A 138,933-nucleotide genomic window follows, 5' to 3' on the forward strand; every position below is an offset into this window, starting at 1 on the left:
AATAATATATTATTAAATACATTATTATTTAATAAAAAATATTAAAAATAACATTTAATATTATTAATAATTTCTTTATTAAAATTTATAATAATTAACGTAAATAATATATAATTACAAAATAAAGAATTTAAATAAATAATTGTAAAATTTAAAATATTAACATATTTTATTTAAATTTAAAAAAATCTTTTCAATTTAATTATATTATCATTATAAATTAAAATATTACCTATTATAACATTAATACATTTATTAATATAATATATTATATTAAAATTAATAAAATTTATAAAATTATAATTAATTAATATATAAAAATATTATTATAAATCAACTAAAACATTATATTTATAAATAATAATTACATATTAAATAAATTATTTAATAAATTTTGGTAGGCCATTTTTTGATAAAGTTATAATAAATTAATTCTTTTAAAATAAATTTATTAATAAACTTTTAATTTATTAATAACTTTATAATTAAATTTAAAATTAATTATATAAATTAATAATTGGTTATAATAAATTATGCTTATTATAACCCTTTTTTTTATAAAAATTAAAAATGTTTTTATTTTTTTAATCTTTAATTTTCTTTTTCCTTTTTATTTTCGTTTTTTTCTTCTTTTTTTTAATACTTCTTATTAATTAATATCTTTACAATATTATTAAATATAATAATTTAAATTAAAATTAACTTTATTAATAATAAATTTATAAATATAAATTTAATGAAAAATAATTTTTATTTTCTTTTTAAATTTTTATTAAAGAATTTTTACGTTTAATATAATTTATTTAAATTTTTAATAAATTTAATAAAAATATTTATAAATATTATAATTTATGACTTTATTTTTTTATTATTTTTTTTATTATCTTTTTATTTTTTAATAATTTTATTACTACAATTTTTATTTTATTTTTTTTTCTATTAAATATTATTATTAAATTATATTATTTTATTAAATTTTAAAAAAAAATATTTTTTTATCAAATTTTAAAATTAACATTTTATTTTTTTATATAATCTTTTTATTCTTTTTTATAAATTTGTTTTATTTAAAATTATTAATTTAAATAAATTAATTTTAAATTAAATTTTTAAATATTTTCTTAATTTCTTTAGATTTTTTAATCATTTTTATTTTTTTAACCTTTTTAATATTAATTTATTTATTTTTTTTTATATATTTTATACATTAATAAAAACTTTATAATACTTTAATTAAAATTTAAGGATACTTTTAAATTTTATTAAATTAAATTATATAAAATTAATCTTTATTAAAAAATTCTTTATTTAATTTAATAACATTTTAAACTCTATTTTATTATTTTTATATATTTTTAAAATTTTAATAATTGTTTATTTTAAAAATTTAAAATTTATTATTTTAATATATTTATAATTATTAATTTTTTTATATATTTATATCTTTATTAAAACCTTTTTAATATTATTATATAAATTAATTTTTAATACTTATTAATTTTTTTAATAACTATTAAATATTTTAATATTTTATATAAGTAATAATTTTTTTAAAATTTATAATTTAAAATAATTTTTATTTAATAATCTTTAATAATTTCCGTTTTTTAAATAAGAATTTTAATATATATTTTAAATTTATTTTAAATATATTTATAATTATAATTTTTTTAATTTTAAATTTTAAATTTTAAATTAAAATATAAAAACAATTTTATAAATCTTATTTTTTTATATATTTTATACCTTAATTTCCATTATTATTCAATTATTTTAAATAATTATTTATAATTTTAATTTTTTTTCCAATTTAATAATATTAACTATTTTAATTTATAATAATTATAAAAAAAATTTGGATAATAAATAAAAAAATATAAAATTATTATATAAAAATATTTTTATAAATAAAAATTAAAAAAAATTGTGGAATGAAATAGAATGAGCTAGATACAACAAGTAACAAATAGTTGTATCCAATTAAAGGCCTTTTATCCCGTAGGGATAAAAAGCCTGACTGGTATACATAAAGATAGATACAACCCTAGTTTAAAATAATCAATCAAGGATCTTATTTGCTCTCAAAAATAAATAAATATAATTAAATAAAAATAATTTTATAAAAGGTTAAAATTTTTGCAAAAAAAAAATTAAGAAAAAATAAAAATAATTAAATAAAAATAATTTTGTAAAAAATTAAAATGGTAAATTTAAAAAGAAAAAAAAGAAAAAATATTAAATAAAATTAATTTTATAAAGAAAATTTAAAAAAAATTTAAATTAGAAATTATTAAATAATTAAAATAATAAATATAATTATAATAATAAATTTAAAAAAAAATAGAAATTGTTAAATAAAAAAAAAATTTGTAAAAATATTAAAATAATTATAATAAAATAAAATTATTAAATATTTATTAATTTAAGGCGTTATATTTAATTAATATTTATATTTATAAATTTATTTTAAATATTATTTAATTTAATTTTTTTATTTTTTTTTATAAATATTTTTATTTTTATTTAAAAGTTTTTTTTATTAAATTTTTTTATTAATTTAGTTATATTTTATATAAATAATTTTTATAAATATTATTAATTATTTTTAAGGTTATAATTTTTTTCATTAAATATTTTAGGACTAATTTTAATTTTATCTTATTTATTTTTTATTTTATAAAGGTTTATATTTTAAATAATAATAAATTATTTATATTATTATTAATAAAAATTTAGTTAGGTTTTGGTTTTTTTTAAAAAAAGATTTATTTTTTTAAAAATTGGTATCAGGTAAATTATTAATATTATTTAGTATATTTTTTAATATTAAAAAATTTTTAATTTATAAATTAATTTTTTTTTATTTTTATAAAAGATTTAATTTTTTATTAAGATTATTTCTTTTTTGGTTTTTTAGATAAATAATATTTTTCATATAAATATAAAAATATTTTTTTATTTATTTTAAATATTTTTAAATTTCTTTTTTAATTATATTATATTTTTACGTTTATTATTATATAATTGATAATTGTTTTTATTTTTTATTAATATAATATTTACCAAATTTTAAAATCTAGTAATTGTTTAAATATTTTTGATATAAATAATAAAAAATAAGTTTTAAATTTAAGAACTATTTTATTTAAAAATTATTTCTATTTATAATATATTTAATCTTATTACTATTTTTATGTTTTAATTATATTATTTATTTAATATATTTATTTATAAATAATAATTTATTAAAATTATTAATATTATTTTATAATTATTTTATAATATTTACCATATATTAGATATAAATTTTACATTTTTATTTAATATAATTTTTATTAATAAGCCTTAATTTATTAATAATAAGAAAATATATAAAATTTTTACCTATTACGATATAATATATTTTATATACTTATAAATTAATAAATATCGTTTATAAAATTTATATATTATAATTAATATTATATTAACTTTTTAAAAAGTTATATTTTACCAAATTATATTTTAAATAAAGTTATTATAAAATCTATTATTATAATATAAAATAATATTATTAATTTATTAATTAATTTAAATTTTCTTAATATTTTTTATTGATTAATTTATATTATTTAATATTAAAAATAATATATTACATATTTTATTAATTTAATTAAAAATTATTTTATATTAAAATTATCTAAATTATATACTATTCTTTTAAAACCAACATAATATTTTTTATTATATATTATTTTAAATAATTATTAAATTATATTTTTTAAAATATAAAAATATTTTTGATTATTTTTATTTAAAATATATAATAATTTATTTTTATAAAAATATTTTTTTTAATTTTTTTTTAATTTAATAATAATCTTTATTTAAATTCAATTTTATTTATAACTTTTTTAAATATAATTTTTAAATTTCTTATTTAAAATTATTTTTATTTTAATTATATGATCAAAATTATTAATCCTTCTTTTTTTTTATTATATAAATTATATATTATAAAGAATTTAAATAAAAGATTAGAAGTTAAATATTTAAATAAAATTATAAAAAATATATAAATATTATTATTAAATAAAGATTTAATTTAATCAAATTTATTAAATATAATATAAGTTATATAATTATTTTTTTTATTATTTTATAATTTATTAATATTATTATTTTATATAGATATAATTAGATTTTTATATATAAATTTTAATATATTTAAATAAATTTAACTATTTCTAATTTTATAATTTAATATTAATTTTTTATTTTTATTAAGATTTTATTAAAAAATTAGATTAATTTAACGAAATCTATAATTAATTTAATTTAATTTTAATTTTAATTATTACAAAAAATTATAATATTAAATTATTTTTATTTAAATATATTTAAGTTTAAAAAAATAATTTTAAATAAATTTTAATAAATTAAATATATTATTATTATTAGATTCTTTTATATAATTTTAAATTTTTAAATTTTTTTTAAATATATCTTTTATAATTTATTTTTAAGTAATTAATTTTTTTTTATATTTTTATAATAATTTTTATTTTTATTAATATTATAATATAAATTTTTTCAAAAATTTAATAAAATTTATATATTTTTAAATCAAATAATATTATAGATATTTTAATCTTTTTTAACGTAATTATATAATTATTAAAAAATAATATTTTAAATTTATTTATAATAAAACTAAATAATTATATTATAAAATAATTAATAAAAGATTTTTTTTATTTAATAATTAAATTAAATTTTTAAAATAATTTAAATATTAATTTTAAATATTATAAATATTTTTTTATTATTTTAAAAAAGATTATAATATTATTAATATATATTATAATAAAATATTTATATAATTTAAATTTCTGATTTATATATTATTATATATATTTTAAATTATTTTAAATTTTTATTAAAATAATATTAAATATTTTTTAATTTTTAAATAATATAATTATTATATAATTTTTATAATTTAATTATATAAATAATTAATAAAAATTTTTAATTTATTAATTATTATAATATAAAAATATCCTTTTATTTTATTAATTATAATTTTTTATATAAATAATAAATATATATTTAAAATAATTAATTTATTAAAAAATTACAAATTAATAATAACCCGATTTTTTTATACACCATTAATTATATAATATATTATAAAGATTAAATAATTAAAAAAAAAATTATTTTATATATTTCATTTTATCGTTTTTATATATATTATTAAAACCGTTATTAATTATCTTTTATTCTTTAATATTAAATTTATATATTTTAGTAAAAAACTATATTTAATTTTACTAACCTTTTACTAATAAAATTCTTATTTTTTCTTTATTTAATATATTAATAAATTTAATTTAATTTTAAATTTTATACTTATTAATTAATTATTACATTTACTTAAAAAATTTAATATAAAGATTTTATAAATATATATACGCGCCTTTTTTTATTTTAATATAAAGCATATTTTCTAGCTATTATATTCCCAAAAATAATACTATTTATATCTTATCTTTATTTCCTTATATGGTTATTTATACATCTTTAAATATCTTTTTATTTAACTTAAACACTTCCATTATTTTATTTATAAAATCAAATTTAAAAAATATCTAAAACTTTTTATCCACTTTATCGTCCAAAATTATAACTATTTATACAAATAATACCTTTTTTTAAATAATAATTAAATATTTTTTATTGTAATAATCTTTTATATAGCCCAATTTTTATTTCTATTTTGTGGAATGAAATAAAAAAAGCTAGATACAACAAGTAACAGATAGTTGTATCCAATCAAAGGCTTTTCATCCCGTAAAGATGAAAGGCTTGACTGGTATACATAAGGATAGTTAAAACCTTAGTTTAGGATAATCAATCAAGTATCTTATTTGCTCTCATATTTAATATAAATAGGTTTATTTATAAAATTTAAAAAAGAAACTATTTTAAATTTTATAAATAAAATCACAACTTTTATAAGTTTATTTATTTCAATTACAAATATATAATCTTTAATAGATTTTTTTATATTAATTTTAAAAAAATTTACATATTATATAAGCATTTATATTATAATTTTAAATAATATTATTATTATAAATAACGTTAAAACTTACTATTAAATTAATTTCTTTTTTTTAATAATATTTATTAAAACAATTATTTTATTATAAAAATCAAATATTATAATTTAGTTTTTATAATAAATATTTATTATATATTTATATAAAAAAAGGGTTTTAAATAATAAATTTAATTATGAATTATTATTAATTAATAATATTTTAACTATAAATATTTTTGTTACATAATTATTTTTTATAATATTATTAATTTTTATTTAAAAAATAATTTTATAATAAAGTTATTTATTTTATAATATTTTTTATAATAATAAATATAATTTTTATAATTTGAATATTTAAAATATATTCTTTTAATTAAGAATAATTTACAAATATATTTAAATAATTAATATTTATATAAATTATAATAGGTTTAATATTATTTTTTAATATAATTATTATTTATAAATAAATATATAATGTAAGTTTTTATTTTAATATTATGTTAAATTATAATTATGTTATAATAATATTAAATATATTATTTATTTTAAAGGCTTTTTTATAATAAATTTATATTTAATAATTTTCGGGAAGATTTAATATTTTTAATTTTAGATTTTTTTTATATATTTTTATTAAATTATATATAAAAAAAACTATTTTTTTTATAAATTTATTATAATAAATTTAATAAACCATTTTTTAATAATTTTGTTAAAAATATTTTTAATTATGTTTTTATTTGATAATATTATTGCCTATTTATATATTAATTATTTATATATAATTAAATATATAAAATAAATATTAATTTTATTAATGTTTATATTTTTTTCTTTTATATTAATTATTTTTATATATATTTTTTAAAGAAAATTTAATTTTTTTTTATTATAATATAATTTTAAATAATTATTTTGCGTTTATGTTTTTTTTAAAAGTTATTTATATTTATATATATTTTATTTTAAATATTTATATAATTGTTTGTAAAATGTTTAAGTTAAAACTATTGCTGGTAATTTTAATAAAATAGATATTATTTTTGGCAAATTTAATTTTAGTAATTTCTTTAGCTATAATTGCGTTTTTATTTTGGTTGGTTATTATATTTTTAAAATTACTATAATTGTTTTTTATAATTATTTTAGTTAAAATTATTTTAATTAAAACCTTATTTTTATTTAGGTTAAATATTATATTTAGAAAAATAGTTTAAATAATATAATTATTAATTTTAATTTATATTTTTTTTAATTAATATAAGTAATATTGGTTAATATTTAAAAAGTTTTAATAAAAAAAGTTATTAGCAAAATTAATGTTATAGGGATAAAAGGTAAAATTGAAATATTAAATATAATAAATTTAATATAAAAACTTTTTAAAATAATATAATTATAATATATTTTTTATTTTTTTTAAATATTAAAAATAATTATTTAACATTATATTTATTATAAGTTTTTATAATAACGATTTTAATTTTGGATAAATAAAATTATATAGTTAAAATATTTATTATAAATAATGTAAATCATTAATTAACAGCCCATATAAGTCAATAATTTAAAAATTTATACTTTTTAATTAAATTATTTATTATATAATAATAACATTTAAAATTAATTAAAAATTAATTTAATTCTTATTATTAAAGGTTTTTAAATTAGTTTAATAAATTTATGCGTTATAATTTATATTATTATAAATATTATAATATTTTTAACTTTATTATTATTTTATTATAAGATTATTTTTAATAATTATAATATTATTTTTAACGTTAATACTTTTTTTTAAATCTATAATATATTTTTTTCTTTTTATATTAAAGGTTTTTTTTTATAATTATTTATTTTTTATTTAATAACGTTTAAAAAATACGTAATTTATTTTTTAAAAATTTAAAACTTTTTTTTTAATAAAACTATTTTATATAATAATTTTTAAAATTTTGATTAATAAGTTAAATTAATAAATAAAATTTTTATTACATATAAAAATAAATTATAATATAGTTTTATTAATATTTTTTAATATTTTAAATATTTAAAATAAATTAAATAATTTAGGATTTAAAGTAAAAAAATATACAATTTTAATAATATTAAATTATAAAATAATTTAATTAAAATTTTAAAAAATTAATTTAATAACTAAAAAATTAACTTATATATTTTTTTAATAAAAACAATATTATAAATTTATTAAAAAGTTAAGAAAAAATTTTCTTTTTTAATATAAGTTAAACTTTATTACATTAAGTTTTTAATAGCCTATTTATATACGCATTTTAAAATTAAAAAAACGTTTATATTTAACGGTTAAAATTTATAAAATAAACAAATATATATATAAAAATTTACAATATTATTATTACAGTAATATTTATAAAATTTTATTAATATATAATTTTTATAATTATTTAATATTAAAAAATATTTAATATTTTTATACAATTTTTTATATATTTATTAAAATATATTAATTATTTTATATTAATTTTATTTATAATTTAACTATTTTTAAATAATTTAGTAACTTAATCAAATAAAAATTTACTATTATAATATTATAAAATAAAATATATTTTATTTATTATAATAATAAAAAACGATATAATTTAATTTTAAAAATTAATAAATTAAATAATTATAAATTATTCTTTATTTTTAAATATAATTTAATAAAATTTTTAATATTAATTAAAATTTATAATAATTATTTTTATAATAATTATACCCATTATAAATTTAATTTTATTAAAATTATATATATTTTTAAATAAAATACTTTCTTTTTTTATTATATTTATAATTAATTTATATTATATATAATAAACATTAAAATATTTGCAAATAACTTTTTAATAATTAATTTAACAATTTAAATATATTTTAAATTTAAATTGCTAACATATAAAGTTTATAATTTAATTTTTTTCAATAAATTTTTTATTATATTTTTACAATAATATATTAATTATTTTTTAACATAAAAAAATCTAAAAAAAAACGTTTAAATATTTAATTAAAAAATATATTAAATAATAATATTTTCTTTATATTAAATTAATTTTTATCAAAATTTTATAATATTTTTACATTATTAATAATTATATATTTTATTACGTAATATTTTATAAAAGATATTATAAACGCATATAATACATTTTATATTAAATTTTTTATTACGTTTTATAACGTTAAATGCCAAATTTATCCTAATTTTTTTAAATAATTAAAACATTATAAATTAATTAAATTATTAATTACTAAAATTAAAAGGTAATAGTTTAAATATTTTTGGATTGTTAATTTATGTGGGCTATTAATTAGTGATTTATATTAAGTAATAAATTTGTAAATTTTTATATATTAAAATAACTTTATTATTTAAATTATTATAAAAGTAGTTTTAATTATATACGTTTTATTATATATTATAATTTATATAATAGTTTATATATTAATTAAATTAATTTTAAACTTTTTTATAATAAAATTAAAAATATAATTTAAATTTATTTTTATTAAGGTTTTTATTTTATTTATTAAATATATAATTTATTATAATTATGTATTTTTTTTATAAAAATTACAAGAAATTGTTTTATAATATAGCTTTTTTTATTAGGTTTTAAATAACTATTTTTATAAAATCTATAAATAGGTAAATATTATATTAATAAATATTGTTTATAATAATAATATAGTTTTTTTTGCTATATAATTTGGTAATATTAAAGTAAAAATAATTAATATAATAAAATTTTTATTTATTTAATTTAATATAAATATAAAATAATTAATTAATAATAATTTTAATAACGTTATTAATATTACGAAATAATTTTCGAATAAATTTTTTTTTAAAATAATTTATATTACCGTAATAATAGTTTTTATTTACTATTAAATATCGTTATTTATTATATTAATTAAATTTATGTAATTATTTAGTAAATTTATATAATATAAATTTATAAAATTATATAATAATAAAAAAGTTTTAATAAATTAAATTAATTAATTTAATATAAAATTAATAAAAAATAAATGTTTAAAATTTAAAAAAGATTTTTATAATAAAAGTATTAATTCTTTTTATTTTTATTTACTTTTAAAAAATTTCAATAATTTATTTTTATTAAAATTAAAAGATAATTTTAATATTATTTTTAATCGATTTTTAAGTAAATAAAAATAGTTAATTTATTAAAATAATTAAATGTTTTATTTAATTAATATAAGTTTTATATAATAATAAATTATTTGTTTTAATTTTAAAGTTTATGGTTTTAAAATAATTATATATTATTTTATTAATATTTTAAACGTTTATTAATTTAAAATAATTAACTTTTTTTTAAAAATAATTAGTTTTTTTTATCGTTTTATTTATTTTTTTTATTTAATAAAAATATGATTATTTATTTAAATTATATGTATTTTTATTTTAAAAATATTTATAATTTATTTATTTAAATAAGGTTTAAAATTTTAATTTTAAACTTTTTATATTAATTTAAAAAATAGTAAAAAAATTTAATATTTATTTTTAAAAATAATAAAATTATAAATATTATAATTTATATTTTTTTAAAAATTATTTTATATATTTAAAAGAAATTATTATTTTTATAGAAAAATATAATTATTTAATAATAATTTATTATTTTATTTTTTAATATTTATTTTAAATTTAATTAAAAAAAAAGTAAATTTAGTTTAAAAATGAAATTTAAAGATAAAAAAAGCGTTATGGTATTTATAATATATTTTTTTGCCGAAATAAGTTGAATAAATATATATAATTTAGGAAAAAAAAATGGTTAAAAAAAAAAAAATGAAACTATTAAAATAATAAATTATTTTTTAATAAAATTATAATAAATTAAATTTTTTAAAATAAATATATTAATAAACTTTTAATTTGTTAATAATTTATAATTAGGTTTAAAGTTAATTATATAAGTTAATAATTAATTATGGTAAGTTACGTTTGTTAATATAATTAAAATATTAAATAATAATTAAAATTAAAATTTAAAAAATATTTTTTTTTATAATTTATAAATATAAATATATAAATTAAAAATTTTATAACGTTTATAATAAAAAATAGAAATAAATAAAACTTGTTATTTTTAAAATTTTTAATTTTAACGTATTAAAATAATAAATAATGGATTTTACTTTAAATAAAAAATTAAAAAAAAATATTTAATAATATTTATAATTATAATTTTAAAATTAACAAATTATTTTAATCAATTAAAATAACACGATAATATCAATTTTTTTTAAATTAATTATAATAATTTTTATTATATTTCGTAAATAATCGAAATTATATTACACAATTAACGTTGTTTTTAATTTAATATATATTACCCATTTAATATTACTTTTACCTTACACACTTTATATTTTTTTAATCTTTTTTTACACATTTTAATATATATCTCCATTATCGTATCACTCTCCAATCTCGGGCTTCCGGCCGTATACAATGGTCCTATAATTAATCTTGTCAGCGTGGAAATCTCAAACATGCGCAAGAGACATTGAACTCAGTTCCCCAATCTCACAGCTGATATGGTTTTTACTCACACTTGAAGCCAACCACAGAGGCTCTTCTTCTTCAACTCCGCTCGATACTTGGCTACGAATAAGAGGATCTCCTCAGCTGTCCACCCCAGGGCTTTACTAAACAAATAGAGACAGAATCCCTCAAGACTCTGATCCAACATCGCGAACATGAGCAGACCGGCCTGTTGTAGTTTGGGATCTCGTGGCCAGCCATGACAGGGCATCTTGACCTTGACGTCGTGGACGTCGACAAAGCCGGCTTCGGTCATTGCATCTTTTAAAGTGTTGTCGTACCCAATACGAAATGACCGACCCAATTTATCCCCGGCTTCGTAGAATGCATCAGCCCAAGTATTGAACATGTGATCTTCGGGAATAGCCGCATGGTCCGATTGTATACGCACATCGAACTCTACATCTTCGAACCACTTGCCGGGCTTGAGGTGCTTGAAGGCCTTCTTATATAGGTCGGTCCAGTCAGGTATGCTCCCTGTTTGACAAGAGTTGTTAGAATGCATATGCATAATGTAGCGGGCCAGCCAGTTTCGATTGGAGAGTTACCATAAAGCATCCTCATGTGGATATAATCGAAATGGCTCTCTGGCCACGTCCAGTCGAGAAGACAATCATCAATCTCAAATTTAACATTCGGCGGCATCCACGCAGGTTGTATCGGGCTAAGATCGGTCCCTATCACCTCTGTTGCTGGGTAAACGTCTGCAAAATCGCTATAGTTACTCTAGTTTAGCGACCAGAGCTCGATATTATAGTTTTATGTTCCTTGCGGGATACTTACATCGCCCATATCCCAGTTCCAGTTCCTACGTCGAGCACCTTCTGTGGATTTTCGCCGACAGGTGCAAGAAACAGCTCATCGCCTAAAACCATCAAAGCGGCATTGTGGAGCAAATCGAGACCCTCATTCTGTTGCTCGTCATTCGGGGCCCAATACTCAGACGTCTTAGGCGCATTGAACGTCCTGCCGTGTAGTACGCGATAGGCGTAGATACTTTCAGTCAATGAGCCGGTGGAAGATTGTCTTATAAGGGTCACTGTTAGCTTCGAAATTGAGCTTAGGTCACGGAGAGATGAGTATTATTATACATTGAGCTACCAACAGCCGAATTGGCGTCGTCATTATCATCCGGCTCATCTATGTCATCGGCCTGCATGCAATGTCAATATTACGATCGAAGGAACTAAGGCGCAAACAAAATGACAACCTACCACTTCGATATGTTGTTCGGTACCAAATGCTTCTCCTTCGGGCGTTGGACTTTTCGCGGGACTCTTGGGAGATGTTGGGCCTTTAGGTGATGTTGGACCTTTAGGTGATGCTGGAGACGCAGCAGACGCAGCAGATGTAGTAGCTGTTGTCGCCGCCGCGGCTCGCGGAGATGGTGTCTTTGCAGTGGTATCCGCCATTGCTATCCTATGATATTTTTCGGTTAACTACCAGTCCTATGGAAGAAGCCCGTAGTGAGTGCCCTGGGTGTGTGAGAAGAAAAGAAGTTGACAGCAGTTAGACGTAAGGTGCTAAGAGAGACGGGCACTAATCAACATAGCAAAAATGTGGGTGCGGATATGAAGAACGGCTGGTCCCGCGCCACGCGGGCAGTGGAGAAAAATGAGTTGGCCGCATCTCGAAGCGGGCTCTCTGACCAAAAGGGAATATTGGTGCCAGCGGCGTTGGTTCTGACTTACAAGGACCCCCAGATCCTAAAGCCAGCATTCTGGGTTCCATTAACAACTTCAACCAATCAAATAAAATAATCTCCAATACCTGCGGGGTACCGTTACTATCTTTGACCCGTGAAAAGACAGTCTGCCCTGGCCCAGGGAAAAGAAGTGGATTGTCTAAGGTGTAAGATTTTCATAAAAAAATGACATGTATCTCCTGTCTCGAATTCCAAACTCTGGCGGTGAGGAAGAGTCCCTGGGGTACATGGATGTTTAATATCGGCAAACCCGGACACAGGATATATGCACCTCTCTCTCTCTCTCTCCCATATGCTTGGGACGATATTAGAACTTCTAGAAAAAGTAGTCCACTCGCAGATGATGGGGAGATTGAATGATGACTATTGGTTTTTGTCATGAGTTTTGAAAAGCGGGGGTAACTCGCATTTCATCCTTACTCTTCTTCTTCTTCTTCTTCTTCTTCTTCTTCTTCTTCTTCTTCTTCTTCTTCTTTAAGGGCATTTTCTTTTAACATCCAGCTTCGGCTCATCCAACCTGATCGGGTAGTTATCGGGTAGATAGATACCTTACTTGGTTAAAAAGCTGCTTACTGCTTTGCTGCTTGCTCCGTGCTCACTTATCTCTGCCGTAGCATATTCCCGAACTTCAAACTTGTTCCCGGCTGCGTTTGCGCCGATCACCAATGATAATAATGTCAATGCTTAATTTAATTTCCACTTCTGGACCTCCCGCTTGATGAGCTCATCCCACTTTAACATAACCGGATGTTCCTTTACCACGTCCTCGATCGATATTTTACCATCACCTCCAGATCCTCTCACGGAATATTTCCAACTACCATCTGAGGTCCAATATTCCTCTGCGAATATCACCTCGGTGCGCAGCTCCTTTGATGCATCTAACAAAAGGTTGTCCATATGCGCTGAGCTATTGAGGCTGTTTTCTCTCAAAGCTGCAGCCATACCTTCAAGAAGTCCTAGTAATCGACCAGCCTTTAATCCGAGTTCGGCGCCCAGGTCAAACCCTTCATCGAACCCAGCCTGCATGCTTTCGGCTTTGCCAGCGGTAATACCATCACGATAACCTTCAGTGGTATGTTGAGTTTGAAGTCTTCTCGTATCTGGTGAGAATATCTGACTGCTCTCCGACTGGTCGTGAGATGCCGCCAATTCGGTAAACTGCTGAAGATCCGGGCCGACCATGTCATCAAAAGGTTCGAAATAAGCCGGTGCATGGACAGGATCCATATATGTATATAACTCGCTGTCCCGAGGTTCAGGCGGTGGTAAATGCATTGCAGAGGTATATTTATTCGTTATTCGTAACTATGCAGCTATGATGAGGGGAAATGGGAGAATGAAATGGAAGAATGGTACTAGTTTAAGTCTGATTGGACCTAGAAAATTTTTATTTTGTTAAGTAATTCGTAACTTGTAATTCGTACCAAATGGTTCACATTCTCCTATGCTACGGTATTTACCTACATAACGAGACGAACCCTTCCCGTGATCTTATTCAAGTAAACGATTGATATTGCATTTAATTGTGAATAAAGGAATTGACAACTCGATGTTTGCTTACCTCGTATAATTTGCAATGCTATGGCAATTGAATATCTAAAAATATAAAATCATCCACATATACCCATACACACGTATAAGATACATAGAAAGATATCCTATTTTTAGAGGTGTTAACATCACTTATAAAGGGTAATATTTGACATTTACATAGTGACCTGGTCTCGAGGTCCGCACGCTTGTGATGCACCAGTCAAGACTCAAAATTATCATAGGATTCTCTACCGTATCCCTTCTTATTCCCGATTAACGACTACTTTAACTAATTATTCTGGTGGTAGTCCCTTTTTCCTACGGCCAATAATTAATAATTATCTAAAAGCATCCCTTGCACTAGGTATCTTATCTAGAACCTTAAGACCAAATATTTAAAATTCCTTGCGGAAGAACAAAGTTATTTATATACTTCTTAGTCTACCTCGTGATATTAACAGGCAGTAAGAAAACGACGGCGTGGTCAGGCAAGTGACATGGCGTAGCGGGTATTAAAATCACCTACACCATAACTAGGGATATATATTCATATATAGTAGGACGTTGGACCCAGCGTATATCATGAGCTTCGTTAACTAGTCTAGGCACAGGCTATTTATTCGTTACAAAATATAGTTAGAAAGAGAGACGTGGTAGTTGAAGAGGTACCCAGTAATGTAATACGGGGATAGATGTATTGATAGTTCCTTAGGCGACTGATACATCTAGGGCAAAGAGCTCTTCGCTTTGTTAGCGATCTAATCTTAGTTGGTCGGTTAGATCCATAGTTCCTTGTAGCTCAACAGATTTGTGCCCTCGCCCTTTATTCACATACTTCAAAGGGATAGGTCAGAATGGCTTCTGCTCTTGAGAAACCTGGGAACATAGAAGCCCACACTTCAGGAACACCGGGAATAGCTTAAATTGGGTACGTATTTAGTACTTGATTGTCTTCCACTTACCAGCCTACCATTTGGTAGCCAGCCCAACTCGCTGTAGGAACTCGGTATGCACTAACTTGTAATCCCGTATTTACTATATACCAATAGTAGATATGATAGCCTATTATTTATTCTACTGCCTTATTCAAGGTCACCGAAGTGATCTTCTCAAGTGGCTACGTGATAGAATTGACCTGTTAAATATATTAGTAAACACGACCTTACCGCCCCAGGCATCTTATCAAAAAAGGGACACAGTTAACCAGGGAAATTTCAAAAAAATTTCCCGACTTGATATACCGCTACATATAAATATAGTCTGTGAAGAGTCAATTAGAAGACACAAGTAACAGATAGATATACCCAGTCAAAGGTCTTTCATCCCTCCGGGATAGAAGACCTAACTGGTATACTTAAAGATAAACAGAGAACATATAATAGAGTAATCAATCAAGGAATATCGCTCTCATGGTCATTATTTGTAGTCATTTATAAGTCCTAGAATAAGTCTGAGAATTGTTACTCTGGTATATATGGTACTGGAGGTATGCCGGACTTGGAAGGATTGTTCATAAACATACCGTTGATGTTTAATCAGTGCGGCAAATGTGTTCTTATATAATACTATTATCATCACCGTACTATTGGCTTAGCATCACAGCAAGACTGGTCTTATAGATGGAACGGGTGTAACACCTCAAGTAGATTGAGACTTGAACAGGCAGTAAGCCAACAACTAAGACCGACAGAAATGGAGACGGGCCATTTTCTAAGTATCATGAAAGCTAACAAAACTGATTTGAAGATGGGTTTATATAGTATAGTTTTCAAACATGTGCGAAATTATTGTCTTCGAGGTATTGCTTGGCACCGAGTTGACCGTCATTCTTAAATATTTATGGCTCTAACGACAGCGATGGGAGACTATTACGACTTACATTAGTATTATATTACGTGTGGTTGATACTCAGCTCATAGCTCATACGATTCATATCAAGTTGAAATGTGTAGCTAGTTTCGTCAGTTCTAACTCAAGCTGTTATATAATTAATTATCTTAAATAGGTATATTAACATATAAATATCATAAAGTATTCGTCAACAATGGTCCGAAACTAATCTCACTAAAACACAGCCCTCGGATCTTAGATTTAGAATCAGTCCTAATTCGTCCTAATCTCTTGGGTCGGATTGGTTGGAGATATAGCCTTGGCTTACGAAATGCCACACCGAGACATTCCTACCCACATCGCCACATTGCCACCTTGCATCGATCATGCTAACCCATGTCCTGCATGGCTCATTATCTAAAGTGAATCTCAATCCTTATCTTTTGACTCGCTGGACTAACAAATTTGCACCTTGAAAATTTCCAAGGACAAGCCCTCTTAGCCCATTAGCAGCACATTGTGGCCGGCTTTGTGTCGAATAACAAGACAAGCGATAGGAAAATAGTAAATCTACTAGGTAATCTACATACATAGTAAAGCTCCCCCCCCATGTTCGAAGCTAAAATAGAAGTGATAAGATCTATAAAGGTATTATCTCATTTAATTAACACTAGATCGTCACTAGCCAATACCACCATGATTAGACATCTTCATGCTTCCCCAACCTGCCGGAATCGTATTTTTCTTCTCTTTCCATCTAGGTGCTCGCGTGCCATGTTGGCTTTTGGCCTTTCGCCTTGCGGATACTTCTTATGTGCTGACATCAATATTTCATCATTCCTATCTTCCCTTCTCTTTCATACGACAATCCTAATTCCTACCCGTCCTATTTGCGACTTACCTCAGTTTACCGTTGCAGCGTTATCCAGTCGTCTATAAGTCGGAGCAGTTACTCTGTGTGACCTACCAAACTCGTCGCAAAGGACCAACCTTGCTGGCCTAGAGGTCACTCATCAACATGGCGTGGGTTCACGATTTCAACGTTAGGGTTGCGAAGAGTCCTATCGGGCGGTGGTTCCAGCTCGAAGGATCAGGTCATGTAAGCTATCCTATGAAACCCGAGTGGCTGAGGTCCATGACGGAGACTTGATCATTGACGAGGTTATTGTACTGTAATATAGCCTAAGGAACGAAAGGGTTCCTATTTTTTCACCGAGATACGCGCTGGAGTTGCTGCCTTTTTTGCTATGGCTTATATCATCGCGGTTAACTCCAGCATCGTATCCGATACGGGCGGTATGTCTCTAATCGCTCTCGCCATTCCACTAGAGTTTAGGGGGCTAACAACTACTTGAAGGTACCTGTGTGTGCAACGGCGGACTGGCTGACCCGTTATGTAAGGTGAATGAGGAGTATTTGTTATGTGCTGCTGAAATCAAGCGCGACCTCGTCACGGCGACGGCCGCAATCTCTGCGCTGTCATCATTTTGTATGGGCTTGTTTGCAAACCTGTATGTGCCACCCTACCGCACCTACTGTGGCTCTAGGATCTAGCTAATGGGCCCTTCTAACCACAGCCCGGTCTCTTTGGCCCCTGGTATGGGGTTGAATGCCTACTTTGCTTATACCGTAGTCGGATATCACGGTGATGGGCTTGTGCCTTACTCTGTAGCCCTAACGGCCATCTTCGTCGAAGGCTGGGTTTTCTTCGCTCTTGCTCTATTTGGCCTCCGTCAATGGCTCGCTAGAGCTATCCCGCGATCGATCAAGCTTGCTACGAGCGTGGGTATTGGCCTCTTTCTAACCTTAATCGGGTTAACGTTTAGCGAGGGCATCGGTCTCGTGACGGGTGCGCAGGATACGCCGATGGAGTTAGCTGGTTGCTCAGCTGTAGACGCAGGGACTGGGCGTTGTCCCGATGGAGAAAAGATGCGTAATCCGAAGATGTGGATTGGTATATTCTGTGGTGGTGTTCTGACCGTGCTCCTGATGATGTATCGTGTGAAGGGGGCCATCATTGCTGGAATTCTCCTTGTCAGTATCATTTCATGGCCACGAGGAACATCTGTCACCTATTTCCCAGACACCACTGTGGGCGATGACGCTTTCAATTTTTTCAAGAAGGTTGTCGACTTCCATCAGATCGGCAAGACCCTCACCGTCCAACGTTGGGACATTGCGGAATATGGGGGCCAGTTTGGCTTGGCGTTTATTACTTTTCTCTACGTCGACATCCTTGACTGCACGGGAACCTTGGTGAGTATATTATGGAGTTTTTCTTTTTCTTTTCTGTATTTTGCATCTACCTTTATATATATGCCCCTGTAAATGGTACCACGCTAACACTGGGCGTGCTAGTATTCGATGGCACGATTTGCCAACGTTATCGATCCCGTGACCGAGGATTTCGAGGGCTCAACCATAGCATACATGGTTGATGCGATTAGCATATCTATCGGATCTCTCCTGGGATGCCCACCTGTAACTGCTTTCGTCGAAAGTGGAGCTGGTATCGCTGATGGTGGACGGACCGGCCTTACCTCGATGACTACGGGCCTGTGTTTCTTCATCTCCATTTTCTTCGCACCCATCTTCGCGTCAATCCCTCCATGGGCTACAGGTTGCGTATTGGTTTTGGTCGGATCAATGATGATGCGGGCAGTGACTGAGATTAATTGGAATTATATTGGTGATGCCATACCAGCTGTTAGTAGCACTCGAAACTCTCTGTTCCTATGTTTTTATGTTTCTATTCATCCACGTCGTGGTGGCCACTAGCTGACTTCACATGATCTAGTTTGTTACTATATTTGCAATGCCCTTTACGTATAGCATTGCCGATGGTCTCATTGGCGGCATTTGTTTATATATCTTACTCAACACTCTGGTGTGGCTGATCGAGAAGCTATCCGGAGGACGTATTGTCCCGCCTAACAAGGCTGAAAAAGACCCCTGGAATTGGAAACTCCGTGGTGGTATATTACCACCTTGGGTAATGCGCCTCTATACTGGTAAGAGTGATTTAATTCAGGATACTCCTGCGACAGAATCGAGTGTTGATGTACCTGGAGGAGACCACATGGCGAAGACGAAATCGAAAGAACATGTAAGGGGTTACACCCAAGAGTCTACACTCCAGGTACAGGAGAAGTCTACTTAAATATCATCTACAAATGATATAACGTGTATATATTGTCAACTCTACGCATATATGGCACACATGGCATATGAGGCTACCCAGTTGAATATATCCAAGATAGTGCATAACATTACACTTCAACAATATTGGGACGGAAGCATGATTTGGTTTGACTTCGTACCTATGTGCCACTTTAGAAATAATTTTGGATCATAAATGGAGTCATACGGGTAAATAGGAAATACTTTATAGAGTTTTTTTCTTTTTCTTTTAAATACTGATGCTGGATTACCCTTGACGGGATTTGCATACTAGCTAGCTACTAGTATCAACTGAAGTAATAAAACACAAACCGACCCAGTGATCTCTCTACCTGTTCCAATCCACATCCAAATCCCAAACGCCGCCTCGAATGTGCTAGAATTAATAAAACAGTCCACTCCGTATAATGCTGCAATGGATGGGCTCGTTACACGCCCATAGTGAAATCATGCTCGATGCCAGGGGTAACGCTGGCCATGAACTGGACTTTAGTTAGCGCTATTCGACCTTTTACATACCTAGGCTTGATTTGATATTCAAAAATCCGTTTACATACCTTAAGAAATACAACAAGGTATTGGTCAACTCGGATGGCTACCTCTTGGTCTTCTACTTCCACTTCTTCCCAATCGTCATTACTTGATTCGGCAGCGGCTTCAGCACTCTTGACATCGAGCTTATTGATCTCGTCCACTAGACCTTCCATGCCGGCATCGATGCCAACTGCCTTTCCGGACTTCATTTTGTCACGTCTTATTTTTAAGGCGGCATCCGCGCGATCCAGGAGAGTCTTCATAACGGAAGCATGTTTACACGGATGCACGCTGGCCATCTTGACGTTGTTAGCAAAGAAAGGGAAGTCTTCCAATGTCACCGTCTTGTCCTTGTAGTCGCCGACGATATCCTCCATCATCAGATGAGGAGCGAGGGGTTGTCCTTCGGTGTAGCCTGATAGATATAGGCGGGGTGTACGGTAGTAAGGGGAATACATGATGTAAAGGGTGTACGTGCGACGGGCGCTATAAGGTACGAAGTTAGCTTTTGGATATCCCAGGCACCTGTCTATGTCAACGGGAGATAGAAGCAGAGAGGTACATACGCCGTCCTCCTGTGCGGATCGGTATCGCGAATGATGGCTTCGTCATCGTCATCATCATCTTCCATGTCCGGGATTTCATCATCATCATCATCTAGGCCCTCTCCGACATTGCCCGCATCATCAACGGTTCGTACGTCCTTAGCTTTGAGTGGCTGCGAGCTGCTTAGACCACCCGTGCGTAGCCATCCATCATCGTCACCGCGGCCTTTGGAATTGAAATCGTCACCATCGCCAACCACTGCTTCTTCGTGACCCGCATCTCCAGCAAAGTCTTCATCGAGGCGGCGGTTGCAAGGAACATTTCGTGTGACTAAGAACTGCTTTCCGGGTGGTAAGTAGGACACGCGCTTGGACTCGGAATCGGCATCTACCCAGGACCAAGTTGGGAATTTGAAGACGAGATAGTCGCCGGCCGCTATAAACTCCTCGGGGGTGATCTGGCCCGTCTTTCGAAATGTTGATGTGTGGCTCACGGGAGTGTATTTGTCCCGGATCGTGTTAACCGTTGAGTAGATGAGATTCATCTTGGATAGATATCTCTTGATTATGAATCACGCTTCGGTGTTGGCGCTCTTTTTCTCGACTGCAGGATGGTCGGGCGGAATGATAGGAACGAATATATGACTGTTTCCGGGTTTAAATAAATCAAGATGGGGATGGAAAAAACAAAGACTACGAATGATGATGGTGGGGGGGATAGAATAGTGACCTGCACTTGAATGTAGAAATTAGGCTGCTTTTATATGAGCCCTTTTATATAAGCAAGTTGTCTTCATTCGTGTACCTACTTTTAAAGTTGCTTGATATGTAACGATCGGAGGACTGGCCTTGTCACATGGGGCGCAAGCAGGTAAGGCACAGGGACAAGCTCTAGCAGTCTGGCAGTCTTAGGTATGGCAGCTGAGAGAGAGAGTAAAGGAGGGGCACATATCTCTCCTTATCTTATCATAAGTGTACCTCTAGGTGGATACGGTACGTTATTTTAAGTACCTAGTTATCCTCGTATATATGCATTAAGTTCAAGCGCACTGACCATATTTAATAAACGAAGCGATTTGGTAGATTTAGGGCTGTTGCTTCGGGTGCTTCTCGGATAATTTGTTCCTGACTCCCCACGAAAATCGCAATCCAAAAATTTCGTTCGAGACGCAAGCAACACCATCACTTTACTAGTCCAGACGTACAACACCCCTACGAACGAAACTTTCCCTCTCCAAGATCACATTGAAGGTAAGCAAATATAGTCAGAAATTTCCCCCCCCAAAACATTCAAATCTCAATTGCGTTCCTTACGTAGTCTGCCATACTAATAAATATTTATTACACAGTTTCGCCGTCAAGATGAGTGCGTACCCCTTCGAAACGATATTTCTGCTGCCAACACCTGACTGACTTCGAATATAGCCAAGGGAACTTCCAGCTTCGGAAAGCGTCACAACAAGACGCACACTCTGTGCCGACGATGTGGTTAGTAAAATCAATCTCTGGGGATGATGCGATTTTGTGTTATGCGATAGATGCGGATCGTATTCTAAGGCCATGACGGAACTTAATTGACGAATGTATCTATAGGACGTCGTTCTCTTCACATCCAGAAGCACACCTGCTCCTCCTGCGGATATCCCGCCGCCAAGACCCGAAAGTGTACGTGAAAATCTCGCTATTGGAGGGGAACCAATTACCATACCGAAGAGTGGAAAAGGATTGTCTCAATATGGTGGTGCAAAGCTGATCTTGATAATTATAGATAACTGGAGCGAGAAGGCCAAGCGCAGAAAGACTGTCGGTACTGGCCGCATGCGCTACCTCAAGGATGTCTCCCGCAGATTCAAGAACGGATTCCGAACCGGCGTACCCAAGGACGCGCGAGGTCCAGTTGCGAAATAAGGTGCTCATCGGGAGAAGTGGTAGATGAGGGCACTGGCATGGCAAGGGAACGGTGTTTCTGACATTTGGGCTGGCTCATGGCGAACTCGTACATATTTTGAGTTCGACGGAAATGTAATGCTAGCATTTCCGAACAAAATGGCATCATGATCTCACATGTTTGACGAGGCTCTCTAATTGTTACATCTCGAGTAACTACTCGACGTCCGTGGGCCTTTAGGATGCCTATCGGTTTAGAGAAGATGGGTTTGATGGTAGGATCTAGTTTGAGCTTAGGAGAAGGCTCCTAGACCTAATCACATGAAGCTATCTTGACTGATTAAACCTATGTTTGGGCTGACTTTTCGTTTTCCTGGGAATGAATCATTCGCAAGATGACTATTGACCCCGTTCGAATACTTTGACTCCACCATCGCCTGTAACGAGGTATAACAATTCCCGCTCCTCTATCGTCCCGTCCGTCCCATTGTATCCGCCGCTTGGGGTGACTCTTATGACACCACTTACGTCTCTAGCGGTTCCTGTATCCAGCATCCGTAGACTGATCACAAGGTTGGCGTCATGGGCTAAAGTTATAGCAAATGCAGCGTGCTCCTTTTCTAATGACGTCGTTTGTAATGACATTAATGGTTCATCTGCAGATACGGTGACGATGGATGAATATACTTTCTATTGCAAACCTATTATTAATCGACGATACATGGGAAGCAATGATGTGTAGGACGTGCTCGTTTTTTCGGCAACTTACCTCGCGAATGTTAAGCAGCGTATCTCGTAGTGCTTGGCTCGAAATATCGCTCCCAGAGGCAGCCAACAGCAGGTCCAAGTGGTCAGCAATCAAGACAGTTTTTTGCTTAGAAGCAGGGCGCTGAACCTGTGCTATGGCATCTTCGAGTTCTTTGCGTAAATGCTGTAGCGAGGCAACAGACAAGACCTTTCTCCCAGAGACATTATCTTGCGGATACCCTTGGGGGCGAGTAGGTGATGCACAGTACAAGCTAGAGAGACCGTCGACGAAGATGAATTTGCCCTTTCTGGTTAATGCATCAAGATCAAGACCAAGTTTTCCGGCACCCTCTTTCCAGAAAGTATAGTCGCGTAGAAAGCTGATGAAAACTATACTAGTATCCTCTATGCTAGACGAATCGGTATCCTCTTCTCTTGCTGTCGGTGTTGGTGTTGGTGTTGGTGTCGGGGTCGGGGTCGAAAGTAGAGAGTAAAGATAACGGAGAACCAGCCAGTTCGTACTTGACCCCAAGACCCCACTAAGAAGGACGAGGGATGTCTCAGGTGGTAGGTGGAGATAGGCGTCTAGGAGGGGTGGAATTCGAGATGCCATGAGGTGAGATGTCGGGGCTGCACAATATTAGGCGACTGGCCGAGATAAAATCTATGCAGATAGCATATTATCAGCAGGGACTTCTACCACGACCAACCACCGAAGATTGTGGACTAAGATCGGTATCAGATTGTGATTGTGGGGTATGCAAATAGTAAATGGCACGATATTAGGTTATGGTGTTGGCGGTTGGCGGTTGGAGATTGGAGATTGGATCTACAATATGTATTGCGTATACATACGACAGCAAGCTGAGGAGCCGTATTGAGATAGACGAGATAGGCGCTGGTATAAACATTTCGGCTTGGTGTGATAACGCGAGTCTCAAGGACCGGAATTATGTTGAGCAAGGATTAATACGTACAAAAAAATATTACGGCCTAGTTAGCCTGCCCGGTAAGAGTTTTTGATTTTTGAATGATAATAGCAAAACTGATTATGAATAAATCAAGAGTAATTTCTAGACGTTTCACAACTGCTGATATTACGATGAAATCTTGAAATGTGCGAAGTTCCTAGTTACTTTATCTTGAGTTTTTGATATGCGCCTGAAGAATTACGATGTATGGATTACTTCGTACATAAAGCCACATAAAATCCACATACCCACTTTATGTATGTAGTGTATGTTTAGGTATGTTACCAACATGTAAATTTCCTTCGTTACCCAGATGTACCTTGGACTGCTTGGCAGCGGATCTCACTTCGACTAGGAGGGGGTAAATCACATGCATCGTAGTGTACCCTTATGTAAGGTGCCGTCATAGTGCATGTTTACCTATGTATGTACATATGCATGTTAGCAGGCCCTAGCGGTACTATATATTTGTATATTTGTAGTAGCAGAGGTACTTCATACCTAACATACCAGTCATAGCGTTTTTATCCCCCCGCGGTCCCAACCTTGGAACCCTGAATAACCTCTCTGGTCAAGGGTCTATGGGGATGGATGTGGATGGATGTGGATTGGACTAAACGGTTGGACATTTATGATCGACATTTCCTTTCACCCCTCCTAACCAGCAAACCAGCCAACTAGCCAACTTACATAGCGTACATACATTCAACAGGCAAGTTGTCATTATGTGCATAAGGTAGTTAGTATGGAGATAGAATCCATTCTTCAATGAATTCATTCTGCAATGGATGGATGGCCTTTATTCACCGTTAAAACCCTCGAAAGCTAACTGACCACATTATTCCTTTTATCGGGCTTATATATAATAAGCTTACAATAACGCCACCTAAGTTATACATAGTAGGCAGGCCAGACAGGTGTATCTACATCTCCACTCACACCCACTCGATGGGAGAGCCGCTTCGTCCTAGCGGCAGATGGCGGCAACCTGACCTTGTCCCATGTGCTCATTGCTATGTATCACCGCTTGATCACCTGCGCAATGCAAGCCGAACCCTCAATGGACACGACCCCATTTGCAGACATATTGTATTATCTTATTGGTTTAACACGCTCCTTGTCATTAGCACGCTATTCTCACTAGGTAAATCCTCACTCGTAAATCGCTAATCCTTGGATGGTAACATCATGTTTATTGCTACTGCTGAGGGGGTTGTTGCTTCGAGTTGGCGCGGAGAGGTAAATGGATATAACAAGGTATTGGGTAGCTTCATTTATTTTCAACATTCACCCCGTCTCTCTTTGTAGGCTTCGAAGTAAGTTGGGCTTTTCAATACTGGTCCATACTTTACCGAGTCTGGAGCCGTAACTGTTTACATTAGAAGACCTATAGATTTGACAGTACTATCGGTAAAGCGTATTCCTGTCAAGAATAGTTGGGAAAGATGGCAGGGGAGGAGAAAGGGATACCAAAGGGCCCACGGAAGGCACTCTTCTGGAGAAAGGCCAATGCTGATGCTGATGGCGAGCGTCAGAAGACCGAAAAGTCTAAATGGAGCATGGGAATGCTGAATGATAAAAAGACTATAGAGGTTCCAGGTAAGTTGTACGGCCTGAATCCTCTGATTCCGGACTAAGTCTAATCTTTCATTTAGGATCTGTCTTGCTCCTTGCCCAGGGTCGAAATGAGCCTCTTGGGCTTCGAAATGCGCCGGCTAGGACATCTCATTCTTCCCTTCCCACAGGCTATCCACAACCAGCGCCGCCACAGCCAGCATCCAGGGAGCAGGATGACAAGAAATTGACCAAAGACGGGCAGATTATCTTAGATCCGCAGCCGGATGATTCACACAACGATCCCTTAAACTGGCCAACATGGCGTCGGGACTCTGCTTTGCTTACCTTAGGTCTTTACTGTATGGTTGGAGGTGGAACGACACCCATTATCGCAGCTGGTTTCACTGATGTCGCGAAGGGTACGTACAGGGGAAGCACCCGCTTACTCGAACGCCAATAATTATCTCTTCTTTTACTAAATTGAAATACAGATTATAATATAAATGTCGCCGACGTATCACTTACTACAGGTTTGTATATGATGGGTCTTGGAATTGGTTGTGTTATCTTCTCGCCTACTGCTATCCTGTACGGCAAACGACCAGTTTACCTTTTCAGTGCCATAATATTCGTCATATCGACTGTATGGTGTGCTCTATCACCTAACTTTACCTCACTCATACTGGCTCGTATCTTTCAGGGAATCGCTGTGAGCCCGGTCGAATGTCTCCCGTCTGCTACTATCGCTGAGATATTCTTCCTGCACGAGAGAGCGTACCGCATTGGTGTGTATACTCTATTATTGCTTGGTGGGAAGAACTTGGTCCCTCTCGTAAGTGCTGCTATTATCGAACGCCTCGAATGGCGCTGGGTATTCTGGTAAGTTCATTCAAGGATGGTCTCAAATATCTATACTTTTCATGCTTCTCCGGCTAACATGACCCCTACTTTAGGATCCTTGCAATAGTTGTTGGTGTTTGTGGCATCCTTCTATTTTTCTTCGTCCCCGAGACCTTCTGGGACAGAACTCCAGTACCAAGATCACGTAAACATCCAAAGCGCCCTACCATTTTTAGTAGGAGGTCCTCGGCCCGACAAGTCTCGAAGTCACATCTAAGCGGGAATGCTGTTCCCACCGGCGAGAAGCCAGAAGGTGCGAGTGACGAGAAGCCTACAGGAACTCGCCATGAGGATATATCAAAGGAAACGCAGCCGCGGCATAAGAAAACCCACGTTGGATTTGCGCCCGGTCCTGAGGGGGAATCAGCAACAGATTTAGGATACGCACACGCCCAGTCTGTACCAGCGACAGGTTCTACGGCACCGCTTAATGGTAGAAACGATAGAAACGATAGAGACGATAGAGACGAATATACAGCAGCTGGAGAGGAGATAACTGCTGTACCCACGACGACGGCCGATGATATCCCACACACTCCCCGTCCGATTGCTAGCCGCACACAGTCGCATAGCAGTGCATGGTCACGGGCTAACTGGGATGGCTCAGGGCATCTTAGCTCGTCAACGCCAGACTCGCGTAGTTTCCATTCGCCATTCTATCAGCGTCATACTGATGATTATTTCCGAACGGAGGAGGGGAGCGTGCCTCATCCGGCTCCAGGAACCGTTCATTCTGATACCGAGAGCGAGAAGATATCGTTCTCAAATTTAGCGACGATAACCACGGGACAGGCTTACACACACGCTTTGCGAAACGCACCGCCAAAATCCTTTACCCAGCAGTTGAAAGTGCACCATGGGCGGCTTAGCCAAGACAAATGGTGGAAGGTAGCTATTCGTCCTCTAATCCTCTTTTCATACCCCTCAGTCCTATGGTCGGCCGCGGTATACGCCTGCTCGATCGGCTGGTTGATCGTGATATCGGAATCAGTGGCTGTCATCTATCGAGAAGGTAGTTATAAGTTTAGCGCGTTGGGAACGGGCCTTGTCTACATATCACCTTTCGTAGGTGGTGTTCTAGGCACGGCCGTGGCAGGCAAGGTTAGCGATATCATCGTTAGGGCGATGGCACGGAGGAATGGTGGTCTATACGAGCCCGAGTTCCGGCTCGTGATGGCCGCGCCAATTTTGGTGACCACGGTCATCGGGCTCATGGGATTCGGGTGGTCAGCTTACGACAACGACGCTTGGATTGTTCCGACCATCTTTTTCGGAGTGGTCTCGTTCGGTTGCTCGCTGGGTTCTACGACATCGATCACATTTTGCGTGGACAGCTACAGGCAGTATGCAGGAGAGGCTTTAGTCACTCTAAACTTCAGCAAGAACATATTTCACGGACTAGTATTTAGTCTATTCGTCACCGAATGGCTTACGAGTGAGGGTTCTAAGACGGTGTTTATCTGGATCGGCATTATCCAACTCATTTTGCTCCTATTTACGATACCCATGTACATCTATGGCAAGAGGGCTCGCATGTGGACTGTTAGAAAGAATTTTATGGAAAAGTTCTAGACAGCTCCTAGCTCTCAGATAACTGTTTAGATATGGTTTGGTTGACATCGAGGGTTGGCTTCCATCATGCGTCAACTTGATCTATAAGACGATTTCATTCTATGGTTGAATCATGGAGGATTTGGTATAGCATCTATAGACTATGGCGCTTAACGGAGGTAACGATTTATATATATATGTATGTGTATTTATGTTTATGTTTATCTATATTCATTATAGATAAGAGTATAAATATTCCAATATAAATATTTTAATATGTGATATAACGAATATGTTCTACGTCATCTATGTTAAAAGGTACTTATGTAACTACGTGTATTTAATTACGTAATAACACACGTAAATATCCTAAAGAGTATGGATCCGTATTTGTATTCACTTACATGTAAGTTGTTATATTCTATGTATGCTCCATAATCTTCTTTCAAGCATCTAATTAAGCACAATGAGGGCTAGAATTAGGTTACCAATGTTGTCGGGTTTTTACCGGACTCCAGTGCGGACCTTTTCTTTGTCACTCCATCTCAACAGCGCCAACCAAGTATATTCTTCGTAAGTAAAGGCAACTTGGTTCTCACACAATACTATTCTTTTGCCTTACAACTGACCCTGCTTGCTAGTGTTCGCCAGCCCGATAACTTTCACACATATCAGCTCTTATCCTCTTCCTCAAGAACCCCCCTCATAACCCTGTGGACCACTTCATGGTGTTCTACATGCCATGTTGTAGCGCCACTCATAAAATCCGTCATTGAGTCTGGAGTAGGTGAGGCTGAGGGTGGCGTCGGATATTGCGAGGTTGAATATGATGCTCCCGATATCATGAGCAGCTCGCTCGGCATGGACTTCATGATTACTTCTATACCTACGCTACTCAGTTTCGACGCCGGAGAGGCCCAAATCAACACCAAGATAACTGATGGAAGGAGACTAGCAGACCGATCTTTTTTGGAAGAATGGATTCGAAACGAGGCGAGGAGACATGGCGGTCGTGGCGGCGGAGACTCAGGGATTCTTGGTGGGTTATTTGGTTCGTGGAAATGAGGTACGATCAACCTATTTGGTCTATTATTATTGATAGCGAGTGTCATACTACCTGTGATAGGATCCGCATATAGTGTACGTATGTCGTATAACTCAGATACCAGGATGCGAGAGTTACTCAGCAAGCTTTATTTCATTTTGAACTGAACGTATCGTCATACATATGCCATAGAATATGGGGTCAACAGACGCAAGTGCTATATAAGTACAATTATACCTGTACGCTTGTAACGTGAAAATTGCTTAACTACTGACCATACGATTTTATTTCTATTCTAAATAAAACACCTCCTCAACCTCCCTCCACCACGAAGGGCCGGATTCACTACTATGAGCGCCGGGTACGAAGCTCTACGATCAAACCCTGGTTAGCATCCTAGGGGCTCTCTCCTCTCACCAGTGGAACTTAGGAATATTCACCTCTTGGAAACCATCCGTCATTGCCCACCACTCTCTTACTTTTGGATTCTCTCGCATACGGGCCATATCGTCGGCATAGTCGCTTCCAACATATTTAAAGCTCGCGAAGAGGATACCCGTACCGGGGTCATGAAATATGCTGTCTGTAATTGTCAAGAAAGGGGGAATATCAGTCTCAAAACAGTTGACCCTGGATAGTTTAAGTATAAGAGAGGTATCTTACAGTCTTCGATATTGCAGGCCTTGATTTGCTCTAGAACCTCGGGCCACTTTGACGGAGTTAGTACTCCCTAAATGCCAAAAGGAAGCTACAATAATGATAAAGGCTCCTTATATATAAACCTCACATACCACAGCACTGTGTACTTCTTTATATTTATCAATAAACTCTGGCTTCAGCTTAACAATCTGCGCGATACGACGCGCCGTCTTCTTAGACTCCGGATCGGGCGATTTAGTGATGCGAGTAGGCGGCGGAGCGTGCGGTTTCCACATGATGGAAATAATAATGGAGGGTAGATGTTACTTATTGGTTTAAGTTTGTATCTTTCTTTCCTTCTCTTTCTATTATACTGCTCACTTTGCTTTAGATCTCTATAATCCGCCGGGTCTGCCTCGTTCCTACGTAATCTACGTAATGTACACCTCTAGTCGAAGGGCTACCGGCGGGGAGGTACTTGATTAGTTTTATATGGGGTTCGGTGGAAGTTCACCGCGAGGCGTCTAGAACTAAGGGACACAGCTAGACGCGGGGAAACGAATGAACCGAAACGGCCAAATCTAGACTCGCTCGCGTTTATGTATTAATAATTATTGGCCTATGAGGATATTCCCCTTACCTTTTACCTTTCTCAGCTTTCTTTTTCTATAGAAGAAAACACCAGCATTGTTTCACTCTTTTCTTAGCCTCGCACCAATCACTTAGAACATATTCGTAGCCTGGCGTCTATAAATCCCAACTATCTATTAGCTTACATCTAGGTTCCGCGAACCTTCAAGGGCCTTCATACCGGCCACCGGTTTGTTTGATAATTCTACAAATGTGATTAACGGTCACGTTCGGCAGACCCCCTTTAGACGGGCCTGCTTATTTTATATGCCAAACTCCACCCATGCAACAGCCTGTCCCTCCCCTTTCATATACCGGGTTTATTTTTCTTAAGCCAACAAGTAATAACAATATCGGGTTATAATCGTCCTATGTCGGCCGGTTCCTTCCATCCTATATTGATATAGATCTATGCTAGCTGCCTCTCTTAGAGACAGATGCCTGCTAGAAAATTGAAAAGCCGCCCCCAATTCACTCCTTATTAAAACCGCGCGCAATCATCAGAGTAAGCTGTATTAAACTTCGAAGGGGAACGGACGCATCGCTCGGCGGCCGAGAAAAAGGCGTTACGCGTATATCGCTTCGATTAAGTAGATGAGGCCAAATACCAAAAATGCAATAGCACCACCCACCGTCACTATGAAAAGACTCATGTTAGTAACTAGTTGTAGAATATGGCAGTTCTCATCTATCTTAACTTACCAACTTTCAAGCTTACTTTGCCGGCGATGGCCCTGCCGCCGAGGACAGCTACGCCGGTACAACATGCGTGGCCCAGGACGGCGCCTAATGTCACCCACCAGTAGTCTTGACCAGCAGCCATGGCAATCGTTGCAATCTGACTACGATCTCCCCACTCCCCCAAGAAGGTCATGACAAAAGTTTGCACCCACGCGGGACTAAGAAGAAGCGAGAAGAGGTTCGATAGACCAACGCCAAATCCGCTGAAAATGTTACGGCGAGGCGACGGACTCCTACCTGGAGAGGTCGAGGGGCTTCGAGGTGGGGTCGGGAATCGAGACTGAGACCTTGGTTTCCGTTCGCTGCTGAGCCCCATCTCTAACGCGTACGGAGATAGAGAGGAGCGCCGTCTACCCTGCTTGAGTGCCAAGTGTTCCTTCTCCTGCAGTTCCATCTCAACCTCTTGCATCTCTGCCGTGACGCCCTCGTTTGGATCCATGGCCATGCCTTCACGTAGCAACTTCGCGCCAAAGATAAAAAATAGTCCTGAGGCTAGGAAAGTTGTCACCCTCTTCGGGATCAGGGCTGGGACCGTATGACCCATTACGGCAGATAGGACAGTCATGACCAGCAAGGCGCCAAATGCAGCCGAGAATACAAGCATACGGTCATGCTTCATGGCCATGAGCGCGGCAACGAGGAATGTTTTATCACCCACCTCAGAAAAGAGGATCATGGTAAGAGAAAGCACAAAAGAGTGGAAAGGTTGAATAAGGCCTTCGTTGCCCTCATCATCTTGCTCCCAGGTCTTGGTAGTAGATTTGGTAGGTTTCGATACGTCGAGATGATCTTTATTGGCCGAGTCAGGGACAGGATTCGGGTCGTCGCGTAGTTTACCTGGTAGGTCTAATGGCTTCTGTGCGGCAAGTTAGTGCCCTAATAGTAACATATAGGGTTGTCTTCATACCTCGAGTCCGGAAACATCATCTGGAGTCTGGTGTAGGTCGACTTTGCCCTTTTCCTTCTTATTAACTTTTTCGCTCGTAATCTTTTCTTGCTCACTATGCGGCAACGGTGGTTTCTCCTTTGGGGTTTCGGGCACGTTCTCAACCTTCTCCCCAGTTACACCCTCTTTAGCTTTCTTGGCTTTATCCTTCTCACTCACGCCTCCTTCGGTACCGGTAGTGCCCTGCTTAGGAGGCTGACGATGGGGGTCATCCATGACGCCGTCGTTACTCTCGGGTATCTTCTTTCCATCGATAACTGTAGGATCTACCGGCCGGTCTTTCAAGGAAGGGAGGGGTTTGGTGTCTACAACGTCATTGGCATCACCCTTCTTGCGCCCCTTGTCGGTCGTTACGAAAGGACCCTCATGCGGCATCCCATCTTTACCATCTACTGGCGCGATCTTGGTGCCGACATCGACTTTGGTCGACTTGGAAGATCCGGCAGCTGGGTCCAGAGATTGGGACGACGCACTGCCCGCGCCCACAGCAGGAACATCTTTTGCAGGTTTCGTATCTAGTGTAGATGCGGCTAGGGCAAGGGAGGGTAGAAGTAGAAGAATAAACGGCGTTCGTCGTTGACGGAGTCTCATGATGGGCACGAGAATAGGTAATCTAGTAAGGTTGAGGTTATTGCTGGAGATGTGCAGTCGCCAGCTCAAATATGATACGAACAGGTTTCCAACCAAGCGACTATTATTCTACAAATATGGCAATGTTCCTTCAAAAGCCTGCGGCGGAGCCAACGCAATGCGTGGCTAACAAGGATAAGAAGACGGTGCGATCCCTAAAACGGGGGCTAGTTTTAATTTAGATGTACAGGAAAGACAGAAGAAGAAGGATAACGCCAATGAAGAGGAATGTAAAGATTATTAGATTATAGTGCTAGAAGAACCTTTACTCTTGAACGGAATCGGCGTGAAAAGGGGCAAGAAACTTGAAGGTGGAAATAACAGGGCAGTATGGAAGTGAGTTTAGGTAAGTACCCAAGGTACGTGCGTGGTACGTGGTATGTACGCGACAGTAGAAGACCGAAAAGCTGGGGGGTTACAGGTGGTACCCACAAATTACCCTTGCAGCCGCAACAATTGCCTTTTCACTGTACTAGCTCCAAATAGCCCCCAAAATGTACCTAAGCTACCTACCTAGGTACCTATTAAGTCTGCTGCTATACCTGAGGCACCAACCCATATTTAGGTCCTGTATTTGAGGCACAGCACTGAAGCCGGTTAGGGCCGTGTCACATGTAACAAGTCACATGATATATAGAGTAACTAAATAATATACCTATCCTGTAGCTACATGTACCCACTATAGAACGTACCTGTATATAATAAGACAATAGTAGGTATAACCTCAACTTTAATAGCAAGTCTAGATAATTAATCACAACCACTTTCACTTAAGGAATAATTACACATTTACTTTTACCGGTTCTTTGATAAAGTAACTGTTCATTGTTAGGATTATATAAAGTCTGTGCGTTTTGTTTATAGCGGGGAAAGTTAATTAAAGAGCCAGCCAATAAGATGCGGACCCTAACCCTAACCCCAACCCTGTCCGCCCCAGAAGTTATATAACATCGAAAACGGCATCAGCGACAATAATAACAGTCACAATTACAACAACGACAACGACAACACTAACAATCAACACCAATCCTCACAGAAAAGTAGTTGCGCATCGTGAGTTTTCCACGCACCTATAGGACCAGCATACACATCCTTGATCTATAATGTCTGGGCGCCGTCGTCCAGCGACGCGTCAGACTGAGACCGCTGAGCCAGCGGAGCCGGTCGCGAGACAAACTCGACGAAGCGCTAGACTTACCGAAGCATCTGTCGAGCCTGAATCCCGATCGCAGATTGAAATCTCTCGACGTGGTACTGGACGTCGTCGTCGTAAGAGCCTTGAGAGCAGCGCGACAAACGAGGCACCGAAAGACTCTACAGATAATGTGAATTCCGAGCTAGAAAACGACCCAGAAGATGAACCAGAAGATCTTGGTATGCTGTTTCTGGACTTCGTGTGCTAGCTTTAACTAAGTGTTTTGTAGACTTGGCCCCGATATCTGAGCTTGCCATTTCCCAGAATGACGCAGGATCCGAGACAGACGATGTTTATGAGTCATTGGAGGTGGACGCTTCTAGAATTCAAGATATGCTCGACTTTGATATACCCAAACTCACACGCTGGTCCGGCAACATGTACAGCGTCCTATCATCTATAGATAACAAGCAGCCAAGCGCGGAAGATCGTTCAAGGTTAAGCCGCACCAGAAAATCATATAATCACGCCCGCCTTCCTTTTGCCGATACCAACGCCTTTCTCATAAAGCCTATCAACTTCTCCGAGGACTATGGTCCAGAAGTTCAAGTCAAGATACAAGTAGCAATCTGCTCTGGAAACATTATATCACTTCTTGCCTCCATTGTAGACGTCACAGTTGGCAAAAAGGGATCGCTCCCGATTCTTGAACATCTAGATGACTCTTTCCCGGTCTCGTTCAATATACATTCTCCGGGGAATGATGACATAGAGCGGCTTCTAGATCTAGCATTCCGTATTCGTTGTCGTCACGTAGTTAAACTACTGACTACTAGGCCTTCCGTTGACCCATATAAAGTGGCTGCCAGTATATTCTATAGCCAGTTCTCGCATGCTCCTGACGGCTCCCGGGTGGTTGCCAGCCAAGAACAATACAAACCTTTGGCTGGGATCAATATTAGCGAAAACTCCGACCTCCATGAAATCTATCAAGCTCGCATTCAGGAGATTATCTCTATTCTTTCTTCCGATGACATATCTAAAGTGGAATCACGTCTAGATCAAGATTGCCCCGAGGAAAAACTCTTTAATGACCTCAGATCATGGGGCCTAGATATGTATAAGCAACTTAATAGTATGCCGACAGACCAGGGAAACGTGGAAGCCGCCAAACCAGCAAGAGGAGAAGATATGCATGCACTAGTAAGACGTGAAGAATCAGAGCCTCTTTTCGTCAATAACAATGAAGAGACTAGAGGAGACTCTGACTCTGAATCAGACACAGACGTTACAGGATATGATAAACTGCCAACCCAAGAATCTAAGTACGTTTGCAGTCGTGTTTCTAGTTCATTCTGAGGTTGTACTAACACCACGTAGTCGGAATTTCATTAATAGTTCCGCCATCCTGGCCGCCGTGAGGCGGAGCGAGAATCAGCGTGTATCAAGTTCTATATCGGTACCGCCTCCTAATCAACAAGCGATAGAGGGTAATGGGCATAGATCCAATATCAGAGACGCAATCCGTGGCTTAGATCCTAGCCAGGTAATTAGTCGTAGGAGGAAACGCCCAGCTCCTAGTGAAGATGATGCTAGCGAAGGCGATGATGACTTTGAAGTAAATACACAACTTTTTAACGAATCCAGGCGGTCTCGTAACGAAGATGCAACTGTTCAAAGACCGCCTTCTGAACGCCCCCGAACCTTGGAACAACCTCGGATTGTGCGTCGCCAGCAAGTTACTAAGGAGCGGCCGCGGAGCGACATATCTGAAGATCTTAATTTACAGGAACGAGATATTGTCAGGTTAACTCAGGAGGCCCGAGATGCTCGACGTGCGACCTATGTGAACAGGGCCAAGCCCCGGCAAATTCGCGTAGCGTGGTCCTTCTCTGATACCTCCAAACTCTTGGACCTAATCGCTGATCAATCCGTAAATTGTTCATGGAGCACCATTGCGAGAATAGGCGATTTCGAAACCCCACGAAACCAGCAACAAGTACGTGATAAGGCCCGTGGTTTGAAAGTTTTGTATCTAGAAGGTGACCAGGTTTTGCCACTGGGTTTCGATCAAGTTGTTCTAGGCCAGAAAGAAAAGGCTGCAGTCATCAGGTGTGGCAAGAACCCTGATCGGCAAGAAGACGACCTAAATGAATATGGCGAAATTACCAATAATATATGGATTGGTTGAGACTAGGGGACTTGGTACTTTTTATTTTTATATTTATTTTTTTATATTTAGAGGTGTGCCTACTATATCCAGTCTGGGTTAGGGAGTGGGAGGCTTATTAGGTGTATTCTTTTTCGTTATTCTATGCATTGCAGTCATCGAAATGGCGTTTCAGCAGATAGATACCCCTGTTAGACCAGTTCTGGCTTGCAATAAGGAATTAACCCTTTAATAATGCTTCTTGATAACCATACCCTTAGCCACTTGTTAGTTGTGCTTCATCGTCTGTCTCATGCTGCCATGGATAGCAACGGTCCAAGGAGAATCCATCAGGTAGGTTTGCGGATACAGTATGTTCCAAACTTGGTGATGTTACCACTATAATTCGGTCGCCTTATCCATAAACAGGTCTCATAGCTCTTTCTACATTACTCTAAATAACAATTGCCGGCTTATATACACTAGATAATAACAAGCGGAGTTAAGCTGGAAGTCCGAACTAGGAATAGTCGGTTACATGCAGGCTGGCAAAATAACAAACCTCATTCTCGCATTCTCGCATTCTGGGTAGTATCGGATTCGAGAATCTGGAGTTGATCCATGACGTATCAGTACGAGACTACAAAGTACCAGAGTAGCAGATCTCACATGACAAAAATTTAATAGCCGCTGTAACAGGAGCCAATAAGGTTGTATATAATTTACCTAAGGCTCGATTGTGTGGAGTGTTTTAGCAGGTTGGGCAGCTATCAAAAGTTTTTTTCTTCTTCTTTCTCTTCTGGTTTGTTCGAGCTTGTGGTTCAACATGTACGGACTGCAGGTAGGATAGTACGTACTTGCCCCCCGGTCTGAGTCACCCGACGCATAGGGTATTTGCCTTTAGTAGAAAGTACTGGCATCTATACGAGTCTGAAGGGAAAGGGAGGCACAATAAATAGGTACATACCTACCTTAGGTAGGTATATGTGGTATATGTGGTACATGTATTTATTGTAGCATTGAACTGTATTAAATCAAACTTTCCTCGAAGGACGTCACCCGAAGCTCGCATCTTTCCTAGTTATATGGATTTATGTGTAAGGAAGGCTCAAATAATTTAGTATTTATTTACACGTAATATCCAATTCTGTGGATTCCAATGGAAGGAACTTCTTCTCTCATTGAGATAGGTAGATTTAATCTACTAGTACTTTTTGGCACTGTCTGACTGCGCTTATATAATTGATAATTGTTCGTTCAAAGTGGTTCGACTGGCCTACAAATAGATAGTCCCAACAGTAGAGAGTACCTCAACCTACACGCAATTGGATATATACATACATATAATGGAAGTCGCTTAACCTTAGATATCCGCCAAAATTGAAACCATAAAACGTACCGCGTATGTATACATGTGTGTATCCATAGAAGTAGGTACTTGATGAGCCACTACATAGTACACACACGGTATGTTTTAGCTTGGAAAAATTTGAACCAATAGATAGCTACAAACCTTAAAGATTAGTTAGATTAGGTACAAAGTACAGTAGGAAAAGGAAAAATATCAAAGAAAAAAAAAATTTCAGTTTGTGAATTGGGAAGGAGGGGTGCGCAAGCAGGAAGGGCCTAAGGAGGGGCAATGCCCCCACAATCAGAAATCTACCTTAGCCACCGTCCGAAATAATTTATAAACCCCTACACACCCTCGCCAACACTCCTCTGAGTTTCCTTTTGATCTTCGTCTCGCACACCGTTAATCAGAAGCATTAACACCTGCTGAACGTGAGAATCCCCTCCTTCCCTCTCCTTCTTCCATCAACAACTTCATCTATCCTATCTACCACTACAGGACTGCTCATACGATTAGTAAACTAACCATCATCTATGCAGTTTTCGTGTCTCCCTTCATCACACAAATAGAAATCAGCAAGCTTCTACCGCCAAAATGGGGTATGTAGAAAACCCTTATCACGCTCTTCACGAAGCGCTCCATTGCTAACAAACCTATAGTAAGGAAGACAAGACTCACATCAACGTCGTCGTCATTGGCCGTAAGTTTCCTGATTGATTTCTACGCGCACCATGACAGATTCCTAACTGGTCATTTCAGACGTCGACAGTGGCAAGTCCACTACTACCGGCCACTTGATCTACCAGTGCGGTGGTATCGACAAGCGAACCATCGAGAAGTTCGAGAAGGTTAGTAACAATTCATTGTTTACATTTATCGCGTCGTGAATCATGCTTGAATCCACAAGAGTTCTTAGGACTTGAAGTTCTTGCTGTTTCGCTTCAACCGCGTGCCCCTCCTCTGTCACGATTCAACCCCCACCGAGGGGCACAAAATTTTCCCTACCCCGCTCTGACGTTCTGCACAACATTTTGGCGCACGGAGCAACCAGCCCTAGACATGCCAAGTGATCGTATTGTATACATATATTAAAGAAGCATCTACTGACCCACTCAATAGGAAGCCGCTGAGCTCGGCAAGGGTTCCTTCAAGTATGCCTGGGTTCTTGACAAGCTAAAGGCTGAGCGTGAGCGTGGTATCACTATCGACATTGCCCTCTGGAAGTTCGAGACTCCCAGATACTATGTCACCGTCATTGGTATGTTCCCTCCTACACTAGACCTGTTAAACTTAGCCTAGATACTAATGTTGCCTTTGCTTAGACGCCCCCGGTCATCGTGACTTCATCAAGAACATGATTACTGGTACCTCGCAGGCCGACTGCGCTATTCTCATCATTGCCGCTGGTACTGGTGAGTTCGAGGCTGGTATCTCCAAGGATGGCCAGACTCGTGAGCACGCTCTGCTCGCCTACACCCTTGGTGTCAAGCAGCTCATCGTTGCCATCAACAAGATGGATACTGCCAAGTGGGCTGAGGACCGATTCAACGAAATCATCAAGGAGACCTCCAACTTCATCAAGAAGGTCGGCTACAACCCCAAGACTGTTGCCTTCGTCCCCATCTCCGGTTTCCACGGTGACAACATGTTGGCCCCTACTGCCAACGCTCCTTGGTACAAGGGCTGGGAGAAGGAAACCAAGGGTGGCAAGGTCACCGGCAAGACTCTCCTTGAGGCTATTGACGCCATCGAGCCCCCCAAGCGTCCCACAGACAAGCCCCTCCGTCTCCCTCTCCAGGACGTCTACAAGATCGGTGGTATTGGAACTGTGCCCGTCGGCCGTATCGAGACTGGTATCATCAAGCCCGGTATGGTCGTCACCTTCGCCCCCGCTGGTGTCACCACTGAAGTCAAGTCCGTCGAGATGCACCACGAGCAGCTTACCGAGGGTGTCCCCGGTGATAACGTTGGTTTCAACGTGAAGAACGTATCCGTCAAGGAAATCCGACGAGGAAACGTCGCCGGTGACTCCAAGAACGACCCCCCTGCTGGCTGTGATGACTTCACCGCCCAGGTCATCGTTCTCAACCACCCCGGTCAGGTTGGTGCTGGTTACGCCCCTGTTCTTGACTGCCACACTGCCCACATTGCCTGCAAGTTCGCCGAGCTTCTGGAGAAGATTGACCGACGAACGGGTAAATCTGTTGAGAACAACCCCAAGTTCATCAAGTCTGGTGATGCCGCCATCGTCAAGATGGTTCCCTCCAAGCCCATGTGCGTTGAGGCTTTCACTGACTACCCTCCTCTGGGTCGTTTCGCCGTCCGTGACATGCGACAGACCGTTGCTGTCGGTGTCATCAAGGCCGTCAACAAGAGCTCAAAGAGCGGCAAGGTCACCAAGTCCGCCGCTAAGGCCACTGGCAAGAAATAAACTCGCCAATCACAACTGGACTGCAGCCGCGGGGATATAATGTGTCTTCGGCTGGTTAGCGGCCATGGGCCCTTGACGACACGACTATGCCTCTACGAATTTCCTTTGCTTTTGACACGATCTGTTCTCTCGGACATCTGATACCGAGCGCAGTATGAGAGGAAGGGTTATGGGCATTTCCGCGACAAAACTTTCTCATCATGTGCTTGTAGTAAAATAGAGTCATAGACCGTGACCCCTCTTATTCATGCTGTGATTGTGATTTGTCGTGTCTTTAAAGTGATTATAAAACTCTGCCTTACTACTTCGCTCTGCCTCCCCTTGATTAAATACGTTGGCTCTTATTTCGTCAATCGTATTTTAATGTTGGAAGCGTCCCTCTCCCTTCCGAAATGTGACTGGCCCTAATTGGTTTTGCTTAATGAAGAGTTGGTATATTAAATCATTGCTACATCAATGCTATCACGGTTGATGTTTTTGTTAAACAGTCTTCATATTTGACATGATAATTGGGAAACGTAATAATTTGAGATTACCTGCTTATGGAACCGATGTGCCGGTTATGCACACACTATCGAGATTGTAATATTATATCTATAACTGGGTAAGGTAGAGAGAGCTTTCGCGTGTAACCTAGCCTTGACTACTTTACGAAATAGTAAGAAGTACGAAATCTTCATGAATTCACACACTATATTACACAATAGTTTGTAGCTAGGTGACCAAACTCGTAGTTACATGCTATGGAGTCCTGACCACAGCATATCTGTGTTGGCGAGCTTTTGGCAGGCTGCCAAGAAGCTGTCGTGATATCTACCCGCGTCTCCCTTAGGGGGACCAGCGCCAGTTTCGGGTTCTAAGGTAACTTCCGCTCTCCGCCCGCTCTCCGGTCCTGCCTCTATAGACGCATATGATAATTTGAATCCTTCATATGACATTGAGATTGAGCGATGAATCTCTAGACTTGCTAGCGTATATTCGGTATCGAGATTTCGCGGTGTTCCGGATTCGGGGCTAGCCGTAAATGCGGTAGGGTCGCCGGAAAAGCGCCGCATAGATGGATACCAGGGGACGGAGAACGACTGCTTTGGCGGCGTCTTGAACTCGCCGCGCTCTAGGTCGAATTGCGATGACTTGAGAAACGCGTTCAACGGCTCCCATGAAGCGAGCTCAGAAAGTCTGCCCTTGGGCACCGCGTACTGGGCCTGTGTGAAGCGTAGGTCAACGAGGGACGCGGGAAGCATGACATCCGTTACTTGTGTTCGCTTTATGGCACGGAAGCTCTCGATGCCATTTATTTCATTGCCAGACACTGCGAGGCGAAGCTCGAGGAGAGGCGCGGGAGGAGTGGTAACGCTTGGTATGCTAGGTTTGGCTTTCCGCTTCTTTTTCTTTTTGCTTTCGTTGTAAGTGGGGGTGAGGATGGGCGTCGGCCAGAATCGGATAACTACTGAGGTTCTTGTCTTCACAGGCGATTGGGTCCCATTATTATACTTGGTAAGCTGAATAGCATGCGGCGTGGCGGCGGCGAATACTCGGGGGTGGTTGGCAGCTAAGAGGTCAGGTAAATTAGGAGGTGAGGCAGAGAGGCTGTTCGCGTGTAGCAAAGAGCCAAACTGCGCTATAGTTGATACTTGGAACTCCTTCGCCCATTCCACACTATCGTAAGGGTATAGTAACACATCTGACGAAGGCATATCGAGCCCATTGGAAATGGGCAATTCGGGCTGTAGTGTAATGGGGAGCTCAAGTCTGTCAAGTCGTTTCATTACTGCTGGATCGCTGTCTTCGGATGCCACTGGTAGTATGTAACGAGCCCACGCACCCGTCCTGTCATTCCATTCCAGTTTTTCTTTGCTTGCAGTATTCATAACAAACCTGGCTGTAGCCTGATTTTCTAAGTCTACTGCCAAGAGAGTAGCTGTCGTTGCTGGCTGTGGGTTGAAAGCGGTAAGTAGTAGACGGAAGACTTCATCGCCTGGAGACCTTAGGCCTCTAGGACTTTGCGAAGCATGTCCTTCGGATTCGATCCAAGTTATATGAAACTGCGTAAATATAGTTAGTACAGGTATGAGAAGCATTATTTGAAAAGGTTGCTGGCTTACCTGTCTGGTAGTTTGGTTTAGCCTAACATGTGTATTTGTGATACGTCCTACTTCTTCCAGTACCGCTTCGTCGAGGGGCTCTGAGGCGACGAAGTCGGCCAAATAGCTTGCTTCGGTGATCTGTTTAAGTATCTTGGCTAACCCTTCTACTAACGTTGAAGCCTTTGTTTTCGTCGCCACGATGCGTATAGTCTTTCTATTCCGGAATGCCTCAATCTTCTCTCCAGGGTCTAGCAATATGTGGTCCATAAACGTCATCCATCGCCGAGTACCACCTATTGAGGGATTAGCAAGACTTGCTCTTGAGAGGGAAGTATAGGCGACGGACATACGCATAAGTAGGAGAAACCTAGAGTTTCGAACCTTGATATTTATTTCACCAAGCCCAGCATTGAGCTCTGCAATAGAAAGACCCCAACATTTACGCATGATCCGTAGTGCGAGTTCCTCCTTCAAAGTGGTCGACTCCGTTGTGTATCCATGCAGGCTAATATTGCCATCTCCGACGGGGTCTGAATGGGATTTTAATGGCACCCATGGACTAATATCTCTGGCCCAACTATATTTCCTGAAGACAATCTCCGATGGATTTGCCAAGTCGAATTTGGGTGAGCTGCCATCTCGTTCGTGATGCTCGAGATAATCATGAAGCTGGCCAGTCAGAAAGCCGTTTATCAACTCGGCTTGCAGCTTGCGGAAGTCCTTTTCCCGCATAGTAGTATCTGATTTTGGTTTTAAATTATGAATATTGTCATGGACCTCCTCTGGGGTTGGCGTTTCTCGCTGGAGGTTGAGTAGAGCCTCGAGATTGGCAGGCCGGTTGTCGGGATTATCGTCGGGATCATCAGGGACAGAGGGATTATATTTTCTTCGACGCAGGCCTTCGTCCCTCATAATAATCACAGAGGCAGGCTTGCCTAGCATATTGGTACCAAGACTCCCTGAATCCTCCTTGAGGATACGATTGCGAGAAAGACGCCTCTTGTGGAGGGTCAAGGTCTTAGTGCCATGTCCTGCGCCATGTTCGCGCTTCCTATCTTGCGCTTCATATTTATTTTCCGAATTTTCCGAATTTCCATTCTCATTTTCGGGGGCTAGATCATTGTCGAGAGAACGGGCGGTTGAATCCCCATAAAAGCGTCGCAGGGTTAAATGCTGGGTTCTAGTAATGCGACTAGAGGCTTGAAAAGGCTGAGCGTTCTGATGAAGAAGACGCAGTCGGCATCTTAGACAGATTGCGCCGCTAGTCACTCTAGTGGCTAGCATGAAGAAGGAATGAAGAGATCCTCTGGGCGACTAACAGGCCAAAATATATAATGTATAGGCCAATCTCTATTAGAAAATATAATATCGTAGATAATAAAAATAAATAAAAGACTACCTTAGATAATAAAATATTTCGCTTCTCGCTCCAACTTTTTTTTTTAGTCTACTTCTTAATCGGGTAATCAGCTATGGGATTGTGCATATGTAGGCATAAGTCAATATAGGTACGTATAGTTTATCGATTAATAAACGATAGTTAGGTACTATCGATAAAGTTGAAGTGGGATCTATCTACGCGTACAGGAGTAAGTAATTAAAACGTGTCTTAATTCAATCTCCCCGCTAAGATCGTAACATTTAGGACATTTAGGAGTGGATCCCCCTACCTAAGGTATCTTGCATTCCATACTTTTACACACTTTTACAAATTAGAGTATTCTCTTCACATCACTATCTACAGCCATGCCTCCACAAACCCAGACCCAAAGACGGCGGAGAACAGGTAATAACGACAATACCAACGAAGCTCGACGGCGTCGCCAGTCTCGACACAAGCACGAATCGGACGATTCCGAAGCTTCTGAAGAAGACCAAGATGGTGATGTCGATATGGAGAAGGCAGGTGATGGTACAGATGACCAGCTAGTTAGGAAGCTGGTTCGATACGCCCTAGCATGTGAATATGCGAGGATATCCATTAAGCGAGATGGCATTCGAGACAAAGGTAAGTCAAGTCTACTCAAGATACCCGGCCTACAATTATCCTTTTTCTAAAAAGCTACACATAGTCTTGGGAAGCAATACGAGATCGTTTAAGCGTGTGTTTGAGGGGGCCCAAGCCCAGCTTCAACAAGTCTTTGGCATGGAGATGGTGGAGTTGCCCGTCAAGGAGAAGCGTACGCTAAAAGAGAAGCAGAGTAAGGATTATACAACGGCATGCCTTGTTATCTTTTACTAAATAGTTGACGTAGGGGCGAACGCTAGAAAGGCGGCTTCTCAAAGCACCGCATCCTCTAGACAATATATATTAGTCTCGACTCTGCCACCAGGATACAAATCGCAGTCCATCATCGCCCCGTCACGAATACCGAGTACATCCGAAGAAGCTGCATACGTCGGGTTCTACACTATGGTTATCTCGTTAATTGTCCTCAATGGAGGAGAGCTGAGCGACACGAAGCTACGACGATACTTGACTCGCCTGAATGCCAGCCAAAACCTGCCTATGGACAAGACTGATAACGTGCTACAGAAAATCGTGAGGCAGGGCTATGTCGACAAGGTAGTGGAAAAGAGCGACGGCGATGAGGATGCTGTAACTTGGTGTATCGGGTCCCGGGGAAGAGTCGAGGTTCCGCCGGAAAGTATTGCTGCTGTGATCACCGAAGTCTGGGGCGAGCTTCCGGATGATTTCCACACGAAATTGCAAAGGAGCTTGGGAATACAAGAACTTCAACAAGGCCTTGACGAAAGTGCTATTCCCGAGGAATGAGGGATGAGGATTTAGAGGCGCTGTTAGTTCAGAGCCCAATGTACTTGACGATACCCCGTAATGAAACTACATTTCACACGAAATTATTTCTGATATTGCCACTGTAGGCATTTCAAATCTAATGCCTTATACGTCGTAGTCTTTATCCTTTATTACTTGACCAGAATATAGTCAAGATCGTTCCACCGCCCTGAACTGTCCGATTTAGATGGCGCATCGGTCGTTTGGTGTTGCTGAACAGCTACAAGTGTAGACTGCAGCGTCCCGATCAACTACGCCGAAACTCTTTCTTATTAATTATGCTCGCGTATGGGCTCTTCACCTTCGCGAGGAGGAGGAGGACCACACGGTTGTATCATCTTTCGTAGAAGCTGGGCTCGAACTTTGGCGGCGGGTTCGTTTTGCGCGAGCGAGATGTAGGCTAATTGCGAAGGATGACCGACAAGACTCGAGTACGTGTCGCGCGCAACGTTAGTTCGCCATTCCCACGATGTTGTGTCTGGGTGACCGGTGCCGATGTACTTGGCTTGAAGTCGCTCAAGCTCCTGCTGGGTGCGTAGTTTGTCCGCCTGTATGCTGTTAGCTTTTGGTACTTTGGTTAATCTAGTCAGTCTGAAATACCATATCAGTAGTTTTTTAATCTATATTTCGCGCCGTACAATTTAGCCTGTAATAGTAGACGAGCTGATGGGAAATGCTGAAATTATCTAAGTCGCTGGAAGTCGAAGAAGTCGAAGAAGCAGCCAAGTTTAGTATTCTTAAAGGAAGTTGTTGCTGTAGGTAGTTAATCGCGAAATAAACTAGAAGTACCTGAATTAGGTCTGAGCGCCCCTTGCAGCTTTTAGTCCGTTTTCAGTCCGTTTAGTTACATGACAGCTGACCCAGTAATATGTATCTAGGGAATTCCTCGGTATTTCCTGATAGGACAAAGGGTAATAAAACGCAATAAAATAAAATCGAATAACGAATCCGCGTGGTGCAGTGGTTAGCATGGTGCTGTAAGTTATAAAAAACATATTTCAACCACTTCTTTAACAGTTACTAACATCAACAAATAGCTTATACTTTCTCGTATTGAGATATGCATAGGTCGTGGGTTCAATCCCCACCGTGGATATTTAATTTTTTCCCCAATTCAAGAGAAATAGCAAATTTTCTTAATCATCTTATTTTTATCAATTACCATCACTGCCGCAAATTTACTTCGTAATACCGAGTCTATAACTAATAGCAATAAAGTTACCGAAAAAAAGTTCTCATAATTAATGAGGGTTATAATATATTTAAACCTGTATTTCATACCAAAAAAGCAACACATTACTTATTGTGGTTTAAATTGTAACATCGTTTCTCATTTTTTTAATAAGCTTAAAAGTAGTTTGATTATACATGCAAATGTCGTTACCACTACCATTTATCTCGGGGATACCTTTTCGATCATTTCCGCAAAGCATTACTTACTTCATTTAAGCAAACGCTCTCACTTTCTTTTCAAAGACTATGTAATCTCCTTATAATTTACCAACATTGGGAAAAGGAAGTTTTCAATATTTACAAAAGAAAGGAATGATGTTTTTTTATACGACTAAAACTGCATTAATTCTTTCAAGTAGTTAGTTTGTAACGCTCTGTATTAAATTGATGTATGTAAATATAACTAGTTACCTATATAAAGTTCAATGTTGCATAGAGCTTGGGCATAAGGCTGCAGGTTCTAGATACGTACCTTATCTAGATGTGGATAAGAATACCTAACCCAGGCATCCCAGGCCAGCTTGGGGTTACTTCGATGGCTCGTACCTTTTAATGTTCCAATTAGCACTTAGCACTACACTGCATCTAATACACCAAGTACAAATGCGCGTCGCATAGTGTCTACATGTATAAGTAGATCATCACACTAAGCTTATACCCATACTTCGGGCGTTAGATTTCCACACGTTCCATAAACAGCTTACCGTCATTGCGCATAAATTCTGACTGCCATTGGCCTTCTTTCGAAAATCACCAGGCATTTCAACACGGGGATATAACAGAGCTCTATGAGATCCAAAATTGCTTAGTCTCTATATAATATCGGGATTCGCGATTTCGTCTCTGAAAATATGCTGGAGCCATGGGATGAAGCTATCGCTCTTCAGAAGGAGCGTCAGTTTTGCGCCGATGACGTACAATCTATTAAAACGTCCTGTGCTAAGGACCATGGCAAGAGGCATCCTATCGAGTGTCCAGATTGTTGGACCCGTCTCCTTAACCGCATAAGGGATCGATATCTCAACTCCGCTTCTAAGGAATGGTTTTCTGGCAGGCGGCCGTTTCTACTCGAGCTCGACACTATGTTTTCTAAAGCTCACAACTTTGAGGTCGATCTCAAAGCTATTGAGCAGCGCATAGTTGACGAGAAGAAAGAGTGGTACCGAGACAAAGTAAAAAATATAGGACTTCAACATATTACAAAATCCCCAGTCGAGGATCGAATTCTACAGCAAAAGATCAACGACCGGAGCATATCTGCAGACCAGCTTGCTTCAGAACTGAGGGCGTCCTTTAGCGACGGCGCCGTCAAGAACCAAGAAGCATTCGACGAATTTATAGAACGGCTGAAACATGCTAACCTACCCCAGGCACGGGTCGAAGCCTACATTGATATATTTTTTCAACCTGCTCACGACCCTTCAGGTGCGGCAAGGGCCCAGAAGTACGTCGACATGGTTAGAAATGGGACGCCAATTGCGGATACCATCAATGTCATGATCCGTGACCGGCATTTAGCTAAAGGTGACCAAGATCAGAAACAGGCACTTCAAAAGCAGCTCGAGGAACTGAAGAGGGCTAAAGCAGCACATGAACTGGGGAAAGCGAAGAGCGATAAGGCCCAACAGGATAAGACCAGAGAAACCACACTCCCTGATGATCAGCACTCCCTACCGTCGTGTTCGATATGCTTGAAAGCCCCAGATGCGCAAGACTTTATTATATGTCCCCTATGCCAAATTCTAGGCGATTTTTATAGACTTAGAGTTGAGCCTACCGTCTTCTGTTCCCAGAAGTGTGCAGACGAACGCTATGTAAGTTGTTCTCTCGCTGTGATAGTTGCGAATGAATTCTTACTATTGATAGGACGCACATGTTGAAGCAAGACATGAGTGTGCATCCGGCCAAAAATGTGTCCTCCTCCACGACGAAGATGTCGAGATGGATGACGGAAGAACTATTTTAGTCTTCTGTCGAGAGTGTGTAGAAACGCTCGGCATCCCATCTGTCTTTTGCTCGGCTCGCTGCTTTAACGAGAACTTCCAGCATCATCGCGACAGTGTCCATATTCCCCGGCGGAAGAGTATTCAACATGAGATTAAAGATGAAAATCAGCTTGAATTCGACCCGGAAGATAAGACGAGGTATAGCGCTAGAAAGATCGAAGAGCATCTAGTCACGTTTGATAATGCTATAGCAGAATGGCAGCAGAAAACAAGCGCTACAGTGAAATAAGGGCTACGAAGATATAGAAAATTTCTTCTCTTCTTGTACTTTTATGGATTAAGGACGAGATCGGCTGAATGGAGAAGGGTAATAATGCATATAAAGGTCAACGGCCTGCATTGTACCAAGTTATATCCGGGCCCGGTATGCCTAGATATATTTATATCACACAGCTTAGATGGTTAGACCGTAGGTAGTCCATGTTGAACATGGCTAGGGGGGGAGGGGGGGTGGATGTAAATATACTTATTATAAAAACTTATAATTGCAGGACCTGTACAGGTGCGTTGGTATTCCGAAGTTGCACAGTCTTAATAGTGTACCTACCTAAATGTAATAAAGGTGACCTTGTAAATACCTCTTATGTACGTAAGAACCTTATGCCCCGCAGTCAAAGTTACATAAGCTTTAATATCTCCGAGGGGTTATTTGATTTCAGTTGGAAGGCCGAGACCTAAAGCTTTCCGTGCTCGGCGCCGATTGTAGTTTTGGCCGAGCAAGTACATCCATAAACCAACCAAAAAAAAAGCTACTAAAGCTATCGCCGCGACAATATCGCAATCGGCATTTTGCCATCAGCTACGCAGTTGAAAAGCTAACGTCTCCACAACACCTCCAACTTCTCCTAGACAAACTATATCAATCATATTTAATAACTATACCAACCTGCGATCCGATCTAGCGTACCAACCATGTCCGTTGTCTCAGCCCTGAAGGGCGACTTGCCGCAGCAAGCTCGATCATTGGTGAGATCTACTCTTGCTATATCCAAACCATGTGCTGCACTATAGTGCGCCGACAGCCACAAATCCCAAGCACATGCACTCTATACTTCGTAGTCATAAGCTGGGCTAACATGTACTGCTTTACCGTCTAGTACCGCCAGCTGCTGCGTCAAGGCAAGCAGTTTGAGGCCTACAACTTCAGAGAATACGCGAAGCGCCGAACGAAAGACGCATTCCGAGAGAATGCGGGCGTGCAGGACCCTAGAGAGATACAGACTCTCATACAGAAGGGGCTGAAGGAGTTGCAGATGATGAAGGTACGGTATCTATATATATCTTGTAGTCGGTTGAAGGGTCATTTCGACGACAGGAGGCAGTGTAGCACGACGTTATGAATAGTTTAGCTAATGCTTATATTTTCTCTCATAGCGCCAAACGGTCATTAGCCAGTTCTACCAGATAGATCGGTTAGTAGTGGAGGGCGGAATATCGGTATGTTTCCTAAGAGCCTTAATATTTGCGCAGTCGTATACAGTTGCTAACAACCTACGCCAATAGGGTAAGCAAAGCGGAAAGTCGGGAGATATTTCGCGGCAGAAGGATACAGGGTAAGCATATCAATATTTTGCTGCAAACTACATAAATGTGACAGCAGCTAATATTTGTAGATGGGATTAATACCACCTTGCGCGATACTTTAGACTATCCGCAATAGGGTCACCTCGTTCTTCTTATGCGTCTCGCCTCTACTACACGAGACGTACCAGCCCTGTACCATTACAACTTCATTGTACATCAAGCGCGCGGTTGAATTATAGGCTTGCGGCGTCCGCTCTCCTGGTTCGTAGGAGTATTAAGTCTCGTTAGAGCAGGGAGAAAACGGAAACGGGATTAGGTTAGAATCTGGTACGCATGAAACGGGGGTTACAAAAGTATGGCCTACGAACAAGGCAATGTGCGGTACGGCAAGGAGTACCAAGGTTATCTCACATCATGATATCGAATACCAATTCTGCTCAAGTTGCTTTATATGAACTTATGAGTGATATTTCACCAGTATGTATGTATCTATGCTTTCTTGCCAAGCTAGTAGAGACCATTCAGATATCTGCTGTATTAGGTAGTAATTAATACACTCCTCATTCAAGGCAAATCATTCTGACTAGAGGCTGGCCATCCTGTCTTGGTCATTCCATTTTGACATGGAAAATCACTACTGTCTATATATATATGTGTGTATGTGTGTGTGTGTGTGTGTGTGTGTGAATTGACATTGCGTTCAAACAAGACGCATTATGTTTGTGATTAACAAACAGTTAGATAGATAGGCCTACATAGTTCTAATTGGTATATTATTATATAAAGTAACCCCCTTTAAAGTATAAAAAACCTAACTAGGTAGCTTCAACTATGAATCTAAAATTAATTGCTATGATCAGTTTACATTACTGGATATCAGACCTTCCTTTATAAATAACGAGCATAAGAAAAGAGAAAAGAGAAAAATGAAGGTAGGAAACAAATATTTTTGAAACCCGCAAGCATGAGGCCCCAATATATTTTGAAAGACTAATTAATGCATCTTGTGTTGTGAAGGGTTGACTCCAAGAATAAATATATTTTAACACTTTCTTTAAGCTTAAAAGGTCTATAATATAGAACGTGGTAGGTGCGAATCGAACACACAACTTTCCATATGTTGGAGTGTATGTAGTTTTGACCTCAGTTTAAGGCAACTCCAACAAAAAAATTATGGAAAAATATCATCTACCACTTTACAAACTTGAAATAGCAAAAGGTAAAGTGCGGTGAGTGCGGATCGAACGCACGGCCTTCAGATTATAGAATGAAGTTAGACTTCAGTCTGACGCTCTCCCAGCTGAGCTATCCCCGCTTCATAAGTTTTGCTGAGATTTTAGTCTATCAACCAAACTCGATTTGTCACATCACATCACATCACATTGGGATGGTTGGATCTGTCCAGTTGCAGTCTGACAGTCCTGTTTGTTAGTATGTACCAGTGTACATACATAAGTGGATCTATTGGTGGGTACCTAGGTGGGTACCATAAGGCGTTTAGATTCGTTCAAATTATATAACGATGCTTAGTCATAAGCCTTTGTTGCATTTGTTGTCGCGTTCTCAGAACTCTCACCTGCGCAACGGCGTAGCCATTTCTGTTCTCCGTCGCATGCAAGTCAACTCTCTTGGATAGGTCCTAATACTTCTTGCATTATCCTCTCCCGCCACTGGCTCGCCAATCGCCCTTCGTACAGATACTAAAGATACCAGAGATACCAGAGATAGACATTTAAACTATTAGAATCTCCAATTTATTCGGCAAAGACCGAGAACCCCCCGAATCGCGCGCGTAGCTTCTTAATGGCTTCAAATGGCTCCTAATGTACCAACATCCTGTACCCTTCATCACCATTGTTCAGCCTAGCTAATAATATATTGATTGCAGTTTCGTCCAAATACCCAAACGCGACGTGGAAATCGTAGTGGATATGTAGAACATGACGATTTTGAGGGTATGGTTTGCTTCTTAGTCCTCTATAACGTGTCGCACGTCGCATGATGACAGCAGCTGACTTTGTTTTCAAAAGGCTTGCCCGTAAGACAATGGCGCCAGGAATGGGTTAAAATTGGACCGCCTCCGCCCGCAGATACAACTCAGAAGAACGATATATGGGCAATCGAACTTCCACATGGCATGCCCAAAGATTCGCATTTGCTGCCCACGCACACTCAAGAGTTGCTAAGAGCAGCTCGCTCGGGGAGGCTGTACAAGCGGCCAGCACCCGCGGAAGAAGAGGAGGTTGACCCCGATGCCGCCCTAGCAGAAAAATCGGAGAAGAAGGAGGAGGACCCAAGCATCAAAGGCTATCAAGTCAAAGTTTGGAAACAGGTCGCCCGTAATGCCGAAGGTGCCACTATTTCCCACCTGGCTAAACGGAGGAAAGGAGTTATCACGCTATCGTCTAGCCTTCCGGCTGGCCCGTCATCTAGTCCGATCATAATGAAAGCTACCGTCCGCCGCATCGACGCCGCAGGAAATCCTTACACGCAAGAAATTACATTAAATGAAGGCCAGCCGGTGGATGGGGAGATTATATCGACTACGGTGGTGCCAGCACCTAATACTAATGCAAATGGCGAAACATCTGTGGCTGCGACTCCGGTCCGAAGGCGGCCGCCACCGCCTAAGAGAAAGTCTAAGGGTCCTGGCCGAGGACGGAAGAAGAAGCTGCCTTTGCCAACGAACACACGCCCCGAAGCGACTAATATAGGCGTGGATAATACTACGGATGGTACCAAACTCAATCTTCCAGAATCTGATGTAAGTTATCTTTAGTTAGTCATATCACCACGTACTAACCTAATTGTTGTTAGAATACCAAACAAGACGACCAATCCGAAACCAAAAACCAGGACAGTGAAATGGCCGACGATGATGACGGAGATGATGGAGAAGATGATGGAGAAGATGGTGATGATGGCGACGATGGCGACGAGGAGGACAGCGAAATGCCTGATGGTGAGAACGGAGCGGGTTTCAGAGCTGAAAGCGAAACCAAACCTGATAGCGTCGCTGAAGTTCCTCCAACGATTACTCAGGCTGAGCCCTCCATCGACACGATACCACCGGAGATCTCGCCTAGTGCTGGACCGCTGCTAACAAAAGGACCGTCGCCTCCTTCTAATTCTAACTTAAACCCAGTCCAACCTCTTCCACAGCATGTCCCATCGCAATTCGAAGGAAGCCCGCTCAAAAATGTTGTAGCTGCAACATCACCAGCCGACTTATCGCCGAAACTTCCACCGATCGGAGAAATCGCAAGTACAGTCACTACAACTGATACTAGACCGTCGGAAACGTCATTGGCTTCCGTTCCGGCGTTAACCGATCCCATCGAAACAGTTGCTCAGGAAACGGAATCAGCTGCAGCAAAACTTGAAGTAGACGTAGAGATGACAGATGGACCTCGCCAAGAGCAGACAGAAACTCTGGTTCCGCCCGTAATGGAAGAAGAAGCGCAACAACTGGATATTTCAGCGGTTAATCCGCTACCAATCGTAAATCCTATTCAAGGCGAAGATACTTCTATGCATCGCTCATCACCACCGCCTGCAGTTATGCCAGAGACTACGAATACCGAACAGCCAATCGAAGAGGTTGTTTCTGAGACAGTTGTGAGCGTGGTTACGAATCAAGAACCGCAGGCCCCTGAAGCGGCTTCGGCTCCGGCTCTGGTACCTACCGATGACCTACCAGCTCCTGGGCTTATTGATACCAAAGCCGAAGGTGCTACTATAGAAGGCGGAGAGGAGAATGAACCCGAAAGCCCCGATTTATTCAGTGGTCTGGAGGCCGCCTTGAATCAGCAAGGCGGGTCAAAGGAGGTTACGCCTGCTCCGGAAACGAAGACAGCCTGATTTCTTCCGGTATATTGTTCTTGAATAACCTCGATGGAACGTGTTATATTTGTACGTTCTGTTTCCTGGTTATACCTGCGAATAGTGTAAAGTAGCCTTGTATATCTAAAGAACTGGGTAAATATTTCCATGTCATACTATTATTTCTGATCTGATTTATGTTGTTTATACGTGCTGAATATTTTGTTATTCAAAGCTACCGAAACTTGGTAATAGGAAACTTATCTTGAACATGATAAATAATATGTAGGTATATGTATATTCCGTAGTGACTCTAGCTCAGCCGATGTCAGGGGTTGCACTTCCCCCGCACCGATTCTAATCCGGAGGTTGACCCCGATCCGTCCATTCCTGTTTGGTGCCAAGCGCCCGGTAGACACGCACATCTATTCAGCCGACAAACATCAATCATCGTATTTTAACACCACGTTAACCTCTTCATTATTTGCAAATTATCACCAGATAGTAAGATTGCATCTCTTTATTTTCAAGCAATTATACGTCATATGTTGGATGATAAGCCAGTCAATGTGTGATATAATTGTTGATATAATGCTCTTATAAGTTTTTGCTAGCTGGATAATCAATCCCTTAAATATGCTTGCTCACGTCTGAGAGCAGCGTACGCCCGAACGCCGTCGCATTGTAATGAATACCCTTTCCAAATCATCATCCGAGGTTCCGGTCGCCGAAACCATATGCATGCATCCTAATTTGCCCACCGTGAAACGTCTCCTTCCCACTCCGATATATATAGTAAGTTCCTGTTCTCAGATTCATACCGTAACCTCTGTCTGCTGCTCTCGCTCAAGGCTCTTGAGCGCCGCGGTAAGCCGCTCCTCTTCGGCTTTCCGTTGCATTTCCTGTAAGTATTGCGCGTATCGCGACTTCTTGTTGTGGATTCCACACTCAGACTTCTCCTGGCCCTTCCAGCGGCCCGCCCGCTCGTCTTCGCCGGCGGACACGGGAGATGTCGAGTGCCAATCGCCGACGGACTTGTATCCGCGATCTAGGAGAGGGTTGTATGGCACGTTGTTCTCCGTGATGTACTGCTTGACCTGGGCGAAGGTCCAGTCGACGAGCGGGTTGATCTTGACAATACCCGCCTCTTCATCAACCTCCAGCACGCCGATCTTGTCACGCTCGCCGCCTTGTGAACGTCGGCGGCCGGTCAGGACAGCAGCTACGTTCAGATCCGAATACGCGCGCTGTTGCGGCTCGACCTTAGCGATCCAGTCGTATAGTTCGGCGGCGGTCTCGTACAACTTCTCGCCATAACGCTCCTCGAACTCAGCAGTAGTGTTGGCGTCGTGGGGTTTAAAGGTATGGATCTTGATGTTGGGGTATCGATCCTTGACCTTTTGGACCAGGTCATATGTTTCCTGGAAATGGTACAGCGTGTCAAGGAAGATGAGGTCGACAGGCGAAGAGTCAGTTGATTCCTTCTCGATTTTGGACAGCATGTCTGTGGATACTAGGCCGGTGAGGCCGAAGGCTGTTGATTGGTATAGGTTGGGGAATAATATCTTGACGAAGCGAAGACGGTCCATGGAGTTCATCTTTTCTAGCTGTTGGTTGAGGTGTCTGACGTGTGGTGCGGTGAGCGTCACCTGGGGCAGCTCGCTCGTGGACTCTGCTGTCGACGACGACGACGCTGAGGCATATCCTGATTCTAGATCGGTTGTGGAGGCTAGGTCTTTGCATGAGTGGCGTGGGGAGGCCCGCTCGACATACGACGACGACCCCATCTTGAATTATATTATTATCAAGATTTATTTTGCCCAAGGGAGGTAGGTGTAAGTCAAGTAGGCAAAGGCTTGAAAGGTTTAGGAAGGCTGGCGGCTGGGACAAGACGAGAATACGAATTATACCGCTACGAGATACTGAGAAGACGTTTTGAGAGGTTGAAGGGTGATGAGAGAGTAATGATGGAAGAAGAGCAGAGGACCAGAGGAAGTATTAGAAGATATTACTATGGGGAAAAGCGCCAGAGGTGCTGTTCAAGTTATAAAAGGGGACAATGAAAAGAATCTATCCTGTAGACCGAGTCGGTTACTTACATAGTTAGGTAGATTTCTACTATAATTCCCGTAGTAACGTCTAGTCAAAACAGTTACTAAGTGTATTTGCGTATCATTTCTCTGTGTCTACATGACTAATCCGGTTCTCGGGATGTCTTTACTTATTGTTCGTGTGGGAAAAAGCTGTTGCATATGGAGCTGGGGGTATTGCGCGATCTGCTTAGATGAGATTTTACAGGCGACAGGCCGGAGCCCCAGGCTGCCAGGGCATCGAGGCGCCTTTAGAAATTTTAGACACTGATCACGACATCGGCGCTAGTGTAGTTGCGACAGCACAACCGACCTATTGACCTATTGATTGGCAGAATATTGGGTCCCCTCTTCTTCTTCTACGGGTGAGAAAAGCCGCGGGAGAATTACCGATACTTTTGACCCGGGTCGATTTGACTTCCATCTCTTTGTTGACTTTGATGTTATGCTCATATAAGCCAATGTCAGAACTGCTGTACTCTTGACTTTGAACTCTGAAATTCCAGTGCTGATCTAAGCTCCGAGCTGTGCCTTTTTCGACGTCACGACTGGGTTTCAAACTGGATCCATCCATGTAGTTTGGTGCCGTTGCTTTATCTTTGCCGGGGCGCTACGGAATGATGCCATCGACTTGACATGGATATTTACTTGGCTTTTGAAAATCGGTTGGCATTCAGCATGATTAGTTAGAATCCGGTGGGTTAATATTGAACAGAGTTTATTGCGTGCTCTCTGCCACAAGTCACTGCTATTAGTGCGGCCATGGAAGGTTTATATATTCGTAGTTATGAGGTTTGTACGTCAAGCACGTAATCACGGGTTTAGACGGTTCAAATGTTGTCTACTTATTCAGTAAGTAATATATATATCTGCATGGGTGCAGAGTTATTTGATATGGTTGAAATCTATCGTGGAATTCTTCTTCCTATTTTCTACATCCTTTTACGTGGTGCTCGGTTATATTAACATGTTATCCAACATCTGTATAATGTGACGGAGCTACAATCAGTGCGGGCCTATGCAAAGAAGAGTGCTGACAGAGTACTATATTGATCTCTTGAAGAGTAGCAGATGATATCGATCGATGTGCTTGTCATTAGCATACATAAGATCTACATAATTATTACTGGAGTCTCCCAATTGATCCGGTCGTTTTACTCTTTACCGCCCCTAACGCCTTACAAAGCAAGTGCTCGAACAAGGGAATGTCACCATCCTTAGGGGATATGGCGAATTGTTAGCGGTTGTCGGAAGGTTGAAAGAAATTGTGAAGCTACGAGAAAAAGAAAGTTGAAGAAATCGGGTCTCGGTATGATGTTGTAATGTTGCAATGGTTAAAAGAGCCGCTTGAACGGGTCATCGGGGCCGATAGCCGTACCAAGAATTGCAGCTTCTCCTTTAAAATGCCGGAGATCATTTATATTTACGGACTAGGCAGGTACCTTCTCAGTGTACCTACTATGTTTAGCTGCACACATGTCTACGTAAATGTGGTGACGAGAGGCGAGATTGCATCTAGACCCTGAGAGATCTGGGGAATAAGGGGTGCTTACATATATATATGGTATGGCTGGATTTATATATTAATATACCGCATACGCGATCCCCTCCATATTTGTATGTTCTTTTTGTCCGACTTTTTAGTAAAAGATTTGTTGGATGCTTACCTTTAGGTGCCTATGTAGGTACCTACCTACCTTGTAAATATCTGAAGCGCTACACAACGGCTCTAAGACAACTTGGGTATAAGTAATCTGGGGTAATGAGCGCATATACCACTTACATAAAATAGCATCATCGTATTTAACTTTACGGTAGTTCCTCAGTTAGCTGACTCAGCACTTGCGAAGTGGCAGTTAAAACCATATGTACTTTACCATCTCACGGAGCGCGCCGAAGTACTTTCACCTTTTCTTCACCTTAACTGACCAATGATATAATTCATACAGACCCAGCCATCAGGAACGGGTCAAGCACACGCGCCTTACGCTAAGCTAAAGCCCAGGTGAGGAAAAAAATACCCCGCGCAATTTATGAACTTCATTCCTTGCGAAATATAGAGCCTCAAAACGTTGGGTATCATTTCCCTACTCGCCTAAGAATTACTCATAGAGAACCTTATACTCAATCCCTCAAGTGCAAGTTCATTTCTTATACAATAAAGTGCCTCATTTATTAGTGATCCTATATCCCCTCCCTTTTATAAATCCATCATGGCCGCCGACGATAGCCCCACGAAGCAAAACTCGGGTCGGCCGCAGTTATCTTCTATGAGGACTAGTTCATATCTCAAAGAGCATCAGCAGTACCGTCCTCCTAAGCATCTGGATAGTCATTTCGGTATAGACACCGTCGTCGAAGATCTGCAAAACCATAGAATTTCTCCTCCCAAATCATTCAGTCCCTTTAATGGTGTGCCCTCCAAGGATGAACCCCCGCGTATCGTTGAAGGCGCTAGCCACGACTTCACTCATCCAAACTGTGCTCCGCCTAGGGGCACCAAAATAGATCGACTTGTCGCCACTTTGATCTATAAGTCTACGTCGTCACGTACTGCGGTCCCTTCTCCGAGACTTGCTTCGTCCAGCTCCGACATTCCCACAAACCTCGCACCAACTACCAATATTGAGTCATTTCCCCTGGAACCTCCGGACGCCGCTGAACCTGAGCCTCTCGATCACCTTTATGGCTCCTACATATCCCCAATATGCATCACATCTTTTCTCCATTTGATGTCCACCTTTCCCCTACCTCAGGGGGTTAGCGAGGCTACGTCGTCTCATCGTTGTCTCGACGATCGGGAGCACCCCCTCGTCGTCGAGTTGACTTTGTCCCCGGCCCCGTGCCCCAACTATCTCTCCTTATCAGACCTGCGGAGGCACGAGCTTATCTACCGATTCGAGAGGGAATGGAACGTTGATGTCGTATTGCAACATGACACACTTTGGCGACGATATCCGCGTCTGGTCGTTTTCGACATGGACAGCACTTTGATCACGCAGGAGGTCATTGACCTACTCGCCACGGCCATTACAGATCCTCCGGATCTGGCCGCTAAAGTTGCCGATATCACAAGCCGGGCCATGCATGGGGAGTTGGAATTTGACGCCGCGTTCCGAGAACGAGTTGCTCTGCTCAAGGGGCTTCCAGCCACGATATTCGAGCAGTTGCGTCCAGTGCTAAACGTTACCAAGGGAGTCCCCGAATTGCTGAGATCATTCAAGAGATTAGGCGTCAAGACTGCTGTGTTGTCTGGCGGCTTCATCCCGTTGACTAGTTGGCTGGCTGGCGAGCTTGGAATTGACTATGCATATGCGAATGAGGTTGTAATCGATGACTCTGGGCGTTTGACTGGCGAAGTCCAGGGACGCATCGTAGGTAGAGAACGGAAACAGGAACTCCTCCTCGAGATTGCTAAGAAGGAAGGAGTTGCACTTGAGCAAGTAGTAGCAGTTGGCGATGGTGCTAATGACTTGCTGATGCTCGACACGGCTGGCCTGGGTGTGGCATGGAACGCAAAGCCGAGGGTTCAGCTGGAGGCTAATGCTCGCCTCAACAGCGAGAGCTTAGTCGATTTGCTATACATATTTGGACTCACGAGCCAAGAGGTGGATTTGCTAACCGCGTAACCCTATAAGATAGGTACGTCTGCTATATGACTACTCTTTTACTTCGTATACATATATAGATTTGGCCTGGCCTGGTCTGATGCCACCTAAAATGCCTGGAAAATGGGAAAGAGGGCTAGGGGACCATTCCATTCCCACGACTTTATCACGATGGAGAGATGACCAGAAAATTATCGGTTCGGATATCCAACGGCCTTTGAACGGGAATAAGTTTTATCGTTTGTAGGAGTGATGTAGGTCTACTATTATCACATTCGTTGATTCCTAAGTCTAGTTGCTAGAGAATGCCGTATGTAAATGACCTAGACTAAGCTGGTAGTCAAGTACACATAACGAAACAGACATATCGAATTTAACTAGGTAGTTATACGTAAACAAATAGAATCTTGGAGTTGGCTCTTCAGTTCAATAGACGGACTAGTGACTTTGGTGATAAATAATAATAGGTGTCCTAATGCTTGACCAAAGGTTATGTACAGTCAAACTAGAAATGACGCATCCTCTTATAGCTCTAATAATCGGAGAGGCGATCCAATGTCTTCCTGAAGAACATATCTAGTAGCCGTCCTTACCCCATTTATTGTACTTGTCGTGAAGGGACTGCATTCACTCAGTTAGCACGAATCGCCCAAGGTGTTACAAGGTTAGATAGACCGATTTGCGCATACCTTTGGCAGGTTGACGTCGGGGATGACGACGACGTTGACGGCGCTGGGGGCGTCCCTCGGGGCGGCAGACGGGTCACCGCCGGGGTGGTATCGGTACTTGCCTTCCGTTGCGCCGGTTTCCCAGGGCATGCCCGACTTGGCTAGGCCGACGGGCGCCTCGGATGTGGATTGGGTAGGAGAGCGACCTGGAGCAGCGTGTTAGATTTTCGATACGCGGTAGACGGGGAGAGGAGAAGTAGAGAAGCGCGTACCGAAGTAGAGACCAGCACCACCTAGAGCTAGAACCATGACACCTCCCAGAATCTGTTAACAGCAGAGCCAAGTCAGCACCTATCTAGAGAGATATAGGCATATATAACCGCGTCGTCTTCAATGTAGTAGATATGCACAACTCTATATATGTATGTATGTACGCATGTATGCATGCATCTACTACAAAGCCGCGGCGTTAGATCTCCGGGTATGACGCACCATGAGTTCGGGGTTGCGCTTCGTCTCTTCCTTGAGGGCCGGGTCGGCAGCGAAGCGACGCGCTGTAGTAGAGAATGCCCGTTGGGAGAGGGCTCTTCGGGCGATGATAGAGGCCATGGCTAATGGTATTTTCGACGATATCGCAGTGGTATATCGCAGTGGTAGTTTTTGGGTTTGGGGTGTTGAGTTTAGGACGGGTTTACGGATGAGAGAAGCTTCGAGGTCGTACGATGTAATAGTTCTTCAAAATTGACCAATGAGGAGCGGCTTTGATGGTCTTGGTTTTATACCTCACTTTTGAGGCACTAATATGTTTTTGTGTGTACCTACCTTTGTACAGACATATATATCACTCAGCTATGCATATAAGCAGTATGTAGCATCTTGCGTCATAGCGATATAGCTTTAATAACTCCTTGTAGCTTAAGTAAGTACCTTACTTAGGCGAGGGCTACTATCTATGTAGTAAGCATCAGCCCCCTAATCGTTTTAATTAGTGCATGACAGGTACTTTCATGCATTATAATTTATAATTAGGTATAATTTGCATATGCTATGTATACATATTCGCACATGCGCAATCTTCGCTAACTTTATGCATGACTGGGCTCCCCTTTAGAATTCGTCTTTCAAATACAATCTCATACTACATCATCTATCTCGCGACGACTGCGAACTTTACGCGGCCCCCCTCCAATTCGACCCGACCCGATTGTCCTTCCTTTTTTTCTTTTTCGATTACCTTCGCTACATCATCATATTCTAGTCATCCGACAGCTTCGCGACGCCTGCTGTGCAGATACAGCCGACCTCCGGAGAAAGGGATATTAACTTGACACTCTCTTCATTTTCTTTTGATTTCTCTTCTTCTTTTGAGCAGACCAACCATCATTTTCTTTGCTCAAACGCTATTACCCAACTTCTTTTATTCCTCTCTCTTGGCGAGCCGACCGAATTCAAAGTATTTATTATTGTTTGTGGGGTATGATTTTGTAATTGAGAACATATTCCAATTACTCCTAGTCATCGTTTTTACTTGACTAGGACACGGACCTCTTGGGAGACTTGGACAATTTCGACTGTTTGTTTGGGAATTATGTTATAAGGACTTGTCTCATGGAAGCCGAATACCGTGGAATACTATTCAAGCTAGACGAATCGCCTTAAACATGGCTTCAAATCAACCATCCGCGCAACCTACTTCGCCCTCGGACGATACGGACAGCTTCCCTAGCCCGCAGTTCCCCGCCGGCCCTCCGAGTATCATATCGTCGCGAATGACCGACATTGCTTCCGAAGATGGCGACGGAGTTGCTCGAGAGCAAACAAGGACAACTGCTGGTCAGAGAAGGAGTTTCCGCGCTTCCGACTCCCGCCCTGGTACTGCGAGGACTGGTTTATCCTCGTCACGCGGCGCTTGGTCGCAAGCGACTCCGCTGAGGAAGGGAATGCAGAGAGGAAGTAGTATAAGTGGCAGCATCAAAAGTGGCCGCCCAATTAGCTCTACAAGCCGAACCCACGTACCTTTGGCTTCCCATGCCTTCTTTCATCCCATGAGTTCTCAGAAGCTCCAAGCTCAGAGAGGCGCGCAACGAGCTAGCAGTGGCATACAGCATCGGCTGAGCGTCGAATATGTACAGGATGATAATGAGTCTCATATCGCACCTCAGGATGTTACTACATCGAGACCTGCACCCCTTCTAGTCCGTCATATGACAGATGACGGGGACGCGCAACTGCCTCCCTCTAGGGGTACTGAGATTACAGAGCCGTATGATGGTATTACCGCTACTACAAGTCCGACCCGCGGCCACCACCCCACAGGCAGTCTTAGCGAGAGTATGCGCCCCTTGCAGAGGAAGGCTGAGGAGAAGGGCCTTAATCTGGACCTCGGCAAGACCAAGACTTACAGAGATCACGAAAATCTACCTAGCCCTGTTAGATCACCACGATCTTTCAGATCAGGACTTTTCCTACAGACGAAAGGCGAGTCTGCGGCCACTCCCGCAAATCGTAATACGCATGGCGCAGAGAAGTTGTCTTCTGGCGCATCTTCTCCTCGGTTTACCCCTGCTACTGCTAATATGCCGGCTACAAAAGTTAAGGCAGCCAAGGAGAAGATACAAGGCCATGGTTATAATCATGAGTATTTTGAGGGTAACACTGTATTCTGCATCGGAGGCCGTCTGCAAAATACGCGCCATCGGCCTATCAACATCGGGACTGGCCTCCTTGTTGTCTTACCAGCTGTTCTCTTTTTCGCATTCTCTGCGTCCTACTTGTGGCATCATGTTTCGCCTGCTGTGCCCATCATTTTTGCCTACTTGTTCTATATCTGTATCTCGTCTTTCCTTCGCGCGTCAGGCTCAGATCCGGGAGTAAGTAGATACCTACAGCAAAGAACTTCTCTCTACGGCAACTAACGAGTGAACCTAGATCCTACCCCGGAACATCCACCAATTCCCCCCGGCGGATGAACATGAGGACCCTCTGCGTTTGGCACCCCCGACTAACGACTGGACTCTGATTAAATCAGCCGAGTCGAGTACCGCAGCAATGGAAGTACCGACAAAATACTGCAAAACTTGCAATATTTGGCGCCCTCCTCGGGCTCATCATTGTCGCTTGTGCGATAACTGTGTTGAGACCCAAGACCATCATTGTGTCTGGATCAACAACTGTGTTGGAAGACGCAACTACAGATATTTCTTCACTTTTATAGCTTCTGGTACTCTTCTGGCAATTTACTTGGTTGGCGCGTCGCTCGCTCAAGTATTAGTGTTTTCGAATGAGGAGAATGTGTCCTTTGGAGCAGCAGTCAGCCACTTCCGAGTTCCGTTCGCTATGGTTATCTATGGATTTATATGCCTCCTGTACCCCGCGGCTTTGATGGGCTATCACCTCTTCCTTATGGCTAGAGGAGAAACAACTAGAGAGTTCCTCAATTCGCAGAAGTTCTTGAAGAAAGAGCGGTATAGGGCGTTCGCTCAGGGTAGCATATGGAAGAACTGGGTTGTGGTGTTGTGTCGTCCACGACCGCCAACCTACTACCGTTTTAAGCATCGATTCGAGGAAGGAGACCAACGGTTTGGGGTGCGCCGGAATCAACACGGGAGCAATCCTTCTCAAGGTGGAGAGGATATGGAAATGCAAGCTGTGCGACCACCTTCTGCGGGCTTTCAAGGGCCAACTGCGCTGCGCAACCTTACAGCCAGTACGCGATGAAAAAAATCAAGCATATCCGTCTCCTTCTACTTGGCTAGTGACCGGTTGTCTTACCGCTCGTTACTAGGCACATATTTTATGTAATGTCTTCTAGCACGAATACCCCTTCAATCGACTTGCTTTTTTTCTGTACTACTATGATAATTGGAATTAAGGGAAACGTGTGAAATTATTAAGTGTTCCTTCGTAAGGCCTCGGTAAAAGATAGGACCTAATATGTACGAGGTTAAAGGGTGATAGGGGTAAGGACGGGGTTGTCTGAATGATGTTATGAAAGAAGGCATTTGGCTGTGTCATGTTCATGTTGAAAATACGATTCTTTAAAGTGTACTTTTAATACCTATTCTCTTTATTTATACTTACCTCCTTTTTAGACGTGGAATACATAGTTCCATAGGAGTTTAATATCACGTGATGACCAATACCTGTGATACAATGCCACTCTGCCCACTTTGCCCACTTTGCCCACTCTCAGCCGTAACCTGATCAGGAAGTTGGACTTATACTAACACGATTAGCTGATGGTCTCGTGAATAAATTTTGTAGTTAATCTCTTTCTGCTGAGTTTGTTGCATTCTGTCTCTGTCAAACCAATTTTTTTTTTCGAAAAAACCTATTGGTTCGTTGCTCATTCTTTATGTCAATGTTAGAACTAACTAGTTATAGGTTCAGATTTGGTCGACTGCTTTCTTTTAGATATACTGATTGTTTAGATTTGCCCTCTCTATTGCGCGTCCCTTATATTCCCCGACGATGGGTCAACCGTCGTTCGAGGCATCTAATGCCGTTATATACGTTACTTATGGCGCATTTCTGTATGCTTATACTGATGGACTAGAGATACTTATAACTAAACTAACTAATCATGGAATCATAGGCTATTGGGAACAGGTCTGGCCTGGAAAATGAGAAACCAGTCCAAGGCTGAGTTCCTCTCTGGAAATAGGACTCAAACTGGTCAGAATCCAAATGGGAGCTAGATGAGCCGACATTCTGTCCTATCTTACTGCTCTCATATTCCCCATCGTCTCTTCCTTGTAAGATTCGTACTGACACCCCTCATAGCCTTTCCTTTGGCGCTCAATTTCATTGCTGCTGGTAAGTAGGGAATTGTCATGGCGCTTAGGCGAATCGACCCCTCCCCGTCTAGGGATCACGAGCGGTAGCACCTGTGCAACGATCAACCGGAGCAGCATACAAAGACGACGCCCGACGATCTTGGCGTTTTGATGTTCTACTACAAGATATAGAGTAAGGCTTGTGTAATAGACAAGTAGGTTTATGCCATATCCAACAATTATCCTCCCTCTTCCACAATCCTATTCCCTGGGATCTGTGTTAGAGGACAGGTAAATTGCGGCTCACTACGGGCGCCGAATTGAAGCAGTCCTCCTCGGATAGGATCTAACCCCGCAACTCCTGTTTCCGTTTATGACCAGGTGTTTGCGGGGAGATCCCCGGGAGTCTGCGGATATGAAGCTGAGATTGTACCGTAATACTCGATCAAGTTAATGCTTGCGTGGGAAACGTGCTGCCGCTCCGGTCACCCTATCCCCCTTTAAATATGCTAAATATACTGACCCTCCTTACCATTTTCTTAGCCATGGGTTCGGGAATCCTGTTCTCGTACCCGCAGCTTGCTACTCTAGCCGGCCTCCAGGGTGTCCTGGTCTATGCCATCTCGTCGGCTGTCCCGCTGCTGATCTTCGCGGCACTCGCGCCGATTATCCGTAGGAAGTGTCCGGAGGGATTTGTCCTGACGGAGTGGACGAGGCAGCGGTATGGCGTTGTGACGGCGCTTTATTTGGGCGCTTTGACGCTGCTTACGCTGTTTTTGTATATGGTTGCAGAGCTGTCTGCTATCGGGCAGGTCATCGAGGCTTTGACTGGGCTGAATGGATTGCCTGTTGTTATTGTTGAATGTGTCGTGACTACTATTTATACTTGTAAGCTATCCATTCATCTGCCATAAACAGCTAGTTACTCGTATCGATGTATATACTGACAACTATATCCTAGCCCTCGGAGGTTTCAAGATCTCCTTCATCACGGACAACGTCCAAGGCGCCATGATCTGCGCCCTGATCATCATAGCCACGATCACTATCGGCGTCAAAACTGATATTAAGCCAGAGTTAATCGCTGAGTCTGGCCTACTTAACGCGAGTCTCGTAGGCTGGCAGTTGATTTACATTCTACCCGTCGCCATCCTGACTAACGACTTCTTCCTGGCGAACTACTGGCTACGTGCTTTCGCCTCTAAGACCGATAGGGACCTCTGGATAGGCGTATCGGTAGCTATGGTCGTTATTCTGATCGTCTTAACGCTAGTCGGATGTACTGGCTTAATTGCTGTGTGGTCAGGTGCATTTGAGGCTGGCGGCGATGGATCCGTGGCTTTCTTCCTGCTGCTGGAGCAGCTACCCAACTGGGTCGTGGGTATCGTCATCGTCATGTCGGTGTGCTTGAGTACTGCGGCATTTGATAGCTTACAGTCTGCCATGGTGTCCTCTGCTTCTAACGATATCTTCCGCAACCGTCTGAACATCTGGTGGATTCGAGGCGCGGTCGTGCTGATTATTTTCCCGGTGGTAGTGCTTGCGCTAAAGGCACCAAGTATTCTACAGATCTACTTAATTTCTGACCTCCTATCCGCCGCTACCATTCCGGTACTTATACTCGGGCTATCAGAGCGTTTCTACTGGTGGCGAGGTTTTGAGGTATTAGTCGGCGGTCTTGGAGGAATACTAACGGTCTTTATCTTCGGTACTATATACTACGGTGATGCGAAGTTGGGTGGTGAGCTCATTCTTCTAGAGCAAGGACTATATACCGGGGACTGGGGTGCGTTTGGAGCCTTCGTTGCTGCGCCGGTCGGTGGTTTGCTCTGGGGATTCGGTGCGCTGGGAGTAAGACTGGGTGTCCAATACGTGCTATCTAGGGTACGAGGTACTCGATTTGATGCACTTGACTACCCTACCATAGTGCCTCAGGAGGATTCCGACGCATTGGCAGGGTCAAGTGAAGATACTACGACTACCAAGATCACTGGCAAGTTTTTCTAGGCTGGGTTCTACTGCAATATGAAATATGACGAAGTATTACTTTTGCGCGGTGTTCGATATAAGATAGGAGGATTTAGAATCAAGAGCATATAATAGGTAGACTATCGTTTTGGTGGATGATGCCAACCTTTGATTTTTATTTCCCCAAGAGCTGCTTTATGTTGAAATAAAATCGGCATCTAAATTATACTATGTTATCATGATATGCTTTAATATATGGATAATGCGAGTCTAAAGTGACGTTAACTATTTTGGAGTTCGATTTATACAGGTCTTATGCGTACAAATCAGGTATACTATACATATTTTTACTATTTCTTTTCTCTTTTACTATCCTGTCATTATTTATTTCCCAGCCTCGTCCGCCATAACAGCATCAAGGTTCTCTATCTCCGCTATGTACTCCTCATATGTCATCTCAGGTAGTGTACCCCAGATCTTCCAAGGCTCAGCCTCGAAAGTGTTCTTATCCATACTAGCCTGGAGGACAATGTGCTCCGTGATCTTGCGCACGCGCTCGCTGCCAGCGACTTTAATACCGCCCTTAGTGTCGTCGTACCGTGCGATGCGCTGGACACTAGAGATGGTAACCACGATCTGCTTTAGCGTCTTCATGTCACCGTTAGGTAGGGGCTGATATCCGACGCGCCAGTCGGCGACACGGGGGTACAGCCAGGTATTGCTATAGCGCACGAGCTGCCACTCAGCGCGGATTCCGCGCGGGCGGGCATCGATAGTAGCAGCCAGGGTCTGAAACAGCTCGGGCGTGCAGATACTGCGCAGAGTCTCCTTGTCGCCGACGGCCATAGCTTCAGACATTTGGATGTGTAGGGCTTTGGCCGTGGGGATAGCGGCTGCTCGGTGGAATTTAAACAGCGGTTTGCTGATGAGAACCGTCGGCTGCGACATGACTTTCATTGATATTACGGCCCAGAGTGTCCCGTAGCGAGCCTTGATATGTAGCCATAGCATGTGGAAGAACTTCTTAGGCTGGCGCGGGTATCGCCAGAGAGGAGGGGCCACGAGGGTCTCTGTAGGCGCAGAGTGAATATTTATGTACGTTTATAATGTAATTCATATATGATTGGTAGAACTAACGGGGTATTAACATTGTCATATTGGGTTCCATCTGCTGAACATCGCTCTTCTTAATCGACTTCATCGACCTCGGTCTTGTAGGTCCTCTCCTCGCAGCATATGGACGCGAGGGAGTTGTGCTTATACGGCGGTAAAGGCCGCATACAATAGGAGATGGCGCTCGTGAACGTATGGAGGAGAGCAGCCAGGGTCGCGACTGGCGCAGAAGTTCGGCCATGATGTCGAGGGTGTTCTGAAGAGGTAGATGAAGTGGATAGAAGCCCGAGGGGGGAGGGGAGGGGGGGTTGAGTTGTTAATGAGGAGCTTTCAATAGGCTCTCGACTCACAAGTCAAGTTCACCTTGACGACATTGGATGTTATAGAGCGGTGGAAGTTAAGGAATTACAAAGTTGTTAGTCTTCTTTCGATAGTGATGAGAAATATTGAAATATCGAAATATCGAAGCGATATCCCGTTCAATGAAAAATTTAGGTGGGGCAGAGTTCTAGAAGAGAAGCTCACAAGGCTATGCTAGGTACCTAACCAATAGCAGGGCACCTATGTACCTAATGCTACTGGGTATGCTAAGGTTTAAAGCGTGGGGCAGTATGATCTCCTTCCTATCAAAGCTAAAACACCCTATTAGATTTGGTTCCGTAGGTGACATACGGATTACTTCCCTATTTATTTAAGTTGACAGGGGACTGCAGGGTACTTGTTGCTCAGAGTTTAGGCAGTGTTACGTAGTAATATGACCTCACAGGCCACATTGCCCAATGTTTCTACCTTTTCTACCTTTCTACTATTACTACGTACTATAATCCTACCTACCACATACAACAAAATACGCCTATATTTATTTATTACATATGTACCTAGGACGTATCCCCCCCAAAAAACATCGAACGCATTGTGCGACTTTCAATACCTAATTTCTAAACGGCCTTTGTCCCCCCCCGTGTGTCTCGTGCTTAACCGCCATCACATTACCATTACCTTACCATCAACACTTTCCTATGGCCCAACTCGAATCGACTACGTACAACTCGATAATACATAGGAAATCAAATTGGGGGTTGGGCACAGGTAGTTAGTTAATATATAAACATATATCTTAGACCATCTTAGGTACTTTAAGCCATCTGCGGGAAGGCCCCTTGAATGGCCAACCCAAGGCTTAGGACTCCCTCCTCCAGCACACATGCTACCGATGCTACCGATATACCTCCCGTCCCCGTCGTAGCTGTTTCCCTTCTGCAGCCCCGCGTCGCCGTCGCCCTCGGTATACCTAAGCGTTGGCATCATACTCTCTCCGCTTGTCGTCTACTCTCTATCATTCCTCCTATACTCTGGGGCCTTCGATACGCCTTGCGTTTTCTGCTTGCCGATCTGTTACGCTTGTCCGAGCAAGACCATGGTCATAATGTTAGTCTTTCCTCCTTGAGGTTGACCGAAACGGCATTGGCTGTCATATGGGTATGTTGCTTCTGCTAGCTACGAACTTGTTTTATGTTCCTGTTACGTCCGTTTCTGTTCGTACTGACTCGGTCAACAGTGCTACGCCTCTGCATATCTCGCCTTCTTTTTTACCGACTGCCTTATGTCACGCTGGCTCATCAACTACACGCCCCAAGCGACAGTTGTGCGCCTCTTCACTATTAGTTGCGCCTTTGCTTACCTGACCTCGTGGATCGTATACCTAGCTGGTGGTTCTCAAGATCCTGGTCTGCTGCTGCCAGCCTGGATCGGGATAGCCACCATCTTAACCCTCTGCTACCACTTCACTCAGCGCAAGATTAAGATACGGAAGGAAACCTTTGCTAGTATCAGCGTCTTTTCTATAGCAAGCTTCATCAGCATGGTTGCCTTACTATTACATTCCCATACGACCAGAGCTGGATATCAGAACGTCCCGATAGTTGCCATAACCAAGCGAGCTTGTCAAATCGGAGCATACATCATTTTCCGCATTGTAGGTCTCACTGGGGATTTGGACGGTTTATGATATAAGAGATCGACTTCGTAGTGTTTCGTACACGTTGTTGCAGCTTAATGCCGGCGAGAGATGGTAACTGAGCTACACTTCTATTAGCTTATCAGGATGCATAAATGTGTCCAGCCTAGTCACCGACTTTAGATATGGGATGCTTCGAGAAGTTTGATGTTTTTACTTCAAAAGAAGCGATTTTGAGTACGGTAAAGTGTACTCTAGGATAAATGACGAATATATTTCAACCTTGGGCAGATTAACTGTAGTTCTTCTCCTGGCTGTCTGCAGCTGCATTCGGGTGATACTTAATCTTGCGTATATATTGCCCTTGGCTATGCTGGTCTTGTTTGTTTCCAAGCGCAAACCAGATCTATGCATTAAGATCATCCTCTTCAATAATATATGTTTAATGAAGTTATCTGCACTATTTAAAATCACCAGCATAAGGTCTTGGGAGAATGAGATGTTTCGATTCTGAAAAGTTCTAGGAATGCCCACTGAATTTAGTCTACTTTGATGCTTCTCGAGAGGTTACTAAACTACTACTCTACATTACTTAGTACAACCATTGGACATATTGTAAGGCTGATTAGTGTGTTATTTATAGTTTACCCCTTTTTCTTTTGGGGATTAAGGAAGGGATTTGATAATGACTAAGAGTGAAGTGGGTTAGGATAAAAACCAAATAACATTGGAAATTGTTCTGCTAATACTAGTTGCGCATATGCAGTCGAGTATAATCAGTTTAACTCCGTCTTTGTTAATACCAAGTACAATCCCAACGAGCCGTTGTATGAGCGTATATGAGATATGAAAATAAAAATATAAACACTAACATCTTCGGTAGGATGAGTCATGTAAAAGGGAGAAAGATATAGAATAAAAGGGTAGTATTATCTATAAAATTGCTAGTTATCTCGTTCTGGTGTGCTACATCTATATATATTTTACGGTCTCTATTAAGTACTCTATCAAGCTTCCAAACCGAGAGAGGGCCGAAACCGGTGACTTGTGCAACAGCTGGCTCAGTATAATCTTGGCAGATATCAACGTCGGACACTGTCTAGGAGGGGCTGCTCTGGAGATATAAACTTGAATAACACCTATCATCCTCGTCTGTCCTACGATCTATTAGAATATGGCAACAATCCGACCCCGAACCGATCACGATATTCCAGCATGTCTTCAAGTGCTTAATGTCGTCTATAAAGATAGCGGGTATCCCGTACAGGGAGTTGGTGATTCGGCACAGTTCTTCAACAAATATGAGACTACTTGGGTTGCCGAGATTGACGGGACTGTCGTGGGACATATCGCCCTCGCAGAAGGTGCCGCAGGGAACGTTGCAGTGGACTTGTGGCAGAATCAACATCCTGAAGATATCCACGTTGCAGTTATCGGAAGACTTTTCGTTCACCCTGATTATCGTAAGGGCGGCACAGCCAGCAAGCTCATTAGCACCGCTGTAGAGGAAGCACGGGGGAGGGGACAGCGGCTGCTTATGTTTGCTTTGATCAAAGATCAGAATGCTATTCGCTTGTATCGGAAGCTGGGCTGGCAGTATTTCGGCAACACTGTGTATAGATGGGAGGAGGGTAATGAGATGGACGCGGAGTGCTTTGCAAGCCCAATGGCGTGAAGCTCCAGGGTTGGTTGCTATGCTCGGGAATAGTATCGTAGTATGTTAGTTATAGGGAATAGGGGGATGTTCTTCGGGATGAACATATCAAACTGTCACATCATTTTCTAACCATGGGCGTTTATTATTATCGTATATTATTATCGTACTTGTCTACCGATGGTCCTCCATAGGAAGCAAGATGTTTCCTAGATGTACATTGTAAGCTGGCCAGCTCGTCCAAATACAACTTGGTACTATCTCTCACCCCATGTCCCAATCTAAGGTAAATATTAATCTAAGGTATATAGGTATGTATTCAAATTAGATCATCTTGCTGTTGCTACTCTTTCCTCTTGTACTTAGATACCTATACCTCATATATGTACCAGGCTCTAATGGCAGGTAAAGACATGTAGATACCTACATAGGTAGGTATACATATTCAAACAATATTGTGCACGGACTAATTTGGGCGGTGTGATAAATACACTTTATGATTACAACCGCTTGTTACTTCGCTCTTGCTTATTTGACTCTTGATTGTTCGGCTCCTGCTTACTCAACTTTAATTATTCGGTTCTTGTTATTCAATTATTGATAACAGAGAAGCTCCGACCAGAAGCTCCGACCACCAAAAGCTTCGACCATCACAGGGACGTGACTTACTCTTTACTCTTTGTGTTATCGTAGTCCCTTCTTGCTTCTTGACTAGCAACCCTAAGGTTCCTACAACTGCAGGAGCGCCCTCAATTCTTTTTATTTATTTAAGCAGCCCGGTTCCTTCAAAGTTGCCTCTCAATATACCTACTCTTCATCCTAACTTCTAACAATCCACAACCCTTTCAATCTCCAAATAAACATAAATAAACCTATCCTCTTCTACATTAGCCTATCCTCTTCTAAATCAACCTATCCTCTTCTTACCCACCTTAAGGGAAAGCACCCAATACCTAGTGGAAACCCTTCAGCCGCTTGCGACACCTTCACCATGCTGTCGCTGTCGCTGTCGCTGTCGCGTCGCATCTATGATAAACTCCTATACACCTTGAAGTTTACCTATAATAGTAAGTTTAATACAATCTATTCCTTTAAGCCATCACTAATTTTCACTAGCTCCCTAACTCATCACTCTTATTCTACCACACGAAACTCCTTCCATAATAATTGTCTACCCTCATCAATACTTATTACTCTATTAATGTCATATACCTTAGTAGGTCTCTTTCCCGGCTTCTTTAATTTCTATCCTATTTTTTTATTTTTTTTTGACTAGTTCCTATTGCTGCTTGGTCTGTATGTCCCTTCTAACATCAGACACTTCTTACCCACCTATTTCCATTACTTAGTCCTTTCCAATATTGCTCACCAACAACACGATTACTATTATTTTATTTTATTTTTGCTATGCTTACTAATGTCCTCATTCTAGACAGCATGCCCATAAAGCGATACTAGGTTTTCAGCAACAATATCAATCTCAGTGGCTTCTCTAATATATTCGCCTCTAAAGGCATCCACATGGGTAAGTAGAGGGGTCACTTTATAGAATGCCTATAAAGTATTTATTGCTAACATTTAGGTCCTAGGGTTCTCCAAAATGGGGAAATTTCCAACGGCAGTGCCAAGTATGGTGGCGTCAATTGGCATATACACTCTGATTATGATCACACACCCCTTCTGGTTCCAATGGAGGTTCCAAGTAAGTTCTTTTATAATATAGTAGCACATGATAGCCCTGTTCTTATCTTCATACTTTGACGTTCGTGCCTTCTACCACTATTTCGTGTGTCTACAGTCGTTATTCATCAATTGGGATAGTGATAGCATACATATTTCCTAGAATTATCACTGACTTTTACTCTTCTTTCAACATCTAGGCACTGAACTACACGCCATATATTATGCTATTGGAATCGGTTATTTCTAACCGACGAAAAATCCCTCCATGCCATGCCAAGGTATTTCAACCAACTTAGCATTGCAGTATCTATAAGAGATACAATACCCCCCTTGGAGGCTATCGATATTATTAAATGGCAACACAACGCGACTGTCTAGATAGCCCCTAGGACTTCAATTTCACGGAACTAAAGTGACCTTTGAAGAAGACATAGAAGGCCTATATACACCTCATTCCATGGCCGTGGATGCCGACGCCAACGCTAACCGCGGCATGGGAGCGGGGAGTCGGAGCCGATAAGAAGCATGCATCAGGCTAGAAGGTTTGAAGGAAAGGTGGCCGGCCATAATCAGGTCAGCGAACATTCATCCGCCATCATGGCAAGACAGAGCTTCACAATTCAACTAATACGCCTATTATTACCACATTATCACCTTTAATCGCCAAATTAATCACTAACCAACTCAACATATAAAATTAATTCCTGCCAAAAAAGGTGCATTACTATGAAAAGAGAAGTAAGGAAAAAGCTATCGAAAGTACAAGCAACACAACTAGCATATTAGCCACTGATTCTGATTCGATCATGATGATGATGGCCGCGTGAAAATGGAAAATGAACTAAAGTACATAAGGCAAAAGGACAAAAGGACAAGTATGGCCAACTGGCCCATGCTAGATAGACTTAATCTATCCTAGTCCATGTCATGAAACGAATCAGAGAAAAAAGATGTTGAAAAGGGGGAAAGAAGAAGAGACCGGAGACAAGGTTGTGGGATATTCTCAGTTGATGGCTGGTGAAGCGCCACCTGAGTCCCTATTAACAACTCAATTGTCTAATGTCCTAATGTCGATGAGTATCAAAGCAAAAAGACTGCAATAACTTCAGTTTATGTCCTGAGTTACCACAAAAGCAAGAATGCAAAGCTTTCAGATCTTCGAAGTTTCTTTGTGCACAGTGCCCGGAATACATGGTTGAGTTGGCAACGTGACATGTTCAAGAGTTCTCGGATCGTGTTCGGGTGACACCAAGTCGTTGCACAGTTCCAGAGCTGTGCTTGGTGGGAGTGGCCGCATCCTCGCCACCATCGTCATTGTGATCAGCACCAGGGGCACCCTGGACAATTCCCATAGGAGAGGGAGAGTATCCACCGCCATAATACATGGCTGCGAAGTTGGGGTCCTGGAGATAGGGGGTCATCCAAGAATAAGGTGTATTATAGTACGGAGCCAAAGGGCTTAGCATTCCCGGAGTGGCTTGCGGTGTCGCGGGAAAGGTCTCGGTGCTAGCCGGAGGGTTCACCCGGTACGAAGGTCCGCCATAAGATGACGGGGTTGAATAGTTCTGGTCAGCGACGGGCGCCATGCCATAGGCGTTGCCTTGAGTTACCTGAGAAGAAGGCGTAGAAGAGAGTACGGAGGTATCTACCACAGCAATGTGCGACGGAGTCGCGGGTTCGGAGGGCAGATTAGCCATGGACTGCTTCTGGCCCTCAATGTGCTCGCTACGAACAGGGGTGTTGACAGCACTAGAGAGCATGGTTCTAGACTGCATGTGACGAATGCCCTGGGGCTCTCGGCTGGCTTTACGCTCTACGCGAAGCACACATCCACGCATCACCCTTCCATTCTACAGCATGAAAGTCAGTCAACTAGAACTAAGAAGTGTATAGGATTCATGATCTAATAGAACTTACCAAGTGCTTTACGGCAAGATCCGCCATGTCGGGGCGGGCAAACTCAACGAAACCAAAAGCGATAGGAGCTTGTCGGCCTGAGAGCGAGTTCGGTTAGCATTAGTCTCTCCTTCGAAATAAAGGGCTACGAACCAGTTCGGCCATCCTTCTGGACGACTTGTACCTTCTCAACGTCGCCCACCTCACCAGCCAATCTGGTAAGAAGCTCTTCGACATCAAAGTCATCTACCGGAAGGCCGCCAACATAGATGGAACGGCGGTCGATCTCATATCGCTGGAGCCAAGCTTCATCAGGATCGATCTTGGGAACCTGCATTGATTTCTTGAGATCATAGGCGATGACACGGTACAGAGGATGATGACGGTATGCCTGGAGCTCTGTTAGCGGACCGTGGACAGACAGTATAGCTAAATCAAGACGTCACATACAGAAATGACATCTCTGCTGGGATCAAAGTTGGTGAACTCAACCAACACGCCACCCTTGATTCGCATAGCTTCCTGTATCTGAGGGTGGAGTGCCTCGCACTTGCTGAAGGGGCCAAAACCGCCTAGATGAATGCGGGCCTCATCAAGGGTGACATCATCACCAAGGGCATTGTAGATGACAAAGCTACCTGTGTACCAGTTAGCATTGACATACTTCTATTGCTGATAAAGAGATTTTTACTTACGGTTCGCCTTCACCATCTCGGTGCGGCAAGGGCGGCCTTCGATCAGGATTCCACGGCCCTGGGTCACCGCATTGTGGGCATCCTCGTCTTTCTGGTCTCTTAGTTAGCTAATTCCGGAGTTCTGGATCAATTTCCAACAACACTTACAGTGTATTGACAGAATGCAAACGGCATGTTTCGTTGATCACGGCGGATCTTCACGAAAACGATACCGAACTTGCTGAAAGCTCGAGTCAATTCCACCTCAAGACGTGCGTCTCGGATGTATTCAGGAAGGCTGGTTATAAAGTCAGATCTTAATTACCCACAGTCAGGGATAGTATCTATGGGCACATACTTGGCAACGAACACACATGCCGTCGCAGGGTAAAAGGCCTGGGCATCAACGCCAGCGACCTGGGCCCTATTTCCCACATCAGAAGCGCGAGTGCGCAACATGGGGACCGGCTGCATGGTGGGAATGACACCCTGCATAGTTGAGCCGAGCATGTTTAGAGGGGCCGTAGCCGAGACCTGAGTGTTAGGGCGAACGGGAGATTCGAATACGTCTCCATCATCAGAAACCTTGCCAATCTGGAAGCGAGCATCATTCCTTTGAGAGAATCAGTCAGCTAGTTGAATTCAACATGCGTGGACTAGAAAAACTTACTGCTCATCAAGGTTTGAACGCTTCTGCGTGAAAAGGGGCGAGTCGTGACCGTTGCGGACAGGGCTCTGCTGGTGGCTATTAAGGTGGAGTTAGTAGTTATGGACCGGTATGCTATTCCATTTAAAAGGGATAACTCACATGGACGACTTGGGAGAGTCGTCAAGAGTAAGGCTACCAAAGCCTACATCAAGGCGCACACCTCCACCTCCGACTGCACCTATAGTAAAGCGTCAACGTAACCACCTTTACTACAAGAGTGCGGGGTTTCTCAGTAAGTCACAAAAGAAAACTGTCACTTACCTTGGTCAGATTTGGAAGTAGGCGACTCCGGGACGACGCGAGGTGCCTTAGTGCCAAGAATGGCAGACTGCTTCTTATGAAGAGTTGACATCCTGAGAGGGTTCATCGGATGTCGCTGTTGCAGGTTGCGATATGTTCCTGTTTCAACCTATAATAATGAGCATCAGTTGATACAAACCCAAGCTAGTTATAATAACTAGGCTAAGCAAATCGAAGTAACATGTGCTGCGTCTTGATGGTGTATAATGATAAGACCACAAGAAACAAAAAGGAAGACGAGATAGTCACGTTACCATTTCATGACAAGAGACAAAAATGAAGGAGAACTAGTAAAAGCGCTGGTGCCTCAAACAGCAGAGGATATGCGTCTGTAGAACACGACGAAGACTTCTATGTCTGCGCGTGGAAAGGGGGCAAATATTTGATGGCTCAGGAGAGGACAACACAGTTTCGATGATTACAACGATGGATTGAGGTGAAAAGACTGCGACTGCGCGACGAATATCTCATTGGGAGATGCGATAAGGAATGGGGAATGAGTGATGATGGGCGATGGAAGGGATGAACTTACTACCAGCGAGGCTTCTCGAAATACAGTCGACAAAATTGGTGCAAGATGAAGAATTGCTTTGTGTGTCTGCCCGGGTCAGCATATATTTGTGAGAAGGGAAAAGGATTGCTGCGATGAGGAAGACTTGGACACAAGATAAATGGACTTACCGAGATAGGAGTGCAAGTGTTTGCAGTTTCTGATCGGGGATGTGATGGTATGGCGGACGAAGGACAATGTTCAAAAGTTGTTGCTGCAGACGAAGCGGCGTTAGTTGGTAAAGGTGGGGCTGGATGGGAAAGGACGGCAAGGTATGAGACGTGCAAGTTGCAAGTTAACAGTGAATGGATCTAAGGAGAAATACTTACTACCAGATTAGAGCTTTGACCAATACTCAAGTCGCGTTGCAGCAACAAGACTTAAGAACTCGCGTGCTTAGACTGAAGTATCAGCAGCGCGCGTCTCACGTCGATGCCAGAGAGTATCAATATCTCTAACTTGTCAAGATATCGTTCCAACTGTGCAACTAGGTGTTAGATGTCAAAGCTGAACTGCGATATTCAAGTTGCCTCCCTAGAATTATTTTCTTCGCATCAAGACCGCACCACTTAATGGGGAGTATGACTAGGGGGTATCTTAGGTAGGCGAGGAATAATCTGAGCACTCACCAAATACCTCCAAATGCCAATGGAGAGAGTTGAATCAAGAGTTGTAAACGAAAGTTGTGGCAAGAGATGATAGATGTGGATGAGATGTGGATGAATGTTGTAGACGAAGTTGTAAAGAAAGCTGTGTGGATGACTAAATAGAGAGTGACACGGAATTAGAACAGGTTAAGTAAGAGTAAGGAAGAAGGAATGTTTTGTAGGACTGGGAAAGGGTTTGGGGGGGACTGGTGATTTTAAATGGTTTGCGCCGGCAACGTTGTATATCTACCGCAATTACATTTAATCAAGAAGGAAGCTAATACTTGGTACTTGCGTAGAGGTGCTCCTCCAGAACAAGTGAATTTAAATATCAGCTGAGGCATGTACAGGAATTGTGGCCCCGAGTATTTCCTATTGACGGAAGGAGCAGAAGCACTATTGTGTATCACCTCAAGGGGAAAAAGGGGGGCCCGCAACTTCCTACCCCGGAGTTGTACTTGATAAGCCCACCTTGTATGTACATATCATACTCATACATGCAAGTACCATACCTACCTACCTACCTAAGGTAAGTATGTTTGCCCCCTCGTAGAGTAAATATCTTGTGTGAGTAATCAGTTGTTGAAATTCAGTTGAGATGTTCTCGAGGCAGGCCCAAGTTTGGTTAGTCCGAATATACTATACCATATATATGCGCCTGCCATCTTAAAACTACAAGCTAAACATTTTACAGCCTATCAAAGCTGGTCCATTAATATAAACGGCCATTACAGCTGCCTAGTATTTATATTATTTATATTATTCCATAATTCACTGCTTTATGTTTCAGTACAATCATTATATCATTATGTGAATGTCCTAATGGAGCAATGGGCCAATGGGATACTGATTCAACTCAAAGGGAGCACCTTCCTCAAATTGAGGAGTGTACCTGATCAGTACCTAGGTATGTATCTTAACTTGATTTATTTTCCTTCTTCTTGTAATTGGACCATCTAGATCAAATCAGAATCAGGAGCCTATTATTTCCTATGTACCTGTTAGTGTTATTCCAAGTGAATTCATGGATATCCCTTTGTGTATGATCAACCAAGATCAATTGATAAGCTCTTGTTAATATCCAAAATCAGTTTACTGCCAATCATAGAAATTTGTATGGACCCGATTTATCAACCAATCTAGGCCAAGCTATTCAAAATATTCACTTAACAAATTGTGATTGCCATTTTCTTACATGCCATGACTCATGGTACAAACTTGAATAGAAATTACAAACTAATCAGTATTAATATCCTGTTCATGATTTTAACCCTGAAAGTGAATGGTAATCGAACATTCCATAGCTTCGTTAATAACTATTTTTGATCAATTTTGAATTATGTAGGTTATTCAATCTTAACCTTCAATGAATGGAATATACCGTGTCATCTAGATTGGTACCATGCTCTCCTATATGGATTATTAAATGATACTATAACGTAGAAGAGGTGGCGGGAATCGACAAGAATGATGATCCTTGGTGTATCTAATCATAAAATTCAGGAAATAAGTATGCTCATGTGAAAATACCCTACGGAGACGTTATATTGTGATATTGGAGTATTTAACCTATATAAATTAGGAACACAAAGTTTAGGAGCGCATATATAATCTATATTTTCGAATAGGATGGTATTGGTATCTATAGTATTGATTGTACAAATATGTTAGAGCTGTGACCTTTTGCCGTCTAGATGCTTCGGAGGCAACTGGTTTGATTGGTCCCTACCAAAAAGCTTGTGTTAGGGTAGATTATAGCTCTAATTAGGTGCCGATAGCAAATACTAAGATGATGAAATTTGCCTGGAAAATTCTGTTACATATGGCTTTGTTGACCAAAAGCAGACATTTGCCCACGACACTGTTGTTTAGCGTTGTGAATAGAACAGTAATAGACATGTTATTATTATTGTAGGGCAATAAAGAAGGGGAATCGTATATTCTGATTTGATAAATAGGTACACAAGGAGTTAATTTTCGTCTCAAAAATAGATTTTAGTATTGCAGAAATTATATTGTAGACCAGAGAAACAGGCAGGTTGATGCTATTTTGAATATTATTCCTGATCCGTCCTGAAACTCCAGGCATAAATAACGAGATATGATAGGTTTTGATAAAATAGTAAAATTGAGTATTGGGCATGAATAGTCACGTCATGTCTACTTATATAGGATGCTATTCCTCGGCTACAAAAATTCCTTACATTATCTTAAATGTTTCGTAAACTATCTGGGATCTTGCTGACAAAGGTTTTGAGGAAAAATTGTTAAATTTCTTAAAAAAAGTAAATTGAACAACTTAAAATAGATATCTAGCACAGACTTTCTATACTCGTGAAAATCCCATTTTGGGATTGTTTTGGTCAGGTTATGTACTAGTCAGGGGAAGATAAACGTAGCAGGTGGCTGGATGCACATGACAGACCGAAATAAATTCGCATTACTGCTGGTTAAATCCAAATGCGTATCTTGTCTACTAGATAGGTGATATATAGGGCCTTGTAGGAACCAAAATTATAGTCATAATTGATACGTGAATAAATATATATGCTACTTTAAACCTCATAACTCCACTGGATCCCATTAAAGGGGCTCCACCACAGCATACCAGATGAAGACTTTTGGACTAGATGCCAATACCCTGCTAGATGGCCTATTTTACGGAAATATACTTGAAAGACGTGAATAACTCAAGAGGGAAACGATTAGCAATATTGTGAACTTTTACTGGATGGATATGAATATACGATAGTATATAATTAGTAAGGCTAGTAAAGTTCCGTCCTTCCAATAGCGGAGCCCGGCTAGGTGGCAACGTTGTTTAAGATATTAAACATACTATAGAAACTATGCAATATTCGACCCCAAACTAATAGGACAAGTGATTAGCCCCGAAGTTGATCCGGCTGAACGAGAGAGGTACTCGTACTAATGAACCTTGCAAAGGGACCAGCGGAGCTACTAAAGAAGGAGTTTTCGTATTTCGGCAACTCTAAACACGATTCCTTTCCTCGCTAGTAAAGTAAGTTGATTTTCTATTTTATCTATTATGCCTAATGTCTACACTAAGTAGAGATATATCAGGATATTTTCCGAAAGCTTGAGTATCCTGGAATGTGATTTTCAAGTACCAGACATGAGCACGTTTCTTACCCACGTAAAAGGCCGGCAATATAATAATCTAGAGTCTCCTGAGGTTATCCGGCAATATAATACGCACTACTCTAACTCGCGCAAAAGCTTGAAGATATCCATCATAGGAATCGTTTCTATGCTCCCCCGTGGTGTATTATTAGAAAAGAAATATTAGACAGAAAGGCGCTTACGTCGTGTATACTGCAGATGGCGCGTCCCCTTATATTGGCGGCTAATTCCAGTCAGCATAAGTGATCCCGGGAAATTGACACATATTTTTCTATTTAAGCGTAGAAGACCTTAACATGTAATTAAGATCCCCGCAATACATACTCAGCCTTAGGTGGCATATATCTATGCCACGTTTTGCTGCAGGGGACATCTGCCAGTTTCGCGAGATCTGCCGATGAATTGAGGCTTACTAGTTCGACTAAATTCAATATATTAGGTAAAGTCATACTTAATAGGTCGTCTAAGGTTATAGAGAAATTGGAATATATGGAGCCGTGATCTAGGGCTGTAAAGTTTTCCCTTGCTCCATTCACGGATCCGGCCCGAGGAGTCTACCTTTACCTTGCTCGTACTCGATGGAGCTGTCTGTTGATACATTGATGTATATTACCTTCTCATCTTTGGCATGTAACCTCGAGCGAGCGAGCCATCTTGTTTGGGGAGGGGGGCGACCTAGGGTGGTCTGTTAAAATATAGATCACTTAAATGATACCCGCTGCCGCCATCATGGGTCAAGCTCAAGCCTCGTGTCTAGTTAGGAGACCTATGATTCCATGATGTCTTTTGCTTCAGTCTCGAGGTTTGGGTTCTTCGCAACTCTGTTGCTCGCAGTAGCTGAGCCGTTTGCTCAGGCACGCCGCTTATCGGAGCTCCAGTTGAGGTTCTTGAACGGCTCAACACAGGTGAAGCCCTCGTATGATTATGTGATCGTCGGAGCAGGAACAGCCGGCTTGACAGTAGCAGATCGTTTGACAGCAGATGGGAAAAGTGAGTTTCAGTGAGATCTAACATTGGACTACTTTGCGTACTGATATCTTAACGTTAGCTACTGTCTTGGTCGTTGAAAATGGCAAAGTAGGTGGGTTACACTCCGATAAAGAGTCGGATATCGAATAGGCCTACTGACGCTCGAACATTAAGTTGATTCCCCTAGAATCAACCAAGTTTTCTCTGGTACTGCTGCCATGGGCCCGACTTGGTCGTATCAGATCAACTCTGTCCCTCAAGTTAACCTACAGAACCGAAGCACGGCTGTTATAGCTGGAAACCTAGTTGGCGGCAGCTCGGCGATTAATGCAATGATGACTGTTCGAGGGACATCTGAAGATTATGACCGATGGGGTAGTTTCTTCAGTAATAACTCTACTTGGTCTTGGGATGGGCTTCTGCCTTACCTGAAGAAGGTAAGGTTTTCTGTGTCCCTCATGGTGATATTATAACTAATCCATTAAGGGTCTTACTTTTGTGCCCCCTGACCCTGCCGTGACGAAGTCCGTGAACCTCACGTTTGATACATCATTCTGGGGTAACAGTTCCAACGTATACGTAGGATGGCCATTCTTCCAGTGGCCTGGTTTAAGTAAGCGACTTGACCTGCCTGGTTTAATATTGTCTACTAACACAAGATTTAGCTACGCAAATAGAGGCCTTTAGAGACATACCTGGTGTTGAGTTCCCCCCCGACAGTGGTGCAGGCAAGGCAGGTGTTTACTGGTTTCCGACTTTCATGGACCCTAAAAAAGTTCAAAGGTCATATGCTAGGACTGGGCATTACGATGGGATTAACAGAACAAATTATGATGTTGTTACCCAGTCTCATGTGACGAAAGTTCTTCTCGAAGAGGGAACTGCCACGGGAGTTATTTTTCGACAAAAGAATGGCAATGCTACCACTTTCACCACAGTCAAGGCCAACCGTGAGGTTATTCTTTCTGCAGGCGCAATCCACTCTCCCCAACTATTGCAGCGCAGTGGGATCGGGCCTAGGAAGCTTCTGGAGTCAGCCGGCTTGAATATGACTGTTGACTTACCTGGCGTCGGCCAAAACTTCCAGGATCACCCAATGCTCCTCATGAGCATTGTCCGTGAGTAACCACTAATATTATAAGTATTTGAAGATGTTAATTAAAAGCCTTTTTTAGTCCGGAACTTTACGACTCACCCAAGCCCATTGGATATGTTTGGTGGAAACAAGAACTTCACTGACTGGGCACAGGAGCTCTGGAGAGCTAACAAGACGGGTAAGCAAAAAAAGGTACGAGATATGCAGGACCCTGAAACGATATTGACATATTTTAGGACCATATTCGATGGGTATTGGCAATGCTGCAGCGTGGCTAGGCATGCCTGTAATTTCCCCTGAGAGGTTCGAAAGCATAGCATCTAAGCTGGAAAATCAAGATCATGCTGCTCAGCTACCCCCGGATACAGACCCAACAGTTGTTGCTGGTAGGTTATTTGAATACTCCATGTTAAGGGACAGGAAAAAGACAACAAATGAATGGGAGAAACTGACATCGATAAATAGGGTATAGCGCGCAAATGAAGAAGATGGCGGCGTCAATCCGTTCCTCGAACACAGCTTTCTAGTAAGTAGCTACTTTCAGTACAAGTCTACACCACGTATACTATGTCTAGGCACGTTTCTCGCCTTAGAATATTCTCCCCTGTTTTGATGATGCTTCTTAACTTAAAAACCTTTGCACTTGATAATAGTAACTTACCACGCATTGTCTAGTAACCACGTCCTAACCGGAGCCGGGTCCTCAGGCACATTGGTAGATTTGCATCCACTTAGTCGCGGTACAGTGAACATCAACACCGCAGACCCATTCAACACAGAACCCATAGTTGACTACAGGGCCCTTACTAATCCTGTCGATCTCGATATCATGATCGAGATGCTCCGGTTCACTAAGCGATATTTCTTCGAGACAAGACTAAAGGAGCTTTCCCCCAGGCAGGTACAGCCACCCGACTACGTTAACGAGCCCGAAGATCTGGCCGGCTTTTTGGCGCAGAACCTTAGTCCTTCCGAGTTCCATCCTTCGGGAACTTGCGCCATGATGCCAAGAGAACTTGGAGGCGTGGTTGATGAGAGTCTGAAGGTGTACGGTGTGAAGAATCTGAGAGTTGTCGATGCTAGTATTATGCCTACATTGCCTGGAGCCAACACTTGCCAGAGTGTCTATGCCATTGCTGAGAAGGTAAGTGACATCTGGTGTGCACGAAGATATCTACTAACGCTTCGCAGGCGGTCGATCTCATCAAGGCTGATTCGTAACTTGAGTGTCGGATATGGATACAGTCGCGAGTACTATATAAACCAATTCTATTTATATCTTGGCGTATATTACGTGAGGCCCGAATGTGCGTGTGTAGCTTTTCGTAAAGTATGGTAGTATCATAGTTCGTTTCTTTGGAGAAACTTGTATGGACATATGTCCTCTACAAGCCCGTGTTTGCTTCCCCTGATATGCCTCCTCTCATATATCATTATGTGATGTTGATACAATAGAAAACATGATAGAAACCTCAAAACGCCTGGCACCCGTTGAACGATAGAGCTGCAATGGTACTTCAGCTCTCTATTTCCAATACTTGTTTCAAACCTGTTTCTGCAGATATAAACCAGCGTCCCCGCTCCTCTAGGTCATCTTGAACACCACCAAGGGCAGCTTCCTTCCGCCTCCGCGCCTCCTTTGCAGCAGTCTTGCTATTCTGCCTCTTTGTCTCGAGGGGCTGTAGCTCAGCTTGCAATCGATCTAGTTCCTTCTTTTTCCTTGGGACTTGGCTTTGCAGTTGTTCTAATTGCCTGTCCAGTTCGGCTTTTCGCTGCTTTTTTGACTCGACCAGGTCCAAGGTCTTGGATAGAGGCAGATTCAGCTCAGGGTTTGGATTTGATTCTGTTTTCTGCGTCTTCTTTAACTCTGCAACTACATTCTCGAGATCTTCAACCTTGCGCGGAAGTTCTTCCAACTTGACCGTCTCAACCTTGATTCTTTCATATTTTCGACTGAGGTCTCTCGCTTTCTCCTCAAGCTCGGTGACCATGGATGCGACCTCAGTTTTCAAGGCCTTTAACGTAGCCTTTGCCTCTAGATTCTCCTTCTCAAGATCCAAGTTTTCTTGGGGGCTAACAATAAGAGGTGGATCGCCCACGATAGCTCGGATGAACTTCTCCTTGGAGACTTGCTCTACATAACTAAATCGCAGCTTGGCGAATAGCTCTCGGTAGTGTGTTAAATCTGCTTCAAGAGAGGATGGTGTAGTTGCATCAAGGGATGAATTAGATACATCAGATGTTCGCTGATGAGCATCCTGTAGATGTGTGACCGCAGCCGATATAGGTTCACTGAGCTTTAAGATGGTGATGTCCTGCTTAGCACCAAGTGTCTGTAACCTAGCTAAGACATGTTCGGCTGAAGGAGGCGCCATCATTGGTGGTGAATGGATTCGTCGCGTGTCTTCTTAAGTAGACTGGATCGGGTCCTGTATTTGGTAATCCTAGTAAAATTGACTAGTAAATTTGAAGTTTTTGTTACTCAAGTATGTACATAGCAAATTACCTTAGGTATAATCAGACTTCAATGCTTTTGACGTCGTCTTGTGTATTTACTTTCGTCTAAGAAAGGAAAGGTGGGTTGTGGATAGTTGGCGTAGTGAGACCCTGCAATTGATAAGTGATAAGAGATAAAGGATAATAAAGGATAAGCGTATTGGACAAACAGGCAGATACCTACACTACCTTAGGTTAGGTAGGTACATGTATGTAACTGGGACATGGGTTTTAATTCTTTTTCTGGTAACTACTTCGTATATTAGGTATAGTTTGGCGCGTTGGCAAGTTCCTTTAATGGACGGGGGACATAGACCCACTTGTCCAACATGTATATGCTGTCCATTTAACTTTGAACCATTCACCCCGCTGACTAGAATCGTACATCATTGCGCTGATTTAACGATCTTATGAACCCTTAGCGATATTCAACTTATTCCTCTTAGATTCCCTTATGCAACCGAAAATGCCTCCCGAAGACCTACTAACAGACGACCAAGTCGCTGAGCTTCTGGTTAAGGAAGCCCAGGATTGCTCTCTGAGATATTCTGCGATGGGTCTAGATGCATTCAAATCTAATAAGTAAGCGCCTAGTCTACCTAATGCATAAATTCACTGTTGTGTCACCAGAGTCTCTGCTCCTCTGTCTTCTCTATCCCTAGTACCAAGTAGCTAACAGCTATACCCTCCAGGCGTCCTGCAAATCAACCTAAACCTAACACCCGATTCCTCAACAATATCATTCGTGACACCAATAGCCATAATCGAGCCCTTCTTGCCAAAGAAAGCGCCGAGTCTAAGGCAAAACTTCGTGACCTCGAAGACGCGGAAGACAAGAAGCGGAGGGAAGAAGAGCTGAGATTGCGCAAGAGCAGGCCCGGACCTAGCGACACTCGAAAGCGTATGCTAGGTGATATCGCTGCCATTCTCGGAGGATCGTCTAAGAGGCGTAGGACTGAAAAGACCGAGGCATCTACCAGCCATGCTTCAGACCCAGCGGCGCCTCATGCTGAAGGTGATAGGAATGTAAGAAGAGAAAAAAGTCGAAGGGACCTTTCGAGAGAACGCGATAGAAGTTCACACCGAACCCATCGCCGAGATGAGGGGAGACGAGAAGACCGGCGCTCGCACAGGGCACGTTCGCCACGACGCGAAGGCCACCATCACCAATCAAGGACCTCAAAGCGCACCCAGCGTCAATCTTCCCAGGACTCGTCTGACTCGGATCCCTTAGACGATATCATTGGCCCTGCGCCGGCTAAAAACTCTACCGTTCATCGACGAGGACGGGGAGCTAACGCCGCCACGTCTGGGATAGACGGCCGTTTTGCCCTCGATTACGACCCAAGCAAAGACGTGACGCCCGAGCAAGAAGACGCAGATGACTGGGATAATGCGGTAGAAGCGTTTCGTGATCGACAAAAGTGGAAACAGCAAGGAGCGGATAGACTACGGTCTGCAGGTTTTACTGAAGAACAAATCAAGAAGTGGGAAAAGGGTGACACTAAGGACGAAAGCGACGTACAATGGACCAAGGCTGGTGGTTTGAGAGAGTGGGACCGTGGCAAAGTGGTTAGTAAGGACGGCACTGTGACCCTGGCAACAAACACCGAATAGAAGATGGCGTCGATCGACTTGCGCATGGTTCGAAAGCATCACAAAAAGCGTGTTAACTTGGGTTTCATTCGTCCATCCTTTAGCGGCGTACGGGATATCATTACATAGTTGCATAGCACGGCACCGCATAGCATAGCATATCATAGCATAGTACGGCGTAACGAGGCATAGCATGGCGTTGATGGCATATCCCACGTGGTGTCACAGGACTGACTTATTCAGTGGGATGCTTGACTTGGAAATGTGATGAGCTAGGACGACTTTGTTTTAATAAACTATACGCTACTCATCTCCCCAACTCTTAAAAGGTTACTACATGTATTAACTTACAAATTAAATAGGCGACCCCTTACTCGGGTTAAAAAAAAACGCACCTTAGTAGTTTCAGCTCAAAGATAAGTTGAAAGGCTGATTCGTAATAAGAAACGGGGGAACAGACACTTACGCAGGTCGGATCATAGAAGTGCTTACGATTTGAAGTCATAGCTATGTTTATAATATTTATAATGTAGGTAAATAAATGTCCATCTAGCTGTGCAAATAGAATTGCCGAAACAGGTAGTGTTTCTAACTTTAAACGAATCAGATCCCACTACAGTTCGTATAACTACATATAGACATTCTTCTAAAAGCGGCTCTTTTCGGAGCGGTGAGTTTAGTACTGAGAAAAGACCGCAATTAAACGTACGACTATTATTTTTATGTGCGGACTATGTTGCGAACGGACTAATTTACGTGAGTTAAATCCATTACTTCGTAATCGTGACCATTGGGGTTGAATATAAAGCGTAACTATATCAACACATCTCCTTCGATATAAATTCTTACATTATGTTTAACAAAATATCTGGCGTATAAATTTGGGGAACTTGGCTCGCTTTTTTTAATAGTTTGTATTGACCATTCGAAAATTAAATAATAGTCAGCAGTTGGTATATGTAAAATCTCGGAGCATAGTCACTGCACGAAGATGCTTTGAAGTTTATAAAAGATAAGAGCCCGAGACAAAACTCTGTAGGTAAGAAACACTCGGACCAAATACTTATCTCCAAGGATTACGATGATTGGTGCATTGCTTTAGAAGCGCATAATGCAATGAGATATGCGGCTGGTAGACTTCAAGTTGTGTAGGTGGACATAAAGGTTATAATGTAAAGATACCCGTGAGCTTACCAGATTCTCGATCTTGAGATTGTGAAGTGCAATAGCGATATGCTGATCTCGACTAGATTGCTAAAAATGGGTTCGTCCGGTATTGAAAAGGGACCGAGAAGGATATAAAATTGCTATTGCGTGTTTGCTCGTGTGATCGATGAGATCATTTCCCCTTGCGAAACATTCGGTATAGTCCACCCACCTTCTCGGCTGTTTCCAAGAGAAGTGATTTGACTTCTAAGAGTCATTTAGGTTCTATATAAGGGACCGTGTAGGTCGCGTCGGTAATGACCATCAGATCAAGCGCACATGCTCAAACTTGGCCGGGTTGAAACATAAAAAAAGAGGAAAAGGGGATCGCGTTGCTTTTAATGTTCGCGCTAGTCCGTCAAAATTGTGACGCAAGCACGCGCTTACTCCTCCCAACTAACCTAATGTACAGTAACTCTAAAGACACAGTACAGATCGACTAAAGAAACAGCACATCCACTTTGCACGTGATGAAAGCCACTACAAGCCACCACAAGCCACCATGCACGGCCATTTAAAACTATACCCAACCCCATGCATATACCCCACTTGCATTGTAACCAAATGAAATTTCTATAATTTTTAAATATTATTTTTTTAAAAATATTAATAAAAATATAAATGAAAATAAAATAAAATATAAACAAAATAATAAAAAATAATATATAAAATATAAAAAATTATAAAAATTTTATATAAATTTAATATATTTATTTTAAATAAAATTTTATATTAAATAAATTAAAAAATTATTATAAAAAATTAATAAAATTTTTATTATTATATTATTTTAATTTTAAAATAATTTATTAATTTTATTTATATTTATATTATATTATATAATAAAAAATAAAAATAAATATAAATAAATATAAATAAATATAAATAAATATAAATAAATATAAATAAATATAAATAAATATAAATAAATATATAATATTAATTATATTACGTAATATTTTATTTATTTTATTTATTTTATTTATTTTATTTATTTTATTTATTTTATTTATTATTATAACATTACGAAATATAGATGAAATATTTATTAAAAATATATTATATTTAAGGTAAAAAATTAGAAAAATAATAAGCCTAATTGCACGTGATTTGGACCGAATTTGAGAAAGTTATATAAATTAATATATATTAAATATTATAAATATGTCAATATCTACCTTATCTCAGTGACCTCAGACTAGAAATTTGAAATGGTTCGGGGGGAAGTACCTCCCCCAGCCACACCCCTCCCCAACCAATCACACCCCGGCACACCCCCCCAAACCATTTTCCAATCTCTAGTCTGAGGTGATTTTGAACATTTTTCATTCAAACGGCCATAATAATAATTAAATCAATTGAAAACATAGTAAGTAAAGTCTTTATAAAACAAGTACTAATTCAATTATTTAAATAGGTTATTATATATAAAACGTACGCGTTTCGGGTCAAAATTAGCTATAGCACCGGTCGCAACACCGGTCGCAACGCGATAGCCGCAATAAACACTGCAATAAACGTCAAAGCCTATAACATTATAACGCGATGTCGTATAAGCATGCAAAAAAGACGAGAAGGTAGCGAAAGCAAAAGACTAGCCCCGAATGATTAAAATAGAAGGTATTTTAGATGTGGTTGTGGGTGGTTGTGGGTAGTTGTGGGTGGTTGTGGGTGTAGGCGCGTGGGTATAGACGCGTGGGTACAGACGCGTAGGTATAGCGTTTTGAGGCTATTATGTATTTAGACGTTCAGGCCTGCGATATTACAACGCAATGCCGTACAAGCATGCAAAAAAGACAGGAAGGTAGCGAAAGTAAAGGACTAGCCTCGAGTAATTAAAATAGAAGGTATTTTAAACGTTGTTGTTGCCTATCGTGTTGTCGTCGATATAGTCTTATTAAAAGTCTAACTAAGACCCTAAAACTTGTGCCGGTTCGCTCTACATTGTGCGAAACTAGCTAAGACTAGAGTTCGAGGAACGCCTCCCCCACGACCCACAGATACAAACACACGGACCAAGGGTTTCGTGGCGCCTGTGGCGCCAACGAGGGGAGGGAGGCGGATGCGGGCGAAGCCCGCTCCTCGAATTCTAGTCTTAGCACACTAAGATAATATCTACCTAAGTATTTTGTATCAAATGTGTGGTCGGGTGCACGGTTGGCGCATCTCACGTGAAAGTGGATGTGCTGTTTCTTTAGTCGATCTGTACTGTGTCTTTAGAGTTACTGCCTAATGTAGCAATCGACCAACTCAGAAATCTAGCTCTAAGCCCCGCTAGAGTATGTATAATGCTTGGGTGGCCCCATGCTAAAATGCACCCACTCTAGACCCCCGAGCCCGCTACAAACCTACCCACCCTGCCACCCTGACATCCTGACCTCACCATTAACTTTTCGTAGTTCTAGTTAAGTAATTACGTCCCACCACTGTTGGATGTATCTGTGCATCTGTTGCATCTAAGTACAACAATGCCGTCAACTCCGCAGTTGCGCATCCTAATCCTTCCTATTATTACTATCATCATCGTTGCCGCCAAAGTCTAATTCTAAGTCTTCTTCATCCTAGGTAGATTTAAAAAGGCCCTTTGCCTTTTTTGAGGTCTCTTGGATTTTATAGATCTTCTCTTTAACCCCGTCCTATCTCTCTATCTTGTGCTTCCTTTTTCGTGGTCTTGTTATTCTATCGTCCCCCACTTCGTTCTATTCAGACTCGACTTATCTTGAATACGCTTCATGCCCCCTCGGCGATACTAGCTTCTATTAGTACGCTTACTGGTTACGAATGGTTGACTATAAATTTGGGCAGCTGAATTGCCAGCTACGTTAACAAATAGTTTCCTGCGGTCTTCCATATCACCGCAAACATGCGACCACCAAGAATCGTCATCCTCGTCCTCTTCTTCGCTGCTTGCCTCTTCCTCGTATGTCGCGCTGTTATATCCGCCGGTCGCCCCGCCCCCATCATATCTTCTTCTCAGTCAGCGCAAAAGTCTGGCTTCGTCGGCTTTAGATCTATCTTCTCTTTCACGACACCTTTCACCCTTTTCCCGCCAAACGCTATTATCACCATAGCCGATGACAACAGCACCTCATTCGCAGCAAGACCTGCTGCTTTTGGACCTCCTTTACCAACAAATGGCTTGAACGGTCAGCTGTGGATCGGTAGTGGCTTTACCGAAGAGTCTACACAAGATGGGGAGGGCGAAGGTGAATTGGGATGCAGTGATGTACCCGGCTGGGATGATGGTACCTCGAATGCTGTCCTAAAGCCATCCGTAAAGGAAATACAAAATAAATTCAAGCCCGCTATTGCTATCGAGAAGAATAAGAACCAGAAACGAGATAAATCCAAAGGTCCCTTAGTCGACCGAACCGCTACCTCCAAGTCCGAATCTAAATCCAAGGCTAAGCCTGTGGACGACGGAACCGATGACTACCTCCACCAGAAACTTGATAAGTCAACCACGTCGCAGAGTGAAGCGCTTAGTTCTTCAAGCTCGGGACATGCAGACATACAATCGATACAAGAGGGAGCCGAGATTGCCGGAAAGATAGTCTTGCTAAGTCGTGGCGGCTGCGGTTTTCTTGAGAAAGTGAAGTGGGCCCAGCGACGAGGTGCTATTGCTCTAATTGTTGGAGACAATCAGAGAGGTGGGCCATTAATACAGATGTATGCCCACGGGGACACATCCAACGTTACCATACCTTCCATATTTACGTCTCGTACGACCGCCTATCTGCTCTCTCTCATGATGCAACCGGGGAGTTTCATCGAAGACATAATTGACGAGAACGGCAAACCCTCTTTGAAAGTACAGCAGTCCGAGAAGGCTCGAAAGAACAGGAGGGCAAGACAAGCCGCCTCGCCGGCACAGTCCATCAAATCCAATCCTAAATCTAAAAGTGCAAAAACGCCAATAAGTAAAAGGCCCTCATCGCCAGGTGACGGAGCGTCAAACTTGGGATTCAGCTGGATCAAGAGGATTTTTAGCTGGGGTTCTAATTCCAATTATAATTTGGCATCAAGCGGCAGCCGCCCGCCTAGCAGCGGCCAACTTGACTGGGTGCTGGTTGAGGACTTTTCGGATGAAAAGGACAAGATCATAAAAAGCAGTCTTGAGCGCGCATCAAAAGCTAGAATAGACGGTGTCTCAAAAACAAAGTCCAAGTCAACCCCTAATGATAATTTTCAGATAGGTGTGGAAGACTGGCGTGACCCCGATCTAGTTGGATCTTCCGACCAAGATGATGAACTACAAGATTCGGTGGGAATAAGCAACAAGCAGGCAAAATCAAATTTGAGGTCTAGTCAAGCCTTAAAGCAACACGACAGCGGGAAAACTAAGGGCAGGGTTACTCCCAACAGTGGACAATACGCCGCAGGTCGTACGCCCGCAAAGGGGTCCGATGCTATCGGGTCTACCAATAGCAAGATATTAGCTCCATCTAACGGTGGTCTTATTTCTAAGATATTCGGGGATGGCGACGGAGCGGATTTCGCCAAAGTCGAGGCCCAATCTAAGCCGGCCGATACAGACAATGATGGAAAGCTCGCTCTTAATCCTGGAGACTCTCTCCCTGATGCTGATGAACGGGAAGGTCTCTGGGTCATCATTACCCCCTCGAGCGGCGCCAGTCCTTTTTTCGATACACTCCTAGTTCTAGTCATTAGTCCACTTATTACACTCACAGTGGTCTATGCCCTGCTTATTCTACGGGCACGCATTAGAAGAAGAAGATGGAGGGCGCCAAAATCAGTTGTTGAACGACTTCCGGTACGTACGTATCATACAGTAACGTCCACATCAAGTCGCACGTCCAGAGTCCCATCGCCAACCAGTTCGTCGCCGACAACACCGTTACTCCAGAGTCAACATAGTCCGTCGAGGTCTAGGCCGCGATCGCGGACTACTACTGGTGTGCCATCAGCTGGCGACCTTCTGCAAGTTGAATCTTCCTCGCCAATACCTAAACCCCCCTCACGCCCAGAGCATGAGAAACGTAATGGGCAACACACAAGCCAGTGGAAGAAGTACATGGGCCGGCAAGTCGAGTGCGTCGTTTGTCTAGAGGAATATGTCGACGGTGTCAGCCAAGTCATGAGTCTACCTTGCGGACATGAGTTCCACGTAGATTGCATGTAAGTTTACCCTTTATAAGTTTTTAAGATACAACTAACATATGATAGAACGCCATGGTTGATAACACGACGGCGAACATGTCCCATCTGCAAAGGAGATGTTGTCCGATCTCTAGCTCGCGGGATGTCATCCAGCCCTCGATATGAACCATATCAGGACGATAGTGACGAAGACATAGAAGTGCAAGCAACGAGTTCTTCATCTCCTGACGATCCTATCAGACAGGCGGATAATTCCGATGTAGAGCAAGGCACGCCAATATTACACCACCCACATCAGGAGAGTTGGTTTAGCACACTAAGGAATAACATGCGAAATGGGCTTCTATCTTGGTCCAGGCGAGCACCAGAGGAAACAGAGAACCAAGAGAGGGAATAGGTTTTCTCACCTGCAAGGTCTGCTTCTACATGATACCATCGGCGTTCGGTCACTGCAGCGACATGATTTTAATATACTGGTTACGGTCTGGCGAAGCATTAAGGAATAAGGTTAATGGTTAGGAACAGGACTACCGCGCTGGTAGGCGCACGAGACCTTCGGAACTCTTCTATAGGAGTTATTCTAGTTTTGCGAAAGGCGAGCAAGCATGTATTACATGCTAGCATTTATGGGTCTAGTCCATGGATTGTAGATTATTAGGTTGTAGAGACTGCATCATTACTAGCCTATGGGCTTGGATGAGGATTGTTATACCCTATGTAGTCACTATACAGAGCTATGGTGAATACAAGTTTGACTCGCTGTCTTTTTTGTACCAGGTGTTTCTTATAGCAATCAGAACTCGTAGCATGTGTTAATGTGTACGTTTAATAATAAATTTTACGCCTCCGCTTTGTAGTGTTTGATAGCAATGTGTCTAGTACCTTAATCAGAAGAATGTATTTACCTCGGGGTTACTTAATTCAATACGTTTATAATATCAATCTTATAGATGCCATCTGGGGTCTCTATTCATTATAAATTACTTCATAATGTTTTCTATAACTAAGCTTTTATATGAACTCTAAAGTATAACATCGTGGACTTGATGTCCTACGTAATGGTCAAAGCGCCTGTCTAAAGGGGCAAGTGGGGTCTTGGTGCCCGCATTAGCCGATCTCGATAAGACAGGGGTCCCCAGCGCATTGTGCGTTAGGTATGACGACAACATCTCTTCAATTTGACAAACTGCACGTGTCATTCATTCTATAATAAACGAAATCAATCTTTGACATATTATAACTTGACAACTTTTTATCCATCTCTTTATATTTTAAGTTTTCTATTTCAGTAAAACGCAAAGTCAATCATATATTACTAGAATATCTGAATATCTGAATATCTGAATATCTGAATATCTGAATATCTGAATATCTGAATATCTGAATATCTGAATATCTGAATATCTGAATATCTGAATATCTGAATATCTGAATATCTGAATATCTGAATATCTGATATCAACATCTAACCAAGGTCTCAGCAATGTCTAGTGGTTTCGCAAGCAATGTTCAAGCCAGAGCCCAAGAGGTGGCGTATGTGGTGAAACCTTTCATCTTGAATAATTTCATATAACTAACTTGTTGTAGGAAAGAAGATTATGAGAAAGCAAAAGTCCTCTTGTCAGAGGCTGCAAGAAGCGGATCTTACCTGTACCCATTCAGGTATCTCAGCCTTCTTTCCAAGATAGATTTGCTACCGGGAGCTAATGGCTTAATAGGGGTATTATCTACTTCATGACACATAGATCATTATGGAAGCCGTTTTACTCGCGCATATTGCCCACCCTGGGGCTTACTGCGGGAGTTACAGCGTCCATGTTTTTCTTCACTTACCTACCACAACTAACAATTCTCGTCTTCGTAAATGGGCCCTTGGCTGTCTTTACTACAGTGCTTCTTGTTCTCAATGAGAGCTCTACTATTGTTAACCTTATTTCCCGCAATTTCCTCTTACAAGATGCACTGCTCGACACTTTTGATGGCACACTCGTTGCGAAGGACGCAATCGGTATTGTTAGCGAGGGACGGCAATTAAAATCTGGCCAAGACCCGATTGGAAGGTTAGGCAAGATCCTAAAGAACCCATTTGCGAAGTTTACCCCGAAAGCCCTGATCAGATACGTTATGTATCTTCCACTTAACTTCATTCCCGGTATGTTTATGAACTAAGACGTAATGTTTATTGCTAATGAGAGTGCACCTTCAGTTGTCGGTACTATCATATTTATCATTCTCCAAGGTAAGTAAATGTATCTTCCCTACCAACTAGCTATTATGGTCTAACGTATCCATTTAGGTCGGACAAGAGGTAGTTCCGTTCATGGTCGAGTTTGTCTTCCCCGAGATGTCTTATGTTGTTATTACCCCTGACTAGTTACAGTATTTCCAATTGAAAGGGTGGACGTCATCTCAACAACGGGATTGGCTTGAACGCCACTCCGCTCCATATGCAACGTAAGTACCGAGTGGTTACTATAATATTCACGTGGGTAGCTGACGTTGTATTATAGCTTCGGAACAATTGCAACTGTCCTCGAGATGATCCCTATAGCGTCGATATTCTTTGCATTCACTAACACTGGTAAGTTTGATTTGATCTAGGTAAAAATACATGATGGCTTACAATTGGTAATAGTGGGTGCTGCGCTCTGGGCTGCCGATATCGAGCAGAAAAACACACATATGACACAAGGCACTGCCCCTAACCTACGGGAATCTGCGAAGAAGGCCGAGTAGGGTTGCACAAAAGATGCACCAGACCGACGCCTCCGAGATTAAGTGCATCGAAGATCCGGCACAGCAATGCATAACCGGCCTGCATCTTGGTAAGACTTTGACTAAGTCTTGAAGTAAGTAATTTGTGTTATTCGTTACCATTCCGGGGGCAAAGCAACAGACGAGAATTAGTAAGCTCGTGAAGCCTTAGGGATTTCAGTTAAACGAATTAGAAGATTCAATGAGCACTGTGCACCAGGCACTAGGCACTCGGAACTACATATGTAGTGTGTCTGTGGCTCAGGTCCATGTATCACAGATAAATCGGTACTGTAATTCGGAACTAGTGACCACACTTCACTAAACTAACTATACCTATCTATCTTTATGTGTATCTGGATGTCATCTATTACTGGAACGTTTGAACACAGGGTCCTACTTAGGGTAGATAGACATATTCCCAGTTTTTTAAATATCCGCTGGAGCGCTTGTTTTATGTCTCATGTTGTAAGTAAGTAGAAGGGATTTTGCACGTGCTGTCCCAACTTCCGACCACTTGTCTCAGAACATGGTGCATGGAAAACTACACAATCTCGATTAATCTATACGAAACACGTCAATACCACGGGAACTATGTCTGATTTTCTAGAACAGCTCTAGTTCTACTCCGGGGGAAGAACCTTTGCGGGTTTGCTCCACACACTAGCAAAGGGATTTCACGGGAATTGATGCAGTGAGGCTTTCTAGATGTAGTACACACCGATCTGTGCGGGATGAGAAATTGTTAACGTTATCCAATATGATGTACCTAATCTACGTAGCCGTTATTATAGTCTTATAGCTACATGCTATGCTAGATAAATGAGATATCCAAGATGAAAATCTCTCGAGGGTAGGTAATGACGGAAAGGTTTTTTTAGCTGTACTCGTCTCATGCAGTATTAGACAGGAATGACTTTGGGGACCTCTAATGGGTAATTTATGCAACGGTTAGGTGCGTTTGGCACCTACCACTTGTCAAGGCTCTCTGCAGCTTTATGCATACGACCTCGTTTAGTCCCCAAGTATCGTGTAGCCACCACAGGAAGTGATCTTACCTAGGTATCTACCCTTTTGGCGAGATTCTTGGAGAGCCATAGCTTTTGAGTTCAATTTTCCATATTACAATCTTGAGGGATCTTGGTTGCTCGACATATGTCACATTAGCTTCTTACCGAACTGGTGTGAATTGTATGAGGTAATATTACACGGTGTTACTACTACTTAAACAAGGATTAACATGCCACAGGGGCGACACAGTGCTCACTACTTAATCCCGTAATGCTCATAGTTTTTTAAACTGGGAGTCCAAATAAGTTGAAATTCTGTAAGGGGAAAGGGGAAAGGGTCCCAGAGAGACTTTGTAGCGATATCGTATGTCTAGAACTTGAGGTTCCTGTGGCGTCGTTAAATTAAAACGTCTTAGAAGACATGTAGCGTTCCCGATTCAAACGAGCTTTTTCATGTCTCTATCTTCTCGGCTACCTTCCAAGAGACATATTCGGAATGGGCTACCTCTTTGATCAACGTAATCATCAATGCAATAGATGGTCAAAATATATCTAGAGATGTTAAGCTGTGAGGTTTGACAGAACTGCAAAGTGCCTGTTCTTAGTCTTTAAATGATACCTTGTGTTGCATCTTCTAAGATTTTACAAATATATTACGAACTAGGACAGGTTTACTAGTAATATTTGAAGATATCAGAACCCATCACATAGTCTTCGAGATACACATACACACATTTATTCAGGACGTTCCTAAACGGGTTTCGATGTGTACATTTTGGAGAATGGGATAAGATGTGCTTCCTGCTCCGTGCCGAGCGGCGAGTGCGAGAGGGCACGGAGCATAAACCAGATTCCGTAACCTACTTTGATTCCGCCATCCTCGTATGATGAAGAAGGCTTCTGACAGACGGCCAAACACGTAATATACTTCAATACTTCGTATAGTTTAGGTACATCTTAATACCTAAAAGTGGGGTTGTTACCGTTCCTCTCGGTAGAAACCAGAGGCTGTCTCGACTTAATCTCTCTCGATGGTGCCGTTCCTTCCCTCGAAAGAAGTACTAACAAGCACTAACGGCCCACGTCTAGGTATCAACGGCATCGACACGTCGGCTAGTCCTTCTACTATACTCTTTATCTTAACCTTGTTCTTTCCCTCTATAACTTAGTTCCTTCTCTCTCAACTGGATTTATCTGCTCAGTTATCTACCGATATCATCCGTTCACATCCGTCCCAGTCGTTTCCTTCCTTCCGCCAACTTTGTCTTCTCTGGGTAAAGGAATACAATTCACAAAACACATTCATTATTCATTCCCCCCCCCCCCCCTTCCCACCTTTCCGCAGCTACCATCTTCTTAGTCCCTCTATATCACTATTTAGTATTCCTTCGTTTGTTTCTTCTTCTCCTTCTGATTCTTTACTACAAACCGTCTACGCTCACTCTTGTTCCCGTCAAGTACTACGACGGCCCACACATATTTTAAAATATCTGTAGTATTTATCTCATAGATTCCGGGCTGTCATTAGACACCTGTTATATCTACCATCATGAGAGCCTTGACGCTCGCCGCTGACGTGGTGTCGGTGGTCCTTCTATTTGCAAGCCTTCCGGGTATTCAAGCAGTGTCTCAAGGGGATGAGATTGCTATTCAACATGATTCCTCATCCGATATAGACCCTCAGAAAATTGACTACGAATTGTTCGATGACCCTCAGCATGGTCCTAGCGGTGGATACAATTATCATACACCCACATATGGGGGATATGGATCTCCCCCCCCTTCCCCCTCCACCCCCAAGGCTTCTTCGTCAGGTTTAACCCAGCCCAGTCTCAGTACAAGTTCACCAAGTATTTCGGGATCTGGCCATGAGTCAGGGTTCGTTAATAGTTCGACTGTCTTGTCAGGTATTTACAGCTTTGTCTTAGTTTGGCAATATATGAGCTCACTTAGTCTTAGTTTCCTCAACTCCCGGCCCAGGAGGAGAATCTGTCTCCTCTGCTCCAGGATCATTATCCGTGACAAATACTTCCTCGTTTATGTCTACGTCTAGCATCTCTACTATAACAGGAGCCTCGCCGACTTCAACTATAGGGGAGATAAGCGGTTCGACTCTTACGTTTACTCGTCCTGAAGAGTCAAATTCTTTGACAACTTCAACTGGCAATTTCCCTCCCTCTAGCAACCCTACTTCGTTTCTTCCTACTGTATTTAGCTCTACTTTGGTATGTTATCATATCTTGAAACCCTTCTTCACAAGCATATAGGCGCTAGGGTATACATAAATGAGCGCAATAGGATAGGTTTACTATAGTATAGGACCTTACTAATGAGCATATCTATAGAGCGGTCTCTTGAACACTACAGTATCAAGCACAACTAGCAGTATCAGCATTAGTGGAGGCCCCGGGGGTCAAGGTAGTTCTTCAACCACAGTCCAGAGCAGTCTCTCTATTGTTAGCAATGGAGAAAATACGGGAGGCCAAATTACCGTCTCCGAAACGAGCACAGAAGAACCAGTTACGACTGTCACATTATCTTCCGGCATTTCGGTTACTACGACTATTATCGAGAATGGAACGACGTCTGGCACCTCTAGTATAGCCGCTATCACCGGAAGTGCTACAAGTACCCTAACACAACCGTCAAATGGACTCTCATCGGGTGCAGAGTCGCCCGGATCCACAGTCCCGCCAACCTCTAGTACAGAGTCAACGCAAAGCGTAGTACCTTCTGGATCGGAAGCTATCTCTTCAGGTACATCAGCAACAGCAAGTACGTCTTCGGCCGCCTCATCGGGTATTCCGTTTCCTTCAACCGGTGGGACTTCTGCCCCTTTTCTTACCTCGAACTCAACATTTAATACCAACCCTACAGGGTCTACCGCGTCTAAAAGTGGTTCGCAGTCAATTACTATATCTTCGGAACCTTTGGCAACGGGAAGCAGCGGTACACAAGTAAGCTTTACGGTTGGGACCATTAGCTCTCTCTCCAATGTGACTTTCTCCCAAACTGGATCCTCGAGTCAAGGTGGTCCTAGTGGTACTATAGGCACGGAGACTTTATCATCTAAGACTGTCTCTCCATCAGCAAGCTCTATAATTTCGAGTTCTTCGACGATGCCCCCATTTCCTGTCTCAAACGTGACGAACAGTAAAGGGCCTACAGCAGGAAGCTCCGGATTCTCTACCGCTAGCTCAAGTTTTGTTACCACGCTATTCCCAACAATCAGTTCTATATCATCAATATCCACAATATCGGGATCTAGTACGGAGATTAGTAGTGTTGTTGCGTCTGGAACTCTGACCGAAAGCGAGATATCTTCCACAACAACAGCGCCGTTCCCACTTTCCAATAGCAGTGTTATTACTAGGTCACGTAGCCAAACAATCACACCCACGGAAACAGGCGGGGAAATTAGTTCGGTCATAGTGCCAAATACCTCCTCTGCACCGTTCCCCCTGAGCAACTCGACTATAGGTACTACGGTCTCTTCTCCAGGGACTGTTTCTATCACCAGCTTAACCCCGAATTCTCCTACACTGAACTCGTCATCACCACTAACGCCTACCGGTGGCTCAACTATTCTACCATCGGGTGGATCCTCTCAGGGGATGTCCATAACCCCGCCTATTCAATCAAATATAACGGCTAGTACATCAAGTCCTGCTAATCCAACTCCCGGAACCGGTACTATGACAATTTCTAGCAGTCCTATATCTAGTACTTTATCTATTATCACCTCCGTAACAACGAAGTCAGCTCCATTTCCATTGACGAACTCGTCAATTACCTCTGTAAGCGGACCAACTGGGGGATCTCTCTCATCTTCAGGTACCCTACAACCTAGTTCACTACCCACAGTTGTGTCTACTGGATCGTCTATGCTTGAGTCAAGTGTCTCTAGCGAGGTAGCAAGTTTTGGATCATCTTCAACATTTCCTCCATTTCCTATTACAAACTCGACAGCGTCTCCTTTGGGCCCGACTGGCACTGCCTTCTCTAGCATAACGTCTAGTATATCCATTTCAGGTATTCAGTCCACTACTGCCATCTCCTCTAGGCCCTTATTCCCTTCATCCAACTTAACAAACGGTCCGAATGGTCAGACGATTCCTCTGACTAGCACGAGTTCAACAGGGACTGTTTCTGGGGAGATAAGTAGTGGGTTCAGCAATTCTGGTTCTGCCGCCTCTCAATCTCCGCCATGGCCCAATTCAACGATATCAGTGACTGGACATACAACCGAGACCATTAGCTCTCTTCTAAGTACGGGAATATCCTCGCAGACATCGTCTATATCTATAAGCGGTAATCAGACGGTACGGACTTCATCATCTGGTCAGCTTTCACCAAGTGGTTCTCAAACAATGCCCTTTCCCTTAACTAACTCGACATTACCAACTACGGGCCCTACAGGTGTCTCGAATTCAGGTACATTAATCCCACCTACTGGTTCCGTTAACCTTTCGTCGATTTCGAACCCTATCTCTACTGGATCTCCGTCTGGTAGTCCGATTGAACAGTCTACAGGAATTAGCAGCTCATCGGCGCCTTTCCCGCTATCAAATGCTACAACACCTACATTACGACCTACGGGCAGTCGAGTACCTACCGGCCCCGGCCCAATCTCTTTAAGTTCAACGCCCATACCAACAGGCCCCGTGACGAACTCGACCGTACTTTCTAGAAGTTATACCGGTGGAACTAGTAGTTTGACGAGCATCGTGCCCTCAGGAGCCTCAAATAGCGCTTCGGCACAGATTACTAGCTCACTTCCTCCTTTCCCTATGCCAAATTCGACAAATATTACAAGCAAACCAACAGGGCCATCGGGTACCATCTCAACGGGATCTCAAAGCCTATCAAGCAGCTCTCCTACGAGTTCTGTTAACTCATCTAACGAAACTCGTTCACTAACTATCACGCCTTTCATCACTAGTTCAAGTACGAGTTTAGCCAGCTTATCCACCCCTACGGCTTCAGGGCTGAGACCACCATTCCCCTTCTCGAACTCCACCAAAAGCTTAGGGCCAACTGCATCGTCCAACGGGCCATCAGGCCAGTCGGTTGGTCCGGGCTCGAGCTCAGCTGTCACGACTAGTACAGAGTCCTTCTCTAACACAGTTCACTCTGAAAGCGTATTTTCAACTACTCGCGGCTCAGCTTCGGGTACAGTGGTATCTACGCTTACATCTGGGGTATCGCCGTCAATGCCACCTTTTCCTTTGACGAATACCACGGCGCTTCCTAACCCGACTGCTCCATCAGGAGGAACTACCAATTCAGGAACCGAGTCCTTTACTATGCCAAGCTCTATCGAAAGTAACAGCGCTTTTAGCTCGTCCTCTGGAACATCAGAAACGTTACTTCCATCTTCAGTTTCAAATTCAACGATATCATCAGGTCCAACTGCCTCATCTAGTGCCATCCCTAATCAAACCATTACTAGAAGTGAGAGTGTTTTTGGAAGTACTTCCTCGATCCTCACCGCCAATGTGACTAGTTCCTTCACTAGAGTCCCAAGTTCTATTCCCTTCCCATTCTCAAATATGTCAACTTCCCATGTATTTCCGACAAGTGGCCCTACTGGACAGTCGATAGAGACCAATACCCAATCGACATCCCAAGAAAGCGTCCCTTCGAGCGCTGCCACTCCTAACCCAACAACTCAATCTACACCGCACTCTGCATCTCATGGTCCGTCAAATAGTAGTTTATCACTTGGGACAACTACAAGTCCACTACCTAGTTCAAGTGGCATCCCGGCCGTCCCATCCACAGAATCGGGGATTACTGGGTCCCTTACGGCATCATCAGGGGTCGTAAGCCAATCACCCGCCGGGAACAGTTCTACTACGTTTATGTCCTTGAACTCGACCACATCGGCTTCTTTACCATCGGGGGCGTCTACCACAGGAACAATTGCATCGAGTAGCCCAGGGGGGCAGAGCATTCCTCCTCAAATAACCTCATCTTCGCCATCAGGCTCTTATACTGCAACATCATCATCGGATACTTGTACCGAAGAACTTCCAACAACTCAAGAGCCTGACACAACCTGTACAGAAAGCGAAATCCCCCCTGCCACCATTGATACAACTTGCACCGATGATGGGTTTACTCAGCCGGGATCTATAGAAACCTTAACTTCATCAGCTACCTCATTTGCATCAGGTGCTGAGGGCGCGACGGGAACTCCTGTTCCCTGGCCGTCTTCGACCACGTCGTGTACTGATAGTTCATTATGTGAGTGGATATAAACTGTAGATGAATTTTGAATAACGATAACTGATTAGAATGATAGCAAATGCAACGTTATTCAGTAGCAGCGGTCATCCGACCACCTTTCAGACGTCAACGATTGCATCCATATCGGACCAGGTTTCTAATAGCAGTGTTATAATCGTAGGGTCGACCTCGGGAAATGTTACACCAGTAGAGACTTCATCTTCTATAACGATGATACCTCTTCCTACGCCGGATAGGGACCATTGGCACACTCCCCCGGCTGGCCCTACAACTATAGAAGTGGCGGCACGAGATATAACACATAGCAATGCGGCATCTGGATGGCGCCAATATGTTCATGATCTACTTTCAAAAGGTAACGGTAAGAAGGATGAGGATAATAAATTTGAGGATGAGGTTAAGACGTAAAGTGTTCAACCATGTCTGCGTCATTGTACCTTTCCGTTTCTTTTGTGTTGCAATGTCCAAAATATCTGAGGGGACATATCCTGGCAGTTTGCTTGATGTTGCAAGTTTGTATCACAGATGAGAACACATAACTACTATTTGCTTGTAAAACACGATGAATACTTGCAAGAAGGAGGAGGATAGTGAGAAAGGGTAATGAACAAAATTAGGGTGTAGGTAATTTTATCATGGCATATTGCTTCCTGAATAGGTACCAATTTGGCAGAGCCTAATTCTACCGTCTACTGTCTACCGTCTACCGGTTTACCAAAGATGTATATCGGAACATTATCTTTGAGCCTCTACAATTGCATAAGGCCGGGGCATTCGTGGAGAGAGGGAGGGAAGGAGGGGAGGAGGGGTAGACGGTATCGAAGTACCTCCGCAGTACCTCCGCAGCTGAAGAAAGCTAAGAGCCTAAGAGTCTTGGAGCCTTGGAGCCGCAGAAGGTCGCCATCTCTTCTTCATTCTACCTAACCTACCTAAGGTGATGTACATATTCAATTTACCCCAAGATTTGGTATATGTTCTCCGCGATCGACATGAGATACAACATTTGCTCTCATTTACACAATTACACAAATTAAGGCATCATCATGGTTACTGGGTCCCGAGAGCCGTGTTATCGGGCATGTTTTCGGTCTACTTGACTTCCCAATTCGTTCAAAAAGGCCGCGTCGGTCCAGTGACAAACGAGAACCGCTTGGTAGGCGACGGCTCTCGCTAGTCCTTGAGCACGTCATCAAGGCTAAATGCTATTCGATTCATTTTTTTTGCCCAGGTCTTAGTCTCCATCTCATAGGGTCCTCATAGGGTCCTCATAGGGTCGCTGCATAAGTTCTGCCCTGCAGAGACTGCATCTCTCTGCTACTAATTACGTAGCGTCAACGGCAACGGAATTAGCTCTAGTTTTTTTTTTTTTTTTTATCTGTAACCTAGCAAGTGGCTATGTCGGCTCTCGACTCTCCGTATTATCTTTTATCGTAGCACGTTTTAACATTGTTATATGTTCCATACGGGCATTGATTATCTATCCTCCCTTATTATCTGTTGCTCCCGGTCTTTTATCAAGAACTAAAGTCAAGAGTCAAGAGTCAAGAGTATCTGGCTCTCTTCTCCTTCTCTTACCTTTTCCTTACTATAATCTACATTTACCTAAGTTGTGTTCCGAGACAATGGCGAATCCTCCCCATGGCGGCGTCCTCAAGGACCTTATTGCCAGAGACTTTCCTAGACAAGCTCAGCTCGAGGCCGAAGCTGAAACTCTCCCCGCCATTACCCTGACCGAGAGACAGCTCTGTGATCTTGAATTGATCCTCAATGGCGGCTTCTCACCTCTGGAAGGTGTGTTTACTTATTACCATGTTTAATCTTTGACATCCGTGCTTCTCATTTTGTCTGGTGCTACATGGTTCAACCATACTTTTTTTTTAAAAAAAAAAAATCCACGCGTGCTATTGGACAGGGTAACGATTATTATACGAGAACCTGTGCTCTCGGAATGAAGCCAAGCTTACACAGATTTACGTCTAGGTTTCATGAACGAGGCCGATTATAAAGGGTATGTAACTACTAGGCTACATGAGTAACGAGACCAAGCGCTGACTGTCTTGCACAGTGTCGTAAAGGAGAATAGGCTAGCCGACGGCATTCTGTTCAGCATACCCATTACTCTGGATCTGTCTGACGAAACCATCAAGGAGGTTGGTCTAAAACCAGGTGTCCGAGTAACGCTACGCGATCTTCGTGACGACAGGAGTTTGGCCATTCTTACCGTAGACGATATCTACAAACCAGACAAGTACGGGAAACCTCTCCTTCGCCAAGTCTTGCGTAATCGACATTACTGACACATGAGCACAATAGGGTCCTCGAAGCTAAGGAAGTTTTCGGGAGCGATGATGAAGCGCATCCCGCTGTTAAATATCTCTTCAGAACTGCTGCCGATTTCTACGTCGGTGGTAAGGTAGAAGCTGTCAACCGTCTACAGCATTATGACTTTGTAGACCTCCGATGTAAGTCTAACCACAATAATCTAAAAACCATTATGCCATTAAAACTAATCCCGATCCTCGCGATAGACACTCCGGCCGAGCTCCGATTACACTTTGATAAGCTTGGTTGGAGCCGTGTTGTTGCTTTTCAGACAAGGAACCCTATGCACCGTGCTCACCGAGAGCTGACAGTCCGTGCTGCTCGTTCGCATCACGCAAATGTGCTCATTCATCCGGTGGTTGGCTTGACAAAACCCGGAGATATTGACCACTTCACACGAGTGCGAGTCTACAAGGCCCTCTTGCCAAGATATCCTAATGGCATGGCGGTCTTGGGTCTCCTCCCGTTGGCTATGCGAATGGGTGGCCCCCGCGAAGCTATCTGGCACGCCATTATCCGCAAGAATCACGGAGCAACTCACTTCATCGTTGGCCGTGACCACGCCGGTCCCGGAAAGAACAGCCAAGGTGTTGATTTCTATGGACCTTACGATGCCCAGTACGCTGTTGAGAAATACCGTGACGAACTAGGCATTGAGGTTGTGCCCTTCCAAATGATGACATATTTACCCGACAAGGACGAGTACGCGCCTATCGACGAAATCCCAAAGGATACTCGCACATTGAACATCTCCGGTACAGAACTGCGCTCGCGACTGAGGAGCGGCCGAGATATCCCCGAGTGGTTCTCATATCCTGAGGTCGTTAAGGTACTGCGCGAGTCGCATCCTCCGCGTGCTGCTCAGGGGTTTACTGTCTTCTTAACCGGCTACACAAACAGCGGTAAGGACCAGATCGCGAGAGCTCTTCAGGTTACCCTAAACCAACAGGGCGGTCGATCAGTGTCTATGCTACTTGGTGAGACTGTGCGCCACGAACTGTCGTCTGAACTGGGTTTTAGCAGAGAAGACCGCAGCACTAACATTGCTCGTATCGCATTTGTCGCTGGCGAGCTGACTAGGTCCGGTGCTGCTGTCATCGCCGCCCCTATTGCGCCCTTTGACAAAGACAGAGCAGCTGCTAAGGAAGCTGTTGAGAAATACGGTGACTTTTACCTTGTCCACGTCGCTACTCCTCTCGAGTACTGCGAGAAGACGGACAAGCGAGGCATCTACGCTAAGGCTCGTGCTGGTGAGATTAAGGGCTTCACAGGTGTTGACGACCCATATGAGGCTCCCTCTAAGGCCGATTTAGTAGTAGATGGCGAGAAGCAGACAGTGCGATCCATCGTGCACCAGATCGTCCTGATGCTGGAGAGCCGTGGCTTACTAGACCGCCTATAAATAGGATAAGTTTATATGGAATTTTCTAGGCTCTTAAAAGGACATTTATGAAGGAATAAAGGAAGACTTGGATAGACTTACGATTAACGTACCAGGTCATATATTACGAATATTTATGGTATCTAAAACACACATATACATATATAGAACCGTATACTACCGATGAGGGGCGTAAGCGGCACTCAGGTAAACTCAACTCGAGTTTGGAGAAATCCTTAAGCACTATTGAAGCAAATAAAGCAAATAAATAAACAGATTTTTGCTATGACGATCTCCGATTAGGTTATTCAATGTTATGCCAGATCTCTCTACCTATATATAGATATATATAGATATGCATTAAATAAAACAAATTATTAGAAAGTCGAGGTCTGTGGGATATAGCGACCCCACCTTAAGCATGCTACTCATCGAATCACAGGCAGCTGCGTAGCGTGTAAAAAGACTCCAATAGCCGCCGTCACCTTCCCTTGCACATCTTTTGGGAACATTTGGAACATTGGAACATGCAATGTGCCTTGTGCCTTGTGCTGCTTTCACCACTTTTTCTTTCCATCTACATGTAATGTTTTTCCAATTTTTTTTGCCAACGAACGCATTGCATAAATCCCTAGATTCCTAATTAAGACCACTCAAGCATTGAATTCATTCGTCCTTACCCTGAACCCTCTCCAATCGAGGACCCTCTGCACCCTTCGAATAAGTTCGACGACCCTCCCTCGTCAAATCGAATTAGCGGTTGGGCCCGGTCGGGCTCGTATGGTCCGCCACAATGGGCTCCAGAGACCCTGATGCCGACGCAACCAGCGATACCCGCTCAAGAGATCCTCGGCGTAAAAAGAGTGAGCGGGAGCGTGATAGGGAAAAGGATAAGGAACGCGTTAGAAGTGACAGGGATAGTCACTATCACCACCACAAATCACACCGTTCTAAGCATAAAGCCAGCACTGATGGGGATTCGCACACCTCCTCGCATCGACGACACCGAACCAAAGAAGAGAAAGAGAGGGATCGTGATAGGAGGACATCTTCAATGAGCGACCTAGTACCCGAACTTTCGAGGACAACCCTTTCTGGCAGCCGGGTTAGCTTGCCATATCCTACCTTTAGCAAGGCCCACAGTAAGGAAGCTGTACTCAGCCGCGAAGACGTAGGGGCGTCCGCCCACAATGATCCCTTCACTCCAGATACCACAGATCTTGGTTCCGGTAACATAGGCAGATCTAAATCGACAGGTGGTTTGAGTAGGAAGAATACCCAGAAAGATAGTCGGCCGCCTAGCCCTCCTGAGACAGATTTATCCGAAGAAAAGAAAAGACGAAGCAAAACACCTACCTCGAAGTTGAGAGAGGAGATGGAATCTGGTTCGGACCGACCTCAGTCAAGGACCTCCGGTTTATCACGATCTAGCTCAAAACACGATGAGAAATCAAAGCTGTCTACTAAATCTAAAGCTTCAAGCTACGCTTCTACTATCAAATCTCCTCCAACTCCATCTTATCCGCCACCTCCTCCCCCCCCGCCTCCACCGCCTCCGCCATTCGGCGTACGAGTTAACGGTGAGGCATCCCAACTGAGCGATAATAAAACCGTAGGGACTTCTTCAACCGCTACTCCTGTTGCTCCCAAACGGACAGCCTCGACAAGATCTCGTAGGAACCCTAGCCCAATCGAAGCCGAAGATTCCCCAGACTCTATACAGGACTCATCACCAAGAACACCTACAGCTACGCCACAATTTCCACCGCCGCAAGCCTTCCCAGATGTGAAGCCTAGCTTTAACTCTAGGCGTGAAAGACAAGAACGTCCTACGCCTTCAGCAACCCCAGCATCTGATTTCGGTCCCCCACCACCGCCTCCCCCTCCCCCATTGAATATTCAGGAAGTCCCCAGGATTGATTACCTACTTCAGAACGGCGGTCTACCTCATCCGCTTCCAAGGAATTTCCTTTCTGCGATACCACGTCAGAATGGATCACGACCCTCAAACCCTCCTCTAGCGGGTGCGGACACTCTATTCGCACCATTCTTTAATCTCCTTGATCAATATCAGTCCGTCATTCAGAAGCAGGGCTCGGTTGCAGTAGCAACAGGACATAAGTCCGTTGCACGGCGGCTACTCGACCGATTAGAAGATGTATTCTCTCGAGATCTTCCTGCCGAGGGCTGCAATTGTATCATGTGTGAAAAGACACCAGAAGAGCACCGAGGGTTAGGATGGGGCGAAGTACTAGAACGGGTGGGAGGCAGGGTTGAAATGCCAGCGTGGCCCCCATTTGATCTTCCCTCTCTTTCTGCAAATGCGATTGAGACTGCACAAGACATGCCTCCTAGGCCGGCTTCCCCGATCAAGTTAGACCCGGATATCGCAGAAGAGTTTAGGGATCACTATCTACGACAGTCCAAGAAGGTCAGGTCTGTAGTCGATCGATGGATGAGCAACTGTGCTGAGGCGCCTGCACCAGCGCCTTCTGAGATCGACGATGAGACGCTGACCTTTGCCATCTTGACCAATCTTGATCAGCATGAGCAACCGTACTTCAATGCATTAATTTCTGGTGCCCGGGAATTACAGCCTTCTCTGAGAGCACCTACACCAATGCGTAAGCCAAGGACAGATTTCATGGTCAAAACGGGTCTAGCACTTCAGCGCATCTACCGTCTGCCTCAAGCACCTCGCGATGCAGAAACAGCCGTATTTCTCGTCAAGCACCCTTTTCACCATGATCTTCTTGCGACTATCACCGACATTAGCCCCCAAGAGTGGGAAATTCTCATATCGGGCCGTTTTGACGGCTTTCTCTGGTCTGGCGCTGATGCTGATGACTCGATAACGCCTACTGCCGATAATCCACAATCTCGAGGTGGTACACCCGCGAATGGGTTTTCATCCCCCCCACCACGAGGGACCAGTATGCGCCATGCGTCAGGATTCGGCGGGTCTCGTAGCACTACGCCCTTCTCTGGCGTATATTCCCGTGGCGCAACGCCCGCTTCTTTTGTTTCGTTGTCGTCGTCTGCTACGCCTGGCCATAGCCGCCAACCCGTATCCTATGATGAAGAGGTTGAAATGGCTGTCCTAGCTGAGGTAGAAAGGGATATTTACCAGGGTATGGAAGCCCTTGAAGACGCATTTGAGAAACTTCACGAACGTGCCGAAGTAGTGCGGAATGCTCTCCGCCAGCGCAATAATGGCCTGTTGCTAAGCCAGCAGCACCGCCGTGCCGGAAGGATCGATGTCTTGCCACAACTGTCCGGCAATTCACAAGGCTCTGAGAGACCACCATGGGCTGTAGGAGATGATGATGGTATGAGCGAGAGCGATTGGGGAGGCGATGATTTCGACTTAGCTCCTGAGGATTCGGCGAGTAACATCTCAAGCTCGAGACACAGGCGTCCTAAGCGCAGAAACGAAAGGAGGACTCCCGCCCCTATTGAGGAAGACGACGAGGAAAATTATGTGTAATCGGTCAATTATGAAAAAAAAAAAAAAATTTTTTGCCTTTGGGCGTATTGAATATTGGATTTGCTCTACTTCACGACTATCACGACATGAAAAAAAAAGAATTATTGATACCATTCGAGACCAATGTTCTTCTGGCCTGCTCACATTCGCATTACAGTATACCAACGAGCTCATGATATGTTCGCTTGGTCAATTCGGCGGGCTAGGATCGGGCGGCTACAGAGGAATGGCCTCCATGTGCTGGGTTCATGGGGTTTAATCTAATCGTGGCCCCGTGCTCACGCCCTCAATTTTTGTCGCAGCTATACATTTATATTTGCATCTATTCGGCGTTCATGCTGTCTTTCACTTCGGAAAGGAGGTTTCCTCTCTTCACCCTGCACTCGCAGTAGAGAGTTGAGAAGGATATAGCCAAAACATGATTCAACATGGAGCGAGGATTTATTAAGTTGATACCATCATTGAAGTGCATTTTGACCTCATAGCCGGATTCCATGGCGACTCTACCGCCCCTGTAGCAGTGGGGTTGAAGGATATCTCGTGTTTTCCAACGTCAGTTGTACATTGATTAATCCCTCAAATTTAAGCTTCTAAGCGCTTGCATATATACCTTATAAATTATAGCTGCCGCTTTTTGGTGTTGGGCCCTTTTTTTCTTTTTTTTCTATGTTGCTATTGAGTCGTTTATCGTAGGTGATAATAATTATCTATCTACCTACCTAGGTAACTATTGCTATAGTCTTTACGACGGAACTGTTATACGAACCGAAGTCATGCAATAGTACATGACGAGTTCATGATGACAAAGTAGAGCAAACAGTCTTTTTTTTTTTTTCCACCACCCTCCTTACCGAGATGAATATTATATATAGGTATAACATATTTCGTTTAGTTCAGATATACATAACTAACCTAGTAGGTTAGATAGTTGACGGTTTAACCTAGATGGATCTAATCATACACGTCGTGGCGGTGGCGATAAATGTACGAGGAGGTGAAGGAGGTGGGTGGATAAAATGTTCCGCATTGGCCTTGACCGTTCATCTTATCAAAACCCGATCCTTTGGGCTTAATAAACTTTTTGGGGCCTTGCAGCTATATGCGCATTATGTATGTCTTAAGAGCTTCCGACGCAGAACGCAGAGCGAATGATAGTCCCCGGAAGCAACTTCAGCTGTCTGACATGGAGGTGATTCGTCGGGTTTAAACATGCCTAGACTCTTCTTTGGGATCAAACTAATAAATACTACAGTATGCTACCTAATGTACCTTAGGTACCTAGTAAAAGATAAGTAATCAGATAAAATCAAGATAAAAGCAAAGGAAAAATAGTGTATTAAATTGAAGCTAGGTCGTCCACAACGGCCCGCAAGGGACTAGGTTACATATGTACTTGTCTTGTTGTTCTACGTAGCAAACATGGGTTGTGATCTGACTTCCCATAACGGGACGGGTCTACCAATAGGAGGCGAGATGTTGGCTCCCCTGTCAGGGCCAGTCAGGTCCTAGTTGCCACGGCTTAGGCGGCAGCAACTACTCCACTAGAAACCCAATGGACGGAGCACGGAAGTGGAAGTGACGGGGGAAGGGTGAAGTCTTTCCATGTCGACACGTTCACATTCGATCTATACAGCAGGCACAGGGGGGATAATTAAGAATTAGATCATACCTACATGTATGTAGTGGAACTTACCTAACCCGCACGTAAGTGGTGTAATACCTACCTACATATATATACCTATGTAGGTAGTTATATTGATATACCTAAGGGAAGTACCTAGGTAGGTATATATCGTTATCAGGTCTTATATCACAACCGCGTCTTCCGTGATCCCGTCTGAGCCGATACATCATACATGACCTTCTATCTCTTCCTTCTTCGAAATTTGTCTACACCGTCATTTTGCACCGTCATTCTGTCTTTCATTGGCCGACATACACCCTTCGTAAAAACTTTTACGTGACTCTCTGCCAACTAGATTTTCCCACTTTACCTTGTCCAATAGTCGATCCCTCTTCAACTTTTGCGCGGCCCCGCGACTTGTTTCTACGGTTTACACAAGTACAACGCCCCGGTCTTACATATCGGTACAAATAACTTGTCACTTGCAACCTCAAGTATAGCATTCTTATGATAACACTAAACGCAACAATTCTCATCACGATTCTTGAAGAAAGTAGATGTTCGATCGATGATATTCATATTTCATCCTATTCTCGAGGGTCGATTTTCACCGACTATCTTCGCATTGGATAAAGAATATTAGCGACCATCTGCACAACTCAACATCCATCTAAGACACCTACTCTGTCGTTAATGGCCCTTCTGAGGTGCCTCCCATCACTAAGATGCTAGCCCATCGCCTAATCGATACGTTAATACTTCCCACTCTCGCCGGGCTGGCTCTCCTACCGACAACATGGGCCAAGGATACTCAATATATCACCGGCATGAGCCTGGACGGCGTCACAGCAAGTTTAGCGCTCGATAGACGACCCGCATTATATACGGGCGATTTTGGTGACTGTCTTGGTGGACAGAGCTTGCTAAATATCACCAAGTTTGACGCCGCCTTCTACTACGATAATTCTACCGTTCTCTTCCATCTCGACGGAACTACCAATATACGCGATGAAGCTGTTATGCGTAAGGAAACTAGTCCCTCTTACGAGAACTCCCGGCTGACTGTTCGTCTAGTTTATATCTCCGTCGAAGCTTACGGCGAAAGTAGATTTGCGATGGCCGTAAATCCGTGCAATGTGAATATCTACAGGTACGTTTATCTAACTAAGCTTTATGCCTCCCGATGCTAACAGTCTCAACTAGTATGTGCCCTATGAAGGCCGAACAGCCCATCGAGGCCTTTGCTTTGTTACCAGTCGGCCCGCTACAGGTTTCTGGAATCCCGCAAATCGCCTACGAAGTTCCCGACCTCGAGGGGTTCGCGAGGATACAGGTATTCGCCAACTCTAGCCAAACTGAAATTGGGTGTTTCCAAGCCGTGATGAAGAACGGGAATACATTTTCGCAACCTGAATCGATCAGTACCGTCCTAGGTGTCTTTACTCTCGTGGCCATAATAGCTTCGTTTGCGACAGCAGCTTATGGTGTCAGCATACCCCATATGAGGAGTCATTACGCTCACTCATTGTCTGTCCTTGTCATATTCGAAACCTTCCAGTCCATATTCTATTCCGGCGCGCTATCACTACCTTGGCCCAGCGTACTTCCGGCGTGGTGGAGCAACTTTGCGTGGGCTGCTGGCTTGGTACCTAGCGCTCAGGTGGTGAATTCGCTTAATCACTTTGTTGGCGTCAGCGGCAATGCAAGTCAGGTCGGAGGAGCTGGCAGCACGGTCATTAATAACCAAGGAGGTCTCACCCAGCAGATTTATGGCCGTTCGCTCATATCGTACGTCGCTACCGAACTCTCTGAGAGAGGTTCAGGGATTTTGAAGGGTGCTGTCAATGCTCTAGCGAAAAGACAGCCCTACGATCCGAATGATCCCTACGATTATAACTGGAATGGCAATCCGGTTCGTCCGGGGATGCCATTGCCTGGCACTTCTCCCGGGTTTGCAGGTGAGCTATCCGAGTTAAGCATTCCTGCTCCGAATGCGTTCATAGTTGGGTTAATCTGGCTCCTTGTCGTACTCGGGCTTGTGGTTTTCCTACTGATTGCTTTCAAATATTCCCTTGAGGGCTTGGTGAAACTTAAATGGATCAAACAAGATCGCTTGGAGTATTTTCGATCTCATTGGACGGGTTACTTGAGTCTTGCTGTTCTAAGGACGTTATTTATTGCGTTCTTCTCTATTACCACTCTGGCCATGTTTCAGTTTGCTATCCACGGTTCTGCTGGGCCTACTGCGATAGCTGCTATTGTTTTCGTTATCCTAATGGTTGGTATGGGTGGCTTGGTCTTATATGCGCTACACTTTCGGTTGCGTTTCAGCACATTCGCTATGGATTCCGACCGGATCTTGCTACGACATGGTAAGATCTTTGGGTATGTTCCCTGTTTGGTGCCAGTCCGTCTCAGCCAGTTGAAAGAGGAAGAATTGAGAGAGAAGCCAGCTGGTTCCCTGCCTTTCGTTCGCTGGCATTTCGTTGATAAAGACCCCAATCGGAAAAACGTCCACCAGGATGAGATGTATGTGAAACGATTTGGCTGGCTGTCTGCGCGTTATAGACTCTCGAGGTGGTGGTTTTTTGCATTTTGGTTGCTCTATCAGTTCATCCGCGGTTGCTTTCTGGGGGGTGGTTCGGGCAATCCCCTCGCTCAGGTTTTTGGGCTTTTTATCGTCGATATCCTCGCTCTTATTGTCATAGCGGCCCTTAATCCTTATGAAGGGCAGCGCAATACCGCTCTAGCGGTTTGGTTGCTAGCACTCACCCGAGTGATAACCACCGGCCTCTCGATTGCTTTTCTTCCCGATTTTAATCTCGATCGCATAGTGGTCACGGTGATCGGGGTCGTCATTATCGTGATCCAGGCCCTTCTTACGATTGCGGTCATGATTCTGATAATCATCGGCGGCATATCCTCATGGATGTCATTATCTCGAAACCGCGAATATTTCACTTCGCAGAGCCTCGAAGGGATTCGAATTCGTTATTTTGAACATATTGAGCAAAGGGCAACCGATCAGCCTCCTCCACCGAAACCTAAATCGAGAACAGTAACGGAATCAGGTTCTACGGAGAAATTCCCAGAGCTGCTACCAGAGCCATACTTCACTGTTAAGTCTGTTCGACGAGCTCCGAAGATCGAAGATGAGGATGATGACTACCTGGCCGACATAAACCCAGTACGTGTGTCACACGTTCCTGTGGGAAGAGCTAGCCGCACTGCTAGTATCAGCTCGCGGCGTTCGGTCAGTAGTATACCCCGTGGAGCGAAGGTGCAACGCGCTTCATGGAGTTCCAGAGACTTTTCTCAAGCGGACCTAGATCGCCCCAATCCTATTCTCGTGAGACGGATGAGCGGCGGTACTCGACCTGGTTCTGCGAAGATAGCTGATGGCTTACCGGGACAAGCCTTGGCGACACCGGCTCCTAGTCGCCCGATGACTCCTACGAAGGAAGTTCCCGAGAAGGAAAAGGAATCCGAAATAGATGGAATGAAGGAAATCGAGGTTGACAAAGACGCTGAGAAAGGCATAAAGGACTCTCAATAGTCGCGGGAATCCTTCGACACTTCTAGGATAGTACTTATTAGTTAAGTATCATGTATGAATCGTGCGTTGGTACCTCGTATTCTCTGTATTTGTTCATTTGAGTTCTGGGCGGTTATACCCCTTACGTGACTTTATTCTTAAAAGCACGCTTTGAATTGGTGCATTGGGTGGCGTTTGGTTTACATGACGACGGAGATTATTACGAGACATGAGATGGACGTACAGGAACGGAATGGGACGTTCTGGGTGTTATGTATTTGAGTGCTACGGCTTAGCCTATTATGCTTCTAAGGCTTGCTCGGGAGTCGAGTTAAGTTAGGTAGGCAGGCGTATATACATGTTAAGGTTAAGAGACTCTGGATAGGCACGCTCCAAATACAGTAATTACTTAGTTTTGTGGAATCGTTAGGGACCGGTCTTAAGATATATAATACTTGCCTGTGTGAGAGGAATGTTTGTGAGTATAGAGAATACTTGTTGACATGGCCGGGGTTTAACTACCTAAGGTATCCATGGGATTGCTTATACGAAAGGTTATAGAATAGGGGGCGTAGCAGATAAGCTGTCATTTCATTCAAGATAATTACGAAACACAGATGCATAATAACAATCAATAAAACACGCGAAAAACCCATCGACGGACTTAAAAAGGTACGTTGTGCGTAATGTACATACGCAATGTGGTATCATTCATTCTGACTGAACACGTTTACCAGTCCAAACCCTCTTTTTCGCCAAAATTTCGCCAAAATTTTCGTTTTCATTGCTTCATCCGTGTACCTTAGCCATAGCCTCGTAAATCCCAAAATCCCACACCAGCGCCAGTTCAGCTAGATAGATAGATAGGTAGTAGGTAGTAGGTGGTAGGTGGTAGATAATAATAAGAATGATACACGCTCTCTTTCTCCCTCTTTCTCCTGCGCGTTCGAGAGATGTAAGGCACAGGATCTCAAGCGGCGGCCGTCATCGACAGCCTGTTCTTCTTAGGGGCCTTGGCGTTCTTAGCGGCAGCCGCCTTTTTGGAGTCGTCCTCCACGGCCTTCTGCGAGAAGTCCTTCCACTTCCTCCAGCCGTCGAAGTCGATTAGGGCCTGCATACAGCCCCATTCCATCACCTTCCGCTCGAGCCAGACGAAGTTGACGGGCTGAAAAGTTGTGCGTTAGTAGAGCTTTATATACCTTAGATTTGGAACTTGCTTACCTTGGTTAGGAAATCGTTACAACCAGCAGCCAAGGCCTCGTGTCTGTCGCTCTGTAGGGAGCTAGCCGTGAGGGCAACGATGATGACAGGACTTTTAAACATCTCCGTGTTGACGAGCTTATCTTCCTCGGCAGGTTCTGCCTTAATCTCGTCCGGAGGGCTGCTGGCAGACGAGGAGAACACGCCGATCGAGTTGACCTTCTCTATTCTCCTAATCTCGCGGGTGGCCTCGAGACCGCTCATGACAGGTAATTGAATATCCATCAGAACCAAATGAAACCCGCCAGCGCGCCACTTATTCACTGCCTCTCTACCATTCATAGCCGTCTGCCATCTGACTTTTAATCGCTTAACGAAGGCTTCTAGCAACTTTAAGTTAATGATGTTGTCTTCGACAATGAGGACGTTAATAGGCGGGACGCCGCCATTCAACATGCCCGGTGGCAGCATGGGGTGTTCGACAGGTTTCTTCTTCTTAGGCCGGTTGACAAGTCGCGGCGAGGAGACGCGCGGAGGCGGAGGCGGAGTAGCGGTACGTTCTGGGATAGGAGGAGTCGGGATCGCGGGAGCGGCAGGCGGATGATTGGATTGTTCTGAAGATGCACCTGAATGAGTCCTTGAGCGCGGTTGTCTTGGGTAATTGTGCATACCGATAGGCGGCGCTGCGGGTTGCGAAGCAAGACCGCTCGCAATAGTAGAAACTGGTGATGCAGTGTGCATCCTCTGGATTTTAGGTCTTGAACCTCCGAGTCGTCTTGTCCCACCAGGAGACGGTAACGGTGGTAACTGGCCCCCATTGATGACAGTTAAAGAGGGAGGAAAGTGAAGTTGGTGAGTGCCGTTAAGAACTGTTGTCGAGGCGTTATTCGGGTGTTGAGCAGCGGGAGGATAGGGTGGAAAATAATCGGTTGCGGATTCATGAGGCCGGTCGTCAGCATAGTATCTAGGATTCGGAGACGCTTTAGGTGTTCGACGACTTGGTATATCGATTAAGAGGGCGTCATCGACAGATTGGCCACCGGGATAGTAAGCATCGAGGGTCCTACCCATGGGCTCATCTGGTTGTAGAGTTCTACTCGTCTGTTGTTCCCTATCACATATACGAAGCGTTAGGTCCGGGGAGTCGTATTGGCGCCCTAGGGAATTTGCATATTTTCGCAAGATCATATCGCGAACATCATCAACTAAATCCTCCTCATTTATGGTGATCAATGTAGGAGAGGCTAGCGGCCTTTTAACCCATACTTTTCTGGTAACCATATTTCCGCTAATAGGTAGAAGTTGATCGACTTCGCCTTGGCCTACTTCGCTGCTGGCATAGCCTGTGTTGCCTGTGTTGCCTGTGTGGAGGAGAGTTTTGATCAAGGTAGTTTGCAGGTTCGGGAGAATGCTCTGTCGTCTTGGCGGTCCTGTAGGTCGAGACAAGGGTATTGAAGGTGATAAAGCGCGGCTAGAAGATATAGGTCGATGAAGATAATCGTTTGTGTCGTTGTCGATAGTAATTTTTTCGTTATCGTTATCGTTGTCGTTGTCGTTATTATTGTCGTTGATATTATCGCGATGTTGAAGTTGGTGTTTTTGATGATGTTGAGGAGGAGGAGGATGATGATGATGATGATTTTGGTCTAGTATGCGTGGCTTAAGCTGTAGGATGGAGGCGGAGGCGGAGGCAGAGGAAGAGGCGGCGGCAGGGTGTTCATTGATACTCGGTAGTGGTAATGGTGTGGCGGCGGTTGAGATTGTATTGTTTAGATCAAGGCTTAAGATGGGCGCAGTGATAGTGGGAATAGGCGCTGAATCGATTGAAGAAATTTGCAGATCCTTGCCAGTCTTAGAGATAGTAGAAGAAGAAGATGGGGTTAAGTTGATCAAGTTGTTAATATTAACACTCAAATCCTTATTCGAATTTGCATCCGAATTTGCATCAATATCCACATCCACATCCTCGTCCCCGTTCAAGTTCAAATTTGTAGGCACAGCCACAGTTTTGATATCTTTATGAGTATTATGAGTGTTATGAGTGTTATTCACATTAGAGTTGCCGGCTAGGTTTAGTTGCTTCTCTAGCTCTGGTGGAACCGTCTCAGCTTCATCCCGATTTTGATCTCGGTCTCGGTCTCGGACTTGTATTTGGTCTTGGTCTTGGTCTTGGTCTTGGTCTTGGTTTCGGTCTTGGGTTTGGACTTGACTCGGAATTGGAACCGGAACTGTAACTGGCACTGACACTGGCACTAAAACACCAACATCAACACCAAACCCATTTCCTATCCTCTTCGGTGGACTATCATTAGAACGAATAGAACTATTACTCGGTCTATCATCGTTGGTAGCAGCCGTACTCAATGAAGCCGCATAGCCCGTAGTAGAAGTTCGCGTACGTGTGCTGCTAGAAGCCCTATCCTGACCAAGACTCGGCTTGCTCGAACCTAACGTAGGAGTCGCGCTGTGTCTTCGCAGGAGCTTGGCCTTGATGCGGGCTTTGAAGTCACCCATTTGACCTGCTGTTGACTAAATTCATAAGGGAAGGAATTGAACTCCTTTCTTTCTTTCTTTCTTTCTGTCTGTCTTTTTGTCTTTCTTTCTGTTTATCTTTTTTTAAAAATATTCAGGATTGAGTCCACCGGACTTAATTAGTGTGAAAGTATATAAACACAAATAAAAATAAATAAATAAAAAAGTAGAGATAGGAGATAGGACGAGAAGCTTGTTGAAGAGAAGCCCCGTAGGTTTGTGCTTGTTTACATGTCAGGTGGATAAGGCGATATATTGATGATAATAATAAAAATATAGGCGTATAAATCGCATACTGTAAGGCAAACTTTTTTTTCTTTTTTTTTTTTTACGATCTGGCAGCATGCAATATGCTATGGCAAAAACAATCTTATTAGCGGGAGGCAAAAAAGGTCTCGTCTGGCATCCATATCGTATGCGCATGCGAAGCTCCTGGCGACCAATACCAAATGTTGCCAACAACTAATAAACCGAACTTAACCTAATAACCTACCTTAAATGTATTGGCCTTTAACTGTATTGGAACAGGTACAGTGGTAGGTTGGCAGGATGGGATGGATGGTGTGACAGGCGGCCAGACTTTTCCCTGTCCCAAGCCTCCAAGCCTGTCCAAACCAGTCGCTGTGCTTGTGGGTGTTAATCTCCTTAGGGAATTATGGGAGCTCCCCATGCATAGGGGATCGCGATCACTGATGAGCTAAGCATGGATAGTCGACGCGTCTCGATTCAATCCCAGTTAGATTGAGCTAGGTTGAGCCTTTCTCATTACTAGTGCCCTCTCAGTGGTCGTAACCATTAGACCTAATATAACCATAGGTGGGATTTTTAAGTCCCGGCTAAGAAGAGAGAGAGAGAAAGTATGGTGTATGTACGTGCAGCTGAAGAGTTGTCTTTCCAAGTACTTTTCTCTCGACTTATAAAATAGCCAAGATAGGATAATAGTGATTAATCACGATGATGATAATAATAATAATAGAACAATAAAATAAAAAGAGCATATACGAATAAGTATAGGTTGCTTTAACTATGCAGTATGTCAGTTGGGTGCGTGTAAATCGCCAAGCATTTACTATTGATTCGAGCATTTAACGGTCGTATAAAGCCGATGATAGCGAGGCGCGAGTTAGGTGGAATTGCCGACGCCTCCAAACTAACAAATAAGCAATATGCAGAGTAGCTTGGGTATTGCTGCATGCGTAGACAGACATGAACGAGAAAAAAAAAACACCTTCTCCTTTTTGAGATGCAGTTGGTGGAAATCCCCGGTTTGATAGGAGCAAGAGCCGCTGCAGCGGACGAAGAAAAGAGAGAAAAAAGAAAGTCAAGTTTGATACAAGGTAACTAGAAAACGTCCCCGCCAACAAACGGACCATATGTCCCGATAGGTATGTGGGGGAAAGGACCCGAGCTTGCTCCCGTCTTATCTACATCTTCCCCCACTACGTACCTAATACCTAGGTACCTAGGTACCTATACACTACCTATTTCAAGAGGTACCCAAGTACTAATGGTACTGTGTCGGGCCATGGATGTTTCATCGATAGAAACTTCCAAGATTTAGGTTAACTAACTAGTAAGGTTCCATATCTCAAAATCGCCGTTTCAATATTCTTCCAGCTCCGGTACCCACCAGTGGATTTTTTTTTTGCAACGAAGATTTTCACATTACAGTGGATTCCCAATTAATATAAAAGCTTCATCCTCACCCTCCGCGAGTCGAGCTGTCATATGCTCCTGCGATGCCACCACGCATACCAGGCCCGTCGACGGTATCATCCGCCTTGACCCGATGTGCAGTCCCATCGGCCTCAAGTCGATGTCACCCGCAGCCATGTCCCCCTCCCCAGAGTAAAGCTAGCTTCTCAACCACTCCAAGCCGGCCGCGCTTCACCAAGATCCGCCGTGTCTTCAGAACTTGGATCAATGGCCAAGGCTCCACTTTCCGTAAACACAGGCCCGGCGGCACCAATTATCTCCAGAGTTCTGGGGGTGACGAGCGGAATGTCGATCGTCCTTTTCCCCTAAACCCCCACTTCAAAAGCCAGTCCGTCTTAGATGACCGAGCAAGAGAAATAATATGGGGGAAGGTGATGAAGGGAGGAGAGACCATAAAAGCCGTTTCTGCCGAACTAGGTGTCGATATTAGAAGAGTAGCTGCTGTAGTGAGGCTAAAGGAAGTCGAGAAGGACTGGTTATCCAAGGTAAGTCATCTCACAGTTTTTCTATTATTCAAATCCCTCCGGCGCTTTGTATGATGATTATCAACATTACCCAATTCGATAAGTCTTTAAGACAACTACATGGTTACAAACTTTTGTTGCGAGCCTCTCTGATAACAGTCGCCTCTCACATTTCTTACACTTGAGATTTCTTAAGAGTGTCTGTTGCTAACATGCTGCAACGTCAGGGAAAGAAGTTGGCAAAACCATATGCCAGAGCTGTGCTAGGCATGTTACCTACGCATAGCTTCAAAATAAACCAACGGAACGAGCCGTTTGAACCCATTAATGAGCTACACGTACATCCGTATACCACAAAGCAGATATTCTGGCCGACGTCCGAATCGCGTCACTTCACACGTGCCGACGCAGCCAAAGCCTTCCACCCAAAGCTGCTGCCGGCGGACCGGCGTGTTCCCCATCCGGAATTAATCCAGATGGAGAAGGATATTCTTCAGGGTCGGCCACCGTGGGACGCCTCGGAAAGATTTAAGCAGGCCGCGATGGATTCGGAAAGGAAGGCTGCCGACAAAGAGCTCGCAAAGGCTCTTTTGGAGGAGAAATATACTACCCGAGTACGCTCGAATCGCTTCGAGTTCCGCTTCAAGCAGATCAACTCGGAGAACGTCGGTGCTAAGGGCAGGGCACGGAACGCTGTCGGCTGGAGGTACGGTGCGCCGTACTACGACCGTGCCAAGGGCGAAATCAAGATTCCTACCTCAGTACCTTGATCTAGTATTAGTAAAGAATACTATTCATGTTATTGATGCGCCAGGGACCTATGTCTACGACGGTGTCTTCGGGACTACTGCGGCTATGTCAATCAGCTTATCTGAGCAGAGCGTTAGACAGTATAACAGAGGAACATTTGTACGAAAAATGTATGAGTATCTAAGTCAAAAGACGTATGGAGTGGGTTGCATGTCTCAAGGGTTTACGAATGATGTCTATCTATGATGAACAGGCCAGATTCACAGCAATAATTTGGCATGGTCCTGCCATGACACTACTCCTTTCTCGTCCACATCGACAATTAGGTTGCTTCGTAGCTGCCTAATCCCGTCAAGTGATAGTAGTCCCAAGTCAACGACACACTTCTCGACTGATCCATAAGTATTGCGGATCTTGGCCAATGTGCCCAGCATGGCCTCTTTCCTATAGTTCCACAAGTCAGCTTCCCAATACGCAAGTATATCACAAGACAAGAGCTAAGAGAGAAAAGGAGTGGAAACGTTGATGGTAAATCGGTGAGAGGGAGGCAGTGAAGTCCCAACGAGACGAGGTGGCTAGTTTAATATACGAAGCAGAAGTAGGACATACTGGGATGAAATCATCCTCCTAGCAGCTACTGGGTGATCCCGTAGCGCTGGGTTGCTCATCAGATGTGAAATGAGCTCCTCATGACGCGACTTGAGCCCCAAGTCCGTCAAGCTATACTCATGCGCTACAACATCATCGGGTACACCGCATAAGCTCAAGATCAGCCCGCAGATCACTCCGGTACGATCTTTACCGGCTGTGCAGTGGATGAGGCAGGGCGTCGGCGGGGAAGATGAAGGTGAGGCTAGGTGCTCTAGTATCGTCTTGAATGGCGCGTAACTATTACTCGACGAAGCCGCCGCAACGAGTATATCGCTATACGCTGCTATGAAACCCTAGTCAAGAAATGTCAGTCCAGGTGCATACACGGGTTGAGCTGTCAGCCTCTTGGAAAGACTTGAACTAGTGACTTGGTAACATGCAAGCATGAGGCAGCCTGCTTCGAGTGAGTGGTGAACAGAGTGCGACAAGGCGAGCGTAACTGCCCAACGGACCCCATTTACTTATCACCGCTCTTCAACCTTGGCCCAAAAAGAGGCCAGCGAGGGTTTGCCCGCCCCCAAAATACAAACAAATAAAATACAAGTAAATAAGTAAATGCAACTCTATATTCCCTCAGCCCCAATATCCTAATCATCCGCTTGTTTGATCCTAATTTTCGGACCGAACTAGAAGGGATAGGCAAAAGTCCAACACCCCTAAAAAGCCAGCCTGCGTCGTTCCAACATGGACCTTGTCCGCGGCTCTTTGGCGCGTTACGCGCGCAATTGCAATACGTACCTCTGCATGTTCTGAAGAATAGTTCTTGTACCTAACAGCTAATGCCTCCGGCGAATAGTCCTGATCTAAGAAGACAGGAACGAAATGGCGGCTCGCACCGTCCCACTCCTTGATCTTCCAGCCGTAGCCGTCACGTAAGCCTTTCTCGATCTCCACCGCCGAGCGCAGGTCAAACACCTTCGCAATACCTAGGTCCTGCAACTTCGACACCCCGTCGTCGGTAACCTTGGACGGCTCCGAGGAGCGGAAGACTAAGCCGCGGCGCACGACCTTGGAATCACCCACTGGGTAACCTCCAATGTCGCGGAAATTGGGCAGGCCAGAGATTGGCACAAAGGGCGGACTGGGAAGTTCGGTTTCCGTCATTTTCCTTTCTTTTTTTTCTTTTTTTCTTTTGGTACGAGGTTGACCAGGGGACCTTGAAAAGGTGTACCTTTTAGGTTAGTTTCTTATTCCGCGTGAGGCTGGCCTGAGTGCCTTAGATAGGTAGGTAAGTATACAATAGAGTGTGGACGTAAGCTGTCGGAGGAGATCCGGAGCAGTGATTTTCATACATAAAAGGAACGGATCTAGGGATAAGACGCCACATGCTGTAGTAAACGACAGATCCAACCAATAATATACCAAATACTTGGGTCAAGTTTCAATTGGTTGGTCAATTGGTTCGCTTGGTGGCTTAGTTGGCCAAGGACAAGACCCCCTCTACACTACCTTGTTTGTATAAGTCGGATTCCACGATAAGTGGCTCATTTGGCTCTGTGAGTTGTCAATGAGAGAATGCTGGTATAACCAACAAAGCAGCAAAGATGGATAAATCTATTCGCCCAATTTTCGGTGAATGGAAATTATATTCCAAATTGTAGAAAACGGTGAAAGATGAATGGAGCGAAACTGGAAGAGAGGGAAAAAAGGAGGGGTTGTAGTACAATAGGTACATGTATGACAAGTTTCAATCTGCGAAACCTGCATATATATTATATGCGAACGGTACATATTTTATATGTAATGTAATATACCTAACGCATTGATACGTATAGGTAATCTATAGGTACTAACAACGTGTAACCTTGGCACAATACTTTAGTCAGCCATTATCTTATCTGCATAATTCGTAACCCAAAATAAAAAATTGCTTATTACTCAAACCAGCTGCAACCCATAAGCCAATTATGTACGCCAATGTACGCCATAGTACGCCATGATATGATATACACGACTAGCCATGTAATCACATGCAGGACCCTGAAGATAGTCTTGTACGGAACCGATTACTTTTTATCATTTTCTCATGTGACGAAGATCTCCACACAGAGCCTCAAAAATGTGGAGACGTTACCAACACGTAACCCCATGTTCCCAATCCCAATGTCCCAATTGTCCAAATTGTCCCAATGTCCTAATGTTCCAATGTCTCATGTTCCTCAAGTCACAGCCCAGCATCAACTACATCCTTTTTAACGCAACAACCCTAGTACGTGCAGTTTACGTGCAGTTTCTTCCAGACCTGTCAAGTTCCCGGATATTTCTCAACCGCAACCGAATTGAGAAACCGAAGATAGGCAACAATGCGTAGATGATGTGTCTCGGAACCTCAATTGGGTCTAGCCGAGTGACGGCATGCCGTTAATAAACGCCCGACCGCATCCTTACTCAGCTTGCAAGTTTCGAGGATGAGCTTGTGCGGTATATCAAGGGTGGAAAGTGAAAGGGGAGGGGAGGGGGGGCCGAATGTGTATAGTAGACTGTAGTAACCTTTATCCCCACCGCTATTCCCAGTATGAACACTTTTGGCTGACGGGTCCGCCCTAACCATTTCCCTAGCCCTTTCTTCTTCCTGTCAGGTCGCATATAGACGGCCCAGAAGCCACCTAGCTGCCTAGTCGTTAGCGTTGGAAGCCTTGAGATTGCCTCGATTTTGACGTGAGCTATGGGAGCCGAGACTCGTTCAAGGCTGTGTTTACCAATTGCCGGCGGCGGCGCCCGCCCCTGACAAGGGGTTGACGTAAGGCTCGTTGCCAATTGGTACTGTTAAATGCCTAGATTTTTCGGTATAGCTTTGGTGTTACTTCCCGTAAGGCTTCCCGTAAGCAGACTGTAGTTTCAGCGGGCGTAACCGTAAAGAGTAACATGCATATACATTGGTAGTTAGTCATTCCTCTCTGTTGATATAGGGGTAGGTACCAGGATATGTACAAGGACGCGGTGGCAGTACGACTGGATCTACACTAGCTGTGTCAGGATACATGTTGGTCGTAGATTTGGTTGTATCGAAATAGTTTAAAGTATAGTCAGCGGCTGGTTCCTAGGGCTCATATATGCATGTATGATAGCTGCGCGCCCTTTAGCTGCATTTCCGCCCAAGTCTAAATCCCTTGACGATATGCAAGGCGAGTCACAAGGGATTGACGGTTGGGACAGCCAGTTTCGGAAAGCAACTCTTCCAACAGTGGCATTTTAAGTGTTATCAGCCGCATGTCACCTCCCGTGTCACCATTTGTATCACCATTCAAAGTGTTATAACCGTGAGGATTTTCTATCAATCTATCTGTAGTACATGATGAAGTCTGAGTCTGTGCCGCTTTTGTGTTCCCCTAGATGAAGATAAATCCTATGTAAATCATAACCGGCGTGAGCTTTCATCTACATGTATTCCGTCCAACCCACAAATGACTATCCGAACCTTTGAACCTTTTAAAGACTGTATGACCTCCACTAGTCGGAAAAAGAGAGACGGTGATGCCGAAGTATATGTCTAGTCCGGAGCCTCCCGAAAAAGGAGAAAGGGTAAAAACCCCCTTAGCTTGGCATGAGTGCTTGTCATGCTTGATGCCTAGCCTGGGTGTTTATTTCGGCGTCCAGGTATCGCATTCGTTGCACCTTCTATGCCCACATTCAACGCAACAGTCATTGTAGGTGTATGAGTTATTACCACCAGCGGAGCAGTTGCACTCCGGGTACGTTAGTTACAGACTAGGAATAGTAGAGGGTCAAGCAACTCACGCATTTCCAGCGACACTCATCCGCACCCAACGAAATCGGCACCGGTAATGATCCGTGGGAGAAACAAGCAGTGGTGATATTATCGGTATAGTTTCCCTCAATGCTGTTGGAATAAGCAATCCGCTTGCAGTGGGAGTGAAATGGAGACATGATGAAGATTGGGAACTGAGTAAAGTTCAGTATAAGCTAGTAGAGTAAATTTGAAAGACTGTTTGCCGTGAATTCGAAACTGTGAGCTTTCGTAGACGAGTGATGGTGATAATCCAGGCATCGAGAAGGAGGATTGGTATGAGCTTTATATTCGCCTTTGAAGATTCACAGCCCAGTATCGTAACCAAGTAGACACAGGGATGAACTCGAGCAAGCTTGTAGTCCCAGAAGCCATATCTGGTTGTTACGCTGATAAACTTCCAGCGGCTCGGGATGTCAGCGTCGTATGATTAGGACTCGGTCAGGGAAGAGGATACGCCTATCGAAACCTTACATCTAAGTGGTTAGGCACGAGATTGGCGAAGCTAACAGGCTTCCTAGTTAACGGCATCGCCATTTTGATTGAGTAACTCAAACTCCGGCATGTGACGCATTTCCCAACAAGAAACCTAGATAGATTCGGTAGGACAAGTTCCACTTCCTTACACCCTTCTCGGTAGAATATAGGATGTTGATTGACGCATCTAATCCTCAATATTGATTGCGGAAGACGCTTTGAGGAGACCGGCGATTCTTTGACAAGTGTTTCCACAGCCACTATACAGTTTTCGGTAACTGCTTCGTGATTATATTGGCTCCCGCTGGCTCGGTAGCCTGTTATTCAGGCGACAAGGACCCAACAACTGCACAAGAGTCGCATTGCATAGCCATGAGGCCCGATGGCCGTAGGGCTGATTCCCCATGCACCACCATCCCTCTTGAACTCGTGAGTCGCGCCAGTAGACCTGTCATCTGTACGACCGCCATTATAACGCGACGTCTACCGAAATTAGGAAGGCAGCTGAACTAGGCGCATACGCCTCAGGCGGTCTGAAACCAGCGTTGGCATCGACAGGAACGAACAAGCGGTCCGCGCATACGAGGCGGGGGTGGTCTCGAGGTTTCTTGAGAAGAAAAGAGGGAAAAAAAAGAAAAATTCATCTTCAGATATATGATGTAAGCGAAGGAATCCAACGGTGTAACTTCACAGCTGAGATTCATACTCGGACATGATAAGCGGCCGCGTACACCCCGACTGACCCCGGAACTCAGCCGGCGTTTTCAGCATCCTATGATGGTTCTGAGAGTTGGACGTGGACCTCATCACTTATATATCCTAAAATTTCAAGTCCTAAGCTTTGCTATATTTGGTGAAATTAGCAGAGGTGGTTTGTTCATCATGCGGCTCTCCAAAAAACATGTCGTGAGACTCAGAGACGTGCAATAATTGGAGGGGTATCAGGGTTGGGGTTACCTCTCATTGGACATGGGTTGATTGGGAAAGACAACCCACGTTGCCCGACTATCTTAGATACAAGAGATATCTCCTTCGGAAATCTCGATCAACAAGCCTCAGAGATCTATCTAGCAAGGAGAGTCCATAGCTGACAGCCTCTTGGAATAGCCCCGTAAAGTGACTTGTCAAGTTTGGTTCAACCCCCACGTTTTCAGCAGTAAAAGACTATTGCATATCTGATTGCTGCTGATGGTAACCCTTGAGGCTATTGAATGCGAACCCAAACATATGTCGCCATTGGTAACAGGCCTCCGAGCAAATCTAGCCTCGATCCTACCGAGCTGTCGGTATCAACTAATCTTTATCAAGGGTCTTATTAAATAGGTAATTATAACATTCGCTTTAACTACCTGTTAGTTAGTGTAATCGCTAAAGAACTCATCAACCATTCGAAAGCAAAAGTATCCAAGTTTAATTATCTCCTAACTATTAAGAGGTGTGGATTAAGAATCTAACTTGTTACAATGTAGTGAAACTAATTAAAAAAATGCTTTTTTCGAAAGTCTACACGAAACTACCTAACCTAAAAGTAAAGCACTTACACGATAACTAGCTGAAAGTCCGATGGGCTGCCTTCAATTTTAGTTCACCAATAGCAGCTAACTAGCCCCTCTTGGCAGGCCCAAAGGAGGCAGATCTGTTGTCTGAATTAGGAAATATACAAAGATACATAATATCGGAGTCTGGGGGCTAGACACATTTGGAAGCACAGACGCATGGTTCGTCCTGGTTCGTCATCGTTCGTCATCGTTTATTGTTTCTCACAAACAAGGATAAGAGTATTCACCTAAACGCCAAAACAGCCTCAAGCCTCTTACTTTTATTCTTCAGCATCAATTGTCTTTAGCTTTAAGCGTTTGTGTTCCCCTGCAGCCATTCTTTTTGCGCGTGCTCGCTATATAGCGCGCAGCATTATATTTGCTATTGAAGCCCACGGCGATTTAATATTATCTACTCGACATCGCAATAGACATTCATTCTTCATTGCGCCGAGCGTTGCGACTATGGGTATCTTGGGTATGACAGCGAGCTACTTGCTTTTTTCTGTCCTTCACTTTGCCCAATTTGTGCTTGCTGTTACCGTTTGTGGATTATACGGCGTTGATCTTTCGCGCGCGCGTTCTCAGGGTAAATACATTGATGGAAAATGGGTATGCCAAATCGTCCCGCCCCCATCCCCTCCCCGCGATAAGCTGATGTTGGGGTCTTTGCTTGTAAGTGGGAAAAGCTGACAAAAGTACTATTTTATAGGTCTACGCTGAAGTTGTGGGGGTTCTTGCCGCACTGACGGCTATCCTCTATTTTATACCTTTTATCCTACGATTCGCTGCAGTTACGGTATGGAACTCCATCATGTTTATCTTGTGGATAGCGCTCTTCGGTCTGTTTGGTGGCATGTATATCCATGAGGATCCCGAAGGTAATAGCGACATCCAGAGAATGAAGAACGCCGTGTGGGTTGACTTGGCAAACGCACTGCTTTGGCTTATCGGATTCGTTGCGAGTGCCACTTATTGGTGGACTCACCGCGAGAGGCGAAGCCGCTTTACGGGCCGTGCTCAGCTGGGTCGGAATGCATCGGTTCGGTCTGCTGGTTGGACGGCATAGTTATATCATATACGACTATCATATTATTTCGAAGATCTGATAATTTTGGGGCTGATCTTGGTGGGGAAGCTTAGGGTATCAGGGTACGTGTGGTTACGATGATGAAAACGATAAGGGACAGCTTGGCGTTGAGAGAATTTTGAATACCCAAAAGCACGACTTGGATTTCTGAATAATTCGTCATGGATGTAAAGTGACATAATCAAGAGTTGGAGTCGTTAGATATTCGAGGCTCTGCGAAGTCTATGCCACGTTGCATTCTTGGTCTGCAGCTCATTCGACTCTGCATAAAGCATCAATAAGAATGAGATTGCTTATTTCTCAAAGTGCCGCCTAGAACATGACGTTTATTGCAACGTATTCCGAAGAACCTGTCATCGTCTACTTAACTTATACGCCTTAACCTATACCAACCTAGGTACCTCTACCTACCGTAAACTTCCGGTGTCTCAAAACCACATGTCATACGTATATATAGATGAGAATGTATGAGAGCCCGGACTTCATGCAGCCTTACTGGTCCAAAACCGCTGAGCTGCGGCTATATGTATGCTTATTTCGAAAAAAAAAAAAAAAAAAAATAAGGTATGCAGTTAGATAAGTGGCTTTGGCTTTTCAAAATGACTGCGTATATGCAATGCAATACATTAATTAATATCTTACCTCTTATCGTAGCCTATACAGGATTTTTTACCGCATGGATTGGCAGTGGAAAAGTCAAGGCCCCTTCACATGTCGCTATGGATTACAAGAAAACTTGACGAACTATCTGTTATTTCTTTAGGCCTTAATATCATCAGGTTGGTTTTATGTGTGCCTGTTTTACGATTTTTGGTAGGATGTCAAGTGGGTAAACGCTACTTGAGAATCCCGAGATACATATGCGCCAAGGGACCACCTTGGACTATCCACCTACGTCATATCTTATCAAATCTACTATAGAATTCTTTGTCTCTCCCTCTCGTTTGTTCAACATCAGGGGGAAACGGGGTCTTTCCCCTGTCTTAGTCAAATTTCCAGACCTCCCACTATGCCACTATGTGGCAATTACAATTAGAATATATTCGACACTGATAGTAATGATGTTCTGCTTATTAGGATGCTATCGTCGATCCTTCAGAAACTTTTTTTTTACCGGATCCCCCTGTCAAGATTGATAACCCCCGAGTCAAAGTTGGGACCCCGCCGGAACCGCGCTTAGCGCATTTAAATCTCTTGCTGGAAAATTCGTGACAAGGGGCCGGATGCTGTGAACCTTACTAGTCGAAGATCTTCGTCACATAGACGTCCCATGAGGAATTACGTAGATACGTAATAGCTATATGAACTTAGAGAATACCTAATTTCGACTATTCGGAGCAAAGAGCCGAAGGAGTGTCGAATTCGAGGCTAGGTAGAGTTTGAGATTGATAATGACGGCGTATATAGTACGTACCTACACGTGTGAGAGGAGAGTCGATGCGGAGGAGACCCAGATAGAGCAGGGTTATTTTAAAGTCGCTCGACGTAGTCTATGTACATACATACATAGACCGGGAGACGATGGGAACCATGCTTTTTTTCCCCGAGCATCGATCTACTAGTAGATCGGCGGGGACTTACCTCTTTCCGGCATCGTCTGGTGCTAGTGCTGCGAATACACTATGTAGTAAAGAGCGTTGGGTGCCTGTCGCTGACAGGCTCAGGCGCTCCATTTTCAGTTTCGTCAAGAAAGTTGCGAAGTGTTGCGAGATGTTACTAGATCGTTGGAATAATGTGTTCCTTGGTTTTCTTTCTTGATAGGAGGTTACAAGAAGCCGCCGCATATACGTAGGTATACTTTTCATGGGCTCGTCGTCATGGCCACATATTGAATTGTGCACAGCTGTAAATCTCAAACCCAACGCAGACAGACGCTGGATGATCTCACAAGGGGACCTAGTTAAGCTGTTGGGTACCCGTCTGGAACTTAGCTCGTGGCGATAATCTGAGACAGAGGTATCAGCGGTAAAATTCGCACACGCTATTTTTGGATATTCTACTCATTTTGTGATCGCATTCTAGCCTTCGGGACTACAAATTTCCCTTGATGAATAGGGACATAATGTCCTAACCTAGTAGAATACCTACTCTCGCATATTATGCATAAGGCATATATCATAGGCTGAGGCCTTGTGGGACTGTGCCTACGCTAGAGTTCCTAGTGTCTATGTAGAGGCTATGTGTATTTGGGTACCTAACGCTGCTTAGTTGTGAGAACGGAGGCAACTTGATGTGCAATACGGAAATGTTGATCACTGTACGCTGGGTAGCAACACACCCAGACTGCCAGAGCATCCTACTTTCCAAAATCACCGGGGTTTGCGGTAAACTGCGAGTTCGGGGACCGGTCATGTTTTGTTGCAGACGGGCTATGACATAAATTTGATGGGGTAGTAAAGAAGACATGGTGAAGATGGAGGAGACTTAGGCGGGTTTTGCTCCTCGACATCTTACACGCTGGCTGATATGAACCCTCCCCGGCCGGTATAGAGTAATCGGAAGATGCAATCGGCCGAGCGCGTGAGGGCAAGTGAGGGCAAGCTGGAGAGGTCAGTCTAGAGGGTTAGGTAGTTTGGAGGGTAACTACACTGCTACAGGCCGAGATCAAGGTATGATTGATGTGGGTGGGACGCGTTGATGGTTAGCAGGGCTCGTACGATGCGGCCTCATCTAGAGGTTGGATGATCGTCAAGAATTACCCATTACGTACAAGGATACATTAATGCTAACCTGACCTGTCGGCATATTATTGACATGTTGGTATAATCGTATCGAACAATCGTGAGGAGAGAGTAGCCGATCGTAGACAATGCTGTAAATCTTACTAGTTATTTTTTTTTTCTTTTCCCTTTTGCGCCAATATGTTGCAGTGAGCGGAAATGACACATTGATAGGGCTACCCAATGAGCGAAGGGTATCACATACAAATCTACCCCGGTACAAAACTGTCAGTTTAGTTGTACTGTACTTCCAAGTTTCCTTCTTCATAAGGTGGAGTGGAGCCTACCTGCCTACAAGTTTAGTACATATGATGTAGGTACTTACTTATACCTATGTAGAAGGTCGAAGGATCCCTACGAATAATTTCAAGCTTTACCTACATACGCAATATCACATCCATACAGCTAGGTTAGTGCCTAACAGGTACTAAACGTTAGGTAGGTAGATTAGGTACCTCTTGTATATTATTTATCTTCTCTTTCAGGTTTAAGAGGGAAAATAATTATAAAATTCTCGCAGACTAAACCAAGGCAAGTGCGATAATGTATGTAATAACATATGTACATATATGTATCGACAGGCTTACCTTTTTCTGTTTGATTTGATACCTACGTGCAACTTCTTACCAATCACAACCACCCATCATCAATGCCTTTTTGAATCCGAAGTGCTCTACTTCTCGAAGAGTTCCCGTACCTAACGCCACATTACCGTGTTTGGTAGCAATCATCTTTAAAGATATTACAGATATTACATATATTACATATATTAGTACGGTGATAATAAGCAAGCCGATAACTTATAACACACCATAAGGTACAGTACTACAGCTTATTCCTTCGGATGGCTGGCTATACGGCGGACTAAGAGACTAGAGTCGTCATCTCATCAGAAGAAATGTTAGGTGTTAATTCCGATTTTCCGAACATATATCGCGACCGGCTTTATACGATATAAAGTACCTTCCAACAATCTCATCAGGGGGTCTGGGGTTTCCGTCTGAAAGGTGTGTGCTTGGGTGTATTCTACTACACACACTCACTCACACTCGCTATCACGTTTACTTAGTATCTCCACCAATGCTTAAACACCTGCCTCTCTTTTGAACAACAATAATTTCGAGCGACCAAGAATATTTACATCATATGCTAAGGACAACCGTTTCCCCCCTCGGATCAAAGGTAGACAATTAGATATAACGAGCGGGAGAAAGCGGGTCTCTTCATACATATCCAACCATCTATTCATCCATCCGTCCCTCCATCTACTTATTCCACCCGTCAGTTAATCCATAGTCAAATTGCGAGTGGAGACGCTGGATACTTTAGACACACCTACTCATTACGCACTATACTACACTACATACTACATACTACGCACTACGCACTATTCAGCCCGCCACGGGCCGGGACGGTGATCTTTTTTCGAAACTAAATCACGTTTCGATCACAGCTCGTACTCCAATTTACCTATAGTTTACCTATAGAAGTGCGAGGTATCAACCCTCACGTTGGACATAAACCCACCGACGTCTCTTGCCAAGGTAAGACACCTGACAAAACCCCATACTTCTTCGATCTATTGCATGTCATGTTTGCTTGGTATTCGATCAAGCACCGCACCGAACCGTCGCTTGTCGGGTAGCACGACTTCTGCATTATTTCAAAACGTGAAGCACGTCGTCATATGAGAGGAAGAGGATAAATCCCTAAGGAGCACCATTGGTATAAACGACAAGTGGGAACCTCCACCGGTCCATTCGACATATAAGGTTATTTGAACGGCAGGCTCCAGTCTCAACAAATTCAACATACTCTTCGGCTTACCTATCTCATACTTACTTGTTTATGACTGGCTAAGGACTGTGCGACGTCTAGTCCTAAACATACCAATCGACTTCTGAAGAGCCGTACTGACTGAGAGTCCTGTGGTCCATTAGGTTTCCCGATCTCTACGTTTATTTGGGGTTCAGCTGCAAGGGCAAATTAGTGAGCTGCGGCTTAGAGGTACTGACGATAAACATGGCAGGCTTCAGCCGTTCGTTTAAGCCATCTTCATACTTGTCTTCTATGAAAAGACGACCGCCTCCACCTTCGAGAAATATGTCAAGTTCATCCGAAGCATCACCTCTCTCGTCACCCGACATCCGGCAAGACGATATTATATTCTCTACGAGACCTTCTCCAAAACCGTCGATGGATAATTCATCGCACAAACAATCCGGATCTTCTCCAAATCTTAGACCTATTGGCGGTATGTTTATATATATTCATAATTCTTATTAGTGACCAATGATTTTTTTCACAAGGAAATGGGTCATTTATTTTAGATATATACACGGGTTGTGTTTGCTTGGGTTTCTAATGCGGAATGCCGGTCTGCGGTCTGCAGTCTGCAGTCTGCAGTCTGCGGTGAAGATTACCATTTTTCGACTTGTGACCGCAGGCGGGAGACGGTGGTTGGATGGCTTAAGCAAGCCACTAACGCTCTCCAATGTTCCAATACTCCTCCAACTTCTCTCCACTATCAACCCCTAAGGCGGGGTGCATTTTCAAGGATACCCTTTTTCTTTAGCTTCTTTAGCTAGGTGCTTGTTGGGTCCCGTAGTCCCGTTAGGATCCCCGTTAGGATCCCCTACCCCTTTGAAACGCCCATCTATGCACCCCTCTTCCACTTGTCTTTGAGTCTTTGGTTCCACGCTTGCTTTTGTTAAAACTGCGTCATACTCGGACCATTGCTAACTAAACCTTACCAACTGATTCAGGAAAAAAAGATCCGGTCCTTTTCGATGCTCCTAGATCAACGCCTGCTAGAGCCAAACCAATTGCAATCGAGTTACCCACTGTAAAGAAGGTTAATAGTGCTCCTGTTTACACTCCACCTGCACCTCTTTCAGCTCGCGGCGATCTTCCTGGGTAAGTTTCCTGAGTCGGATGCATGGGTACGCTTGCAGTTTTAACAACCGTAGCTGACAATTTTTGCCTTATAATAGTGGTTATTTTCCCCTACATGAGGAGCAAGCTCGTATTTATCGTCCTCACCCGTTTCAGCTTGATGCTTCTCAAGCCCGTATGAAATCCATCGAACGTGCGAGCCAGTCCGACTCCCCCGGTCCCGAGAAAACTACTTCCGCTAAAGCATCGACGGGAGCTATCACTTCTACTACGGCCCCCGTAACTATGTCAGAACGATCCACGAAACTTGCGCCACCAAATGCCACAAGCATGCCGGAACCCAGTTTCGATTCCAGGTCTAACACCCCCGTTGCCAGCTACATGCCGACTGGCACCCAGGACAGCCCTCTGCCAATGGGCAAGTATTATCCTTCCAACTATGTGAAGAGAAAAGAAGAAAAGCAAAGCCGACAGACTCGTCCACCAACGTCGACCCCGTTGCCTCCGATGGGATCCAAGTCGGAATCGCTTGTACCTACCACTAGAGACTCTTCTGCGTTGGGACATTCACGGAATGAGTCCGATGCGAAACGTAGATTACAGCAATACCAACGCGATATGATTGCTCAAGCGACGCTGGCTCTTAATGGTGGAAATGTCAACGCAGCAACGCTAAGTTCGTTAAGGACGATTGGGTTTACAACCATGCCCGGGCCGGGTAAGCCAAGACTGGTACCTTTGGGATCTCCTGGACCCGTGACACCTATGGAACTCGAAAATGCTCAAGATGGTTACTTGGGAGCACGGGGCGCTGCGGATATCCAAGTAGAAGAGATCGCACGGGCTATAAGGGCCGAGGAGGAACGCAAACGACGTGAGGGTACGACATCACCCACCGTTGAGCTGGGACCCAGCACATTCTGACTCCTCCCACCGCCTTTGCATATGATAAACAGCATACGTCGCTGTTACTAGATGTATCAGGATGGGATATTGTGATTAGTCGCCTGCCGTATCGTCGTTTTTTCTACCACTGGATCATCGGCACTCTGAGCAGATTCCTGGCCGTGGAGGTCTTTCTAACAGCCCGAATCCAGGCTTACCGTACCTAAGAATAGGGGAAGGGAGGTACCCCGTTTGGGTATCAACGATACCATTCTTTTAATTCCGAGTTTAAGAGTTGCATTGCGCGGTCTGGATCTATTTATCATGGCATTTTCACCTGTTTGACTGCCATCACGACCTCTGGCCCAAGCACACGAATCGGCGCCTCGAGCCGCGATGTTTCATTTGTCTCGTTTATGATACCCGATATCCTCAACAAAGACTGGATGATACAGCAACAGCTACTATACTTGCATGCATGGATTCAACAGGCGTAGGGAAATGGCAAATAGGTTGTCAATCGTGCGACAGTCTGATACCCGCCATCATTTTTTTTTAAATTCATTTGATTTGATTTGCCTAGGCCTCTGTTATAGACTTACTTTCGTTCTTGCTCTGCTCGCTAAGAGGCAGCTCCCGCGTGGGCAATTCATTCATGTTGTTGTTTGTTTGTTTGATATTGGAAATGGGTTGGTTTGTGCTTTTGCTGGGTTTCGGAAATGGAAAATGAAGATATTTATCTATTTGATGGGGAGGGAGTAGTAGGTGACTGAGTGACTGACTCTCTTGGTTGAGTGCTAGATTAGGTTATGTGAGGTGAGGTGAGGTGAGGTGAGGTGGAGGTAAATACCTAAAACTAAGCAGACTGAATGCACATATTTTTTGAAGCATCAATACTTCATCATAGCATACTCTAACCTCACGTCATTATTCGTAGTGAAGACTAGAAGTAGGTACTATTTATATTGACTTGAACCCCAATTTTGCTTTTTGCTTTTTTCCTTTTTCTCCTTTTTTTCCTTTCATACTTATAAATATTAAAGGTATGCATATCCTATTATAAAGGGAACATAAATATTTTCCCATTTCATTATCCATCCATCTACTCATCCACCTACCCATCTGCCTAGTCTCATCCGTTTATTTAGACATGACCGAAAGAGCAAGCAGAAGGAACTCCCCCCTTTAGACCCCCATTATAGAAACGAAGCAATACTTATTAAATATATATAATACCGCATGTTCCGGATACCTGTGTTTGCTCCGGATTTCTAATTACCTACCTACCTTAACATGGCTGAGGTCTGCTCTAGACGCGCTACGTGCTAAGCTGCCTTACAGTAATTGGCCGGGAAGTTGCCTCGGACGCCGTTTAGTTCGCCCATCCACCAGTCCTGATCCGTGCCCGTCTTCTTGACGATTTTTATCCTGTCGCCTTCGCGGAAGGACAGGTCGCCTACGTTCTGCCCAGCGAAATCATACTGTGCGATTACAAATTCTTCTAGCCGGTTTGCGCCTATCTTCTTCGGCGGTGGCGGGGGAGGTTTCTTTTTGATGGCGATGGCGGCTGCATTGAACGACGTGCTGGATGCATTCGTGGGCGTCGGGGAAGGGCGCCCGAAATAATCTGCTCGTGGTTGAGTAGAACCAGGTGATATCGCTGGTGTTAGTCCCTGACCGAGTCGAGATGCGGTGGTAAAGTCTGTAGGCGTGAGATGATTGCCAATAGCAAACGACGGCTTCGGTTTTGGCTGTATTGTGTTACTTCCTTGGGATGACGCTATCGAGGCTGACGAAGGGATTCGTTTTGGCCGTGGGCCAGCTGGAGGTGGTGCGGAGTTGCTGGAGCCGATGAGCCCAGACGGTGAACGGTGAAAGCCATTCTCCGCGGTGGAGGATGTCGCGGACGAAGTGGATGGTTTGCGATCGTTATTGTTATTGTTGATGTTGCTTGGATCATCTGGAAGTTTCATAGGCTGTCGGACGGCCTTACCCGTTGCGATGCATGCTATGGATTCGACTTCGCGCTTGACGGGCTCATAAGTAGCCGACCACATAGATATCACATTTTCCATGGGTGGTGGCGGCGATGGAAAGTCATAGTCCTGACAATAGTTGTGAAGTGTGGTATAGTACAAGCCGAGCAATCTATTCTGAATTACAACCACTCC

General features: G+C 42.5%; 40 protein-coding genes across 40 annotated transcripts in view; 24 read left to right on the top strand and 16 right to left on the bottom strand.

Moving 5' to 3' along the window:
- Positions 1-11,575: 11,575 nt before the first annotated feature.
- Positions 11,576-13,114, bottom strand: GL218_02772 (putative benzoate 4-monooxygenase cytochrome protein; the record flags this gene model as incomplete). The annotated part of the gene is made up of 6 exons (XM_033579307.1): positions 11,576-11,615; positions 11,711-12,179; positions 12,251-12,417; positions 12,486-12,728; positions 12,794-12,855; positions 12,917-13,114. 6 exons carry the CDS (start codon positions 13,112-13,114, stop codon positions 11,576-11,578), a joined length of 1,179 nt encoding a protein of 392 aa, XP_033436872.1.
- A 977-nt stretch (positions 13,115-14,091) lies between these two features.
- GL218_02773 (uncharacterized protein) lies at positions 14,092-14,685 on the bottom strand (the record flags this gene model as incomplete). Its single annotated transcript, XM_033579308.1, has 1 exon — positions 14,092-14,685. One exon carries the CDS (start codon positions 14,683-14,685, stop codon positions 14,092-14,094), a length of 594 nt encoding a protein of 197 aa, XP_033436873.1.
- Positions 14,686-17,791: 3,106 nt separating this feature from the next.
- On the top strand, positions 17,792-19,933 carry GL218_02774 (uncharacterized protein; the record flags this gene model as incomplete). Its single annotated transcript, XM_033579309.1, has 6 exons — positions 17,792-17,872; positions 17,955-18,069; positions 18,131-18,284; positions 18,351-19,029; positions 19,132-19,479; positions 19,571-19,933. The coding sequence occupies 6 exons, from the start codon at positions 17,792-17,794 to the stop codon at positions 19,931-19,933; spliced, it is 1,740 nt and encodes a 579-aa protein (XP_033436868.1).
- A 448-nt stretch (positions 19,934-20,381) lies between these two features.
- GL218_02775 (Autophagy-related protein 3) lies at positions 20,382-21,577 on the bottom strand (the record flags this gene model as incomplete). The annotated part of the gene is made up of 3 exons (XM_033579310.1): positions 20,382-20,435; positions 20,511-20,973; positions 21,054-21,577. The coding sequence occupies 3 exons, from the start codon at positions 21,575-21,577 to the stop codon at positions 20,382-20,384; spliced, it is 1,041 nt and encodes a 346-aa protein (XP_033436869.1).
- An 817-nt stretch (positions 21,578-22,394) lies between these two features.
- Positions 22,395-22,940, top strand: GL218_02776 (60S ribosomal protein L37; the record flags this gene model as incomplete). Its single annotated transcript, XM_033579311.1, has 4 exons — positions 22,395-22,398; positions 22,458-22,520; positions 22,626-22,697; positions 22,801-22,940. The coding sequence occupies 4 exons, from the start codon at positions 22,395-22,397 to the stop codon at positions 22,938-22,940; spliced, it is 279 nt and encodes a 92-aa protein (XP_033436870.1).
- Positions 22,941-23,318: 378 nt separating this feature from the next.
- GL218_02777 (uncharacterized protein) lies at positions 23,319-24,279 on the bottom strand (the record flags this gene model as incomplete). Its single annotated transcript, XM_033579312.1, has 2 exons — positions 23,319-23,609; positions 23,689-24,279. The coding sequence occupies 2 exons, from the start codon at positions 24,277-24,279 to the stop codon at positions 23,319-23,321; spliced, it is 882 nt and encodes a 293-aa protein (XP_033436871.1).
- A 1,803-nt stretch (positions 24,280-26,082) lies between these two features.
- GL218_02778 (uncharacterized protein) lies at positions 26,083-28,666 on the top strand (the record flags this gene model as incomplete). The annotated part of the gene is made up of 4 exons (XM_033579313.1): positions 26,083-26,236; positions 26,293-26,613; positions 26,686-27,073; positions 27,148-28,666. 4 exons carry the CDS (start codon positions 26,083-26,085, stop codon positions 28,664-28,666), a joined length of 2,382 nt encoding a protein of 793 aa, XP_033436874.1.
- A 445-nt stretch (positions 28,667-29,111) lies between these two features.
- On the top strand, positions 29,112-29,710 carry GL218_02779 (uncharacterized protein; the record flags this gene model as incomplete). The annotated part of the gene is made up of 2 exons (XM_033579314.1): positions 29,112-29,218; positions 29,287-29,710. The coding sequence occupies 2 exons, from the start codon at positions 29,112-29,114 to the stop codon at positions 29,708-29,710; spliced, it is 531 nt and encodes a 176-aa protein (XP_033436875.1).
- A 270-nt stretch (positions 29,711-29,980) lies between these two features.
- Positions 29,981-30,625, bottom strand: GL218_02780 (uncharacterized protein; the record flags this gene model as incomplete). Its single annotated transcript, XM_033579315.1, has 4 exons — positions 29,981-30,061; positions 30,131-30,273; positions 30,354-30,399; positions 30,482-30,625. 4 exons carry the CDS (start codon positions 30,623-30,625, stop codon positions 29,981-29,983), a joined length of 414 nt encoding a protein of 137 aa, XP_033437237.1.
- Positions 30,626-31,525: 900 nt separating this feature from the next.
- GL218_02781 (GCR1-dependent translation factor 1) lies at positions 31,526-33,237 on the bottom strand (the record flags this gene model as incomplete). The annotated part of the gene is made up of 3 exons (XM_033579316.1): positions 31,526-31,596; positions 31,662-32,556; positions 32,608-33,237. The coding sequence occupies 3 exons, from the start codon at positions 33,235-33,237 to the stop codon at positions 31,526-31,528; spliced, it is 1,596 nt and encodes a 531-aa protein (XP_033437236.1).
- Positions 33,238-34,379: 1,142 nt separating this feature from the next.
- GL218_02782 (uncharacterized protein) lies at positions 34,380-36,602 on the top strand (the record flags this gene model as incomplete). The annotated part of the gene is made up of 4 exons (XM_033579317.1): positions 34,380-34,650; positions 34,701-34,908; positions 35,248-35,736; positions 35,792-36,602. The coding sequence occupies 4 exons, from the start codon at positions 34,380-34,382 to the stop codon at positions 36,600-36,602; spliced, it is 1,779 nt and encodes a 592-aa protein (XP_033437239.1).
- A 1,903-nt stretch (positions 36,603-38,505) lies between these two features.
- Positions 38,506-40,342, top strand: GL218_02783 (Elongation factor 1-alpha; the record flags this gene model as incomplete). The annotated part of the gene is made up of 5 exons (XM_033579318.1): positions 38,506-38,510; positions 38,571-38,611; positions 38,671-38,759; positions 39,031-39,169; positions 39,234-40,342. 5 exons carry the CDS (start codon positions 38,506-38,508, stop codon positions 40,340-40,342), a joined length of 1,383 nt encoding a protein of 460 aa, XP_033437238.1.
- A 734-nt stretch (positions 40,343-41,076) lies between these two features.
- Positions 41,077-43,713, bottom strand: GL218_02784 (uncharacterized protein; the record flags this gene model as incomplete). The annotated part of the gene is made up of 3 exons (XM_033579319.1): positions 41,077-42,387; positions 42,448-42,722; positions 42,780-43,713. The coding sequence occupies 3 exons, from the start codon at positions 43,711-43,713 to the stop codon at positions 41,077-41,079; spliced, it is 2,520 nt and encodes an 839-aa protein (XP_033437241.1).
- A 462-nt stretch (positions 43,714-44,175) lies between these two features.
- On the top strand, positions 44,176-45,205 carry GL218_02785 (Non-structural maintenance of chromosome element 3; the record flags this gene model as incomplete). The annotated part of the gene is made up of 3 exons (XM_033579320.1): positions 44,176-44,437; positions 44,502-44,630; positions 44,685-45,205. 3 exons carry the CDS (start codon positions 44,176-44,178, stop codon positions 45,203-45,205), a joined length of 912 nt encoding a protein of 303 aa, XP_033437240.1.
- A 293-nt stretch (positions 45,206-45,498) lies between these two features.
- On the bottom strand, positions 45,499-45,829 carry GL218_02786 (uncharacterized protein; the record flags this gene model as incomplete). Its single annotated transcript, XM_033579321.1, has 2 exons — positions 45,499-45,774; positions 45,827-45,829. The coding sequence occupies 2 exons, from the start codon at positions 45,827-45,829 to the stop codon at positions 45,499-45,501; spliced, it is 279 nt and encodes a 92-aa protein (XP_033437243.1).
- Positions 45,830-47,310: 1,481 nt separating this feature from the next.
- Positions 47,311-48,694, top strand: GL218_02787 (uncharacterized protein; the record flags this gene model as incomplete). Its single annotated transcript, XM_033579322.1, has 2 exons — positions 47,311-48,273; positions 48,326-48,694. 2 exons carry the CDS (start codon positions 47,311-47,313, stop codon positions 48,692-48,694), a joined length of 1,332 nt encoding a protein of 443 aa, XP_033437242.1.
- A 683-nt stretch (positions 48,695-49,377) lies between these two features.
- GL218_02788 (LYR motif-containing protein 4) lies at positions 49,378-53,850 on the top strand (the record flags this gene model as incomplete). The annotated part of the gene is made up of 8 exons (XM_033579323.1): positions 49,378-49,431; positions 49,563-49,727; positions 49,840-49,902; positions 49,969-50,018; positions 50,126-50,216; positions 51,878-51,944; positions 52,020-52,753; positions 52,807-53,850. 8 exons carry the CDS (start codon positions 49,378-49,380, stop codon positions 53,848-53,850), a joined length of 2,268 nt encoding a protein of 755 aa, XP_033437235.1.
- Positions 53,851-54,626: 776 nt separating this feature from the next.
- GL218_02789 (Phosphoadenosine phosphosulfate reductase) lies at positions 54,627-55,598 on the bottom strand (the record flags this gene model as incomplete). Its single annotated transcript, XM_033579324.1, has 1 exon — positions 54,627-55,598. The coding sequence occupies one exon, from the start codon at positions 55,596-55,598 to the stop codon at positions 54,627-54,629; it is 972 nt and encodes a 323-aa protein (XP_033437234.1).
- A 2,516-nt stretch (positions 55,599-58,114) lies between these two features.
- On the top strand, positions 58,115-59,530 carry GL218_02790 (Phosphoserine phosphatase; the record flags this gene model as incomplete). The annotated part of the gene is made up of 1 exon (XM_033579325.1): positions 58,115-59,530. One exon carries the CDS (start codon positions 58,115-58,117, stop codon positions 59,528-59,530), a length of 1,416 nt encoding a protein of 471 aa, XP_033436491.1.
- A 555-nt stretch (positions 59,531-60,085) lies between these two features.
- Positions 60,086-60,786, bottom strand: GL218_02791 (uncharacterized protein; the record flags this gene model as incomplete). The annotated part of the gene is made up of 4 exons (XM_033579326.1): positions 60,086-60,130; positions 60,199-60,383; positions 60,450-60,501; positions 60,670-60,786. The coding sequence occupies 4 exons, from the start codon at positions 60,784-60,786 to the stop codon at positions 60,086-60,088; spliced, it is 399 nt and encodes a 132-aa protein (XP_033436492.1).
- A 1,052-nt stretch (positions 60,787-61,838) lies between these two features.
- GL218_02792 (Palmitoyltransferase ERF2) lies at positions 61,839-63,894 on the top strand (the record flags this gene model as incomplete). Its single annotated transcript, XM_033579327.1, has 2 exons — positions 61,839-63,047; positions 63,106-63,894. 2 exons carry the CDS (start codon positions 61,839-61,841, stop codon positions 63,892-63,894), a joined length of 1,998 nt encoding a protein of 665 aa, XP_033436489.1.
- Positions 63,895-64,647: 753 nt separating this feature from the next.
- GL218_02793 (uncharacterized protein) lies at positions 64,648-66,959 on the top strand (the record flags this gene model as incomplete). The annotated part of the gene is made up of 5 exons (XM_033579328.1): positions 64,648-64,709; positions 64,772-64,851; positions 64,960-64,992; positions 65,496-65,840; positions 65,914-66,959. The coding sequence occupies 5 exons, from the start codon at positions 64,648-64,650 to the stop codon at positions 66,957-66,959; spliced, it is 1,566 nt and encodes a 521-aa protein (XP_033436490.1).
- A 345-nt stretch (positions 66,960-67,304) lies between these two features.
- GL218_02794 (uncharacterized protein) lies at positions 67,305-68,274 on the bottom strand (the record flags this gene model as incomplete). Its single annotated transcript, XM_033579329.1, has 2 exons — positions 67,305-67,990; positions 68,058-68,274. 2 exons carry the CDS (start codon positions 68,272-68,274, stop codon positions 67,305-67,307), a joined length of 903 nt encoding a protein of 300 aa, XP_033436495.1.
- Positions 68,275-69,197: 923 nt separating this feature from the next.
- On the top strand, positions 69,198-70,041 carry GL218_02795 (uncharacterized protein; the record flags this gene model as incomplete). The annotated part of the gene is made up of 2 exons (XM_033579330.1): positions 69,198-69,512; positions 69,592-70,041. 2 exons carry the CDS (start codon positions 69,198-69,200, stop codon positions 70,039-70,041), a joined length of 765 nt encoding a protein of 254 aa, XP_033436496.1.
- A 1,123-nt stretch (positions 70,042-71,164) lies between these two features.
- On the top strand, positions 71,165-71,665 carry GL218_02796 (putative acetyltransferase protein; the record flags this gene model as incomplete). Its single annotated transcript, XM_033579331.1, has 1 exon — positions 71,165-71,665. One exon carries the CDS (start codon positions 71,165-71,167, stop codon positions 71,663-71,665), a length of 501 nt encoding a protein of 166 aa, XP_033436493.1.
- Positions 71,666-74,544: 2,879 nt separating this feature from the next.
- On the bottom strand, positions 74,545-76,973 carry GL218_02797 (Meiotic activator RIM4; the record flags this gene model as incomplete). Its single annotated transcript, XM_033579332.1, has 10 exons — positions 74,545-75,177; positions 75,245-75,321; positions 75,377-75,614; positions 75,674-75,861; positions 75,919-76,009; positions 76,066-76,195; positions 76,256-76,510; positions 76,568-76,642; positions 76,706-76,784; positions 76,868-76,973. 10 exons carry the CDS (start codon positions 76,971-76,973, stop codon positions 74,545-74,547), a joined length of 1,872 nt encoding a protein of 623 aa, XP_033436494.1.
- Positions 76,974-82,023: 5,050 nt separating this feature from the next.
- On the top strand, positions 82,024-84,533 carry GL218_02798 (Versicolorin B synthase; the record flags this gene model as incomplete). The annotated part of the gene is made up of 10 exons (XM_033579333.1): positions 82,024-82,237; positions 82,296-82,328; positions 82,391-82,653; positions 82,703-82,829; positions 82,882-83,334; positions 83,392-83,490; positions 83,549-83,698; positions 83,778-83,838; positions 83,988-84,456; positions 84,504-84,533. The coding sequence occupies 10 exons, from the start codon at positions 82,024-82,026 to the stop codon at positions 84,531-84,533; spliced, it is 1,899 nt and encodes a 632-aa protein (XP_033436487.1).
- Positions 84,534-84,829: 296 nt separating this feature from the next.
- On the bottom strand, positions 84,830-85,690 carry GL218_02799 (Kinetochore protein Sos7; the record flags this gene model as incomplete). The annotated part of the gene is made up of 1 exon (XM_033579334.1): positions 84,830-85,690. The coding sequence occupies one exon, from the start codon at positions 85,688-85,690 to the stop codon at positions 84,830-84,832; it is 861 nt and encodes a 286-aa protein (XP_033436488.1).
- A 572-nt stretch (positions 85,691-86,262) lies between these two features.
- Positions 86,263-87,425, top strand: GL218_02800 (putative pre-mrna-splicing factor 38b protein; the record flags this gene model as incomplete). Its single annotated transcript, XM_033579335.1, has 2 exons — positions 86,263-86,390; positions 86,501-87,425. 2 exons carry the CDS (start codon positions 86,263-86,265, stop codon positions 87,423-87,425), a joined length of 1,053 nt encoding a protein of 350 aa, XP_033437083.1.
- A 4,048-nt stretch (positions 87,426-91,473) lies between these two features.
- GL218_02801 (uncharacterized protein) lies at positions 91,474-94,128 on the top strand (the record flags this gene model as incomplete). Its single annotated transcript, XM_033579336.1, has 2 exons — positions 91,474-93,749; positions 93,798-94,128. The coding sequence occupies 2 exons, from the start codon at positions 91,474-91,476 to the stop codon at positions 94,126-94,128; spliced, it is 2,607 nt and encodes an 868-aa protein (XP_033437084.1).
- Positions 94,129-95,214: 1,086 nt separating this feature from the next.
- GL218_02802 (Outer spore wall protein RRT8) lies at positions 95,215-96,467 on the top strand (the record flags this gene model as incomplete). Its single annotated transcript, XM_033579337.1, has 8 exons — positions 95,215-95,264; positions 95,319-95,393; positions 95,450-95,883; positions 95,938-95,970; positions 96,028-96,059; positions 96,112-96,185; positions 96,242-96,312; positions 96,367-96,467. The coding sequence occupies 8 exons, from the start codon at positions 95,215-95,217 to the stop codon at positions 96,465-96,467; spliced, it is 870 nt and encodes a 289-aa protein (XP_033437081.1).
- An 8,902-nt stretch (positions 96,468-105,369) lies between these two features.
- On the top strand, positions 105,370-107,471 carry GL218_02803 (Sulfate adenylyltransferase; the record flags this gene model as incomplete). Its single annotated transcript, XM_033579338.1, has 5 exons — positions 105,370-105,538; positions 105,728-105,755; positions 105,813-105,995; positions 106,061-106,209; positions 106,276-107,471. The coding sequence occupies 5 exons, from the start codon at positions 105,370-105,372 to the stop codon at positions 107,469-107,471; spliced, it is 1,725 nt and encodes a 574-aa protein (XP_033437082.1).
- Positions 107,472-108,243: 772 nt separating this feature from the next.
- GL218_02804 (uncharacterized protein) lies at positions 108,244-110,937 on the top strand (the record flags this gene model as incomplete). The annotated part of the gene is made up of 1 exon (XM_033579339.1): positions 108,244-110,937. One exon carries the CDS (start codon positions 108,244-108,246, stop codon positions 110,935-110,937), a length of 2,694 nt encoding a protein of 897 aa, XP_033437079.1.
- Positions 110,938-113,286: 2,349 nt separating this feature from the next.
- On the top strand, positions 113,287-116,117 carry GL218_02805 (Flavin carrier protein 1; the record flags this gene model as incomplete). Its single annotated transcript, XM_033579340.1, has 3 exons — positions 113,287-113,584; positions 113,636-113,711; positions 113,765-116,117. The coding sequence occupies 3 exons, from the start codon at positions 113,287-113,289 to the stop codon at positions 116,115-116,117; spliced, it is 2,727 nt and encodes a 908-aa protein (XP_033437080.1).
- A 949-nt stretch (positions 116,118-117,066) lies between these two features.
- Positions 117,067-118,577, bottom strand: GL218_02806 (Response regulator mcs4; the record flags this gene model as incomplete). The annotated part of the gene is made up of 2 exons (XM_033579341.1): positions 117,067-117,261; positions 117,318-118,577. The coding sequence occupies 2 exons, from the start codon at positions 118,575-118,577 to the stop codon at positions 117,067-117,069; spliced, it is 1,455 nt and encodes a 484-aa protein (XP_033437077.1).
- Positions 118,578-121,567: 2,990 nt separating this feature from the next.
- On the top strand, positions 121,568-122,778 carry GL218_02807 (uncharacterized protein; the record flags this gene model as incomplete). Its single annotated transcript, XM_033579342.1, has 2 exons — positions 121,568-122,029; positions 122,236-122,778. 2 exons carry the CDS (start codon positions 121,568-121,570, stop codon positions 122,776-122,778), a joined length of 1,005 nt encoding a protein of 334 aa, XP_033437078.1.
- A 240-nt stretch (positions 122,779-123,018) lies between these two features.
- On the bottom strand, positions 123,019-124,513 carry GL218_02808 (uncharacterized protein; the record flags this gene model as incomplete). Its single annotated transcript, XM_033579343.1, has 3 exons — positions 123,019-123,202; positions 123,368-123,702; positions 124,148-124,513. The coding sequence occupies 3 exons, from the start codon at positions 124,511-124,513 to the stop codon at positions 123,019-123,021; spliced, it is 885 nt and encodes a 294-aa protein (XP_033437085.1).
- A 5,124-nt stretch (positions 124,514-129,637) lies between these two features.
- GL218_02809 (uncharacterized protein) lies at positions 129,638-130,241 on the top strand (the record flags this gene model as incomplete). The annotated part of the gene is made up of 2 exons (XM_033579344.1): positions 129,638-129,784; positions 129,885-130,241. The coding sequence occupies 2 exons, from the start codon at positions 129,638-129,640 to the stop codon at positions 130,239-130,241; spliced, it is 504 nt and encodes a 167-aa protein (XP_033437086.1).
- A 5,813-nt stretch (positions 130,242-136,054) lies between these two features.
- On the top strand, positions 136,055-136,801 carry GL218_02810 (uncharacterized protein; the record flags this gene model as incomplete). The annotated part of the gene is made up of 1 exon (XM_033579345.1): positions 136,055-136,801. The coding sequence occupies one exon, from the start codon at positions 136,055-136,057 to the stop codon at positions 136,799-136,801; it is 747 nt and encodes a 248-aa protein (XP_033436296.1).
- Positions 136,802-138,087: 1,286 nt separating this feature from the next.
- Positions 138,088-138,933, bottom strand: part of GL218_02811 (uncharacterized protein) — a gene marked incomplete at both ends in the record, with an annotated part of 1,617 nt that continues 771 nt past the window's right edge. Inside the window, one exon of the mRNA XM_033579346.1 lies at positions 138,088-138,933. This exon is cut by the window's right edge and continues 87 nt beyond it. Within this exon, the coding sequence (XP_033436295.1) occupies positions 138,088-138,933 (846 nt within the window).

This window comes from Daldinia childiae, assembly GCF_008694065.1.
Source record: "Daldinia childiae strain JS-1345 chromosome Unknown Scaffold3, whole genome shotgun sequence".
Lineage (NCBI taxonomy): Eukaryota > Fungi > Ascomycota > Sordariomycetes > Xylariales > Hypoxylaceae > Daldinia > Daldinia childiae.